General features: G+C 32.1%; 2 protein-coding genes and 1 long non-coding RNA gene across 4 annotated transcripts in view; 1 reads left to right on the plus strand and 2 right to left on the minus strand.

The window, feature by feature from the left end:
• LOC139485031 (toll-like receptor 4) overlaps window positions 1–7,075 on the minus strand; it is an 18,470-nt gene extending 11,395 nt beyond the window's left edge. Inside the window, exon 1 of one of the 2 annotated variants that reach the window (XR_011655238.1) lies at window positions 6,978–7,069. The gene's annotated coding sequence lies outside the window, so the exon portion shown is untranslated. Of the gene's footprint in view, window positions 1–6,977 lie in introns of both variants that reach the window. The other variant, XM_071269128.1, reaches the window with a different exon arrangement.
• Window positions 7,076–28,306: 21,231 nt separating this feature from the next.
• On the minus strand, window positions 28,307–119,176 carry LOC139485021 (uncharacterized). Its single transcript, XM_071269122.1, has 11 exons — window positions 119,092–119,176; window positions 109,984–110,075; window positions 101,760–101,825; window positions 77,936–78,122; window positions 57,077–57,376; window positions 41,529–41,595; window positions 40,553–40,617; window positions 36,137–36,184; window positions 35,039–35,059; window positions 31,472–31,534; window positions 28,307–30,291 (listed from the first exon to the last, which is right to left on the minus strand). The coding sequence occupies exons 3-11, from the start codon at window positions 101,802–101,804 to the stop codon at window positions 28,388–28,390; spliced, it is 2,700 nt and encodes an 899-aa protein (XP_071125223.1). The 5' UTR covers window positions 101,805–101,825; window positions 109,984–110,075; window positions 119,092–119,176; the 3' UTR covers window positions 28,307–28,387.
• LOC139485020 (uncharacterized) lies at window positions 63,395–72,746 on the plus strand. Its single transcript, XR_011655233.1, has 4 exons — window positions 63,395–63,467; window positions 65,065–65,226; window positions 71,599–71,706; window positions 72,679–72,746. It is a non-coding gene; the product is annotated as an uncharacterized lncRNA (long non-coding RNA).
• Window positions 119,177–121,896: the final 2,720 nt, after the last annotated feature.

Genomic DNA, 121,896 nt, shown 5'->3' on the forward strand with positions numbered 1-121,896 from the left:
AAGACAAAATAAATAAAATTATACAAAAACATAGTAATGAGATAGGAAAAAATGAAATAGATACTAGACTTCTGTGGGACTCTCTCAAATTGGAAATAAAGGAATACAGTATTCAGTATAGTAAAAGCAAAGCTAAACTTAGAAAAAATGTAACGCGTAATTTAGAACTACAATTAAAAATATTATATGAAAAATCTAATAATGAGGGTAATGATTTAATAAAAGAAAAAATATCCACTTTAGAGCTAGAAAATCAATATGAATACAAAGCAAAAGGAGCTCAAATAAGATCAAAACAAGAGTGGGTAGAAAAAGGAGAAAAAAATAATGCATATTTCCTAGGTCTTGAAAAATCTAAACAAACAAAAAAGACAATACTTAAACTAAGAAACAATAAGGGGGTAATAGTAACAGATCAAGATGAAATAGTAAAGCTTGAAAGAGATTTTTATGCTAATCTATACGACACTAAACAAAAACCGGATATAGATGTTAAAAAATACATTTCTGAAACAAAATGTAATTATAAACTGTTAGAAGAAAAAAGTAAGTCTTGTGACGGAAACGTAACGCTAGAAGAATTAACCATTGCAGTCAATAATCTAAAGATAAAGAAAAGTCCTGGAATGGACGGAATAAGTATAAACTTTTAAAAAAGTTTTGGGAACTTCTTGGACCGATGCTTGTAAATTTTTTTAATTTTAGCTTTGAAAATAAACATCTGCCATTTACGCAAAGACAAAGTTTACTGAATCTAATCTATAAAAAAATGATCCTTTAGAACTTGCAAATAATAGACCTATATCATTATTAAATAGTGATTACAAAATACTCTCGTGCACTCTAGCTTTAAGAATAAAAAAAATCTTAGATTTAATCATTAATGCTGATCAAACAGAATACATAAAGAACAGATTTATAGGTTTTAATTTACGCCAAATACAAGATGTAATAGATTACGCAGATAAGTTTAATATAGAAGGAGCAATTTTATTCATAGATTTTTCGAAAGTTTTCGACACATTAGAATGGAATTTTATGTTTCATACTTTAGAATATTTTGGTTTTAATAAACCCTTCATAAATTTGATAAAAACCTTGTATACAAATATAAATGGTTCTATATTTAATAACGGTTGGATATCTGCCCCTTTAAGACCCCTAAGAGGTATCTGGCAGGGATGCACGTGCTCTTCTTTACTTTTCGTAATGTCAGTAGAAATAATGGCTAACCAACTGAGGCAAAACAAAAATATAAGAGGCATAGAATTAAAAATTGATAGTAAAACACATTGCTTAAAAATCACGCAAGTGGCTGATGATACAACTATATTCCTAAAATCTAAAGAAGAAATTCGAACAGCATTAAATATAATCGAAATTTTTGGAATTTTTTCTGGATTACAACTTAACAAAAATAAAACGGAAGGAATTTGGATTGGTAAACTAAAGCATTGTAGAGATAAAGTAGATGAAATCAATTTCACGGACAAACCTGTAAAAGTGCTAGGTATATATTTCGGCATTTATAAAAAAGATTGTGAAAAATTAAATTGGGATACTAGATTTGAAAAGAGTCGAAATCTGATTACATCGTGGAAAAAAAGAAACTTAACCATTTTAGGTAAAATTCTAATAGTTAAAACTCTCATTATACCACAATTTACTTATTTAGCAAATGTTACAGTTTTAAGTAACTCAAAAATACTTGATATAGAAAGAGAAATCTTTAGTTTCATATGGAATAGTAAGAAAGACAAAGTTAAAAGACATACTTTGGTAGCAGATTACAACCAGGGAGGGCTCAAAATGACCGACATAAAAAGCTACTTCTTCTCTCTTAAAATAAGATTGATCTCTAGATTGCTATAGGCAAAACAAGAAAATTGGACATTGATACAAAAGCTATTTTAAAATAAATTAGGAGAAAATTTCCTCATTTTTAGAATGAATTTAAACAACCAAACTTTAAAAAAACTAGATTACATAACTAAGGACATTCCAGAATTTTACTTAGAAATAATAAAAAGTTGGATTTTATTTCATAAAACGAACAACACAGAATTGAAAAACTTTGTCGAAATAAGAAAGCAAGTTATCTGGGGTAATAAATTTATAAAATTTCAAAACAAGCCGCTTATTATGCATAACTGGATACACAGTGATTTTATTTATATTAGCGATATTATTGACGATAATGGAAAAATTGCCCAAGATAAAATATTTAAAAAACTGCAAAACACTAAAAATTGGATAGCAGAAATTTCAAAAGTCAAAAGCTCAATTCCAACCTCATGGCTAAAAGCTTTAGCTACGGAAGAATCCATCAAATCAAAAGTAAATTCTAACAGATCATTTATCAATATAAACAAAGGAAACATTGAAATTGAAAATTTAAGCAACAAAAACGTTTATCAATTAATTGCTCGTTCAAAATAAATCTCTCCAAACATTGGCATAAATAAATTGAAAAATGAATTAGAAATAAATTATAATTTTACCAAATATATGTTTAACTTTATACATCAATATTTAAAACTGAATAAACTCAAAATGTTTAAATGGAAATTAATAAGTTGCATTTTACCGAATAGAGAACATCTCGACACTAGTCCGTTTTGTCAACTTTGTCAACTTAAAGACACGTATCAACACTTTTTTTTATCGAATGTAAATTTCTAAAAGAATTTTGAAAAATCCTTAATAAAATCTTATCTCAAATGAATTTTAATAAAAACATTAACTTAAAAGATATTGTAATAGGCTACAAAATAACAGATAATGAGTTTATCAGATTCAATATAATTCTGACACTTATAGGATTTGCTATCTACAAATCATACTATGTATCCATTCAAAGAAATAAATCTACTAATGTATTCAATCTCTTTAAATCTGAATTTGACGAATACGTAAGATCCTACAATCTACAAGAATATACTACAGTTCAAGTGCTTCAAACTTTAATTTCTCCAAAAATAAAACACTCTTAAGATTTTTATAGGACACTTCAACTAATATAATTAAGAAATGACTCGCCTAATATGTTTAAAATCCAAACAAAAAAAATATAAAGTCGCAAATTTCAACATACATCATTTAAAAAGCATGCTCTCTCTCACCTTTAAACAAGGTAAACCATCCGATCAAGAAAATCGATATCACACACTCTTAAATCATGTAATTTTTAAACAAGATAAATTGACACCAGACAATCAATTTCGGATAAGTGTATTATATGGGCGTTATTTAATTTGATTACATTTGTACATGTATTGAAGAAAAGTATATCATTAATTTCAGATCAGAGTATTGAATTGTATTATATTATTATTGAACATTGTATTTAATTGTAATATTGTAATATAAAATATAAGATAATACTTATCTATATGAAACCCTGTTCTTATAGATACTTACCATTTCAGGGTACCTTACAGTTAAAGCTGTAGCGGTAAGCTCATTGTTAACAGCTTTAGTGCAATAAATTTATATTCAAGTGTTAAAAAAAAAAATTTTAAAAAAATTTATGAAATCTGTACATGTATAAAAAAAATTAAAAGTTTTAATATTTACCAACTTTGTGGGTACAGTACACCCATTTAATGCTAACAACCAATGAAACCTTATTATCATAAACCATATAACACCATGTGTATATTGACACACGCTTCAACCTGTGTATATTGATACACGATTAGCCATGTGCATATTGGTACACTTTTCACCATGTGTATATTGATACACGTTTAACCAAGTGTCGATTGATACACATTTTACCAGGTGTATAATAATCCACGTTGAACCATGTGTATATTGATACACATTTTAGCATGCAATTATTGATAAACATTTTGTCATGTGTATATTGATACACATTTAACCATGCGTATATTGAATACATTTGACAAGAAAGGATATTATAACTAAAATTGCAATTGTTCTTGAACTATCGAGAGGTCTTTCCTTTTGTTATGTAAAATACATGTTCCAATAGACGTAAAATGTATTGAAAAATTTTAAACACACAAAAAAATGTTAAAATATGATAAAAATCAACAAATTCGCATTTAAAGGAGATGACTTTGACTTTTGACCTTGTCGCTTTGTGAAGATCATCAGTCCACAATGTCATTGCAAATGACCCCATGGGTCTAGGACCTTTGTTTCAAAAGTTAAAGGTAATTTTACCTTTTCAGAATCGTTAACGGGGGTTATGACCCTTATGAATGTGTCAAATCTCTTTGGTCAAATGTAAAAAAAATTGTGCCTCAGTCACCTCAACATTTTTTACTGTTTACTATTTCTGTAAGATTAACAGATTTTGCGATATCGACCAAAAAGTTGAAAGATCAAGGTCAAGGTTAACCTTAAAAACCTTTAAAACACATTAAAATTCCTTTTAATAAGGTCAAAAACACAAAATTTGCTATCTGGGACATGAACTTGACATTTTGACCTTTGTCAAGGTCATTTAATCCCCAATGTCATTGCTGAAGACCCCATGGGTGTAGGACCTTTGGTTATATAGTAAAAGCAGATTTTGTCTTTTCAGAAACCTAAAACAAGGGTTATGCCCCTTAGAGAAAGGTCATTATCTTCGGTCAAAATGTAACAAAGTTTTGCATTAATGACTCAAAGATTTTCCACTATTAAACACTTCTGTAAGTATTACGGTTGCTGAGATAATCCAATAACAAGGTGTTAATGTAAAGGTCATGGTCGACATACACATTTGACCTTGAGGTATTTTTCAAAGTCACATGAAGTGATGATGAATGGTGAAGATCCTACGATTTACGGTTTCTTAGTTTTGATGGCCAACAGACACCAGTCAATTTTCATAGGGGCATAATCCTACCAATGAGTCGTTAATCTTTTCGATCCAAATGTATCGAAGAACCAGTGTCTGTTCCTGAACAAATTTCACCCTTCTTTTTTTTTCTACCTAATACGGTTACGGTGTTGGAACGATAACAATTAAAGGCTTTTTAGTTTCGGAGGGAATACTCCGAAACGACAAAATTTATAACAATAATTTAATAACAATATTAATAATAATAATAATAATAATAATAATAATAATAATAATAATAATAATAATAATAATAATAATAATAATAATAATAATAATAATAATAATAATAATAATAATAATATTAATAATAATATTAATAATAAAAAAAAAAAAAAAAAAAAAAATAATAATAATAATAATAATAATAATAATAATAATAATAATAATAATAATAATAATAATAATAACAATAATAAACAGAAGAAATACAGTAAGGGGTTTCCCTTTTAAAAAAAGGAAAGACCTTAATTATTAATGATCGAAGATTTGAATTTAATAAAACAATAAATGTACAGATTATTTGTTTTGAATACACTAGTATGTGTGATAGTTTTTAACCATAATATGTGGCATTGTGTGTGTGAGTACTAAAAAAGTAATATAATGTGTATGTAACAAAGAAAAAGTTACTTTCGTTTTGAACTACCAACTGCTGCACGCACGTTTTTGGCATAAAACTGCATACCTGTATTGTTTAAATGAACTTCATCTATTAATAACGACGCAGTATGATCAGTATTATTCCAAAGTCCTCGATGATGCCAGAAAGAAATATTTGGCCGGCATTTCAATGATGAATTTAACCAACTATTCACTTTGTTAACTTTTTCGTTATAGTCGTGTCCGGAACTTCTGGAATATCTCGGCAATAATGAATCTATGACTACGCGACTTACTCCATAGAAAGTGATAACGTAACGTAATCAGCTAACGAGGCGATATCGCTAGGTAATTTGTGTGCTAAATCATTACTGCCGATCTGAATAAAAACTTTTTAAAGTTTTTTTTTTTTTTAAATTTTAAGAGCAAAAAATTTTCATTTTCATTAGGTCCCAGTCGTAAAGTACCTTCACCCAAACTTGCAAATTCTACTTGAATGTCTGTACCATCAAAGCCCAAATTAAACCTCATAAAATCGCGATTCCTATATAAAAAGGATCTAATCTACGTACAAATGAGTGACCGAAAATTGAACCATGATGTCTTTAAATAAGAATCATTATTTTCTATATATGATATACGTTTATGACGCAAATTAAGATATTAAAATATAAAGAAGATGGCCTAATACCTTTTTAAATGAAGTCTGTATCTCTCAATACTCTTTTCCATACTTGAAATCGTCTTCAGCTTATAGGAAAACTTCTAAGTTATCAGAATTGGCTTTCTCTCTTAAAATCACAAAATGGCGTCTGGCAGCTTTCGAAACGAAATCGTAAATGACCAAGCGTCTCCTCACATGCAATGATGCTATCATACGCGGTTTCCTGATTGGTCACACTTATTATAAATTGCCAATTGCAACTAATATAATACCACAGATGACCATGTTGACCTTGACTGCATTTGATAAAGAATTGCATAATACATAGACAGTGGCTATTGAAAATTCCAAGTTTCATAATACGATATTGATAAGGGGTTACCCACTGAAATGATCAAATTAACAAGAGAACTGAAATTTACTGCCAAAAATCCTTTTACTTACAAAAAATTATTTTAACGAATAAGACTGTGTTTCAAGACTTCACACCATTTAAAAGTATTGGGTCGTGAGATGCCCTTTCTGATAAATGAAAAAAAAAAATAAAACCTCCTCATGTGACCTCATTTCTTATTCATATCCAATTACAAAAAGTAAATGTTTTTTTTTTAAATACAGCAATCTTTATTGGAAGAAGATAGAAAATACCAAGGCCAAGTTAGAGGGCACAACTAACACACCACCGCCATCAAAACAGTACAATAATTAGACATTGATCAAAATGAAGCAAAAATTGATGTGTAGTGCTCTGGAAAGAATTGCAATGTAATATTCTAGTCAAACTCTTTAAAATCGTACATTTTAAACAGATCTTAATTTATCTCATAATAGTCTAAAAGATTAAATCATATTTACCTTCAATCAAAGCTAATGAAGTCACTTCGATATTGTGACTACTAAATGTAGGTGAAGTTACAAGTAGTTTTAAAAAGGAAACTATAAACGGATAAACGTCAGCAGCCGGAAAAGGAAACATTCAAGGTCGCCTTTTTACGCACTTTCAGGGTGACAGGGTTTTTATATAATAAAATTGCTGCACACATCTTAATTTTTATTGATAGATCTAAAATAGAGACAATCTTGACACTTTCAGACACTTTTTCTTTTTATGTCTTATTATTTGATTGATTGGTCGATGGGATGTTTACGACAATGTCATCACTTTTGGCTATTTTTGTGTGGTCAGTTTGTACTGGTGGAGGAAGCTTGCATGTCCGTAGAGAACCACCGACCTCTGAAAAGAATACTTCTTTGTTGTTTATTATATGGATACATTTTCGGAAAATATAAATGAAAGGAGGTGTGGTGTAAACAGGGGCGGATCCAGGAATTTGGAAAGAGGGGTGAAGTTTCAAAGATCGAGAGAGTCGAACAAATTTTGAGATCTTTTTGGGGCAAGAAAAACATAAAATAAGTGTAAAATGCACTTTTTAAACGACTCCTGGCAGAGGGGCATGTATATTCTATAGTTGCTGAAAAGTGTAAGGGTTGGACATGTTTGATGCTGTATTCTCCCTATTGATTGTCTATCATAAAATGATAGAATGGATCCAAAGCTATGTACTGATATATTTGATGTGGGACCTGTCAGTAAAAAATAGACATGGAAAATTCTCGTTTGATGTATGTTAAGTTAGTATAACCTCACAGATTTCTTGTTGTAATTCGATGAAATTTACAATACGAGCGACACGAGTTAAAAAAATCAAAGAAGCAATTTTAATCCAAATGTTTGGTTGATATGTTTCATCCAACAAAATTAAGGGAGGTGAGGGGTTCCAAATCAACCAAAGGCTACGAATGAGTCTGAAATGACAACGACTTTATGAATGACGGTCGACAAATGGAGACATAAAGGCCATACTCAGCAGTCCGATTGCAGTCTGGTCTTGAAAAAAGTATTCAATATATCAGTTCGACGAAACAGACATTCCGGTCAGACATGCAAGCCCCGGCTTAAAAAAAAACGACTGTTTTTTTTCCATCATGCTTATTTAATGCTTAATAATTCTGTTGGAAATTTTTGTTTCTAATAAATAAAAAGTGGACAAGATTATTGTTTTCATACAGATACGGCCAGATATTTTTTGATCTAATGCAAAAATCAGAGTCAGATTTTTTTCTCTCAAATACCTTAAACTGCCTCCTTAAATCAAACGGTTCGTACCTTAGACTTTAAATCTATCTAGAGCTTATACTAACTGGGGATCATTATTCAGCTGTCATGTTATTTTAAAATAGGGTCGGGTGCTTGGGCGTGTGGGGTTAAACATCTTTTCGTAGGTAAATAATATTGCTGTGGATTTTTTTTTCATGAGAGTGTAATAGAATATTATTTTCTGTTTGGTTGAACTATGAAATAGAAGTCGCTACGTCCTTGCTCAATCCTGTGTCGCTTTGATGGTATCATGGTTGTCATTCTCAGCTTAAGCATTGTGTTACTGTAATTTGAATTTTAAAATGACTGAGTGACGTTTTTTGACGCACTGGTCAACTCCACAATAGCAAATCACATGACTTTGACATTATCAGTAAATACCAGCGAAACATATCTTTATAAGTAAAGAATTGTCGTATAAAAATCAAATACACGGGAAACGGCAAAGTTCACGAAGTCTAGTCTTATTAATCATATTAAAAAAAGTCCAAGCAAAAAGGTGTGTGTGTGTGTGGGGGGGGGGGGTACACCCTCTACGCCCCCTCTGGATGCGCCACTGGTAAACTTAACGAGACGAAACACATTTTGTTTCTAAAAGGAAAATTCAAAACTTTTTTTGTCCGAAGTTCGTCTGGAACAGGTCGGTACAACTTGATTTCTAACGTTATTTGTATAGTAGTTTCCAAAAGACAAAATGCAAACATGCACCTGGGAAATTCATACTAAATCATCATTCGGTTTTCAACATTCAACATTCGTTTTTAAATATTCAACATTTGTTTTTTTCAACATTCGATTTCAACTTGCAATATACATTTCATTTTTTATTCAACATTCGATTTAAACATTCAACATCCGTTTTAAAATTCAACATTCGTTTTTAACATTCAACATTTGTTTTCAAAGTCAAATCTTGAATGTTGAAATACGAATAATAAAACTGAATGTTGAATGTTGCAAAACGAATGTTGATGGTTGAAATCGAATATTGAATGTTGAAAACGACTGTTGAATGTTGAAAAAAAAAACCAATTTAAATGTTCAATGTTGACAAAAAAAATGTCAATGTTCAATGTAGAAAAACAAATGGTGAGTATAAATCTGATGTTGAATGTTAAAAACGAAAGTTGAATGTTGAAAACGAATGTTAAATGGTTGAATGTTGAATGTTGAATGTTGAATGTTAAATGTTTAATGTTGAATGTTGAAAACAAATGTTGAATGTTGAAGATGAATGTTGCTCTACTAGATTTACAATTAATTAGAAAAGGAAACAAGACGGTACTGTAGTAGCCTAGGTTAAATTAAATTGTCACCTTCTAACACACATTTCCTTGTTGAAAATTTGGCGATATCATTTTCATGAATCAAAATTGTTGCTCATATGTTTCTTTCATGGGTAGATCTTTAGCATTTAGACAATCTTGAAACGTATTATATATTTTCTTTGATGTTTGTTATATACATGTAGGTTTAAGTCAAATACGTTTCCGGAGGAGAAAAATAAACTCGGCTACTGAGTGTTTGTTTACTGTATTTTACGAATTGTTACGACCGTAAAACCAAAGGTTACTATTCATCGACGCTTTAAGGTGCTAGTACCGACTTGTTTAATGTGGTAAATAATAGTTAGAGTAAGTTACGAGAAATTAATTTAAGAGTCCTTCTGATCTGCACCTTTTATACCTTTCCCTAAATCTTAAAGTATACAATCATATATGTTGGGAAAGTACTTGTAACTACACGATAATTGCTCTACATAGCTAGTTACGATATATACGTAAAGCATCCTAATATGCCTCAAATGAAATCGTAAGCAATACGTTAGTAATCGTAATAATACATAAATACATAAATGATCCGTGAACACTTAGTAAACTGACAGTAATACTTAATATGAAATTGTTACAATAATTTCAACAATTTCCGAATTCATGCGAGCAGTTTACGAATGGTAACACGTTGTTGGAGCCTGTTAACTAGCGCTTAACGGTATTTACGCATTGTTTCAATTATTTCAGGAAAAGTAAATCTGTTTCAATCGTAAGAAGATTTTTTTACTTTACAATTACGTTGCCTCTCGTTTTATATCCACTTAAGAGTGTATGACGAGTTATTAACGGATGATTGCAATTGACTATATATATAGCTACGTGTTTGCGATCAGTAAGGACTTGTTAACTAAATCGGTAAATGTGAAAGAGGCAAATGGCACGCTTAAAAGACAATAAATTCATCACAGATTCCAGGATTGAAATTTTAGATTTGTGCCAGACGCGCGTTTCGTCTACAAAATACCCATCAGTGACGTTCGAAAAAATGTTAAAAGGCCAAATAAAGTACGCAGTTGAAGAGCATTGAGGACCAAAAAATCCTAAAAGTTTTGCCAAATACAGCTAAGGTTAATCTATTCCTGAGTTAGAAAAGCCTTAGTATTTCAAAAAATCAACATTTTATCATCAGTTAATTTTTAACTATGAACATATCAATGATAACTGATCAATTCAAAACGTAAGTGCTGACTACTAGGCTGGTGATACGCTCAGGGAATAAAAACCCCACCAGTAGTTGCATCGATCCAGTGGTTATAAAAAAACACATCATAGATACCAGAAACTCATTTTTACTCTATGTAACAAAAGAATTCTGAAACACATACTGTTTTACGATTTAAAACGATCATGGGAAAGAGTACACTCTCTAAGTAGTGTGGAAGATAACCGTCCTGTTCGCTAACTTAAATTTACATAATTCATGTATAAAAACTTGTACTGAGATTTTAAACCCCAAAAATTACGTTACAACCTTTAACTTCATTTCTTTGTACTTCGTCGTTAAAGTACCTCTGTTTACAAATCCATGTTTTTCTCTAGAGCAATAAAGCAGGAATTCAAGGGTTTATGGATTCAAATAAATGTCCTCTGAGTAAACGTTTCCCCACAAGTACAGGCGAACAAGCTCCTGTTGAACATCGGATTTTGATTTGTGCTAATAGTTTACCCGTGTGCATTATTCTCTATGACAAAACAGTGTCCTGCTTTGTGAAATGTTAATGCGGAACCGGGTCTTTCACATTGACAAAACCGAATGCAAACATTTTTTGCCGGGGTAGTTTACCAGCCCAATCTACATACTAAAACACTTTCCATTGTAAATATTTTTATTATCCAAGTCACTGCACACGAAAAATATATTGTATGAGTATGTATATAATGTCAAACATTGTCTCTTGTTTAAATATAATGTCGTGCGATTGCCAATGAGACAAATCTCAAAACGAGACCAAATGACACAGAAATTAACAACTATAGGTCACCGTACGGCCTTCAACAATGAGTAAAGCCCATACCGCATAGTCAGTTATAAAAGGCCCCGAATGACAATGTAAAACAATTAAAACGAGAAAAAAACGGCATAATTTATGTACATATAAAAATAAAAACCAAAAAGTAACACATAAACAAACGACAACCATTGAATTACAGGCTCCTGACTAGCATACAAAATGAGTATGTCGGGGTTCATCATGTTAGCGGAATATTAACCCTCCCATAGACTCGGCCAGTGGTGTAACAGTAAAACATAAGAACGAACTATAAAAATCAGGTAAAAAAGGCTTAACTCATCAGATGGATACAAATACAACAACTACAGAAATGTAAGTGACCGGGTACTTATATATCCCAACAACAAAAAGACCATCAGTACAGATCTGAGAGAACTCACAGTTTCTGACAGCTAGTTCAAAGCCACTAAGACCTTATAAAAAATCATCCATTTAAGACTAAATTTTAGAACAGCATCGTTAATATGCTACGTGCATTAATACTACCATGTGTTGTTCGGTAAAGGTTAAAACAAATGATATCTTTATTTTATGGTTACTTTTTTTAAATACTCACTTTTTTTTTTTAAAGGATTTGAAGTGGAAAATGCCGGGGCTTATCTTTTTTTAATTTCATTTGAGCTACATATATAATCATCACGTAAAAATGTGGTATGATAGCCAATGGGACAACTTTACATCATAGAGTTACGGATATAAAGATTAAATATATTGTATGAGTATTCATATAATGTCAAACATTCTCTCTTATTTAAATATAATGTTGTGCGATTGCCAATGAGACCATGAGACTAAATCCATTGGATGTTGGTCACCAACTATAGGTCACCGGTTATCAAACATTAAGCTTTGAATACGTATAATGCAGTATCCAAATTGAAAATTCAAGATCCAAATGTAAAAACCATCTTATATTTTTTTGTTTTTTATACTTAGTCTATGTTGTCATGTTTCTAATTACAGAAAAAAAACATGATTTTGTTTATCAGTTTTTATTGGCTTTGAACTAGCTGTCAGTAACTGCGTGCACTCTCCTGTCTATAATGTGTGTCGTTTTTATATACTTTTTATCGATCTGATGAACTTATGTCTTTTTAACTGATTTGTTTTTAGTTTGTACTGTTACATCATTGTCATAATTTAATTTGGCGCCAGTAAACATATTTAACTTCGCCATATTCTTGAATATGCCTGTCCAAAGTCAGAAGCCTGTAATTAGATTGCTGTCATTTATTGTGTTGCTGAACATCATACTGTAAAAGCACAAATTTTCGTGGGGGATCTAATTTCGTTTATTTCGTGGATAAGAATTATCCACGAAATTAAAACCCCAACGAAAATCTAACTGTAGATTTACATTATTTTGTTATCTGACTAAATCTTATTGACATTATATAATTGATGAACATAAATGCAGACAATGAAATAAATAGGTTAATTGATTAGACATCGATATTCAAAGGTTTTCTTTAAGTCAGATGATAATCCTAATCCTTTGTTTGTACAGTAATTAATAATCACCAAGAACTGTCAATCAATGTCATTTAACAATCTAATGCGTCTGTAATGCCCTCAAGAAGTAATACATTTATTACACAATCATTGTCCTTGGATAAAACATCAAAGGTGTGTAACAGCCAATTAGCGTGTGCAGGTTACAACACTTGATAAGTGTTCACTGTTACTATGAAATGCAATTATTGATTTTTCCCAATGGCAAAAGTTCACATCAGTTTTATTGAGTATTGTCAATTATAAAGTGACATTTGTATATTTTTTTTCTAAACTTAAAAACCACGAAAATTAATCCCCACGAACTTACTTTTGGATACACGAAAATTAATGTTTATACAGTATTTAGTTTTAGTTTGTTGTTTCTTTATAATCCTGGTACTTTTGATAACTATTTGACCTTAGATAAGGTCGTAATTCATTTCCGTTTAGATTGATTTAAATTTCCCCTTTTTTTTTCGGTGTGGTTTTGTTATTTGTTGAATGCCGTACGATTACCTATAGCTGTTATAATGATTTCTACGTCATTTGGTCTCTTAATGTCTCTGGTTTTTGAGTAATTCTAGCTGTTTAAAAATTGAAAACAACACGTTTAATAATTTCAATGCGTCCGAAGCGCTTTTCTGGATTTACCTTCATCAGGAACGCTCAAAGCCAAATATTTGAAATCCGAGGATGTATAAGTACTGAAACCGATGAAGAGCTTTATGACAAAAATATCTAAAATTGATAGCCAAATTCATCTTAAGTCAACTTTGCCTGAGGGAGTTGAAACCTTAAGCTTAGTTTCTTAATAATTTCAAAGTTTATAAACGGACAATTTTAGAAAAGTTTGTTAAATCATATCAGTACCGATACGATATTAAGCCACTCGAGACAGTTAAATTTTCAAATTTAAAACGAGAAGCTCGCCGAGCGTTTTAAATATTGAAAATTTAACTGTCGAGAGTGGATACATATCGTTTTGTACTAGCTTCGGTGGTGGAATATATTTCTGTAATGTTTTTATACCGAAACACAGTCAATCTTCATCATTAGTTTTCGAATGAACTGAAAAAAAAATGTTTTCTTTGTACGTGACGTATTCAGGCTTTGTCGCATTTTTTCATAACCGTCACAATTGGAAGTTAGAGGAAAGCAAGAAAATTTGACATCATAATAGAATTTTGACCAATGAAGAACTGAGATCAAACGAACCACACATTGATTACATAAAAAAAACAGGTCAAGAAAAGGACAAATTGTGTAAGAATTAGAGAAATATTTATGTATATAGTTTACCCTTTTCACAGATACCAGATACAGTTTAGAGATGTTAGAATATAATGAATCTAATAGGAACATAATATAAGAATTCAAGGTAATAATGAACAACGGAAGGAACAGCATGAATTTCAAAATCACCGAAATCGAGTGCGTCCACAGGTGAAGAAAGATCTACCTTCTATGAATATTTCACCTGTCATACCGCACTTAGTCTAAAGGTTAAAATTGGAAATATAACACAATCGAAAAAATTAGAGATAAGACGGCGCTCAGAAATGTAAAGTTATAAGACTTTGAAAATTTATTGCTAGTGAGTTGAGAAACAAATATACCGGATAGTTCAACGATGGTGACATTGCACTTGACATTGATCTTCTTTATAACGCTGTTAAAGCCATTTTTGTTTTATGAGTACACACGTACATCCCTGCTTATCAATATTGAAAACAACACGTTTGATAATTTCTTGCGTCCGAAGCGCTTTTCTGGATTTACCTTCATCAGGAACGTTCAAATGCAAACATATGGAACGCCAACACTGTCTTATTATGACCATTTTTAATTATATGTTGTGCATTTATCTTTATATGATGTGCATTTACCTTTATATGATGTGCATTTACCTTTATATGATGTGCACTTGTCATCATATGATGTGCAAATATCCTTATATGATGTGCAAACATCATTATATGATGTGCAAACATACTTATATGATGCGCATATATACTTATATGATGTGCAAATATACTTATATGATGTGCAAATGTACTTATATGATGTGTAAACATTCTTATGTGATGTGAAAATATACTTATATTATGTTGAAAGATCCTTATATGATGTGCAAATATACTTATATTATGTTGAAAGATCCTTATATGATGTGCAAATATACTTATATGCTGTGCAAATATACTTATATGCTGTGCAAATATACTTATATAATGTGTACATATCATTATATGATGTGCAGTTTCCCTTATATTACGTGCAAACATCTTTATATGATGTGGTTGTGTCATTATATTATGTGCTTGTAATCTTATATTATGTGGTTAGGTTTACTTCATTATATGATGTCGAAACGTCATTATATGATGTGCTTTCATCGTCGTTATGGTCAATGAACATGATTACGATTAGAATGATTACTGTCTACGTCATAACTGATTCCGATCTGCTTCTGCGGAGTAACCGTTACTACTAATTAGGATCAAATATGTTGCTACCGTTTGGAAAATGGTTGAGAATTGAGATAAACCTTGTCATGTTAGTACCTCGTTTTAAGATGCAAAAAAATCACATCTGATATTGTTGGAAAATTGTAAAAATATATATGAATTGCAAAGTTTTGTTTAAATCGCAAATCTTTAATAATAAACATACGGAGTCTACAATACGGTTAAGGTTATTGAATTAAATAAATAATTCTTTTATGTCATACTATATGATCGTTTTAACGAGGGAAGGCATTATATTTGTCAATTTCGGTATACATAACGTTAGCAATTTTTCTATAAGAAGATAATACACGAAGTTAGTATTTTCATTTATGTAAATATTGCCTTTCTAATTATGTTAGCTGTTCGAGTTTCTCTTTATATATTCTCAAGATAGACACAAACAATTGGGAATAAATCGGACTCTGATAGAGTAATGGCTCATATAAGGAACCGGTCATTTGTAACAAAAAAAAAGAGGGGATAGGAAAAGTGGCATTCAATTTTATATAGTTATAAATTTGCCGCGGTATAATGTTATGGCGAATTCTTCGTCAACCGTAGGCATCAATCTTTACGCCTCGTTTCGCTCATCTGAATTGCTAAAACTTGAAAATTTAGTTTCAACAATTTCTTCTAGCAGAGAATTTTTCATCTGATGCTATTATTGAATGAAGGTGTGGTAAATATTAATGATTAACCACAAACGGCAAATCCAAACTAATATAAAAAAAAAAGAAGATGTGGTATGATTGCCAATGAGACAACTATCCACAAAAGACCAAAATGACACTAACATTAACAACTATAGGTCACCGTACGGCCTTCAACAATGAGCAAAGCCCATACCGCATAGTCAGCTATAAAAGGCTCCGATAAGAAAATGTAAAACAATTCAAACGAGAAAACTAACGGCCTTATTTATGTAAAAAAAAAAATGAACGAAAAACAAATATGTAACACAAAAACAAACGACAACCACTGAATTACAGGCTCCTGACTTGGGACAGGCACATACATAAATAATGTGGCGGGGTTAAACATGTTAGCGGGATCCCAACCCTCCCCTAACCTGGGTCAGTGGTATAACAGTGCAACATAAGAATAAATTAGTTCTCCGAAGTCGCAAACAATTTTCATACTTCAGTACTTTGATTATATATGTTCTTGTCTATACCTTGCAAGAAAAGGTTTCTCTATTATTAGTTATCAAGATAATAGCCAATAAAACAACAAAACTCTGAAAAGCCAAAACTACCCAAAAAGTACCTTTACTATAGAGTATATTCAGACACATTGCACTATTTTTTTTTTTTTTTTTAAATCTATTATGTTTCCAGGATAAACGCTAAATATTAAAAGCCGCTGCCGTAAATCTTCACTTTGAAAAATTCAAAACACCACTCTCTATATGTAAGAGAACAACAGGTCTCAGTTAAAAATAAATGAATGCAGTGTTTTAAGTTCATTTAGACACCAGATTAAAAACGCTCAATTCTCTGGTTTTGTTGGATTGATACACACCTTCAAAAATTTGAAGGCTGAAATGTCATTGGCTGATGTAATATATACAAGGACAGAAAATAAAATGACGTGTTGTCAGATCCTTGTATCCAAAGCTGAAACAGATGATCTGTACATTATATATTAATAAATAAATGTGTTAGACACCTACTCTAGTTTGGGGGAAGGAGCACGTGTATTTCCCTTTTCGAAATTAAAAAGACCAACAAAAAACATGGTTTATTTTTTTTTTAAGTTTCATCATTGTTTTATTTTTTCCTCATTTTAAATAGAAACAAACTATTTCGCTTCCCTTCTGAAATAGATAAAATCTCTTTCAAGAAATTTAGAATCCAACATTTACAAAACAACTTGCCCCCCCCCCCCCCCCCCCCACCCTCACATAAAAATATCAATGGTCGGTAAGTTAGCCCTGTTTAATTGAGTCTAGAGGTGAATACTAGTATATGAGCGGCTTCCCACGAAACCTTTTATATTGCGGGTTACTGCATGTCTAGTGGTGGTACTTTCGTCGTAGCATGTTCGCCTTGAGTGAGAGAGGTCGTGGGTTCGAACCCCGTCGGGTCAAAACCAAAGACTTTAAAATTCTTATTTACATGCTGCTTCCCAGCTAATTATATAAGCACGCGGGATTAAGGATTAAGAGCAAAAGCTGGTCGGCTCGGAATCAGAAAAATGTGTCCGGGTAAGGTGATATACATGTCTTCCTTCGGAATGCTACCTTTTGAACTAGCATGTTAAAAAATCCGGCTCAGGGTGTCGGTCTAGTACAAAACAGGGTTAATATTCAAACCACATTAACATGTTCTTGTACGAATATGCATATATCAATTTGCTGCTGGACCTCAAGAATCCACCCATAATCATCTATAGTTGACACTGTGAAATATATGCACAAAAACATGATAAAAAGCTGCACGTTAATGTAATACACCGAGTTCAGGTTCATTCCATATCTCCTTTAATCCATTTCGGGTGAAAGTGATGGGCGCTCGGTGGTCGAGTGGTTACATTGTCATTTCGTGGCCTTTTATAGCTGAATATGCGGTATGGGCTTTGATCATTGTTGTAGGCCGTACGGTGACCTATACTTGTTAATTTCTGTGTCAATTTGACCTCTTGTGGAGAGTTGTCTCTTAAGCAGTCATACCACTTCTTCTTTTTTATAAGTAGTCGAACTGCTGTATCACTAGCATGTCAACACTTAGGTGTGCGATTTCAAATCCCACACGTGGCAGGTAAGCTCGATTCCAATCTTAATTGACCAGAATTGTATGTTTTCCAAACGAAGGTCAGGGGGTCTCTCCGGGCACTTCTGCTTTCTCCACCAATATAAACTCACCGCCACAAAATAGCATGAAAGTGTTGAAAGTGGCGCTAAATAACAGTCATGACTCAATCAATCATCCATACCGGTATACTTATGGCCTCTAAATCTATATAATAGCAATGTCAATGTATGACATCAGTATACAGAGATAAAAATAATAACTATTTACAGTATATACAAAACAAGAGAGAGAGGTTTCAAAATTACTAAGCCAGCTGGAGGACAAACGCACGTGTTTATATATTTTTTTTATAAACGAACAAGCTGAAGTTGACATTTTACAGAAATCTTATACATCCTTCCTGTTTTCAAGTTTTCGTACATGGCTTAAAGCCTTATCGGATAAATGTTTTTTGTCATATTGAAATTTCCCGTTTTAGTAACAACAATTCCCAAATAGTTATATTGTTTTATCATCTCAATGTTAGTATCATTGTAAGAAAATCGGAGATTTTTTGGCTTCCGTCCAAAAAAAAAACTTCACTAAGACTGAATTTTGACAACTTTCCTTTCAAGTTCCAAGCCTTACAATAATCATGGAAAGCATTGAGTTGAGTCTGCAGGTCCTGTGCTGTTTCAACCAACAACACCGTGTCATCTGCAAACAATATAACAAAACAATTAAGATATATTTCTAATTCTCTTTCCAGATCTTCTGGTATAGTTCTGTTAAGTCATGTAATATTTCTAGTCACTAAGAAATTATTTTAGTCAATCAAAAGTAAATAAAATAGGAAAGGTGATAAGTTTTCTCCTTGTCGAACACCATTGTCACAAGCAAGCAAAGTATTCCGAATTATAAATACTATCGTGTATCATCGGTACAGCGGATATAGCTTTGTAGGTACTTCGAAGCATGAAAAACTATATACCGTACATTCATTTAACTATGCACCGTACAGAAGGATTCATGTGGTCAGCTATACACAACGCTTCTTGTCGGAATAAAATATCGAAAAATAACATCTGTACAAAATATTTTAATGCCAATTATTGAAACAGCTATACTTATTACGCACAAACAGTGGCCTTCTATCAGAAAAAGAGTTGCAATGAATATAGAATCATATCGGATGAGACGAGCGCCAACTTCTTTGACAAGTATTTGCACATGTTTTTAGTAAGGATTCTTGTTTTGGGCAAATAGTGAGACTTCTCTAATCACCAACCTAAGACCAAATCATTTCTTAAAACAACAAATATGTTTAGATTGAAGTACACATTGATATAATGTAAACAAAACAAAGATTTTCGTACCGTGTCAGAAGAAAAATCGATCACGACCCCTTGGTTAGTATCTATATCCGCTGTACCGATGATACAAGGAGACGCCAGCGAGTGGGCAAGTGTTGAAACAAAGAGTGATGACACAGTAATAAGGTGGACACAGTAATGACAAAGTTAATGCTTTTTATTCTATTTTTTTAAAGAGACGAAAAAGAGGAACAAAATGCAAAAGACGGGCGTCACCCCATTCATCTCAATTGGAAAATAAAAATATTAAATACCATAAATTGGAAAAAGTGTGGAAGAGTGTGATTTTCAGTGGTTTTTTCCCCCTTTTAACTCAATAACTATATCGTCTACGTAAAATCCGTTGCCATTACCGAAAAGGATCAAAATAAGTACCACAAAGGTAAAATCCGATCTAATCGGACGAAAAATTAAATCTAAAACACTTCATCAGGAATCTACCCCTTATATCTCAGAAATTGTTGACGCTACTCCAAATCTGTTGACATACTAGTACTAATGTTTCAGAATTTTATTAGCAATTAAAAAAATCTCCATTAAAATAAGTTGAAAATAAACAATCTGTATATGCCAATATGTGCTCATTGTTGAAGACCGTATGGTGACCTATAGTTATTAGTTTCTGTGTAATTTGGTCTGTTGTGGAGAGTTGTCTCATTAGCAAAGATACCACTTTTTCATTTTTTATAATTTCCCACATAGCCATTTCGCATTTTGTGGGCACTACGTCGACTAAGCTTGCAGTCTTCGAAATTGGGTATTTTCTCACATAATTGGCGTTTTCTGTGGAAAAAAGATTGGTTCAAAGACAAATTAAAAGTCCTATCACACATATTTCCGATTTAGTATGGTTTTAGAGGAGTTGCGGCTCAATGAAATCGGTCTACTCCTTTAGTAGCATAGATTATATGATATACTAGATGTAATATCATTGTACATATTCAATACTACATTATACATCTTACCATTTACAGATTAATATTATTCAACAACATTTAATAAAACAAACCATCTCGCCATAGTATGCATCAGTAGATAATTTTATAGCTATTGTTATGAAATAATTTTGAAACAGACTGTGATTTCAATGGTGTCTTTTGCAATGAATAGAAATAAGCAGATGTGGTATGAGAGCCACTGAGACAACTCTCCTTCCAAGTCATTATTTGTAAGAAGAAACACTTATAGGTCATAGAACGACCTTCAACACGGAGCCTATGCTTAAACCGAATAGCAAGTTATAAAAGGCTCTTATTTGTTATCATTTTCTCCACAGCCGGAGATTTCTTCAACTAGCTCCTGTATTAACTGATTTTAATCTTCAACCGAAATGTTTGAAACGTTAATTTTGTTAAATTTCTTTGTCTCATTTTCCCTATAAATTGCACTTTCGCTAGCGATAGACACATATTTGAGCCGGGTTAATAGTTTACAGAAGCAGATCGGAATCAGTTATGACGTAGACAGTAATCATTCTAATCGTAATCATGTTCATTGACCATAACGACGATGAAAGCACATCATATAATGACGTTTCGACATCATATAATGAAGTAAACCTAACCACATAATATAAGATTACAAGCACATAATATAATGACACAACCACATCATATAAAGATGTTTGCACGTAATATAAGGGAAACTGCACATCATATAAGGATATGTACACACCATATAAGGATCTTTGCACATCATATAAGTATATTTGCACATCATATAAGGATCTTTGCACATAATATAAGTACATTTGCACATCATGGAATAATGTTTGCACATCATAGAAGAATGTTTGCACATCATATAAGAATGTTTGCACATCATATAAGTATATTTGCATATCATATAAGTTTATTTGCACATCATATGAGTATATATGCACATCATATAAGTATGTTTGCACATACTATAATGATGTTTGCACATCATATAAGGATATTTGCACATCATATAAGGATATTTGCACATCATATAAAGGTGTTTGCACATCATATAATGACAAGTGCACATCATATAAAGGTAAAAGCACAGCATATAAAGGTAAATGCACATCATATAAAGGTAAATGCACATCATATAAAGGTAAATGCACATCATATAATGAAAATGGTCATAACAAGACAGTGTTGGCGTTCCATACAAACATATGACATCCGAAGATGTATTATGAAACTGAAGTACTGAAACCGTTGAAGAGCTATATGTCAAAAATTACAATCTCGTATTGTGTAAATGTCAATCTCGTATTGTATGAACGGGCATGCTCGTACAGTTTAAACTAACATAGGTAAAGGCCGTGTGATTGATTGTTTTATATAATAAAAAGGTAGTTGAGCTTTGGAAAGTTGAAATCATCCTGTTTATGAAAAATTCTGGTTTAAAAACATATTAAACCAAGTCACCAAGTTACTCTCCTATACTTTCGAACTAGAATTTACATGTAAATACAATATATATGCAGTTTATTCTACAAAAATTTATATTAAAAAAGTTTCTGTTGTTGTCGTTCTTCCTAAATATTTAGTATTGTAAGTGCCAAATACGGAAATAAGTCAGCAATTAATTTTAAACAACAATATATCGCTGGAGCCATTTTAAGGAGTCCTGGATTTGCTTCTGTTGTTTTTATTCGTGTTGAGGAGGAAAATCTATTACAAATAAGACCATAGATCGTATTAAGATGCATTTTTAAATGAATATGAAGGCAAAGGAATCTTTTATAACGAACCAAAACATTCAACGTTTTAAAAATTATTCCATTATCTATATGGAATAATATCAAGTACTGTCAGCTTGAAGTATATTTTATTAAGAATACATGTTTTGAAAAAGTGATTGTACCTTTTATTTACTTGTTTTAAACTGTTGTAAAAAGCTTGATATATTCTCAAGCCTGTTTTTTAAAGCGATGTCCATAGGTGTAAGTTTTTGTTTTTTTTACTATTTGTAACTGCTCCGTGTTTCACTAATAGTTTTACTATTTCCTCATTCCCATATTCACAGGAGATATGAAGTGGTGTATAACCTTGATCGTCCGGCTTGTTGACAAGAGCTCTGTTTAATAATAACATTTCCACTATTTTACACATACTGTTTTGACATGCATAATGTAGTGGTGTTTTACAGTTTGTGTCTATTATATTCACGTTGGCACCCTTGTCAAATAGATATTTTACCACATCAGAGTGTCCGTTAGCACAAGCTATATTTACAGGTGTCATACCTTTCACGTCTGTTCCGTCTGCAGAAGAATTGTTTCGGATTAAATATTCAACAATACGACTGTTTCCAGTTTGACATGCAACATGAAGTGCAGCTCTTTTATTGCTGTCTAACTTATTGACTTCAGCTCCTCTTTTTATTAGCCATTGAACAATTCGCAAATGACCCTTTTCGCATGCTATATGTAGGGGGGATTTCTCCACTGACATTTCACTTATTGATATCTGGACAATCAGGAAAGTCCAATATTGCACCAATAATATCTGAATATCCTAGTGATGAAAGAATATGAATAACGTTTGATCCAGTTGAACTGTCTACAAGCTTCGTAAGTTTACATGTTTTCTAAGGTGAAATAAAAACAATTCTCTGCGTTTCTTCGACTGGAATAATTCATTACTTAAACCATCAACAATGCAATTATTATTCATATCAGATGTAAGGCGTTGATAGTATTTGAATTTCCAAAGCTTTCGAAACTCGTCAAAAAGTCAGACAGATAGCCATATAATACAAATAAAATACCATCAGTACGAAAGTATTTTTAATGTCACCTTTCATCTGATCTGGGAAATTTGTCAGCCGCTGTCTGCATACACTCCCGTCTAATATTAAAATAATGCAATATCAAAAGATTAAATGCTCTGCCCCTTAATTGATTACCACAAACTCAAAAATGTCAATTGTATACTAGTTTTAAATGAAAAACACAGAGACTAATAAAATTGAGATAACAAAACACACAGAAGAAGGTAGTGCATGATCAATTTAGTGCTAAATTAGATAAATGAAAAACGGAAAATAGTATTTTATGTTTTTACTTGTCAAAAATTGCAAACTGCAATGTGTCAGTGAAACAGAAATAAATTTTATACTGTTTTTTTTTTTTTATATACCGAAAGAAGACACTGTTATCACAAAGCACCGCCTAAGAACAGGACATTGTTTTCAAATGTCATCTTTAAGATAATAGAAAAGTGTAGAAGCTTCCAAATAAAGGCAACCGTAGTATATCGCTGTTCAAAAGTCATAAATCGATTAAGAGAAAACAAATCCGGGTCACAAACTCAAACCGCGGGAAACACATCAACTATCAGAAGATATCAACAGAACAACAGACACACTGAAGTACAACAAAGTCCGAACACAAAAGAAAAGAAAACACATGTAAATGGGTTCAATGAGAAAGATGAACAAAAGTTTTATCACAAATCAAAAGGAAAGCCATACAATTTAAAGTAGTAACGAAAACCCATAAAAGGTACCAGAATTAATCTTATTTACGCTAAATACAATACGAAGTTCGGGACGATTGAGGACCGAAAATTAGATCTAGAAGATAAGCTGCAAATTTTTTTTCAGCATTTATTAAACTCCTTTAACTGATGCATAAAGTTTGTCTAGTAGAGTACAGTATGAATACATATACAATTAACATGTACCAAGTGGTTTTAAACCACTAATTAGCATAATAGAAAAATGTAGAAGCATCCAAATAAAGGCAACCGTAGTATATCGCTGTTTAAAAGTCATAACTCGATAAGTTATATTGTAAATACAATTGTAAGTGTTACTATGTACATACTTTATACTTCACAAACTTACTCCTAGCAAACATTAAAAAAAACAAAAAACTGTCCAACACGTTAAGAAAATGACTCAGGTCACAAATATTTGTTTGATATTTTCTATATCCAACTCTGAAAACGAAATGTATTATACAGCTTTATTTGTGCTATGTGTGTTAGTCTGGAATCTTTAGAAGGATGGAAGCTTGCCCCAGATTGTGATTCAAAGAAGGTTTTGATAATGGAAAGTCCCATATTTGTACTTTCTTTTGATTTTACCATGTAGGTATGTTTACTGAGGAATATTGAATACCAACTTCAAGTTCAAGCAGAATTAAAGTGATGTAATTTCAGTCAAACTATATATCAGGCTTGAGCATGTCTTGAGAACTATTTACTTTATCTAAAAGATCAAATTATGCCTGGATGGCCAAAGATTCATGACAGAACATATAATTGCACGACAGAGATGGGTATACAAGCCTATGTTTGCGTCAGAGGAACATTGTCTGGCATACAAGCATTCTAAATGAAGAAAATAGAGTAATTGTATTTGAATTGTAAATTACATGCATAGTTATACTTCATTTTGTAAGACTTTACCCATTTTGGAATACAAGCCTGCTGCAGTTGTTTGTGTTGTTTTAGTCGTTTTAAACGATTACAAGTACACACCCGTGATATCGCGGGTCCGTGACTGAATTAAAGTATATAACTATGCCTAAGCCTTATTTTAGTAATTGGTATTGTCATCTGATAAATTCATGTCGATTATAAGATACACAGTTTTCTTTGCTATCAAATCTTTCTGTTTGAACCCTTCGACCTGGAACGTATCAATTATTGGAAATATTAATTATTTGGAAAACAAAAGGTCCAGGCTATCCAGGAATGGGGTATTTTTTAATCAACAGCATTGTCCTATATTAGTTATCTTAGAAAGTCTTGCTGATTGCTGAATAAAGCTACAATGGGGAACAATTTGACAATGATTGAATTTAGTAGTGTCAGTCCTTTGATTATGACCCGTGTATATAGCAAAATCCTAAATACACCGTTTGGTGGCGCGCCTGTCAAATGCGGAACGTACAGATAAGGTAATAGCTAACAGGTGAATATACTATTGGTATCGGTATCGGATTAGACCCGGAACTTGTTAATTATTGGCAATATTAATTATGTGGAAAACAAAAGGGTCTGGAGTGGTATAATTTTTAATCTACATCATTGTCCTATATTAGTTATATATAGAGTTGAATTCTTTGATTTGTCGTTTTTACCCGATGACGGCTGACAAATTGGACCTCGTAATTTTAGTATTATAGATATATACCCAGGATGCACACCAACGTTGTTTCAATGTTGATAAAATGTCAGACTTCAACAGTGTTTCAACGTTGAAACTTTTAGATTTTTGAAAGATTAAATGGTGTTGAAATTCTATGCTGAATCAATGTTGCCTGTCAACGTTGATAGCATGTTGCAATCAGTTCGAGTAAGATTGAAATAGGTAGAGTGAAGTTAAAATTAGGTGAGTAAGATTGAAATTAGGTCTTGTAAGTTATAGTCACAAAACGGTAAACAAAAATTAATTATCTATTAAAATTTGATCTTATTACTATGCAATAGTCAAATACTACACATTTCTGTAAAAGAACTATTAAAAAGTTCTCTAATTCTTTATTCTTTTCCTGACCTGTTGAATATTTATTTTTAATGACAGTGTGGTTTGTTTGATCTCAGTTATTCATTGGTCTAAATACGACTAAATCATCATATTTCCTTGCTTTTCCTCTACTTTTCCTGTTTTGACGTCACGAAAAAAGACGATTTTGCCTGATGTCGTCATAATTAAGAAAACATCTTTTTGCAGATCATTCGAACGGAAGGATTTAATGTGTCTGCGTATCTTTTAAAAATCATTAGATTAACAGATTCCACCACCAAATATTGTGCGATAAAGATCCACTTCCGACAATTACATTTGATACACCTAAAACGCTCGGCGAGCCTCTCGTGTTAAATTAAACAAATAAACTGTCTCGAGTGAATAAATATCGTATTAAGCTCGATATTGCGGTAAAAAAAAATATTTTTGTACACGATTTATCCCTATCCTGACCTGTTGATAATTTTTATTTAAAGTAATCAACGTGTGATTCGTTTGAACTCAGTTCTTCATTGGTCAAAATTCGATTATGACGTCAAATTTTCTTGGTTTCCTCAGAATTAACTCTTGAAAAAAAGACTGATAACTTCACATTGAAAGAACACATTATTTGGCAGATCATTTTTATGATAATGTACTCCTTCAATAAATATTCTTGGAATACATTTATAGTCACTTTGAAAATTTCTATAGTATAAATTGAAACAGAATTATACTTTAACCCTCAATTGAATTGTGAATGTTTCAATGTCTTAAAAATTGTCATTCTAACCTATTTATTTGTCGGCGTCCTTATTACCCTATAATGATTTGAAACGAATAAAACTTTCAAGTTAAGGGTCTCACAAAGGCATTTTAATGTTATTACAAAAATGTATAAACATTGAACAATCAAAATTAGATGAAATGGCTACTGAAGTGTGTTCAATTAAACTATAATCACTATCAAAACAAGTTGCGTAATGTAATATTTGTAGTTGAACCTGATAAGGTCGGTGCTCTTGGGTTTTAATTTCTTCAATTTATAGAGATAGTAAACCGAGTGAATCGAACGACTGATTTTGAAGTTAATCATGTAATGGTATGAAAAAGAGGATTATTCGTACCACTCAAAAACTGAACAACATCAAATGGTTATCATAACAGGACACTCTCTACCAAAAAAAATGTATCTATATTTTAAACTTGAAAGACAACTTTTTTGGTCTATTCGCATGTGTACTCCCGAAGCTCAGAATCTACTGTAAATTTAAATAGTATTGCGAGATTTTTAATTATGCGAATAATACATCATTACGACTGGATACGTATCACAATAATAGGAAGTCGCACCAAAATAGTTGATACATATGTCCGTATGTGTGATTTCCCCAAATCTCAAAAATTAATCTCGCAATTTCGTCCGTTTAAAAGAAATCGCAATTAATTTTTAATTTACAGAAACAATTTTACAAAATATCAAAAATATGAAAAATAAATACAGAAATAATCGATAAAAGGTTCAAAGCAATACGCGAATCCCCAAGTTTACTTTCTATAAACCATACATTAAGAATAATTAAAAAAATCAAGGGACTTGACATTAGAGTGATGATGCTTGAAAAATGTTTGTTACATTGTCAATCATGCAGTTGTATAAAGTAAAATAACAAGACTTCTGAACTCATAGGAAAATTTAAAACAGAAAGAGCCTAATCAAATGACAAAACTAAAAGCTCAAACTCATTAAACGAATAGATAACAACTGTCATATTTCTGACTTGGTACAGTCATTTTCTTAAGTAGGAAATGTGGATTAAACATGGTTTTTATAGCTAGCTTAACCTCGCACTTGTATGACAGTCACATACCATTTCATTATATTGACAACGATGTGTAAACAAAACAAACCGATTTAATAGGTAATATTGTCAACAATAGGGGTACAGGAGGCAACATTGTACGTGAAACTTAATCAGTATGACATTGTTATTGACATGGTGGTTTTATTTTCAAATAATGTCGATTTCAATATGGTGCTTAGTGACCACTATTATAACATAGAATTTACCATACAATTGTAGTCACGATGTTCACACAATAGTTCCTGATAAAATATTAATTTAAGTCAAATTAAGTTAATATATTTTAATTGATACTAATTTTATCACAATTTATTTTCATTTGAACACAAAAAACTTATCAGTCGTTTCTCTAGGTGTACGTAGCTAGTAAATCTGATATATCAACCCATCCTCTCTCAAAAGCTATATTAGCTGGTGATTGTCCTTGTTTATTTTTAATACTCACTGATGCTTTATTATTGATCAGTAATTCAGCTACTTCCTTATTTCCACATATGCAGGCACAATGAAGTGGTGAACAAATTTGATTGTCGCATTTGTTTACTTGAGCTTTATGCGTTACTAAGTACCTCACTATATTTACGATACTTTTTTCACATGCATAATGTAACGGAGTTTTGCCACTTTCGTCCTGATCATTTATTTTAGCTTTATTTTCAACGAGACATTTCACTACATTATAATGTCCTTTATCAGACGCTATATGGAGGGGTGTTAATCCTTTCTTGTCTTTTATATTGATCATTGCGTCGTTTCTGATCAAATATTCAACTATATCTAAATTTCCGGCTTCACATCCAAAATGAATTGGAGTTCTGCTACTTAGATCTTTTTCATTTACAACAGCTTTATTTTGTTTGAGTAATTGAACGCATCGCAAATGCCCGTTCTGACATGCTATATGGAGAGGTGTTTCTCCATCATTATTTTTTTTATTGATACCTGGGTGTTTATCAAATCTGATTAAATGATGTATGAAATCTGAATATCCTAATGATGAAACAATATGGAGAATGTTTGATCCAGTTTCTTTATCAACCAGCATCTTTGATTTTACGTGCTTTTGAAGATGAGCAAGAAATTTTATTCTGTTTTCATGCGACATGAAAAGTTTGTTGCTTAACACATCAAGAATAATATTACTATTCATATCAGATATGAGACGTCGGAAAAATCTATTTTCCATGTTATGCTGAACTGTAATAGCATGTGATCTAGTATTTCCTGGAGTTGACCAGAGCTGAAGTTTCTCCTTGATGAATACACTACTGCTGTGTGTTAGTATGCTTTGTATAAATGATCCACCAATACATACTGCGACAATATCAAACAATTCAGGACAAAGAAAGGACAAAAACGTGTCGTCTTCCTTGATAAATTCTCCCTTTAACGACATAAATGTCATATGCAACATATGCATTGAAGGATATTGGTCAAAGCACGATTCATTAAAAATGTACTGGAGAACACTACTGTACATTTTCTCAGAATTGTTCATACCAAAAGGCATTGTATTTTCTACTCTATTATTAAAAACTACAAGAATTGCTAAAGCGAGATAACTGATATCAGAACGTCTTTGCATGGCAGAAATTTCTGCCGATACAATTTCATTTGGATGTTTGAAGTATTCTAACATATGTTCACCTTTATAGGACGAACACATCAATGGATAAAAACGGTATAATGACAAAATATTATCCGCAATCAACTCTGTTGGATCGGATTCAAAGTACGACTTATAAATTTTTTTTCGTTCTTTCAAATCTAATTGTAGGTTTTCAGAAATAAGATTTTTGTGAATAAATGAAACATGTTTTCTAAAAATATTAAAATACTGTTCGTATAATTGAAAAATGTATGTTCTGCTTGTTATAAGCATTTTTGCGGTATTGTTTCTTCTTTTAAATATTGAATTGATAGTCGAACCGCACTTTTTCAGTTTATCAATAATGTCAGATGCATTCGATGAGTATTTTCCTAGTATATCATCCATTAGAAAAAGTAGCTTTTTATTGCTGTGAAAATGTCTTTCAATTTGCTCGGGATTTGAAACTAATATTGTTTCATATCCTTTATTTTCAAGTTTTGAAATTATGTAGTGTGCAGTTATAGTTTTTCCAGATCCGAAGGGTCCAGTGATCAAAACGCAAGGGTTTTCTGTGATTGCGGTTAAAATTTCATCTGTAACATCAGTAGGTTCAAATCTAGTTAAACTGTCTTTTAGACTTTCCATCTCGTTTCTATTTTCATCTGAAACGAAAAAGGTAAAATTTAAAAACTATTTACCTTTGAAACTCTGCTTAAAGATTTTTTTTTGGAACACTTCGAGTCATATTAAACGAGTTTCTCGTAATCCTAATAATAACTAAGTCATGGCAGCATTTTTGTTATATTTAATACGAATCTATAATGTATTATCATCAAATAATTACGTTACACTATGTTGCATCCGTACTTTTGATTGGCTGACACTCCCATTTCAATTTTTATTTCCTAATAAAATGCAACAGTCGTGACAGCATTAATGTCCCGATAAGCTTGATGTAACTCTTTATTTCATGATTGTATCATGAAAATATATATAATAGACTTCAATGCTTATTTTTTATTATACTACACGTTTTAAAGCGTATATTGTGCGCCAAGTTTTTATACTAAGCGCTTTCCACGGAAGTTCTAACAAAAGGGCGTAGTTAAGAAGTCATTGTGATCGTGAAAATATCAACGAATCAGTGAACCGGAAGACAATAATTCACTAGCAGAACAATTCTGAAGAAGATTTCAATAATATAAGGGATTTTCTTTGTCAGGGTTTTCACGTTTAATTGTTGTACAGTACATAGTAACGTCGCTATTCAAGTATATAGAATATGTTTATTTTTTGTTTAATTTGAGTTTTATAGATAGAAAATAACTTAAAGGTAGTTTAATTTTGGAACAACTTTTGTATATCAACCATTTAGGAATAAATGCTTCTATTTAATGGCCTAATACAATCACTGTCGAAATCCGTAAGACGTGACTTTCGAACGATATGATCACCCGTGGTTTTTATGTACTGTAATCATAAGCTTGGTATCTTTGATTACTTTTTCCAACTAAAAACTACATACAATAAGTCGTAAATATTCTCTGATATTGATTGATTTAAAAAGATTGATGAAATCCTCAAACTTTTTTTAGGAGTATTATGTTTGTCATGAATACTGTATATAATAAAATAGAATGGGAATTTTCATGTTTTCTTTTTTAAATTTAACATTTTATTTAAGATTATTTTTTCGGTCATTACCGGCATAAAATGTTCTGCCTCATAATGGAAAGCGATATGTAGTAATGTAAATATGTACAAGCCGTTAGTAATCTTCATAAATATTACAAACACAAAAAATACAATAAAAGCATAGTAAGATATTATTATGTTTCATACGTATTTTTATTGCTGTTCGCATCTGGTGTTCATCCTCATAGATATTTCTCTGGTAAATGCCTGCTGTAAAATGAAATAACATGTGTTAAATTTATATGATATTAGTCTTTTAAAAATGTGAATAAAAAGAATACATGCAATTTTGCATTATACTGTTGGAAAACTTCGGTCACAGCAGAAATAATTATTTTTCATTTCATTTATTGTAATATGAGACTTTTACAGACTTTCCAACTCAGTGGCGGATCCAGCCATTTTAAAAAAGGGGGGTCCCAACCCTTAGTAAAAGGGGGGGTTCCAACTATATGCTCCCATTCAAATACATTGATCGGCCCAAAAAAAGGAGGGTTCCAACCCCCGGAACTCCCCCCCCCCCTGGATCCGCCACTGCAACTGATATTTTTTGTCATATTATCTGAATGTAAATTTCTCATTTCTTTGTCCAAAGTATGCTTCCGATTATTGTTTTAACAAAATCCTGAACAACCTATTCAATCTAAACCAGAGGGCTGATCGAGTGCTCACAGCATTACCGCCTGCAGGTGTGTTTATATAGTTGCAAACGGAATTAGTTTAATAAACTCTTCTTTTCAAAAGAAAAAGAATGTGAAAGAATGCGTAACGGTTTTCAAGTATTGCAACAGGATCGTGAATGTTCTAGTATATGATCGTGAAAGAAATTTTATCAAGGAGATACACACAAGGAGGTCAATAGATTTAAAAAATTATAAGGACAATTTTTTAAAACTTTAAACTTGTTTGTCAAAATGGTTCAAGATGATGAGCAGTATCGTAGAAAATCAAATATTTAAAATATTCCCTTTTTTTTTTTAAACAAAACTTAAAAAGGCAGATTGTTCTTCAAAATTTCAATGACAAAACAAATGTAAACATATTTTCAGAACACGTCTCTCTTTTTTAAAATTCCAATTGCCTCTCAAAGTTATTTTAATCAGAAATTATTTAAAAGTATCTTAATGAGAAAGTGGGTCAAATTGGACGTTTTGGATAAATTTGAAGTTTGCTTTGTTTTGATCCTATTGGTACCACATTTTTGAGATCGTGATTGATTTGATGTTATTATTTATCATACACAAATTATTGAAAGTGTTCATATCATTTTCTAATTATTTGGAAATATATTATGTACATCAAAAGACCGTTCTTCGATGATATTTTCCGTTTCTCCTTTTGTTAAGAAATAATATGTAAGGCTGTGTTGAGTGAAAGTGATTTGGTCTATTTTTTGAACAATAGGTACCGTGCCGAATAGTTTATAAGTTAATGAAGTGTTTTTGCTATGACTGTGTGTCTTTGGGTCCCTAACATTTTAAGGTCGTAAGTATCAACCAATAATGTCCAATCTTATATCAGAATTGTTAATGAACAGCACTTTTATCTATAAGGAGACGATCCTTGTCGGGTGTTATTATAAACAAAAGTGGGGAACATTCATTTCAAATTAAAAAAATTACAAAATTTGAGAACAATCATTTCCGGTAATTTTAAATAAGTGGCATGTCACAATCGAGGGAAAAAATGTTGGAAAAAATTTTCTTTAAAAAAATAACAAATTATGATTTTCATCTGCATGAACTAGAATTTGCTTCAATTGTTTGCTTGACTCTCCCTTTTGATTAGTTCAATCATAATATGGAATGCATTATCTTCAAGAAAGGAACTTTATCTATAATATTAAAAAAAACCATGGTAAAATTGATCTTTTTCTTTTTTAAATAATATACACAAATATTTTATTTGGGAAAATTACAGAAATTGCAACATATTGCTCAAACTTTTCGATAGATGCTGTATGCAAACCAAACTTTTCCGTTTAAAAACGTTTTTTAGCTTCTTTTGATTTGTCACAGGTTACTGTTCTTAAGACTGTATTTGTCTTAGATTCTCACATTTCCGTAGAACCGTAGAACTGAAATACGATATGTTTGTTTTGTTTGGCTCTTGCTCTTCAAAGTAAAGCTTTAAGTTAAAGAAACTTCGCAAAAAAATCAAAATTAGATATTATGTTCATTTAGTATAAAAATACTCAACTTCATAGATATTAAAGTTTTATTCTGCTAGATAAGAGATCACCATCGATTTTGAATTTTGAGTATCAATCCTCTGCGTGCCGCATCATACCGGTATTGAATAGTCATAAATCGATTGAGAGAAAATAAATCCGGGTTACAAACTAAAACCGTGAGAAACACATCAACTATAAGAGGAACACAAAGGAACAACAGGAACACTGGGGTGTAACAAAAACAAACACCGAGATACATAAAAACGAAATATTTGAAAACTACTGTCAAATTTCTGACTTGATATAGGAAATTTAAGGAAAACATTGTAGATGGAACCTGGTTTTATGGCTGCCAAATAAAGTTTATCCTACAATTTTTTTCGGAAAACGCATTGTTCATATCAGGCATATGGCAACTGTTGCCCAGTCCCTCCGGGTCGATAAAATCGACCGTTTGACTTTGTCATGTTTTTGGACTTCCCTCTTCTTGAATATACCTTAAAGTTCAGAAATTTTGTTATCAAAACTTGGTGTAACATCAAAAAATGCCTTCAGTGACTAAGTTTGCTTTGACCTTCTTTGCCAGTTATTTAACAAAGGAGAAATATTTCTAGAGTAGATTCTAAATGAAGTTTTAAAAGAAGATCACCTTCCCTATTATTGGTTAAGGCGTAGGTTTGTTTCTGTTTTTTTATTAGTACTGTTGGAGATTGGTTTATTGATTTGAAGACACATTTAGATGACAAAGATATTTAACCGTATATAGATTCCTGTTTGGTGTTTATAAGGGAAAGGAGGAGGTTGATTTTTCAGCATCTATTATATATACAATGCTAAAAAGTCCAAGTAACAAGAACAGCTAAAAGCAACGAAAATTGAATGAGAAAAATGTTCCAGGAGGTCATTTACCGGCGAAATTGTCTTTGAAACTTGTAGTCTACAAATGGAACGAAAAGCTGAAGGTTTCGAAAGGTATCTATTTCATTCATTTTGACAAAACAAATGGGATATTCTCATTTCTTTTTAGAAGGGAATGTAAATGATTAATCGAACAGGACGAGCACGCCGAAAATATATGACGATATTTGTTCACAATTATGAATATATAACTTCTTTTTATGTTCTACTTGTTATACACGAATATTTGAACAGTTGACTAAATTATACTTTTCACACGACTTGTCCATGATCACTGAAGATGTCACTGTAATAATTTCTTGCGTCTAGAGCACTTTCATGGATTTACCTTTTAATGAAGGTTCAAATCAAAATATTTGAAAGCCATACATGTATAAGATCTAAGTTTGATAAGTGCTATATGACCAAAAAGAAACCTTACAAAAATACACAATTTTTTCAAAAGTTAATACGACGGTTGCTGAAAGCGACAAAATAATGCTATGTTTCATAAGTGTGATGATAAGAGTTCCAGGATAAAGTTTCACCATCTTTTTATTCCATTAGAGGAAATAATTGTGATAAGACATTTATTTTGTTGGCACTGACAAAGGTAAGTTTGAACATATCGTAATATTTCTTACCAATGATAATACACAAGACACCTGAAAAACATAAACAAAAACAAAAGGTATTAAAAATATATCAAAATCATGATCTAGTGTGCAATATTTCGTAAAATTCTCTCCTCAATTCTATAAAATATAATATTTTTTATTTGACTTGAGAATACCACTTAGCTATTTCTCTTCTGATTTTTTTTTAAGATGCTGTGAGTTGGAAAACAAATAACAGTTTATACAGTCTTCAGAAATATTGTAATAAGGTACATTCAACCGGCAATGTCAGATGTGTATTCTACATAATTCTACAGTACAGATCTATAATCGAAATATTTACAATTTACAATGTGTCAGTAATATCAAAACTTTGATTTGTTCCATGTCTCACTCAATAAACAACATTCATATGATAAAAATCATTCGAAAACTGCATTTTTGCCCGATAAGTCATTGTTTGATGTCGCGAAAATAACAATTTACATTAGCAACGTCAATACCTCTCATGTAACTGTAACGTATGCCCTTAAAGGTTTGTTTCATATCTTGATCTTTTCCTCGATATTGACAAAGATGGTCGACTTCAAACTAGAACCAATGGAAACTTTATAATTTTAACTATCAAATTGTAAACTTTCAATTTCTCCACCGAAGCAAACAATTTGTTCCATAACATGACGTTTACATATTCAGCTGATACTTTTCTTCTCTGGCATGTTCAAACTATATGAACTAACATACAAATTCCTCCAACAGAGTTATGAGGTAAAACGCATAAAATCTACAGTTCATTAGTTTTACGGACTCCATTGAATGACTTATCACCTCAGTTTGTGTTTGCTATCTTAGCTGGTTTTCATTAGATTTGAAAATCAGTACTACTTCTGCCTAAATAGCTAAAATTATTAAGACAAATCTTTAAACTCTATTGGTCTTTGCTTCATGGTATTTTTCTTTGGTACAGTTTTTAATGAGCGGAAGTACAGCCCGAACAAAACTACCGTCGAGTATCAGACTATACATTCTGACATCGTCTTGCATTATCTATGACCTTACAAATCAGATAAAACATTAGTTATTCTATCTAAGAGATAACAGCCAATTTGACCGAAAAAATATTACCTATAAACAGCAAAATCAGTACCAAGAATACAATCTTCTTGACAGGAACTGTAAAAAAAATAGCAGTGTTTTATATTTGTTGTTGAGTAAAATGATAATGAATTCTGCATAAAATAATGAACTAAGAAAAATTTCAGAAACTATTGACATTTCCCTCATATGATTAATTTATGAAAAATATATGCGAGATTGTCACTCAAGAATATGACTTGCTTTAAAGTTTAAAGTTCACAAACAAGTTACATATATATTCATAAAGGGCAGTTGTATTTTTTTTTAAATATGACTTGAAATTTCAAATTATATTACCATTATTCAACGTGATCAGCGTCATGCGGGTTTTCCAATGAGTAAAAAAGTAAAATAAATTAAAATGCAAAATTGTGAATCAACAATTGGAACGTCTTTCCTTTTTGAAATGTAAAACAAGATGTCAAAAAAGATGTAAATTGTTTTTGAAAAGCATTAAACACATCTAAAATCTTTACAATATAGTCAAAACATAAAATTCGTGATCTAGGTCATGATCTTGACCTTGTCACTTATTAGCGTTGTCAGGATCATTGGTTATTGGTGTCCTTTCTTTAGACATCATGGGTCTTGCAACTTTTTATGCGTATTATCTAATATATCTTTGAGGAAACCGTTAACGGGAGATTTAGCTCCTAACGAATAGGTCAAATCTCTTTGGACAAAATGTATTTAAGTTGAGACTTGGTGACCCTAAAAATGTTCACTATTGACAGTTCCAGTAAGTATTACGGTTTCCGAGATATCTCAAAACAAGAAGTAAGGTCAAGGGTCAAGGTCAACTTTTAAAAAGCGCTTTAAAACACACTAAAAACCCTTTAAATAGGATTGAAAACACATAATTCGCACGGTGGAACATGACCTGAACCTTAGACCTTTGGCAGGTTTTTTTTTGTCCTTATTTCATTGTTGAAGACCATATGATCCAAAAACCTTTGATTATAAGGTAACAACTAGTTTTCTCTTTTTGGAAACCTTTAATGGGGGTTATGACCCTTACAAAAAGGTTAAATCTGTTTGGTCAAAATATAACAAAGCTGCATCTAAAGGTTGCATTTCTGTAAATATTGACAATGCAATTTTCCATAGGAACTCCTTTAACGGCTAAAACTGTACCACTTTTACTATGAAGTTTTGAAAAAAAATCTTATCCTAGAACTGAAAGTTAATATGCACATCTATTTTTTCAAAGGTCAAAATATAGGGCTGTGCGGCATATTTTCAACGTTCATATGCCCTGAACTTTTCAGAGTTTAAACTAACACTAATATTCTTAACTACCCCTACCTCAAATGAAGGGTTACCACAGATTCCAATGTAAACAATATGCACATGAATATTTACTGGTAACATTCCCAAGTTATGTCTCTACGAGATGGAACACAGAGAGCATAACTGGGAACCAGTATGTAAACAAAATTAATTTTCTATGAATATTCTAAATCTCCCCAAAAGATGCGTGGTTTGAGCAACAGCTGTATTTACATATTGCAACCTATACAAACATTTATTCAAATGGAAAGCTCTCTAAAATCAAGTTTGCTACCATTAATACTCATTTATCAGAATTATAGCCTGACAGAAATCATTGTGTATACTCTTAGTTTTTTTAATGAACATTTTATACCCCTCCCCTATTTCAATATTTAAAAGAATTTGAAAACAAGACTATATATTGCTAGCTTACCCTATTTGCATATTTTCTGATATAAAATGCCTAGAACCTGGTTAAAACTGTTTTCATAACATATTGAAAGCATATCAGAATACTATAAATGTAATGTTTGGCAGTCAATCATTACTACATTCAAGATTATATAAATTATCCAATCCTGCCTCTGTCTCCAGTCCACATCTTACTGTATGCCTATTTGTCAATTACAGTTCCCTTTTTCTACCTCAAATGGTCAATTTAGAATTCTTGTCACAACATTAGCATCTGTAACCATATATCTGACACAATTTACCTAATAAGTGTACTAGAAGTGTTCTAACAAAGCCATATTTGCAATATATAAAAAAGAAGATGTGGTATGATTGCTAATGAGACAACTATCCACAAAAGACCAAAATGACACAGATATTAACAACTATAGGGCACTGTACGGCCTTCAACAATGAGCAAACCACATACCGTATAGTCAGCTATAAAAGGCCCCGATAAGACAATGTAAAACAATTCAAACGAGAAAACTAACGGCCTTATTTATGTAAAAAAATGAACGAAAATCAAATATGTAAAACATAAACAAATGACAACCACTGAATTACAGGCTCCTGACTTGGGACAGGCACATACATAAATAATGTGGCGGGGTTAAACATGTTAGCAGGATCCCAACCCTCCCCCTAACCTGTGACAGTGGTATAACAGTACAACATAAGAACGAACTATAAAAATCAGTTGAAAAAGGCTTAACTCATCAGATGGACAAACATACAAGTGGACGTGGCCCGGTACTTATACATCTCGACACAAAAAGACACAATAACAACTAATAAAAAATTCATATACCTAAGACTAAACAATCAATCCGTACATATCCAACATCCGATGGATATAGTGTAAAGACGTCATAAACAGCCAGAGAAAAACATGACCTTGTGCAGCATGTATGCAGATACCAGTCTGAGAAATAAATTCACTTAAAATGTTATAGAGATGACTGCTAACATCTGATTTTTGCATAACTTCCAAATATAGTTATTGTGTTCTTTAACAAGAACTTAAAAATCATAAAATCATAGCATTTACATGTAAAATTATTTGTTTTATGACCCAGGGAAGGGGGTAGGCAATTTTCTAGGTTTTTTGCCCCTGGGGCCTCAAATTTCCTAAATTATTCTGCTGTTTCTAGCCATTTATAATATTTAGTACATATTCAGGATAGAACACACTATTGTTAGTTTTGTTGAGATATTTTTGTATTTCTAGCTTGTATTTTTTATGCCGTGGTGACAAAAATGCAGATTTAGGTGTAACGGCTTACTTTTGGGTTATCGACAGGACACAAACATCCCATAAATAATTATATTCAGGAAGGATCGACGAGTTTCAATGACTGCGAAGAGTAAACATAAGCACTTCTTAACAGTTTAACTTACATATATGCAAATATTATGAATGAATTTTGTATCCAGGACTTTAAGTAAAAAGTAAAAACACAAAAATACTGAACTCCGAGGAAAATTCAAAAAGGAAAATCAAAAATCAAAAGGCCAAATCAAAAGTCCAAACACATCAAACGAATGGATAACAACTGTCATATTCCTGACTTGGATATGCATACTGTAAACTGTGAATTTATGCTGAGTCATCATATCTAAGACCCAGGATTCTATTAATTCTATTAATCTTCATGAAATATTCATAAAACTTCATATTTGAGTTAATTTCTTTAAAATTTGTGAGATAAAGCAAATTTGGTTAAATTCTGAATGTTCTGTTTTTCACCCTAGATAGGTTGCATTTCTGTAAATATTAACAATGCAATTTCCCATAAGAACTCCTTTTACGGCTTTTTCAAAGGAGCATAATCCTACCAATGAATCGTTGAATCTTTTCGATTCAAACGTTACGAAGAACCTTTTTAGTCTTGAACAAATCCCATTCTTTGGTGGGTTTTTTTTTATACATATTACGATTACGTTGTTTAAATGATAACAAAGTTTCTATGTTTCGGTCAGATAACTGTGGACAGACACAATTTTACGACTCACAGGGAGTTTCAGATAGATATTTTTGACACCAATACAAAGTATGAACCTGAAAGCGACATGTCTCACGGTTAAGGCTACTAACTTTGTCTATGTTTAGCGGACCAAAATTAATAATAATCAGAATAAACACAGTAAGGTCTTTCCCCTTTGGTGAAGGGAAGACCTTAATAATATACGTTTATAACATGAATACTCAATAGTAGCGTTTTTTAATACACAAGTTTTTTTTATCTGGTCTTCAGTTCTTAGACATAATACATATACGCCTTAAAACATGAACAACACTAAAAAACTGGAAAAGACAGATCAAATGATTCTATCAGATAGATAAAGGGCTCTGTTTAAATCAACGATCTAAACTTAGGGATTTATGCACATGTAGAAAAAGGATGCTTATATGTAGAATTTTAAACGATAACTTTTTATTGTTTTTTTTTATCAATTAATAATACCTAAATAAAATATAACAAGAGTCATCTAATATATTAGACAGCACAATAAACCATCATACCGACCCATAAATATCAACGTTCAAACAAAGACAAGTGACAACAAACAATATAATGTGCAAATAGTCCTTAAGGAAAACAAACATTATTATAAATGAACGCTTGTTAAGAGATAACAAAGTTGTGTTGTGGAACTTAATACTCAAAGAATACCTACCATCATAATAATCACGAGAATCACCTGGCACATTTGTTAATAGGATCTGTGTTTCAGTATCTGCTCTGATAAAATCAAAAAAGAAAGTGATATGAAATCATCAAATGCAAATGAAATAAAATAACAAAAGTAAAATAAAAATAAAAAAACTCCAAAGAAATGTCGGAACGGAAAGTCTTTTATCACGCCCACCAAATATACGATACATTAGGAAAGGCAAAAAATAATCATATTAAACGCGTTGCTTTCACAAAGTTGCAAATAATACAACATTTTCGGAAAACTTACTTACATCATCAAATCTGAATTTGAAAGTGTTTCTTAGTTTTAGTTTTTAACCCGGATTTGTTTTCTCTCAATCGATTTATGAGTTTTGAACTTCGGTATACTACTGCAGCCCTTATTTGTAACATTCTCAAAATTAGATTCGTTGCTTGTCCAGTGTGTCCGGTACGTTCGGGAACTGTTGTACTCGAAAATAAGGCATTCCACGTTTACTTTCGTGTACTTAATTCGCATGTTATTGAATTGACACTGGTTATCTTACAATTATTGTTTCCATTACCTTCCTTCCATGTATAGATTTGATTAATTGATTGTTATTGCTAAATGAATAAATTGATTAATGTAACACATATTGATTGTGTTCATTTCTAAATAAATAAATTGATTAATGTAACGCATAACCATAAAGATAAGCGTTCAAAAAGCAAAATGAAAATGGTTCTTTAACTCCTATAGGAAATATGGAGTTTTAATAAGCATGAGCTTTCATTTCCCTGGCTGCAACATGCAGCAAACCGGATAAGCATAACAAGTCATTATTAGACATCAGTGAATATGCATTTGCACATTCAAAAGTAATACCAATCAGTATTTGTCTAAATCTTAAGCAGATTTTTGACAATCTCACTTTCTAGTTTAAGGAATGACAATAAAGATACTATTTCATTATAAATATATTAAAATATCTTACACACTTATAGTTGGTATTGGACACTGCAAGTTTTCAAGAAAATCCGCCACTGATGCACATTTATAATCTGAAGAAGAACATTCGTTTAATTACACCTGTTTACGTATCAACAAAGGATTTTGTGAAATAGTAGATATTGAATGAACATTCACAGAACCTAAGAATAATAAATTATAAGACAAAATGGACGATATCATAGGGTGTGGCCTCAAAGATTTTTTAGTCTACATGTTTAAGCTGATTGGCTTCATTAATAAATTGTTATTACATGTAATCATGTAACTAAGTCCTTATTATTTAATAAAGTAAAGTTCCTTTTTAGTGGAACATTTTTAAACGTTAATACATGTAAGGCTCAAATTAAAAATTGTTTTCGAACCACTCTTTGTGATTAATGTAAGAAAACTCTGTGTTTTTGGCAACATTTTTCATTTTAAGGAGATAGTATAATTCGATTTTTATATATAGTCTTGTTTTTAAAAGTTCAAATGCTCTATGTAGGTTTCAATTATAATTTATCACTAAAACATTGACAAAAGTTTAAAGTTTCTTATATAAAGTGGTGACAATGGTGTTCTGTGTTTGTGCGTATGTGTACCTGTGTACGTTTGTGTTAGGGTGCCACCGTATACATGTATTTGTCTCTATGGAATCAGGTAATTTAACTATATTAAGGAAATTTGTCTGCTTAATTTAAATTCCGATACAAATATATACTCCATATTAAAAAAATAAATGCTTTAACAGGTAGTAGGATCAATGCTCTTGTAAGTAAGATTATACTGCCAATAACTTAAAAGTGTATTCTTGACAACTGAATGACTACAGATTTTACCTCAAATAATACATTGACAAATACATCGAATTGATCAATTTTGTAAACGATTTAAAATAAAATCAAATAATTATACGTAAAGAAAAAAATTACAACATGTTCAAGAGAGACAATACGTGCATCGATCAAATAGACTTTTTGTTTTGAAATTGATACATAGTACAAAGGATTGTCACTCTTACATTCAATAACAAAATCAAAATAATTAATTAACACAATATTCGTGCTGCACCTGCAGTGAATAATCTAAATTATCAATATTACCAACAGTTGTTAATCTACAGTATAGTGACAGCTTATGAATGCTAACCCATAGTAAAGAATATTTGTGAATTTCTATAAAACTTATTCAGAAAAATGCATGGACTACTCTACTTTAATACCTCATAATTAACGTGTTAAATCATTGAATTTTTCGAAATACTTAGGCTTTTCTACCTCAAGAATAGATCTAGCTGTATTTGGCAACACTTTTTATAAATTTTTGTACTCGATGCCTTTCAACTTGGTACTTTATTTTGGGCTTTTTAACTGAGTGTCACTGTTGAGTCTTTTGAAGACGAAACGGGAGTCTAGCGCAAATACAAAATTCCAATGCTTGAATGTATAATCAGTTTTTGTACACAGTATATAATATAATCTTTAAACATTATTTGCCTTAAAACAGTATGACAGAATACAGATCGTATGCCTGCATCAACTTACCTAAATAAATAAAGAATAAATTGTTGCCTTAACATTTTTACATTTATTTATTTGTCATTTTAATTCGTATCAGGTATTTTAATAATATCACAACTTCCTGTTACGATTCGGCTAAATACTTATATCCCGACATTCTCAGGTATATACGCCATATGAATCATTTACAAGATTGCAGTTTCACATTATTTGTTTCACACCAGGATCATTTAAAAAAAGTCTTCCAATCTTAACTCAAATTCTCTTAACGATAGCTTCATGCATGCTCTCAATGTAATAGCATTATGGGAAAGTTTTGAACATGTAACTATCTTAATGTTCGAGATAACTTGGATTACATGAACTCGGAGATATAATGGTATGTTTTAACATACAAACGCTTATTCATCTTGTCTCGTACTTAAAAATCGTTGTGACGACATTTCCATATCACAGTTCCATTCTATAATAGACCCTGTTATAAAGCAGAAAATAACTACTTAATTAACATGATGATGCTTTAGCACTTCTTTTCTTAAGTCATTTTGATCATTTTAATATTTGAAATAAAATATATTCAAAACCGTAGAAACCTACAATATTGTGAACTTGATTTAGAAGATGTACCCATTACAAATGTTACAGACAACATTTCCAGAAAAACAAAATTTACTGAAAGGAAATATAGTTATGTTCAAACATCCTTATATATTACAAAGAAACGATACACGACTTTGAAATAAAATTTATCAAAAAGAATTAAATATAAAACAAAATGAGATACACAATTTTAAAAAGCTTTCATTTGCAATGTATGCACATGTGTTAATGATAATCAAAACTTGTCGGAAAGTATCTAAATTCCATGTGAACGATTATAGGGTGCAAATTAGTTTTGCGGAAAGTTGAAGAAAAATCGACACGTAATTTTCTAAGTATTAAATAAAATTTCAAATTTGTTTAAAACTATTCAATATGCTAATCAAGTTGTATTTCATGTTGTAACTAATGGGTTAAAATATTGTTTTTTTTTCTTCAAATTTTTGGGGGAAAAAAAGGGGTTTTTTTTAAATCTCAACGAATGCAAAAAAAAATTTTTTATTTTTGTCTCAAATCAATGCTTTAGATATGAAAACAAGACACAATAAATTTGGAACCTTTCGAATTAGTTTTAAGATTGTGACCGCTTTTTGAATATCACTTTACACATACTGTCTGGTAAATCAGTTGATAATGTATACATTTTAACAATTTCTCGTGGGGCCGAACTTTGCTTAACAAATAAACGAAGAAACTGTATGATTTTTAAAAACAATTTGATGGCAAACATTGTCTTTACCTTTAAATGAGAGGTTGGCATCATTAGTTGGAACTTCTGTTTTTCAAATTGTCGTTTTATGTAAATTTTGTAAAAAGAAAAAAATCGCCAAAAAACGTCACGAAAGCAAAAACAATTTTTTTTAAACGGATTTATATTTCCATAATGATTAAGTATTACTACCTTCAATATTGGTCCTATAAACGGAAAACTTTATCTTTAATTTGAAAAAAGTCTTGTATCGTTTCTTTTGTTGACTAGTATATCAATAAACAGGCACAACAAGTCCAATGTACATATTGTATCTTATCATACATTATATATAATTGACATTTATTTTCATCCAATTGGAAGCGAATATAGGTTTCGTCTTTTATGAAAAGTCATACAAAATGAAAAGTAATGATTTTTAACAAATCGGGTAAAAATCTAACAAAAGACATTTTTTTTAAGTGATAATATTTTCGAGCACTGTACAGATTATCAAATAATGTAAAAATTCCCTCTTTATTAGACATACAGTAATTGAAATAAAAACAAAGTATGTATCTTGTTGATAAGAAGAGATTGGTCATTTTATAAGTAAAGACAAGAAGTTTGTTAAGATTTTTTTTTATTGTCTAATCAAATTATAAACAAAATATATTTATAGTGTCAAAGAGAGATACATGTATCTATTTCTAAAAAGAATTCAATGCATAGTCATTGGTTCATTGTGTACTTTCTCAATTTTGATATACATGTATATCATAACATTATAGAAATAAACTGTTTATATGTTCTATGCTTTAAGGAATTTTATAGAAATAAGCTTACTACCTTTCTACTTTAGTGTAGTACAGAACCTAACATTACTTATTTTAAATCTATTTTCTTATTTCAAATTTATTTTTTATATTAATATAAAAGGTCATGAACTATTGACAAGCACATGAATCCATTTGCATCAAAATTTTGGTAGGAAATCTGGTTGAACATAATGCAGCTTGAGACAATTAATAAAAATTAGGCAGTTGATATAACATTCTTTAAGTCATATCAATACATTCTATTTCATCTGTACTACAAAGTGATGAATATTGAATATATACATATTTTCATTTAAAATAGGTTATATTTCATCAAACTATTTTACTAAAGTAATCGAAATGTAATCGAAAAGTAATCGATGATTAAATCATAATTTGTGCTGTAACCGATTAAATTACGATTACATGTCATCGAAAATGTCTTCGATTACAGATTACAATCGATTACGATTACAGATTACGATTACCCCATCCCTGGTTTGGGTATACTGTTTAAACCCTATGGAAGTTTTACAGAAGCAGTGAGACTTCTTTTAAACAAGATATCAATGTATTAAATCACATAAAACTTGTTGATGCTTGTGTTAAACCATTACTTCTTAATATAGTAAAGTTTGATCTCTGTATAAGATAAAAGATAATACAAATCTAGAATCAAAATATTTGTCCTTGGGTACCATTAAACTTCAGATTAAATTTACAAAACCTTTAATCGGAATAAATAAAACAGCTGTCAACTTAGCAGTACTAGCTTAACTTGGTATGTATTCAATTTTTATAGACGCTTTAATACTGTCAATTGGCTTCTGGTTGCATGTAAAAATATCTGGTAATAATTGTTTAATTTTAAGAGGTATTTAGTTCAAACCTGCAATTAATCAATAAATTTGCCAAAAAGATTGAACAGTTACTTGCTACATTAGATTTTTCACATGCTTGAAAAATGCATGATACTATTTCAAAAAGGCGTTTATTATATGCACATCATACCAAACTTAATGAAAGATATCTTTATTATTGGAAAGAAAACATATTTTTTGATGATAGATCAATGAACAGTAATAATCTGAGAACATATAGACAGCTTTGAGAAAATTATAAATTTGAAAACTATTTATTGTTAAAGATTGACAGAAAAGTAATAGGACATTTTGCCGAGGTCGTCACACTAAAACTCCTGTAGAAGAAAGAATTTGTCCTTCCTGTCTTTATGAAAGAGAAGATGAAATTCAATTCACTATTAAATTTACAAAACTAACTATAATAAGAGAACAATTGTGACACCTGAGTGTCGAGCGTGGAAATTCAAAATAGTGACCTGTAGTTAATATTGAGGAAGAATTGGCAAATAAAATAGACAAAAAATAAGTTTTTATGTCAACGTATCACGTAAAATGTTACCTTTAAGCTCTGTTGTGACCCAACTCACTAGCAACATCTTTTTGCGGTTTAAGATTTTTAAATACAAAGTATCAGATCCGAATATTTGCAATTAATTTGTGTCCTTTTCCTGTTTGTAGCATATTGATACTTTTGACTAACATTACACGGGTTGCCACAACCGAACTGAACTCTTTTTTATTTTTTTTAAATTAAGCTTGCTTTTGTTTAAACACATAAACATCTAGAAACTTTACTGTTGCCTCTAATGTTTCTTTGACAGATACAGATAAAAAAGCAGCCGGCTCAAGTCAATTAATCGAAATCACGGCTATCAAAGGTTTTGCTATGTGTACTGTTGTTTCTCTGTGGATGTTTCTCTTTATTTTTTGCCATTGCGTTGTCAGTGTAGTTCCGACTTATGACTGTTAATGTCCCTGTGGTATCTTTCGTGTCTCTTTCATATGCTCACATCTATTGTAAAAACAACTACAACCAATACAAGGTATTTCATTCTCCAAAAAACAGAACATTCAAGTAAATGCTGTTTAATGCTAATTTTTCATACAGCCACTTTAAACCTCTACTGGGAGTCAAACTATATTCTGATTTACAAGAACATTTACAGATGAAAGTTTTTTTTACCATCAGCAGTGCGATATAAATGCTAACCCTAGTTTAGATATCAAATGAATTATACTGACAAGAGTGTAGGGCTAAACGATCACGACAATCGGCAACATTCCACAGACTACAGTCATGTCATCATTGCTATGTTATACAGTAGATCAGAGATGGGGTTTTTCTTGACTTTTGTTTAGAGATATTATGATTTGCAAGCAGCAGTATAAGACGTCTCTTTCAGTACTGGGATCTTTGAAATTTGTCCTCGAGGTGAAATGATGTTTCGGTTGTTTTATGTCCACCATTTATAGATTAATATGGCCAAAGTGTATTTTGCAATGAGGAACTGTTTTGAAATTGATGTCCAGTGAAGTTGGATAAAAGCTCGCTATATGTGTTACTCAAACATTTGACCACCACTCTATTGCAATGCACAATGTGTTAAATGGCCAAAGTTTAACACTCATATTCGCAATATCATTATATGACTCGTGGCTTAAGAATTGTGTCGTGTTCTTTAAACAATATGGACCAATACTGATATTCGAGATTTGCTTAACTTTCCATTTACGAACATATGTGTTACTGCCAAGGTCTGAATTTCTGATTAAAGTAACGAATATTTAGTGCTATGTTAAACTATCCTGCATAGAACCAAAACAAATAGTATCTTTCGTCACTTAGTTTGGAATTAAATAACCGAAATTTTCTCCATTTTTAAACGAAGAAAAGGTTGTTCTACCATAAAACATATCTGTTTTAGGTTGTAATGTTAGGCCACACCAATTTAATCCTTGTTTGACGGACCCGCCCGCACCTATTTTTTTGTAAACAGAAAAAAATAATTGTTTAATATTCCCGCTTCCGGCATCCGAGAATGTAATTATGTCCATTTCCCGCACCGTTTTGTTTTGTAAATATTGTAAAAAGATATTAACACTTGTTTTTACAATTCAGTCTTACCTGTGTATAATGTTTTTAACCTATAAGCACCAACCACACTGTAAATATCAGTGTAAATATTTGATTAAGCATTAAACCGATATATCCCAAGTGGGAGTGCTCCTTAAGTAATTATTTTAATGTTGATGTATTTCTTTATTTGTGTAGGCACCTGTCCTCATTCAGGCATAAAGTATAGAACCGGAACATGCGGAAGAAAACTATCCATTCCCGCTGCATGTTTATACACCTGTCCTGATTCAGGAATACAATCTAGAGCCTGTTGTTCAGTAGTTATCGTGTGTTGCTGTATTTCTCCGTTTATATATAGATAACATCGTTGGTTTTCAGTTTAATTGTTTACACCAGTAATGTTGGGGTCCCTTATAGCTTGCTGTTTTGTCTGGGTCAAAGCCCTGTGTAAAAAGGCCGTGCTATGTCTATGACCTGTATTTGTTATTTTCAGGTTGAGAACAACCCTCCCTCAGGCAAGGGGTCATTTTACTGTTGTAGAAAAGATGATAGATAAACTTAAAATTTTTAACCTAAAAGGGGGAAAAATACATCATATTTCAATCAATTTTCTTAAAGAGAGGTCAACTTATTTTGAATAATATAAATGAAAATGATATATGTTAAAGTTCAGGAATATAACAAAATTCTTGGACATGTTTTGACCATTTAATACCAGATAGATATACAGTTCTTTGGGAAATATGAACCCTTTTTTACAAAAAAAATGTACAACATAAATTGGCCCCTCATAAAAGGATATTTATAACATTGAGGGGTTGTTCCCCAGAGTCGGATTTAGGGGAGGGCCTAGAGGCCCGCCCCCTTTTCTTGGAATAATTTATTGATTATACAAGGAATCACTGAAGCATGACCAGAACGGGCCCTCTCTTAGACAGTCAGTGGACCCTATTTATTGTAAACAGGGAAAAAACACTTCATAAATTAAAGAAATGACAAAGTACAAGTGATTAATCAAGTTTTAATATTGTCAAAAACTTTTATTTTATGTTAACAAAAAAAAATATAATCGCTAGCCTTTACTTTTCAAGCTTCGCCTCAAAATTTTTCAAATTAAATATTTTTTTGTAAAATTTTCAAATCGCCCCAATTTTTGGAGTTCAAATAACTGTAGAACAAGAAATTAAATTGGTGTGGCCTTATCTTAAAATGATTTACATTCCTATTAATACAAATTTGTCAAATTTATTTCTTAGAAATAGTCAGGACATTGTCAAAACTCAATTATAAGTATGTTTTGAAATAATTTTTGTTGTCTGCTTTGCATGTACCGAATTCAACGTTTATGGCCAAAACTTAAGTTTTTACTTTCATTGAGGAACACTAGATGGTTATATTAATAAATGCATATTTGTTCATAATTTTCTATAAATTTTGGTAGGTTGTGATGGACGTTGTTCTTATTACTTGAAAAAAAAACATCATTTTAAACTGAAAACTACCCCCTTTTTGTAAAGTCGCATACATGTACGTGTGTTCGGAAATCTCATTTAATGATGGGTTTCCAATTTTTATTTTTATGAACAATTGTATAAGAAAAACAAAGATATAGGTTTTTGATCATTCTACTGAAAAAAGGGTATTTAAATTGGAGTCAGATATTCAAGTTTGTTTTTCCTTGAAAACGACATGTGACCTTTGATCAAGATTTTTGAAAAACTGCACCATATTTTCTTTTGACGACCAGAATAATCTCAAAGTGCACATATTTCTAAATCGAATGATATATGATATAGCCGTATACCATTTTTGACGATTTAAATTTTATCATTCTGACTTTGGTCACCGGCTTAATATACGTTTGTGTGTTTGTGTATAACCAATGTTCATTGTCTCGGTATCAATCCTGTAATTTTGGATTTTAAACCAATAAAATATTTTATCTTATCTTATCACAACAAGGAAAGCTCGAGTCGAAGTCTCGGGAGGTGCAAACTTGAAAGGTACATTTTAGAAAAAATACCATCTACGCAGCACAATAAGATACTTAGAAAAGCAAAGTTACGTTTAGTCATTATTACAGCCTCCAAGAACAAACCGACTCCTTACACAAGAAATTCCCCCGGATAATCTTTTCAGCATATTGGACCGAGAGTTTACTTTATGACAGCGTGACAAATAACTATCTATTTTTGGCGCTTAAAACTACAATTAAGGTGGTATGGGTGTCTTCCTCCATCTTGGATTGTAAAAAACAGAGAACTAAAGGTCCAGATTTTCTATCAAGTTAGCAAAATTTGATGCAGGAATGCAGATATTTAATGTGAATTTTCATTTAAAAGAACCAATTTATAAGAATATAACTTTTAAATATTAATATTGATTATTTTTGGTTGTTTTTATTTTTTTTCAAATTGGCATTTTAAGGGCAGACAACTCTTAAACAGTGCATTTTCTGAAGGATTCTACATAAAATTTTCCTTTTTGTATTTTAGGTGGAAAAAAACGTACGGTGACCCTATCTTTTCTTTTGATATTCTCAAAGCATTGTCTGAAAGCTCTCTTTTCCTTAAGTATTTAACAATTCTATCATTTTGTTTAGTTTCGAATCACAAAATAGTGTTTTTTCCTGTATAATCCTGTCATTTTGTCACGTCCTGTAGCTTGAGAAAATGCGCGGTGACCTATCATTTTTATTATATTTTTCAACATATATCAATAGATACTACGTTTTGGCAAAGTATGAACAAATTCTATCATTTTTATTTTAGACTCCAATACCACCTTAACACCAAGTCTCTACTCCAAGACAGACCTTTCTAAGCTAGTGTCATAATTTCGGCCTACATAATCGTAGGATTCCTGGTTTTTGAGTATTTTGTCAAGCGTATGCCACATTTATATAAAGAAGCCAAACATCAAAGGATTTGTGAGGAAAGTATTGACATTCGGATCATTCTTTCAGGACAGAAGATAAGTCTACAGCGATATATTACTTATAGACGCTGACGTTATTCTGATAATTAAGCTAGATTTAACTAGAATATGAAAAAAGAAGATGTGGTATGATTGCCAATGAAACAACTCTCTTCAAGAGACCAACATGACACAGAAATTAACAACTATAGGTCACCGTACGCCTTTCAACAGTGAGCAAAGCCAACACCGCCCAGTCAGCTATAAAAGGCCCCGAAATGACAATGTTAAACAATTCAAACGAGAAAAATAACTTATGTACACAAAAAAAAAAAAAAAAAAAATATGTCACACACAAAAAAACCACAACCACTGAATTACATGCCCCTGGCTTTTGACAGGCACAAACATACAGAATGTGGTGGGGTTAAACATGTTAGCGGGATCCCAACCCTCACCTCAACAGTGGTAAAACAGTACAACATATTAACAAACTTTAATCAGATGAAAAAGGCTGAACTCATCAGATGAATAAAAATATGACTATTGTATATTTCTCTCCTCAAACAGTTTTCTTTATGATGATCTTGAAGAGGACATTGTAATTACATAGTAATTAAATGGGAAGAAAAGTTATCTGAAGTTTGCCAGTCTATTAACCATGTAGGAGCTTGATATTTTTGTTAATTGATAATATTTGGTTTTGCTAATATTAACAAGTAACCACCATTTTTTTGTATGACATAGATACTTGAAAAAGATTCACGTGCAGGTAGTTCAAAAAGACATAATATATATAGGTAAATGTCCTTTGTACAGTTGTTAACTAAAGGCTTTAAAAAGCTTGTGTCGCTTACCTTGGTCTGTGTGCATATTAAACAAAGGACACACATGGATTCATGACAAAGTAGTGTTTTGGTGATGGTGATGTGTGTAAGTAGATCTGACTTTACTGAACATTCTTGCTGCTTACAATTATCTATATCAATAATGAACTTGTCCAAGAAGTTTCAGAGGAAAATGTTATGCAAAACTTCATGACAATTATTAAAAATTGACTATAAAGGGCAATAACTCATGAAGAGGTCAATTGACCATTTTGATCATCTTGACTTATTTGTAGGTCTAACTTTGCTGTACCTTATTGCTGTTCACACTTTATTCTATCTATAATGATACTGAAGATAATAACCAAAAGCTGCAAATTGTTTTTAAAATTACCAATTCAGGGGTAGCAACCCAACAACTGGTTGCCTGATTGGTCTGCAAATTTTAGGGCAGATAGATCTACACCTAATGAACAATTTTATCATCGTCAGATTTGCTCTTAATCCTTTAGTTTCTGAGATTTCAGCAAAAAATTATTTGTACCCCTATGTAATATTTTTAGTCATGTCGGCCATTTTGGTTAGCGGGCGGGGCCATCGGACACATTTTTGTTAAAATTAGGTACCCTAATGATGAGTGTGGCCAAGTTTGATAACATTTGTCTCAGTAGTGTTAGAGTAGATTTTTTTCCCCGGAAAAATAGTAAAAATTGAATTTGAATGGCTACTACTCCTTAAGGGTTCAACTGACACTTTTGGCTTTGATGACTTATTTGTAGATCTGACTTTGCTGAACATTATTGCTTTCAACAGTTTATCTCAATACATTATAATATACAAGATTATAACAAAAAACGGCAAAAATTCTTAAAAATTACCAATTCAGGGACAGCAACCCAACATCAGGTTGTCTGATTCATCTGGAAATTTCAGCGCAGAGAGAGATCTCAATCGGATTTTTATTTTAACCTCGTGTCAGATTTGCTTTAAATGTTTTGGTTTCAAAGGTATAAGCTAAAAACTGCATTTTACCCCTATGTTCTATTTTTAGCTATGTCGGGCATCTTAGTTGACGGGCGGGGTCATTGGGCACATTTTTAAAACTAGATACCCCAGTGATGATTGTTTGGTTTAATTTGTCCCAGGATTTTCAGAGGAGAGGATTTTTGTAAAAGTTTACAGACGACGGACTACGGACGCCAAGTGATGACAAACACTCACTGAGGGCCCGGTGACCTACAAATTAGTTAATAATGGTTTGGATAAATATTCAGATCCAGTGGAATTTTCCATAGAGGCAAATACTACGCTTTCCATTTCAAAGTAACCTTTTTCTTCTTCAATATTATAGTCGACGGAACTAAAATTATCTCTAAATTTATGTTTGATTCTTTTGAATTCTAGGACTACAAAAAGGGAGTTTTAAACACAATTAAAAATACATGAAGTTATGAATAATCCAATCCGTAAATTATATACAGCACCAGACAATTCCATCCATATAGAACAGAAGATGTGTTATCATTGCTAATGGTACAACTGTTAGTCTGTTTCGAGACATGTATCAATCATCACTTGTTGTCAATCGTTTCATGTTTTTATTCAGCAAAATCGCAACTGTGTTTTTGGACAAAGAATAGTTTTGTTTATGCCTTCATGTGGAAAGGACACAGTTTAGGACCTTATATGTTTGGTAAGATAACAGTGGTTGAACAAGTGTTCAATCATGAAAATGTAATACTTCACACATTTTTTTAGAGGCTCCCATGCATCACGATCAAGACATTTCATGAGGTTACAGTAGGTGTACCTCTCATTCTTATACAAAGATACTAACACCATTCTACTGAGAAACGTGTAAAGTTATAAGAGGCAAATTGAGAACCCATCCAACCACAATTAGTATGTAACATTTAAGATTGAAATGGACATATTGATTTGTGTGTACTAAGAATCTATCATATTTCTTATTCATTGGTTCTCAGCATTTGTTTCATACAAATTATGGGTTGCTATAGTCGTGCACGATATTATGTCATTTAGCTATACAGGTCAATCATTACAAACGTAATTTGAAAATTGTAAATGTAGATCAAGCCTATGATAGAATTACACACTTGTAAAAGGAGAAGGTAAGGAAATCAGATTAACTATCAATATCGCAAAAAAATGAATGGTGTTTTGAAATAATATTAAGTAATCAAGTAAATCATAATGTTCTACATCAGGAATGTTTTGATAAAAGCTTTAGATGAGAGAATGTTTCGGCATTTTGAGCATTTATCACCAATGCAAAAGCATTTTATAATAAACTAATGGTTGACAGATATAAAACTGATGGCACGATAGATTATAATATTCTAGGATAATAATGTTATGTACGATGTAGTTCAAAATGTAACGGCGAGTGGAACAAGGACTAAATTCGCTGTTAATAAGATACATTTTTTAAGCCGGATTAAAAATATGTTGTTGAGATGATAAAAAAGATAGAAAAGATACTAAAAAGTCATAAATCGATTGAAAGAACTTTGAAAGAAATATCGCTTATATGTTTTTTAAAGCAGCGTGTTATGTTTTGAAGCAATCCTTAATGTTTTTCAGATATCTTTAACTAAGTTTGCGTTTCTAGTTTTGTTAAAGGATATACAATTATATTTTATCAGTTAATAAAGTAGTTTAATATTTGTATAATATAAACTTCTTTTTTATTTCAACTTACTGTTTATATTTTTTTGAAACAGCAGAAATTACCTTATAAAAAAAGAAAATTACATTGTAGTTTCTAAGTAAGCCTGGGATCGATGGTTAATGAGACTTGAAAATTAGAGTCATATTTTCATCTCCGACAATTAACCTACAAATGGTTGATTTGTGAGCATGGCTGCTACGAATACTCTTTGTTCAAACATTACTAAGTATAGCTTATTGATTTTGACTTAAACAATAATATATGACATTGAAAATACGTGGTTGACAAAGTGTAATTTTTACACCAATAAACTTAACCCATTTGTATTTTTGTCCATTTGATGAGTTAAGCCTTTTTCGACTTCTTTTTATATTTCTCTCTTATGTAATACTGTTATACCACTGTCACAGGTTATGGGGAGGGGGGGTTCCGCTAACATGTGTAACCCCGCCACATTCTGTATGTATGTACCTGTCCCAAGTCAGGAGCCTGTATTTCAGTGGTTGTCGTTCGTTCATGTTTTTTCATATTTGTTTTTCGTTCATTTTTTGTACATAAATAAAGACGTTAGTTTTCTCGTTTGAATTATTTTACGTTGTCATTTCGAGGTCTATTATATCTGACTTTGTAGTATGGACTTTGATTATTGATGAATGCCGTTCGGTGGCCTATAGATGTTAATTTTTTGTGTCATTTTTGTCTCTTGTGGAGAGTTTTCCCTTAGCAAACATACCACATTTTCTTTTTTTATAATTAATATGATATTTTTTTCAATCGTCCAAAGATGGAGACTTTTAATTTTGATGGCAAATTCTTATTTATTGCATTGAAATCAAATAGTATCTCACAGTTTACAGATATATTCATACCTTCTCGGATAAATGTAACCTATTAAAATTATGAATTATTTACAGATAATTGTTGTATAGATTTTGAATGAAAAACAGACAACACTTGGATTCTTACTCGTACAGAACACGCTCTCCCCCACCAACCCCCTCCCCACCCCCCCCCCCCCCCCTAAAAAAACAATTGTGTATTATTCCTTACTTAATCATCTGTCAAACAAAATGTACAGATCAATTGTTTAATGCAGTGTAAATCAAAAGAGATATATTATATATATAGGTAAAGGAAAAAATATATCATCTGTATATAATTTATTAAAAGAAATCCCTATTTAGTATTTGTTAGACATGAAGACATAGGCTGACCTATATAGTTCCAACTATATCAGATACCAATGAGGTCAACGTTTGTTTATTGAGTGGTCTGCCATGTTATGTATAAACTCTTAGACTAGATATGTCATTTGGTCAATTATGATCGGCTTTAAGGGAGAATATATATAGAATTCCAATAATTGTCCCACCAATTGTGTTTAACTGTACTTTAATCATGACAGTTGTCAAATTTCTGTTAGTGTAAAAATACACTTAAGTGAGAAGACAAAACTAAGCCAGTAATTGAAAAAAGAAATGATTACTACATGTAGTTTTGATAAAATACTGTAACTGTAACAGTAAATTAATCTATGTAATCACATTTCTTTCCAGTTTACTTGTGCATATGTTCACAGATATGAGTGTAATTGGGAACACTACATCAGTGTGTAAAGGTTTAGTAGCTTATTTTTCAAATTTTTGTTTTGTGTCCGGTGCCTTGGGAAGGTATTAGAACTAGTTTTTTTTTCCATAAAGAGAAATCATGACCCTTAAAATCACAAACCAGCTCCTGAAATAATCGACGGAAATGATCTTCCCATCACAGACACATTAACATACCTTGGAAAAACAGCTTGAATCTCTCATCTGTAATTATTTGTTTTAAAGGGATGTGTCAAAGAGACAACAACCCAACCATAGAGCAGACAACAGCAGAAGCTCACCATTGTTTAATTTTGCTTCTCAATGTATATAAATCTGGGCTTAAAAATGGCATTTAAATATTCTTTGTGTCTGTTATAATTTCTTTACAGTAAAACAAATATGGACCCCCCCCCCCCCCTTTCTATGTTCTAATTAAGCCATAGTAGCTATTTGTCTTAAAAAATAAAATACAAACTTTAGGTTTAGCTGTAATTGGTTCAGTAGCTTCAGTGAAGAAGATTTTTTTAAGTTGGCAAATATGATAAATTGTGTAAAATAATACCTCCTGAAGGGATCAACTGCGAATATTGTCATTGAACTTATTTTAGGTATTACTTTGCTGAACATTATTGCTGTTTACAGTTCATCTCTACTATAATAAATTTCAAAATAATAACCAAGATGGCAAAATTTCTTTAAAATAACCAATGCAGTGTCAGCCATCCCGCAATCTGGTTCGATTTAACTAAAAGTTTTAGGGCTAACCAATGCACACTTTTATTTGAACAATTATATATCAAAACATTCTATACAAAAGAGTAAGCATTTAATGGAAGTATCATCAGCAGAGTTTATTTATTGATACAAACAATTAGTATAATGAGCGTTTTTAATTACAAACACTCACGACATTTAACAAGAACATTCATGATAGTTAGATTATACAATCTAATATATTATACCTGGAGAAAGTACAAATCCGCTTGGACAATTTCTGATGAAACAAGAACAGTCTTCTTCGGATGGCAAACAGAAACAAGAACTCTTTGGTCTAACTACAAAATCATATCCCTTTGTGTAGTCACATCTGCACGTACTGTCTGTTTTAGTGGTACCTAATGAAAAAAGTACTTGTCCTTCGTCAGTACAAACTGATTTTCCAAATTTGCAAAGGTTACTGTTTGTCCAGAAAGTAATAGGTTGATATCGATCATTCGCACAGGGGACACTTTCGAAACTTCCAATTATTTGTATTTTATACCCTACAAAAATGAAAATATTATATTTGAGACTGTGGGATGAAATTGAAATCGGCTTAATATTTCTATCAATGTAGAACCATTTTTTCTTAAAACAAAATGTGTTGAAGGCACATATTTTTAAGACCTAGTCAAATTTACCCAATTCATTTCAGGATGGCGTTAATGGAAACATTTTTGTCTGTTTTTCAGTCCATATCATTAACTTGTTTACGGATGGGTGCTCATATAGATACATTTATACCTGTGCATGACTGGTTTTTTTCAGGATCATAATTGATGTTAATTTTATGTTAGATACCCCCCACACAAAAGGGGGCAAAATGTCATTCTCCTTCTGAAATATTCCACAAAATGTTGATCATAAAAATCTATCAACTAATAGATCGCACCTATATGAACCTGTATTTGATATCTACAAAATGAACAATGAAACGAATTAAAAAAAACATAATCACATGTCTTTATTAAAAAAAAATAGAAAAGCTGAACATCATACAACCGACAGCTCATGGAATTCTTATATTAATAAGAAGTGTCAAATTAGGAAAGACCGTATTAATTTTCTGATGTTTTTTTCTTTTTCTTCCAATTATATTTTAACATGGCATTATCCGTTTCTATTGAACTTAAAAGATCAAATTTGGACCGTCAATCGACTTCATCCTGAAGTATTAAATGTACCATATGACTTTATGTAGGATTTCATAATTCCATGAAATAAAAGTAGTTTTCTCCCTCTGTTGTTTTCTAAACATGCCCTTCTCTTTGTTTTGAAGATATTACGACCTTATTTGGAAACTAGGCACAAATTAAATATGAAATCTTGCGATGGCCCTGCGTAGGATTTCCTTATACCGCTTTAGAGTTCTAAAAATATTACAAATGGAATCGATTCCTCTGAAAATGCGTACATGTACAGAAACAAATGGCAATGTTAATAGACATAAACTATTATTTTGTTATCAAAGGTCACAGAGTGTAAAAAATAACAAGTATTATGAAAATGATAAGAGATCGCTTATCATCCGGTATGATACGGGTTTCAAAAGACACAATTAGCTATGAATAAATTCATCATAGATACCAGGACTAAATTTTTTACATACGCCAGACGCGCGTTTCGTCTACAAAAGACTCATCAGTGACTCTTGAAACAAAAAAAGTTAAAAAGGCCAAATAAAGTACGAAGTTGAAGAGCATTGAGGACCAAAATTCCTAAAAGTTTTGCCAACTACAGCTAAGGTAATCTATGCCTGAGGTAGAAAAGCCTTAGTATTTCAAAAATTCAAACATTGGTTAACAGTAAATTTATAAATATAACCATATCAATGATAATTCATGTCAGCACTATTGTGTTGACTACTGGCATGGGCTGGTGATACCCTCGGGGAAATAAATCTCCACCAGCAGTGGTATCGACCCAGTGGTTGTAAATAAACTCATCATAGATACCAGGACTAAATTTTGTACATACGCCAGACGCGCGTTTCGTCTACAAAAGACTCATCAGTGACGCTCGAATCCAAAAAAGTTAAAGGCCAAATAAAGTACGAAGTTGAAGAGCATTGAGGACCAAAATTCCTAAAAGTTTTGCCAACTACAGCTAAGATAATCTATTCCTGAGGTAGAAAAGCCTTCGTATTTCAAAAATTCAAAATTTTGTAAACAGTTAATTTATAAATATAACCATATCAATGATAATGCATGTCAGCACTATTGTGTTGACTACTGGGCTGGTGATATCCTCGGGGAAATAAATCTCCACCAGCAGTGGCATCGACCCAGTGGTTGAACCCATTTTAAATTTCAATATGACGGCTATTTTGGAAGGCCGCGTCAAAATATTCAAAGAACAAAATCCCTAACATAAGTTAAAATTTGTCATGTAAGTAGTGCTGGGTGTTTCGAACAATACTATCTGTATTCCGCTATTGGAATTTCAATCTGGCGGCTTTTCTAAGATGGCCGCTATAAGATATCCAAATCTACAAGTATTCCTTGTAGAATTTTACAAAGTGTTTTGTTTTGATGTACCTTATATAAAACTAAGCGGCCTAAAGTATCAAGTGCATGCCACAGTTATTTACTGAAGCCAAACATTAAAAGCTGTGTGAGAAAGGTATAGGAAATCGTTTATACATCTGTACTACATGTACTAGTATTCTTGCAAACAGTAACTTTCAACGAGGGTTCACGTAAATATATACATTGACGTTATTCAAAAATTATAGTTGAAGTTTTCGTATGCTTCCTGAATCGAGTAGTTTTCTTTATGATGAACTGTAAAAGAACATTATAGCTAAATTGCAGAAATTCCAGGTTTGCCAGGCCATTAATACGGCAGTTGATTTCTTATTCAGTTTCATGATTATTTTGGTGTTGCCTTAAAAGAAACAAGCAACCGCAATAATCTGTTTCTATTTGATAACGATACTTCAAATAAAATGCTTTTCTGAACGCAGCCTGATACGTCCGCAGAGGTAGAACTTTATGGCAAATTTGTACAAAATATTTAAGCTTGATACTTTTTGAATTTGGATTGTGATCAAATTTTTACATAATATAGGTTCTTGACACTAAAAACATGTGTTCAAAGAACGTACAAATCAATTGCACTATATTGTCAGTGTGCAAATGAAGATTTCATCTTGATACTTTTAAAAAATTTTGAAATTTCAAAAAAATCATAAAAATATGAATCCTTAAAAAAATTGTAAAAAAAGATCCCCCCAAATTATTGAAACACCCCTTTGAGCAATAACCCGAAAACTTAAGCCCATCCTTTCCTTGGTAGTATAGAACCTTGTATTACAATGTCAGAGAGATTCATGCGCTTAAACACAAGTTATTGTCTGGAAACTAGAAAATGCTTCTTTTGGTCATTTTTTTGTCCCTTATTCCTACATGTTTGTGGCAATTAACTCCACACTCAATCCCAGCCTTTCCTTTGTTATATGGAACCTTATGGTACAATTCCAGAGAGATCCATATACTAAAACACAAGTTAGTGTCGGAAAACTAGAAAAAAAACTTGTTTTGGCCCCTTTATGGTCCCTAATTACTAAACTGTTGGCCCCATAACCTCTAAAGTGAACCCCAACTTTCTACTTGTGGTATTAAGCATTGTGGTATAATTTCAGAGCAATCGAGATATTTATACACAAGTTAGTATCCTGACACTAGAAAAATGTTTGTCTTGGGGCCCCTTTTTGGCCCTTAATTTCTAAACAGTTGGGACAATATCCCCAAAATCAATCCCAACCTTCCGTTTTTGGTATTGAACCTTCTGAAAAATTTCATAAAGATCTATTCACTTAAACTAAAGTACTGTTATTGTCCGGAAACCAATGTGTCTTCGGACGATGACGACGACGACGACACGGACGACGACATCATACCATTATACGATCCCAAAAACAATTTGGCGGTCGTATAAAAAATGCACGTACATGTAGTTCAAAAAGACATGATGTAAGCTAAAGTCTTTTCCACAGTAAATAATGCATTAGTTGATAATCGTTAGGCCAAACATGTGCCAAACATCGAGATGCAGTCGATTCATCTTTTATTGAGGCAAATACGACGCTATCATTGCAAAGTTACTTCTGTTTTGTTTCTCTAATCTTCTTAACCATTATATCAACCTGAACTAAAACCATCTCTTTTTGTAAATAGGCCTTCTGCTCGATTACTTGATCAGGAAAGGAGATATATAATTAATGACCAAAGGAGTACAAAATGTAGGTCCAGTAAGACCCCTTTTTGGCCCAAAATTATAGCAGTTTTACAAAAGTGTTAAAATTAAACTATAAGTTATTTGTTGGACAGAAGAATGCTTCTGCTACATAAATATGGGCTGTTTTTGACAATACAATGCACATATATCGGGTAGTAGCACCATTAAGTCATGCTAGATTACTGAATCTTCACAATTCTAGCATTTTAGTTATATTTTAGACGGTTTCCGTGTAAACCGAAAGTGGCCACATTCGTGTTCATCCTTAATATTGAAATGTAAGTTGTATTTGATGATAATACATAACATATATAAAGGTTGAGGATTAACACAGATGCGGTCACTTTCATTTTTGACAAAAATCATCTGAAAAGTGATATATTTCGGCATATTTGGTAGATTTTTCATATTAGAGCTTGAATCGGATCGTTTTATAATGAATAAATAAGTTAAAATCTTTCAACAAACTAATTGAATCAAATGAAATAGACACTAAAATGTTTAAAAAGTGGTCAACATTTTTCGTCAGATGAACCTGAAATTTTGAGGCCAAAATCGGTCCTTATCGGACCTACATCTTTACTGTTTTCGTTTAGCGTTAATTAATGGTCCAATCATCTATTTAGCAACAGTACTAAAAGATTCCAACTATCAAACATTAAACATTAATTATGTGGTTTCTCCGTCGAATGATGGCGATCTCTCAACACCAGCCGTGGACGCTATTGACAATACGATGAGTTCGACTACGAATAATGAACCTTTACATAGAACAACAGTTTTCATATTTCAGCATTTTTTTAGTCAAACTTGGTAAATTTCCCTTAAAATGTCTGACACTTTAATCAATATAGTATTCACCAGCACAACTGTTTTTGTTTGTGGTCTTTATATAGAAACGACATCGCTGAGAACCTATGTGATTCGTTAAAAAGCAGTGGTTGAATAAGGCTTCAATCAGGGAAACATAGTACTTCATGATTTATTGATTATTTTTTAGAGGCTCTCATGCATCATGAACAAGACAAGACATGTCCTTGAGAGAACAGTAGGTGTTCCTCTCATTCTTATGCACAGATATCACATTGTTTTAATGGGAATTAGACCCTGGTGAGAACTTTGTAAATTCCAAAGAATGGAGCAATACGAAGTGAATATGAGAGTCTGCTTTACCATATAACTGGTCTTCCATATTAAAGATTAAAGTAGACATGTTAATGTGAGATCTTTCAGTGAATGTTCCGTATTGGTGTATGGAGTTTACATAATACTGCTTGTTTATTGGTTCTCTGCATTATCCCATCCTAATTATGACTTGCAGTACCCTTTCAAATTATTATGGCATTTAACTATACAATTTAAGTGTTGTAAACCTAATTTGAAATTGAAATATGTGAACCAAGCCCATGAGATGAATTAAACACGCATAAAAGGAGAAGGTGGGGTAATCAGATCAACTATCAATATTACATAGCTATAATATTTGATGATGTTGTTTTTTTTTTATCAAAAATGGCCAAAGTACACAGGAAAAATTGCAACATATGTTTATCATATGTTTTCAAAACATATGAAAAACATATGAAAATCATATGTTTTTCATATGTTTAGGACAAACATATGATAAACATGTGTTTACGATCATATGTTTACATATGATTTGAAACATATGAAAACATATGTTAGCAAATATATGTTAACATATGTTTTATGACATATGTAAACATATATTTACAAACATATGAAAAACATATGATTTTCATATGTTTTCATATGTTTTAAAATACATTAATGAAAATTGGAGAAAATGTCTAAATTAGTATTGAAGCCTATCATCCTAACAGCAGAGCTTTCTAATTAATTTAATACGAATGTAAAATAAATGAATGAGTTATGATTAATAGATAATAATATGAATAATGAATAAATATTCTTTACTTTTTATAGTTTGTTCTTTATTCTAAATTAATTTTTTTATTGATTATCCAATTATTCTCTCTCTGTTCTTTATTATTTATTTTTTATTATTTATTCTGCATTTTTTTTTCTTATTCCCTTTTCTTAAGTCCCTAATTTTGATTCCAGACCCTCGTATTACGTACTTGGCACGTCGAATTCGAAAACCGGGAAAACTCGGAAATATTTTCACCGTTATCGTTTTGTGCACTATGACGCAAGACGCTCACGCGATCATCTGCAGCAGTCTACAGCTGTTTATTTAAGTTTTAAGAATGGACAGAGATAGATTCTACTTATAAACAGATAAATTGAATTGAGTGACTAAGTTCGAAATGTCGAAAGTGTTTTGTTTTCATGGATTACGTACATTTATGTACCTTAAAAGGGCAACGAATGGTAAATATAATAATGCACCTTATTTATTATTATAATTGGCCAAAACAGGAAGATGTGTGTGCAAATTTTTCACAAAAAAACTATTTGACTGTTGATTGTAAACCGGAGAACCGGTATATCACAAATATACCAGCTCTCTCAGACTCTCTTAAATATGCTTGATCACCTACAGTGGCCTACATTAGAATTGAGACGAATACAAACAAGACTAGTGGTATTCTATAAGATCATACACCAACACATAGCAATTTACCCTAAAGATCTTCTTGTTAAATCAGACAGTAGAACAAGACATAAACATACCAACCACTTTACACTCGGCCACCGGTATCAGGTCAGTTCGTGCCCAATACACTTTTGCACCCTACACGTTCGCACCTCGCACGTTCGCACCCAAGGTCCGTTCGCACTCTACAAGTTTGCGCCCAATTTTAATTCAAATTCCAGTTGAACAATTAGAAAATCATGATTGTTGTTTTAAATTGCTTTGGTGTAAATACTGAATGTATTAATAGCTTGGTATGAGTAAAACATTGAAGATTTTAAATGAAAAACATAAAAGATAATTGTTTTTAATAGCTTGGTTCCCTTGATTTGAAACAATGAAACAATAAAATATAACAATACACGAATTATAACCAAAACATAATAAAATTTATGCAACACACACAAAAAAATCGTAGTCAAAATCTGACTTTATTTTGAAACAAGCCAGTCAGTGAAATAAAGTTATAGCAATACACTAACCAAAACATGATTAAGAGTTATTTATTCAACACAAAAAAAAAAAAATGCTATCTCACTTTATTTTGAGACAATGACAACAATATATACTTATAAGAATACACTTGCCAAAACTTGATTACAAAGTTATTGAACACAAAACAGATTAAAATGAGAAAAGCCCATACTGCATAGTCGCCTATAAAAGGTCCCTAAATGACAATATAAAACACAGTGGCGGATCCAGGGGGGGGGGAGGGTTCCGGGGGTGCGCACCCCCCTTTATTTTTGCCGATCAATGCATTAGTATCGGGAAATATGTTTTGCACCCCCCCTTTGCCCTGGGTTAGCATGGGTTAGCACCCCCCCTTTCGAAAATTCCTGCATCCACCCCTGAAACAATTCAAACGAGAAAACTTGGGGCCTTATTTTTGTACAAAAAATGAACACAAAACAAATATGTAACACATAAACAAACGACAACCACTGAGTTACAGGCTCCTGAATTAAGTTATCCCCTTGACCATTTACATTTGTACTGTTAACTGATGAAAAAGATTGGCATTATACATTTGTAAATCATAACAAGAACTTATTTAGTCAGAGATCAAATTTAACCACTTTGATACACCATTGAATTCATACAACAGGCATATGGATTTAATAAGATGGATTAGAACATTTAAATAATTTAATACTTTTATATTATACATGTATATATACTAGTATAATATTTTTTCGGGCAAGTCTAGATCTGTTGGTCTTGTTTTAAAAGATCAAAATAAGCCAATTTTGCCATATAACATGTATAAAAATATTTAAGGCAATTTGTCAGATATTTTAACTTCATTTCATTTTACATTATTTCTTTTAGCATTTCCTATGGAAGTACATGTACTTCAAGAAGAAGAAGAAGCTAAGCAACAGAATGGAATTCTCTGAGGCATTGCTTTCTAGATTATATGATGGATTCATAGATTTTTATATTGATTTATGTGCATATAAAGAGCAGCCGGCAATTATTTTATGACGAGAGGTATGTACATGTAATAAAAAGGATAACTTTGTTTGAATATTTTGTTGTTGTCAGACTACAACATGTATCTACATGTTACACATTTTGATTTCGTGTAAGCTGTGAAAAAATATTTTTTCTACTGGACCATTTTATTGAAATAAAATTGGAAGCTCTATATACACTCCATTGCTTGTTCTTTTTATACGACAACAAACAATTTTTGGGGATTGTATAATGGTAAGGTGTTGTCGTTATCTGCAGCGTCCGAAGACACATTGGTTTCCGAAAATATATTTTAGGTTTAAGTGCATAAATCTTTATGAATTTTGTTTAGAAGGTCCAATTCCACAAAAAAAGGTTGGGATGATTTTGGGGATGATGGTCGGAAGTCCCAACCGTTTAGGAATTAGGGGCCCAAAATGGGCCAAAAACAAGCATTTTTCTAGTTTCAGGATAATAGCTTGTTTATAAGTATTTCAATTGCTCTGAAATTGTACCACAATGCTTAAAACCACAAGTACAAGGTTTTGATTCAGTTTAGGGGTCATGGGGCCAAAGTTTAGGAATAAGGGGCCAAAAACAAGCATTTTTCTAGTTTCCAGACAATAACTTGTGTGTAATTGTATAGATCTCTCTGAAATTGTACCACAATGTTCCATATAACAAAGGGAAGGCTGGGATAGAGTTTTGGGTTAGTTGCCCAAAATATGTAGGAATTAGGGGCCAAAAAGAAGCATGTTTCTAGTTTCCAGACAATAACTTGTGTTTAAGTGACTCATAGGCGGATTAAGGTGGGAGGCCCAGGCAGCCCTGCCCCCTTCCCCCCTCTTTTCTTGGAAAATTTTGGTTGATTATATAGGGAAACACTGAAGCATGTCCGGATCAGTCCCCCTCTTAGGCAGTCACTGGGTCCCCACATATGAAAATTTCTGGATCCGCCATCGAGTGTATGGATCTCTCTGAAATTGTACTACAAGGTTCCATACTACAAAAGAAAGGATGGGATTGAGTTTTAGGGTTATTGCTCCAAGGGGGATTTCAATAAGTTGAGGGAGGGCCCCGGGGGGATAGTTTGTTTACAACTATTTTAAGGGATTCCTTTTTTTTCAAAATTTTTCAAATTTTTGATTTTTGAAAAGTTTCATGCAATAATGTTCAGCAAAGTAAGATCTACAATGGTCAACATAACCAAATTTTCAATGGACCCCTTAAGCAGTTGTTGCCCTTTATAGTCAATTTTTAACAACTTTCTCGTAAATTTTGAAATCTTTTCCTCTTTTGTGTTTTGAGCAAGAACTAAAGAAGATAAAGAGAAACTTAACAGGCTATTAATAAAATATGTTTACAGGAGTTTTGCCTCTTGGAAATAGATATTGAATTTGTAAGGAATTGCATCCCACACATGTCTACTTTTCTTGTAGATTATTTTTTATAATTTATGAAAAATGTTTAAAAAAAAAAACTAGAGGCTCTAAAGAGCCTGTGTCGCTCACCTTGGTCTGTGTGAATATTAAACAAAGGAAGCAGATGGATTCATGACAGAATTGTGTTTTGGTGATGGTGATGTGTTTGTACATCTTACTTTACTGAACATTCTTGCTACTTACAATTATCTCTATCTATAATGAACTTGGCCCAGTAGTTTCAGTGGAAAATGTTAGTTAAAATTTACAAATTTTATGAAAATTGTTAAAAATTGACTACAAAGGACAATAACTCCTTAGGGGTCAATTGACCATTTCCGTCATGTTGACTTATTTGTAAATCTTACTTTGCTTAACATTATTGATGTTTACAGTTTATCTCTATCTATAATAATATTCAAGATAACAACCAAAAACAGCAAAATTTCCTTAAAATTACCAATTCAGGGGCAGCAACCCAACAACAGGTTGTCAGATTCATCCGAAAATTTCAGGGCAGATAGATCTTGACCTGATAAACAATTTAACCCCCATGTCAGATTTGCTCTAAAGGCTGCGGTTTCAGAGTTATAAGCCAAAAACTGCATTTTACCCCTATGTTCTATTTTTAGCCATGGTGGCCATCTTGGTTGGTTGGCCAGGTCACGGGACACAATTTTTAAACTAGATACCCCAATGATGATTGTGGCCAAGTTTGGTTTAATTTGGCCCAGTAGTTTCAGAGGAGAGGATTTTTGTGAAAGATAACTAAGATTTACGAAAAATGGTTAAAAATTGACTATAAAGGGCAATAACTCCTAAAGAAATCAACAGACCATTTTGGTTTTGTTGACTTATTTGTAGATCTTACTTTGCTGAACATTTTTGCTGTTTACAGTTTATCTCTATCTATAATAATATTCAAGATAATAACCAAAAACAGCAAAATGTCCTTAAAATTACCTATTCAGGGGCAGCAACCTATCAACGGGTTGTCCAATTCATCTCAAAATTTCAGGGCAGATAGATCTTGACCTGATAAACAATTTTACCATGTCAGATCTGCTCTAAATGCTTTGGTTTTTTGGAAAATGACGCAGTCATTGTTCCATAACTGCCGACCTGAACTTCATTACATTTCTCTGCCTACCGCGCTTGGTTTCGTATTTCCTATTTTCCATACAAACTGGAATCTGCTTGTGTTATCATTATGCATCATTGTGTAGTATTAATTCAGCCAGGACCCAGTTTACACTGGTTTTTGCTTGTATTCCACTACACTCGAACAAAGTGTTGTAGTTTGACGGGAACCAGTTTTAAAATTTGTAAACTACAAAACGTAATCGGTTATTGTTCATTCCGTTTTGGTGTTTCATACCGACTTATATGGTTTGAATAAGCTTAAGACCCTTCAAACATTAATGTGATAGGTATATTAAAGATTGTTTTACAAAAGGATTGAACTGTTTTACTTTCAAAGTCGTACTATAGGGATATCTGTCATATACGGATTTCCACTCTCACCGGTTAATTTCTTCTTTTACACGTGCTTTGGAAACTTCCTGTTTAATCGCAAGTTTTAAAATTGTTTTTGAGTGAATTAAACTTATTTTAACAATCATGAAGCGTTCCAGAATCATTTTAAAGCAGTTTCTTCTTCTCTTTGATGATGGAAAATATGTTTTCTCAAGAAAATACCGCAAACGATCGCAGAGGAATTGAAACGTACAAGTCAAGTCGGCACCTGGTTAAATTGGCATCTAGTCAAATCGGCACCTATTCGACGTCAATTCGGCATCCAATAATATTTGTTATAATATTTTCTATTCAATTAATTAATTACTGTTACCAAGTACATAGTGAATATGTTGTTGTGTATTTTGGTAAACCACGAAACGAAAGTGAATATGTAGTGTATAAAGGTAAACAACGAAGCCCTTACAAAAGCTGTTGTTTTAACAATTAGACAATTTGTGTAATTGTAAAAACAAGTCAATTATTAAAATAAAATGGAAAACTATGAGTCCCTTTCAATAAATCAAACTTTCATGCCAAATAATTAGCAAATTTAAGGTGTTTGTCTTTCAGTAAAGTTTAAACAGCATTAAACCAACAATCCTGTAAAATGCTCAACTGGTTGAAATAATGCAGAAAAATACACAATATCTCATGTATTAGTCCAAATAATTATGACGTCTGGCAAGGCTATTTTATTATTTTTCTGGGACGCCTTCATACGACGTTCGTAGGAAGGCGTCCCAGAAAAAAAATTAACATAGCCTTGCGGTTATAGGAAGGTGTTCCAGAATAAAATTTAAAAGCCTTGCCAGAAGTAATAATTATTTGGACTATTCATATATATATATATATATCATTAAAAATACACCAAAAAAGTCATTAGTTGAGAAAAATAAATATATACAAAATGTACATGAACACCCAAAAATGTGAAAGTTAGTATTTAACTCTTTTTGCTTAAATACTGAAAAAAATTCTGGCAACCCCTTTCTTATTTTTACCCTATTGCGTAAATACTGTTAAAAATATATATTTAACATGGGTGATGAATTGACTACAGTATATCAGGTGTCGATTTTAACCAGGTGCTGATTTGTCCAGGTGCCAATTTAACTAGGTGCCAGTTTGACTAGAATTCTTTGACAAATGTTTGAAACTATCTGAGTTTCATTAGACCTTTGATAGCAGTAACAAAAAGATTATTTACTTAATATTTTGTGGGAGAAGGGGGTTCAGACTGTGTGGTATCAGGTCTGTTTGTGCCCAATACATTTTCGCACCCTACACGTTCGCACATTCACACTCTACTCATTCGCGCCCAATTTTAATTCAAATTCAAGTTGAATAATTGGAAAATCATGGTTGTTGTTTTAAATTGCTTTGGTGTAAATACTGAATGTATTTATAGCTTGGTATGAGTAAAACATTGAAGATTTAAAAGGAAAAAACACAAAAGATAATTGTTTTTAACAGCTTGGTCCCATTGATCTGAAACAACGAAACAATAAAACATAGCAATCCACTAATATAACCAAAACATGATAAAATTTATTCAACACGCAGAAACAAACATAGTCAGAATCTCACTTCATTTTGAAACAAGTCAATGAAACAAGTTATAGCAATACACTAACCAAAACACGATTAAGAGTTATTCAACACAAAATAAAACGTTGACAAAATACCACTTTATTTAGAAAGGATTATTATTATTTTTAGCAATACCTTATCCAAAACATGATTAAGATTTATTCAACACAAAAAAAAATTGCTGTCTCACTTTATTTTGAGACAATGACAACAATTATACTTATAAGAAAACACTTGCTTACAGAGTTATTAAACACAAAACCAATTAAGATTGGGTGCGAACAATGTAGGGTGTGAAAGTGACAGGGGTGAAAATGAGTGGGCGCAAACGTGAATGGAAGCGAACGGACCCAGATTCAGACTATGTACCAGTGAGAAATATACAAGCCTTTCTACGGTATTTATTTGTACAATTCAGCTAGTCTTGACCTATTCATTTGTCTTAAAAAACCAGCCAGTTGTCACCTTCACTTCACACACACACACATATACGAATATCAATTATATGCTCACGATACATGTTGCATTGTTAAACTAATTACGGTATGTGAAAATCAAGACTTGCATAAAAACTATCCCAATATTAGAGACAGTGGCGTCATTTTTCTTCAGAGCTTTCAGCTCTTTGATTAATGATAAGCCAAAAACTGCATTTTACCCCTATGTTCTATTTTTAGCCATGGCGGCCATCTTGGTTGGTTGGCCAGGTCACCGGACACAATTTTTTAACAAGATACCCCAATGATGATTGTGGTCAAGTTTGGTTTAATTTGGCCCAGTAGTTTCAGAGGAGAAGATTTTTGTAAAAGATGACTAAGATTTACGAAAAATGGTTAAAAATTGACTATTAAGGGCAATAACTCCTAAAGGGGTCAACAGACCATTTTGGTCCTGTTGACTTATTTGTAGATCTTACTTTACTGAACATTTTTGCTGTTTACAGTTTATCTCTATCTATGATAATATTCAAGATAATAGCCAAAAACAGCAAAATTTCCTTAAAATTACCAATTCAGGGGCAGCAACTTATCAACGGGTTGTCTGATTCATCTCAAAATTTCAGTGCAGATAGATCTTGACCTGATTAACAATTTTACCCCATGTCAGATTTGCTCTAAATGCTTTGGTTTTTGAGTTATAAGCCAAAAACTGCATTTTACCCCTATGTTCTATTTTTAGCCATGGCGGCCATCTTGGTTGGTTGGCCGGGTCACCGGACACAATTTTTAAACTAGATACCCTAATAATGATTGTGGCCAAGTTTGGTAAAAATTGGCCCAGTAGTTTCAGAGGAGATTTTTGTAAAAGCTAACGACGGACGACGACGACGACGACGACGACGACGGACGACGGACGACGGACGACGGACGCCAAGTGATGAGAAAAGCTCACTTGGCCCTTCGGGCCAGGTGAGCTAAAAATACTTATTTGTTGTGGTTATTGCTTTTTGACAGCAAATTTTATATATCCATCAATTGGTGAGGTACATTGAAACACTGTTCTTTTATTAAATGCATGAAGTATACAGATGGTAACACAAATGACGACATGTTACATGTGTGTTCATGAGTTTAATATTTATATATAAATGTTGTATTTCAACAATTTTGCCTATGAAACAGCAAATCAAGATTTAATAAACCAGAGTTAATGCCTAAATGGATTTTTTTTAAACTTAGGCAAAAGAATAGTTTTTTTTATATATACATGATATATATGAAAAGTTCATGCTATACATATATTTGTTGATTGTTTATAAATTGTTTCCATTAACTCAAAAGTAAAAGTATTAATTAGTGAGCATCAGTTCATACTACATGTAAATGTACATTTAGTTTTTGTCTGGACTTTTGGATTAACTTAAAATTTATAATTTTAGCTTGTTACCAAATTAAAGGAAAGTGCAGTATTAGAATCACTGAGGTACATGCTACGGTGTACATGTACATGTAGGTGCAGATGTCCTGTAAAAAAAAATGGTATCAAAGTAAGTTCATATGTAGAATTGTATTTGATTTAAATAATTTAATGTTATCTATTCAAAACTTTTTCAAGTGTAATTGTACATGTATACAGTTGTTTATTTTTCTGTCAAGTATGCATCGAGGAATCCTTACCAGTCTTATCTGCTTCTGCTGCACATGCATGAGAAATGAGAAGCTCAAATAATTATAGCATTTGCATCACAGACCGTATATTATGAATTGTATATTTAACATGATCAAAAGTTGTTCTTGTCTTGAATATATACATTAAATATTTGCCACTGAACCTTAAAATAAACAAGAAAAATTAATTTGATAATTTTCTTTTAACTGTAGAGCGTTTTTAACGAACTAGAATATTGATATAAGGAGATGGCGTATGATCCTCAATGTGACAACTATCAATTAAAAAACTAAAGAACAAAGATAAAACATTTACTGGTCACTGTTCAGCAATGAACAATAATCAAAATCCATACCATAAAGTAACCTTCAACTTGTTTAAGAATGCAAAATGTGAACCATTGAAAAATTAAAACTACATATTGTATCGCAGACATTAATTAATATGTTTATAGAATGATTGTACGGTGTTTATATTTGTCTTACAGGTGCAATTCTTGCCAGATTTTTATAAAACTTATACTATACTTTAATATCAGCAATATATTCACTACTTTTGATCGATTGACTATTTTCAAAAGAGTTATGGCCCTTGAAATATTAAATAAAGGAAAATGGCCTTGTAAGCGCTCTCATCGGTTCAATTTTTTATAAAACACATAGTATACGGTAAGTAATGCCCTTGAAGGTCTGTTTGAAATATTTCGTATACAAGAAAAAGAAGTTTTTTTCCAAGCACACTTTTTTATTTAATTTTATTCAAGTGCCTTTTTTTAATATTGCCCCTTGCTATATAAAATATGTGCAACTCAGTGGACATTGAAACTCTGTTCTGTTATTTTTATTTTCAGGAACTGAAAAGTAAAGAAACAGAACCAAAGAACATTCATTTTAAATTAATACAATATTGAACTCAAAAGTCAATCTAGTTGTCTTTCTTAATTATAGATATAAGAAGATGTGGTGTTAGTGCCAATGAAACAACTCTCCATCCAGGTCATAATTTGTAAAAGTAAACCATTACAGGTCAAAATACAGTTTTCAAAACAGAGCTCACACGAAACAGCAAGCCATTAAGGGCCACAAAAGCGGCAGCATACACTAGCACCTGTAATAGCTAGTAGTGTAGACAATTACATATCAATGTGTATGGTGATATAGCAATAGAAATATCACATCCATCAGAGGGAAATAGAATATAGACAATAGAAATATTACATACATCAGAGGGAAATAGAATATAGACTGTCATAATAGAAATATCACAGACACCAGAGGAAAATAGAATATAGACAATAGAAATATCACATACATCAGATTAGAATAGATTATCAACAATAGAAATGGTGTATATGTCACAGAGACAAACATACGAAAATAGAATATAGACAATAAAAATTTGATATGTCATAGAGATGAAAATAGAATATAGACAATAGAATTAGGGTATGTCAAAGAGGCAAACATAGAATGGGATATGTCAAAGAGACAAAACCATGAAAATAGAATATAGACAATAGAAATGGGATATGTCAAAGAGACAAAAATATGAAAAAAGAACATAGGCAATAGAAATGAGTATGTCAAAGAGACAAAAATATGAAAATAGAAGAGACAACAACTTAATAAAAAAAAGTTTTACTAGATATACAATACAAATTATGGAGCACTGACTGTGATAATTATTTTTCTGCATAAAGGAATGCTAATGTATACAGTTGCTTTTTATTTGTTAAGAGCTTTTGATTTTGCAATGTATTTTCTGTGGAATTAAGTATTTGGGGTTATTAAAATCATCATATTGAAGTATTTACACTCAAAATGAGTTCCTGACAGAAAAAAAAGACGATGAAGAAGAAAAACATCAAAAACATTACCATTAAAAACAAACCAAACAAAAATACATATACATGAAAAAATAAATACATTTGAAAAATTAAAAAAAAAAACATAAAAAAATATTTATTTAGGACCAATATAAAAACATATGAAAACATATGTTTGGGCCGAACATATGAAAACATATGTTTAGGCCAAACATATGAAAACATATGTTTAGGTCTGGGATGAAAACATATGAAAAACATATGTTTATAAAAAAACATATGAAAAACATATGTTTTTCATATGTTTACATGTATGAAAAACATATGTTTTTCATATGATTTTATAAACATATGTTTTTCATATGTTTGACATATGTTTTTCATATGATCAAAAACATATGTTTTCATGTCGGGCCTAAACATATGTTTACATATGTTTTCAAACATATGAAAAACATATGTTAAACATATGAAAACATATGTCGCAATTTTTCCTATGTAATTTATAAGTTTCCATCAACCTTTGAAATAATATAACGTGATCAAGTAAACCGCGTTAACGGTTTACAAGCTACGACACAACCTTTGCAAAGCATGTGAAAGCTTTAGGCAAGTGATGTTCGGCTTTTACCCATGAGTGCTACTTCGAGTGAACGTAGATGGCATGTTTTGGACATTTATCATAAAGGTATCAACATTTTGTGATGAGCTAATAAAATGTTGGAACGACGGATATAAAATGAATGTCAACGTAGATACAACATTCGCGTGGATAACGAATTCATGAACTGTACTGTTTGAGAGTGAGGAAATACTAAATAGACTGTCCGGAAGAAAATTTTGCATTACAATATGTGGTTGTTTAGATGATCGTTAACAAATAAGAATATGGATAAAAGACGAATGAGTAGACTAACAGCAGTCAAAAAACCATTATACAAAAATTTAATAAACAGCTGCACCATGAGCGCATGATATATACGCCTGTTATTGTCCGAAAACATGAAAATCACCCCTTTTTTAATGAATAAAACCCCATACCTCAGAAATGTAAAATCTTAAATTATAAAAGTCGTAAAGGATAGATATGAACAATTCACCAAAGATTCTCTCAAAATGGTGAACATGTTTTTGAGTTATTGTTCGAAAACTGAAAATATCCCTTTTTAAAGAATAAAATCCCATACCTCAGAAACGTAAAATCTAAAATTATTAAAAATCGTAAGGATAACGGGCGTATGAAAATTGAAACATCAACCCAATAATAAACAAAAAATGATGAGTAAGACGGGTCAGTAGTTCTTGTTCAACAAGTGATAACATCCCGAGTGCTTTTGTCTAAATTGAACAGTCATATTAAGGTACAAGGCATATATATATATAGTAATTCTGATTTCTACATGACTGTCTCTTTTCTAAACCTGAACATCATGCAATTTAAAACATGTAAAACCATGCGTACATGAAAGACAATAAAAATCAAAACTAAGGAGTAAAAAAAAGACTCACAAAACTAAAGAACATTTACATCAACAGTTATAAATAATAAATAAGAAACAACACGAACTCCACTAAAAACCGGGAGTGAAATCAGGTGCTCCGGAAGGGTAAGCATTTCCTGCACCGTATACAACACCCGTCTTGTTATTTCTTTGTTCAGTTCTGTAATGATGGAAGATTATTATGACTGAGGAACAATATCAGATACACTTTTGTCATAATGGCCAATCAGCTCATGATGGCGACCGTAAAAAAATTTCAGTGATGACCTTATTTTGATTGATTTATAGTCCTGTCTTAGCAACTTTTTAGAAAGCAGTATTCCTCGTTCAACAAAATCAACGTACTTTGAGCCAGCTCTAGAATAATGTAGCAATTGAGACACATATACTCCATATGCAGGTGCCGCTGGGTTGTTGCTACACAGAAATGGAAAGTTGACTATAGGAAAATTAAAATCATCGCGTTTGTCATAAATTATATAAATCAAATCTTGATCGAGTGTGATTGTTTGAAACTAATTTAGGTTTCCCATCCCTAAAAGATGAAGAAACAAGACTTTCACTAGTTGACAACACAGAAATAAAAGATAAAGTTCAAATAACACAACATTGACAGCTTACATAACATGATTCACTTTTCATCAAAAATAGGGGCCAACTCAGTTGCTCTTGAAATGTAAGCACTTGTGATGCTACTTGTCAATGTTTATGATTTTGATGTTATCATAATACATGCAATTGTGGAGGAAAGGGATGTTGGCAAGGAGAAATGGAACATAATCATTATCATTTGAGACTCAGAAGGTACTTAACGGTCTAACAAATCCTCATTGCATCCTGAAAACGTCTGAATGCTTCCATTTATGAGATCATTGATTAACCCGTCTAGCAAACATCATCCATATACCATGGGAATAACAACCCCTAGAATAGTGTATGAACTTCAAAATGTAATTGGATAGATTTCATAGCAGCAATGCCTAGTCTTAGAAATATTCATGTTCACTCTTTTTGCGGTCATTTTGAAATTTCCACCTTTTTGAAAAATTGAAAAGTCTTATATAACTTCATAACGTCATGACTTACTAGAAACTTTGGAATACATTTTAGATGTGTTTATAAAGATTTGGTTCAAATATCATTTGCTTATAAAATTATACATGACAAACATGGTTGTTAAATTTTAATTGGTTGACAGTCATCTTTAAACTGGTTTCCATATCGGAGTTGGTCCATTGCTTAAATTGACTACCAAATATATCAGCAATTTTTTTTGAAAGTTTCATCTTTGTACCATTAAACCCCAAATTATTAAGGTCTAAAAGTATGCACAAACCAGCTGGACCCCGTGAACATATGTTTTTAAAAAAGGGCAATAACTCAGTTGAAATTAAACCAAGGAGAAGGCTAAAAATGCCTATAGTTGGTAAATTTGAATGATCTACATCTGTTTCTATGGACTTTTTAAAGTTTAATGAATGTGCATAATTAAGAATTTTATGCATATTATACATGTCATGTGTGTTTATCTAAACAGTAGACAAATTGTGGTAGGTGCAAATACATGTACATGTTGATCTTTTTTGTGCGTGAGCACATGTAGCATAAATCCCGCCGACAAAATACCAAAGAAAGATAGTTACTGTACATTAATCTAAAATAGGCAATACTTACAACTAAGAGAAATTCGAGTACATCTTTAACATTTCGGTGTTGACATGAATATCAATAATGTGGTCATTTTTATAAATTTCTTGTTTACAAAACTTTGAATTTTTGGAAAAACTAAGGATTTTCTTATTCCAGGCATAGATTACCTTAGCCGTATTTGGCACACCTTTTTGGAATTTTGGAACCTCAATGCTCTTCATTATTTTACTAGTTTGGCTTTATAAACATTTCGATATGAGCGTCACTGATGAGTCTTATGTAGACGAAACGCGCGTCTGGCGTGCTAAATTGTGGTCCTGGTACCTTTGATAACTATTTATGTTTCGGCGTGTTTTAGTTGACTAGCGTGTCTTGAAAACGTGCAACAGAAAAATATTTAATACATCATCTCGCATCAGAATCTATTATTTTTATGTATGGACTTTACCATATAGGGTCATGTGACATAGAATATCGGCAAACAGACTAACATTAGTACACAAAACACAACATAGAAAACTTGAGACTGAGCACAACCCCCACCAGAAACTGGGGTGATCTCAGGTGCCTCGGAAAAGTAAGCAGATCCTACTTCATAAGTGACATTCGTCGTGTTGCTCATTCTAGTACCAACCAGTAATAAGTTGTCTCATTGGCAATCATACCACATCTTCTTTTTTTATATTTCAAGGAAAAGACATTTCAAACAAACAATTGATATACTAGTTGTGGTTATTGTCAATGACACAACTCTCCACAAGACACCAAAATGACACAAAAATTAACAACTATAGTACGCCTTCAACAATGTGCAAATCGCATACCGCATAGTCAGCTTAAAATCCTATCCTGAGTTGTTCGACATGTTATTTTAGGGCTAATTTGTTGTAAAATATAATTGACAAATTCGTCTGTCAACCTAACGCCAAAAATCTTTGTAAATTTTAACAAAAATACTATTATTAATCAATTGAATACATTGTTATATCATATCAGAGACAAATATATACGTCCAAATCTATCAAAACGAATAAAGGTCTGGTTAACCGGTTAACGTTTTTGATATTCAATATTAGGTCTTTCCGACAATTAACCAGTTAACCATTGACAGCCCTAATATGAATACTCACCAGGAGCTTCAAACTTGGGTCCGTCCCTGCATGCTTCCACGTTCTGTTTTTTGTTTGCATCATACAAACATTGATATCTGTCAGATATATTACACATTCCATTTGCTCTTGTAGTCCATTGTGAGAGATCGGGGCAATTCAAAGTGTAGACATATGCATGTGTAAGTCCACAAAGAGCGATTGGTAGCTGTAAAAATCCATAGATAAGTAATAAGTATGCATTCCTTTGGTTCATACTCTTATCATTTAATTTATTTCAAACAGTCACATCATTTACCCGATAGAACACATACCTGGTATTGATCTACGCCAGAAACTTTTGACGGAAGCCAGAGTTATGAGAGACCCAGAAGTGAAAGAAATAACTTCAAAGTGTTTGTGTCATCACGCTTTTTTGTACTATTCTAGTTGAGGTGATTTGATTGAAAAAGAATATGTGACCGATTTGTTTCGTTGTGAATTTATTGAAATAATCGTGAGAGACTTTAATCAAGCAGTGACAAATATTGTAAACAGACGATGTAAGAATTAGATATTGGGAGTATTATAAAATCTTTGATATTTTAAAAACGAAGTGAAAGCTGTCACAGGCTAAAGGTTATGAAATGTCATGCATTTACGCAAGAGCATTGCTACGAATAATTCATGCAATTGAGTATTGTCTTTGTTCAAATATAATCCCATAACACAGAAAACCTAAATTTTAAAAAAGCAAGATAAGCTTAAGTCAGTAGATGTTAACAATTTACCAAATTTCTTTCAATGGAACACGGACCATATGATCAAATCGATAACGGAAAGGATTCCGGAAAAGTTATGTATAAAAAAGGGAAAAAAAACAAAGATCTGTACTGTATGTGTATATAAAATATTTATTAATCGCAGAGTTATGAGAGCTATTATTAATTAATTAATAGTTTTATTCGCTAGATTAAAACTGACGAGGAAAGGTAACACACGGCCACCGAAAGCTTTATTATTGTGAAGCCCAGGTGGTCGTTGCCTAGCGGGACGGCTACAGTGCAGGTGATTTGGTGTCACGATATCTCAGTAGCATGGGTTCGAATCCAGGCGAGGGAAGAATAAAAAATTTGCGAAAGCAAATTTAAAGATCTAACATTGTTGGGTTGAATTTTAACCGAGTTGTATACAATATTTATTATATATAATTGTGAATGTATTAAAGATACTAATATTATGAATAAGTTATATATTACCAAATAGTGCTTCCCTAAACTATTATGTAAACTAACACGAGGAATACTAAGTTAAAAGCTGTAAACTTAGTAAGTTGTTACATCATTTATGCAATTAAGATATAATATTGTTACGTTTAAAAAAAAAAATTACAAACCTAAAAATACAGTAGAATGAATGTTGTCAAATAACTGAAATGTTTTACCTATTATGATCCAATATCAAAAATCTAAATAAACGTTAAATTCAGCATATCTAAGTATACCTTGAGTATTCATTTCATTGTCTATTAATAGACACTATCAGCTGAGTAAAGGGGTTCGTTCAATAAAAAAATGGGCGCAGCTTGCTACGAAGGCAGAGGTCTTGAAAGAGGAAATAAAGAAATGAATGAACATTTGTGGCAAGTATATATGGAGTCTCTATGGACGCTACTTTTGAACTCTGAATTTTGATTTTCATTCAATATTTGACGAAATAAAATATGTTTCTGAAACAGAATGAATGTGATCAAAGAAATAAACAATTTAAAATTGGGCTATATGGTATAATATCCAAAATCAAAATACACGGTTAGATTCAGCACATCCAAATGCATCAATACTCTAATTGATATTAAATAATGGATAATACCGAGGGGTTTTCTTGATAAAAAACAATATATTAATAGCCCTCAGAAAAAATATTTTATACATAATAACAAGCAAACCAACCTAGAAGATTTTTTAGAAAATTTAGGAAGTAAAATAAATTATGTTATTTCCAAAATATCATTATTCATTAATACAATGTTTATAAATAAATGATGCAAATAACGTAATGAAGGGATATAATTCAAAAAATGTAGAACTGACGCTACCCAAATGCGTACTTGTTCAAATGTTTAGGGTAATAAGGGTATGTAAGTATCATGACATTTGGCTGAGGCAAACTTAAGTAAGAAAACGGAAAAGAAAAATTCAGCATTTTTCAATTTGTAAAGGGCATTACTCTATAACGGTAAAAGTAACGCCAAAAAATTCAATTTGATCTGTGTTTTGTGATAATTGATAAGCATTGTGTATAAGTTTCCTAACATTTGATTGCGGTAAACTAAAGTCAGAGAACAAAAACCAGTTTTAGGACGTACGCTACGGCTGCAGTATAAATTTCTAAAACTTATAAATATAAAAAAGAAGATGTGGTATGATTGCCAATGAGACAACTATCCACAAAAGACCAAAATGACACAGACATTAACAACTATATGTCACCGTACGGCCTTCAACAATGAGCAAAGCCCATACCGCATAGTCAGCTATAATAGGCCCCGATAAGACAATGTAAATAATGCAAACGAGAAAACTAACGGCCTTATTTATGTAAAAAAATGAACGAAAAATATTTTTTTTCAAGCATCTTATAATGAACAGTAAATTACAAACTTTATTTATACATTATTTAAAAAATAAGAATTTGATGGTGATGATATATTGTTTTAACTATGAAACTAATCTATTGATAATTGTGCAACATTATTACAGCTCTGAAGTTGGATTTTGACTAAATATTTGACATATCATCATGCTCGTAGATTTTAAACACGAGCTGTTGGCTAAGCACTATAAGAACATCTAGTTTTGTCATTAACCAACTTTTATGGTGCAATCTTCGTTAAATACATAGTTAGTTTCAACATATATAAAAAAAACATTTAAATTCAATACTAGTTTGTTAAATCAAACTAAGTTTAGACCCTTTGGATCTGAATGTGGACAAACTTAAAAAAACAGGCCCACAATTAATAAAAAAAACAACAACTAAATTACTTGTTGAGATTCAGCATATATATATTTCAATTTTTACTGAAATCAAACAAAACTTAATTTTGAACCGTTTGGACCTCAAATTGGAAAATTTTAAAAAGGGACCCAAAAATACGTTTAGATACATCAAACTAAAGAACCCCAAGAATACCCACTGATATTCCTCAAGCAATAAAGAAATCTGCAAAGAATTAGAAAGTATTGTTTAACCCCGTTTTTCCTTGGTAAAGGGTAGGGCCATAACACTTAAAATCAATCTCAACTTATTTTATAGTTTTGAACTTTGTAGTTCCTTACATAGAAAACCATCAAATTATAATCAAGTTGTAATTGTCCGGAAACATGAAAGTCCTTGTTTTTTTCTGACCCTTTTTGACCCCCAATTTCTGAACTGGTTAATGCCTTAACCCCTGAAGACAAATCAAACCTTTCTTTTGAGATATAGAACCTTGTGGTACCATTTCATACAGAGCAATAATACACTTATTCACAAGTTATTATCCTAAAAAAGACATGTAATTGTTTTGGGTCGGTTTTTGATCCCTAGTTCTTAACAAGTTATGAGTTTGAATGGGACATCTGCCTCACTTTTTTGGACAAATACCCTCATCAATTATTTTAATGATAATAATTAATCCTAAATTTTCTTTTGTGTAAGGATTGTTGTTGTACAATTTATAGAGATTTAAAAACACTCAATACCCAAGTCATTGCCTTGAAACTTTATATCTTGGAAGAGACGACGCCGCTGACGCTGACAACGCTGAACGTACTTCAAACATACTGCTATTGTACTTATTTTTGCAGTTTATTTATTTTAAAGAATTTGGGTGCGTCTAAACAATGCTAAGTAGTCCTTAGTGCACCAAGGACTTATGATATGCCACTAAGGACTAGATGGGGTGCTGTTACATGTAATTTCTTTTCATTTTATGGTAGATATTAATATTTAATGCATAAAATAATCACAAATAAATGAGATATTCAACATTGTTTAGACACGTGCCTGTTTTTCTCTGATCAATATCAATAAACCGTCTAGACACGTGTCATATTATATAACTGACTACCCGGGAATCCTGCTATATGTTGTGTTTAATAAACAATATTGGAAAAGTTGGATACTTATAGATAGATAGATACTTTATTCTCTAAAAACTAAATACATGTTTACAGAGAAATGAATGGTTTTTCAGATTATATTTTAGTGATCAAATTTGATTTGACTTCACACTGAATAAGTTGCTGAAATTTTATTCATGTTTTTTTCTTCAGGTTCGCAAGTAGTTTGTAATTATTTCTTGTCATATCAATAATAGATTTATTTCTAGAGCAATATATCTAAATTTATTTTCATATATGAATATGCTAAGCAATGCATGAAAAGACGAAATCAAAGAGATAACAAATCTTTATTACATGCGACCACAAAAATTTCATCTTATGCCTTTGCTATGATGGTTCATTTTTATCATTTTTTATCATATGAAGAAAACGTTTGAGCAATATATTTCGAACCTATATTTTTTTGACAAAAACGATTTCAATATGATAATAATCTTTAACTACATGCAACCAATATCAAAAAGAAGATGTGGTAAGATAGGTGTTGATGCAACTCTTCACAAGAATCCAAAACTACACATAAATTAATAACTATAAGTCACCGTATGTCCTTCAACAATGAGTAAAGCACATACAACATAGACTTAGTCATTATTTCAGAAATTATTTCATACAATATCTTAAACAGACAATTTGGTTAAAAAAGTATAAATCAAATTTAAAAATAGATTTACAGAATTTGAATCAACAGAGTAGGTAAGCTAGGTCAGTAAGGAGTAATATCAACGACGGATGGTGGATCATATGCAGGTCGGAGTTATCAACGACGGATGGTGGATCACATGCAGGTCGGAGTTATCGACGACGGATGGTGGATCCGTGCAGGTCGGAGTAATTGCAGTACTTCTAAATGACGGGAACTGGCGTTGCAGATAAACAAATGGATTGTTGGAGTTGACAACGACGATCTGAGGAACAGTTCATTGGAGTCGGGGTTATGAAGACGGTCCGCAATTGATGGTTGCGCCTTTTTCTAGAAATAAGAAGTTCCGATATTTGATGTTACGAGGAGTGTTATGATACAGCCCGTAACAGAGAAGTGATCGAGTTGATGTTTCTTTACCGTCAAAATTAGCTACGTTATCGACAAACTTAATTGAGTAGTGACCGAACTATTGGTACTTTAACGTTAAAAAGATTGACAATACTGACAAACTTTCATGTGTCGATTATCAAGTTTAAAACCGATAATATTGAAAATAATTCTAATAATATGAAACAAAATATGTCCATGCACCATTTCGATTGGGCGAAAAGTAGTCATTTCTTTAAAGTCAGAACAGAAAAAAAAGATTTATGGAAGGACGTCTTGATAGTATTATTTCCTTTACAATTTTACCCAAAACTAAAAGAAATATACTGGTAAATAATTAAAAAGGTGTTTGATAGGAATGAAGTCCTTTATTTTTTCGGACTACAATGTGTACCGTATGTGTGATGGATTTAAATTCAATCAATAACTTTGAAATGTTTTCTCCTATGTATACACAAAAGGGAGGACTGGTATTTGTACTTCTGTTAGAATATGTCTTCGTCCGTTTCACATGCAAACGTTTTTCTAGTACAGTTTAAACGGGAAAATTTTGTTGAGAATTTTTTTTAATATGACAAAATAACGAGCAAAACTATTTCTTGCAATGGCACACACAGAGAATATTTGGATTTCTAGTTCGGGTTTGAAAAAGAAATTTCGCCTTTTCTTGAGCCTGTTTTGTACATTTAGTTTAACAGGTATGATCCAATGGAAATTTTCACATGGAAACTCCGGTAAATAGGAAAATGAAAAGATATGGGGTAATTTACAGAGAGACCACACTCCATCCATGAGAAAAACGGAGGGAATTTAAAAATCTAGAGGTCTCCACAAGGCTTTCAACAACAAGGGTGGAATCTCACTCCTTCTGAAAAGCTCTAAATCGCCCCAAAGTGTACATACGTTTGGTCATCAAGAGATTCTGGTTTCTCTTTTTGTGTGTCATAAACATTCAATTCGGATTTAAATTTAATTTACCGAAACATTTCCGTACATTAAATTTTAGGACGGTCAGAACATTTTAAGGACGCAACAGATCGAAGTACAATTTTAAGTAGTACATAGATGTGCAATAATTCAGCTTCCTGTACATGTTCATGAAGTTCTAAGTTTTGAATGTTGATTTCTTCAACAAAAAAAAACAACATTTTTTTACAATAAAAAATCTCAAAATGTCCGTTAACAATGAAAAAGTTTGACCATGAAAAATCACATATCTAAGAAAAGCAGTCGTTTAATTGATTATAAGAAAGTTTCAGTTTATCATGTCAAATTTCTTTAATTTGAGAGTTTTCCTTTAGTTACAAATGTAGCTCCATGTCTGATGGTGAAATAAAAATGAATGTCTCAGAAAGTGGTGAATTAGATTCCATAAATGACAGATGAATCGGGCCAAGCTTAATAACTTACAGTAAACAGACTACTGTAACATTAACGCACTCGTCGAACTTTTAAAAAGATTTGTGTTTATGACCAAACATTTTTATACAACTTCATAGCGCGTCGTCACAATAATGAAAGTTATAAAAAAAAATCTATAACCAGCAGATATATACTTCTATAAAGAAAGTATTCTTGTACAAAAGGGTATTTATTATAAAATGGTCCTAACTATAGAATAGATAGTTTACCACAGAAATCTCAAACGGAAGTTTCGACAATTTTAAACAGAAGAGATTTGAAAATAAATTTAACTTTAGATAAACACTAAAATAATTTTAATACCTCGAAGGTGTAAAGAATAAACCAACAATTTCAATCTTTAAAAGTGTCTTCATTGCACTAACCGACGAGTTCATGTTTACAGTAGAAACAGTGGATGTGACTCCAATAAATTCATTATCATTGTAGTCATGAATATTTATCAAATTAAAAAAGATTTTATCGAGGTCGCACCAACTGTTTCTACAGCTAAGATCAGTTACATGTAACATTCTCATCGATTCGCACGACGAAGCCATTGTTTATGACAGAACACACATTCTAGATTATGTATTTTTGTTTCCGTCAGTTCGAAAATATTTGATCATTTCAATTTCTTTGTATTTCATAATATGTGTCATGAACAAAGACATATGTTCGATTGAATAATGATTTCCTCGTAACAAATGATAGAAATTTCGGAGATCCCGTATTTGATCCTTTACCGTTAAAATTAAAATGCCAATGACAGAGGTTGATTATAAAAAATGTTTTACTGTGTTAACAAAACTTAAACAATGAAATTTTACACGTTGGACATGAAATATTTTGTCGATGAAGAAAATTAAATTATGTCACTTTTGAAATAAGTTTGTCGATAACGTAACTTACTCTGACGGTAAAGAAACGCGAATTCGATCACTACTCTGTTACGGGCTGTAGAACTTTAACAACTTAGTTATTCATGCAAGAATTGTATGAACTATTATACATTGCTGAACATTTAGATGTTGCTGAACTTTTGAAATGATTTTGTTTATGAATATTGTTTGTTGTTTTTAGGGAAATTTGCAAGCATTCATATTGTCACCGATTTTAACTAAAATATAAAAAGGGAGGAATGTGACAATATGATGGGCTTAAATAATATATAAATATATATATATTATATGTATATTAATATTTATGATTATATATTCTCTCAAAATGTTTATTAAATTGAACAAAATAAATACAGGGGAATATCTATTAAGAAAAACATGTGTTCAATTGAACGCTACGTTGTATATAACATGTTTACATGCAGACCAGATGGTGACATATTGTAATAACAATTAGTTAAAACACTGGACATACATGTACTCCACAACTATATATTTCCAGGTTGGTCAAAATATGTCAATTAAAGTCAACTTAATAGATATTCATTCATGTACCTTTAGAATTAAAACTATAATTGTCAAGTAATAGAAATTTTGATAATCAGTTATATTCAAAATGAACTTGTATATAAACTATAATTGCTTGCACTATCATGGAGGGACCGTCCGTTATGGACACTGGCCCAGACAGGCGTAAATAAACTGGTGTTCCAAATAAGCATGTGTTGTGTTACATAATTGGATAAAATCATATGACTTTAGTACAGAGCTCTGCAGGCCGTTATTACATACTAATTAGTCGTTGTTATTCCGTAATAGTTATCACACGAGGACGCGGTGTGTCAGTGTAAGATGACCCCGTAGGCCGGGGCCAGAGGATGATCTAACATTGACACACCAAATCCGAATGGGATAGCTATTTTACATTCCAGCTGTCTTAGATTAGACGAAAAACCATTTAAAATTCATAAAATCTAGTTTAGAACGCCACACAACCATAATAATATACTTTATATATTACTATATGATGTATACCGTTTATGACCCCGACCACGATGAGTAGATATCAAACAATGTCACATCTTCCCACTGGCCAATCGGCCAACACTATATCGCCACTTTATAAAAAAAATCGCCCCAATCTTGTTTACCGTTGAAAAAGTGTAAAATCAAATTAAACAATCAGTCTGACAACTCTCTCTTATTAACGAAAAGGGTTTAAACCCCGCTGAAAAAAGGTCTGCCAACTCGCCCCACTTATAAAAATATGTTGCTTCCTTTAAGTATGTTAAATTACTGATAGTTTGTATCCAGTCGTCCTGGTGTAGTGGTATGTGCCCGTGGCTTTATATTCTAAAGGTCTTGAGGTCAAATCCCAGCACTGGATTTTTTCTACGTGAATTTTGATAAATAGTCTTTTCCGTATTATTAATTTTAAGTTTTATAGTGGATTTGATATTCCCGCCAAAATGTTACAGAACAAGAGAACCTCAAACTGGGGGGATCTGGTAGGGGTGATCCGGTTCAGATCACCCCTGTTAGAACAAAGGAACTGGGATGTAATTTTAAATATTACTTAATATGCTTAAAATGAAAAGATTATGATTGTTCAATCAGTTGTTATGTTATATGGCACGTGTCATTCGGTTCACTGATTTTCGGCATATCAAAGAAAAAGCCGGCACGTGCTCAAACAATGCTTGATAAATTGTTTATTCGTGATTACTTTTCTATAAAATTTGAAATTTATGCATTAAATATCAATCTCTTACTTATGTTTGATACTTAAATAAGTATTAAATTAATATGTTATGGCTATAAAATATGGGGTTTTCATAACGTTCAAAATATTGAAAAAATATAACTAAATGTTTTGCCAAAATAGGTTAGATTTCAATCAGTTTACAACACATGTCATGGTTAGGCGGGGGGTGAGACCGCTAACATGTGTTACCCCGCCACGTTCTGTATGTATATACCTGTCCCATGTCATGAGCCTGTAATTCAGTGGTTGTCGTTTGCTGATGTTTCACATATTTTTTTTTCGTTCATTTTTTGTACATAAATTAGGCCGTTAGTTTTTTTCGTTTGAACTGTTTTACATTTGTCATTTCGGAGCTATTTATAGCTGACCATGTTTATTGTTGAATGCCGTACGGTGACATATAGTTGGTTTTTTTTTCTGTGTCATTTGGTCAATTATGGTGAGTTGTCTCATTAGCTAACATCCACATCTTCTTTTTTTATAATAGTCAGTATCCTCTGATATATACTAGATTGTATAAAATTGAAAAAGTTTTAACACTAGTTTCGATTATTATCTACAAGTATATAACTATATTCCTAATCGACCTTGACAGATCTACAAATTAATTACCACCAAGTTCATGTTTTTGTTGTTTGTACTAGTTTTTATCCTTTAATTAGATCAAAGAAATGTACAGTGGGCAGGAGACTATATAGTTCAAATACACAAAATGCTATTGGCAACCTCAGTACCATGAGGTGAAGTGAATTCTCTGTTTGGTAACTTATAAGCAGAGTGGGTAAAAGTCTTAAGAGAAGGGCTTGCTCTGTTATTGCGCTTTATTGTTTGGTTTTTATCCCCTTACCATATTATTATATCCTTTGTTTTTAATTTTTTGTTTTTGTTTTTTGTAGTGTTCAAATCCAAATGACTCATGTCTGAGAATATCATAACAATAGCATTTGTCTAAATAAATGTTACAGCCCGTAACAGAGAAGTGATAGAATTGATGTTTCTTTACCGTCAAAATTAGCTACGTTATCGACAAACTTAATTGAGTAGTGACCGAACTATTGGTACTTTTACGTTAAAAAGATTGACAATGCTGACAAACTTTCATGTGTCGATTATCAAGTTTAATACCGATAATATTGAAAATAATTCTAATAATATGAAACAAAATATGTCCATGCACCATTTCGATTGGGCGAAAAGTAGTCATTTCTTCAAAGTCAGAACAGAAAAATAAAGATTTATGGAAGGACGTCTTGATAGTATTATTTCCTTTACAATTTTACCCAAAACTAAAAGAAATATACGGGTAAACAATTAAAAAGGTGTTTGATAGGAATGAAGTCCTTTATTTTTTCGGACTACAATGTGTACCGTATGTGTGATGGATTTGAATTCAATCAATAACTTTGAAATGTTTTCTCATATGTATACACAAAAGAGAGGACTGGTATTTGTAATTCTGTTATAATATGTCTTCGTCCGTTTCACATTTTTTTCTAGTACAGTTTAAACGGGAAAATTTTGTTGAGAATTTTTTTTAATATGACAAAAATAACGAGCAAAACTATTTCTTGCAATGGCACACACAGAGAATATTTTTTTTAGTAAAAATCAGTAAAAAAAAATTTCTCCAAAATATACCATGGCCAGGACCTTACCGTTTTTAGCAGTGTACAAATGAAAATCGTCCGGAAAACTGCGCTTGCTGTCATTTTGAGGGATCATGCAACATTTCACCTATTACCCATAAACAACATAGGTTCTCAATTACTAAAAAAAGTTCTAAAAGATAATTTCAAATCAGAGTAAACATATTAACTTCCTTATATCCAGTCGAATTTGTCTATAGGTTACACAAAGCTGGTTCTTAAAACGTTTGTATCAGGGAAAACATTTTCTTTGACTTTAAAAATATGTAGGGGAAACGGATTTTCTAACCATTCACATATAATATTCCGTATTTCTGATTTTTTGTTCGATAACGTAAATTATACGACTTTTTTTAAGACTACGTGAACTTGTGCCATTTATTTTTGCTGGTCTTTAGGACGACAATTTACAATTGTGCAGTGAACGGAGGCACTTATACATAACCTTATAATTCTGTTTAGTCACAAAAATAAATTCCCAATATATAAATATACATGTATGAATATACATGTATTATATGTCGTGTACATGATTGGATTTTGTAGATACTACCGCACAGAAAAAGTATCATGGATTTCGAGGCTTTCTTATTCAAGGTTTTGAATTCTACCCTTGTTGAAAACCTGTGGAGACCTTTACAGTTCCTTAAAACATCAATTATTTTTTTGTAAATTGAGTGCCGTCTCACTGAACATGCTAACACTTAAGTCATATCTTTTCATTTTCATATTTTTTTCCCTGTTTGTCTCTGTTGTCTTGATTGTTGGAACGATTAGTGGTATCTAACAATATTTATGAAAACTTTCTGAGAATTATGAATATTTCTTCTCTGTCAGATATGGATCATTACCAATGATAAAATGAAATGCCGTACATCACATCTTATAGAGGTTTAAATTTCAAATATTCGTCAATAACTTAAGATATAGAGCAATTTTGTCTTCAACATTTCAAATGTTAAAGGGTACATTTGTATTTTTTACTTCGATTTGAAGGAAATTTATTTCAGTTTTTTCTGTGACAAAGTACAAGCATGTCGGTATTGCAACAATGTATGAATGACATAATCCCGGGGACATAATACACAGATAGGTATGAAAAAGAAAAGATATGGGGTATTCTGTATCAGACGAAAGAAAAACTATTACAGTGTTGAATCCCATAAATATTCACAGTGCAAGCAGTATATAATATATCTACATTGAGCAAATCGATGAGGTCATGTTTATTGTAGAAACGATGGATGCGACCCCGATAAAGTCATGATCAATGTCATTCAATCAACGAGTATTTATCCTATTCATAATGAATTTATCTGAGTCGCAGTCATTGTTTCTGTGGTAGTAAACATAAAATCGATTCGCACTGGCAATAATCGGTGATTTCTAAAATTAAATAAACCTGGATACAGTGATGCAAATAATTCTTTATAACAACTTTCAAAGAAACAATGTATAAACTACAGCATGTACAGTGCAATTCGTTCTTGTTGTATGTAAACGTAAGCTATATTTGCCTTTTCATGGAAACGAAAGTATAGAGATTATAGACGATATAAAGAATATTTGAACGCTTTTATTTTCTTTTTAGTCACTGTGACAATTACCAATAAATCAAACATTGAACATTCCTGTCCCATTGAAGAACTATCTCGTGTCTGATGTGGTTACTTCCCCAAACTTAGAGAAACAGCAAATTTCAGATTCTCTTTAATGATAGTTTGAAATCGTTCTTGTTTCAAAACTATTTTCGACTTCATGAAAACTGGCTCTGCCGCGCTGAGATCAGGCGAATATACTGGCATAAAAATCAGTGTTACACCCATCGGCGCGAAGAAATTTGCAAGAGCTACCTCTGCCCGGTTCCTGTGTAGAGGTGAATTATCAACGATTATCGTATCCCCAGGAGAAATAACGGAGATTCCACTTTCCGTATTGACATGCGATGCTTCTCCCATAAATTGAAAGTATGTGTTTGTATCGGATGTTCCGTCTACAAAGTTATGATACATTCTCCCATTTAGTCCGACGATCAAATTCAAGGTGACATTAGGATTCGGATGGTATCTTTCCACCTCCACACATCTTGTTCCAACTTCCGAATGACCTCTAGTTCGATGAGCAACTGTGACAACGTAACCCGATTCATCCATAAAAAGAATCTTATTTGCATCTAAAGTTTGTATATGATCGATGAAAGCTTGTGTGTATCGTAAATTTGCAGCAGTAAATCTCTCTGCCTTAGGCCGAGACACCTTTTTGAACGTCATATTCAGATCTTTTTTAATTACTCTGCAGATTGTCATTCGGGAAACATTATTATTGGGCACAACAGAGTGGTGACGAAGTTTTTCTCTCAATTCCGACAAACTAATAGTTGGTTTTTCTATCTTCTTTGCAAGAATGTATTCTCTATCAGGATTTGATAATTTCGGTTGCAGTCCTTTGTGCGGTTTACACTTCACTTCTTTATCTATACAGAACTGTTTCCACATTTTTCTCACGAAACAGTCAGTCACCTTTAATTCCTCCCACACTTTTGAAAATGTACCCCTTGGTATTGTTTGGTTATCCGAATTACCACCATATTCTAAACATTTGTCAATAGTCAGTGTTCGAAAGTCATCTGATAATTTAAACCCTTGTTTAAATCTCCTTCCGTATTTGTTTTGTCTCTCCATGGCAAGGCGCAAATGTCAAAAGTAAACAATCAAATAAAGAATTCATGACCAAATCAGTAAGGCGCGAAAACATCGTTGTCTGGAATAAACCATTTATTTCGTTAAGGGGGAGAAAACAATACTTATAAGCACGTTAAAATAAATTAAAAGGCATAAAACGACCGGACAAAGCTTAACCAAAAAATAGTAATAACAATCGTCTCATGCATGGAAGTTGCATTAAAGCATCGGGATTTTTGGCAAACAAATATTTTAAAAGGTCTCCAATTGTAGGACCATGTCTGACGTCATTGTTTTAAACTCACATGCGATGCACATTCTGAATCAATGTGTTTTTGCATGTCTTGTAAGCAATATTTGTAATTCTTATTTAATAATTGGGTAAGATAAAATCAAAACACATCGATCTGGACGACAAATTTGATGATTAAAATACATGTTCCAAGAAAGGACATGATTCGATAAGACCTGATGTCGGCCCCAAAATTGATCTGATTAAGAGAAAACCGAAACTGTGCTGATTCAATACTTAAATGTTACTTTATAAAATATCAATATAAGTTTGTTAATAAAATTTGCTAAAATGGAGCTGTCAAATTTACATATTTTCCATGAGTTTAATAAATTCGCAGAATTCAAGACGCAACAAAGAAACAATGTCTTAACCAGCAAAGACTGTTTTTCTGTTGAGTAATATATTTTCTTTGATTTGACTCTCATATGACGATTTTGAGGCACTTTGAAAATACCACAAAAATATGGGACCAAAATGTGGCCTTACCGAATCTACTCATTTGAAGATTTATTAAAGAAATCGCATCGAATAGTTTTAATGTCTGTGATTTGATAATTTTGTACTCGGATACATAAAATAAAATAAATTACCATAAGACAATTAAAAATCTCAGAAATTCCCAAATTTATTAAAGACTCCACAGTGGCCAGGCCGCCTGTGCTGTTGTTGTGATTTTCTTAAAAGTCCTTCAACATCAAATGCAAATAAAAACTTTCCGCCAATCAAGATAGTCGCAACGTCCGAACTTTGTTTAACATATGACCATGTGGGTTATTCATTAAAAAAAATCTTTTTGTCTGGAAATTTTTACAAAATTAGAACTAATCTTTGGTGTAATGTTCATTTGGTAGGTGCTAATAAGAATTGTATCCGACCACCTTGCACACCCACCTGGACGGCCGCCACGGTCGAATCCTAGCTTAACATACATGTAGGTACCTTTTGAAAATTCGTTAAAAAAATTTATTGTCTAGAGTTATTTTCTTAATTGAAACCAAACTTTTGTGGAATGACTATAGGATGGGTACCTCTCTGAATTTGTATCCAGTGATCCCGCCCATCAATAAGGATGGCCGCCATGTCCGAACTTTGTTTCATATATAGGACCCTATGAGAAATTCCTAATAAACCTTAGAGGGGGGATACTTGGTATTTTCCTAAAAAATATATGAAGCAAGATTTCCACCATGTAACTAAAAAAAAACTAATGTTATATATTGAAGGAAAAAAAATATTTGCCGCGCAGCAAAAAGACTACAAAAATTTTCGCGCGCTACTCTCGAAAAAATATTCTCTTTCGACAAAAAAAACAAGCCCCTACCCCCTTAACCCTTTCCAGTTAAATGGTCAATCTCTGGTTAAGAATTGAACATAACCGTAGGACGATGACAACCATTTGACTTTCTCACAAGGGCCTGGTATATTTTCTCCTATCTTGAACTGGATTAAAAAGAAATGGGTGGAGTCTTAAAAATATTGTCAACAGAGGCCTACAAAAAGGACCTTCCTATACCCTTTAAATCCCATGTTTTTTCTTATTCTGGACACAAGTTGACAAAAAGACTTTATGTAACATTTTTTTTTCTTTGGAGGGGGTGGGATTGGTTACCACTATTTTCATGTGACTTTTACAATACTGCTACCAAAAACATCCTGTACTTATGTGGACATTTATACCCCGAGTATAAGAAAATTGATTTCAGTCCGGGGAGCGTCTGATCAAAATTCTAAACAGTCAACAGAAAATCTAATTGTATCTTGCATCGCCAAAAGATATCCATATTTGATTTTTTTTTCTCTATCAATTCAATTCATTTAAATAAACACCCCCACGTCTATATAATGGACTGTTCTGCTGACTTCAAAGGGGCTAGACACGACCGCTATAAACCTAATATCTGTTCACTTTTAGTTACGACACGATGGATACCGTGAGAACGCCAAAATGCTTGTCCATTGAGGATTTTTTGTCTTCCGTAAATACTGATCTTCTTCAGTATGTTCCATACTTGGCTTGAATTCACAACTTCATACTACATGAAGTTTTTTCAAGAAAAGGATATTAATGAATTTGCGTCAACTGTTCCCGAGGCACACAAGAGAAATCTACTAAATATGGCAGCGAAGCAGAGAACTCCAAACTCTCACCTCGGACTAGACAGTGACATTTTCAAAGACCGAGAGACGGTGAAGACAAAGAAGGCATTATTCGCGCCAGTGAAAGATAACAGCATACATGGTCTTGGCCAGTGTGCCGTATATACCAAATTTGAAAACGAAAACACTTTCGTTTACAAAACCCCACTTCAGGAAGAAATGGCTACTTTAGAAGACGAAACTCGTGTTAAACAAGTTGAATTAGAGAGTGCCACGGAATTTCTGGAATCACTTACTGCAAAATTTAGTAACCCTCTTATTAATGGGGACAGGAGCCGACATCAATGCGGATTGTGTCACATGCGTAGTGGACATACTAAAAGAAATTGCCCTCAGGGGCAGTGTGTATCGGCAATGCAGTGCAACGACATAGATAAGCATCCACAAGAGAAGAAACAAGTAAACGACGCTGCCGAAAGTAAAAGACAGATAGGAAAGGATCTCAGCAAATTTCACACCGATTTAAAGGCTAAACAGCTGCTAGAGAAGCAAGTGTCGTCATCTTTCATAAGTGTCATCACACCACATTTGGTCAATTCTAACCCAGATGATTACACTTTTAGAAGTAATAGAGAAAACGGAAGACTCTTGAAGTCTCAAAAGATAAATTGTCACAGCTACATCCTTGAGCAATATTACAAAGGGAAAATTCCGTTGGATCTGGAAAGGGAGCGAAAAAATTTCCACCAAATCAGCGAAGAATACTTCAATAAGTTCAAGAGACTAGGAAAAAAAGACGTTCGACAAAATGACCCAGTTAGAAAAACACTTCAGGAAAATCCAACGTTTAATGTGAAGTTTCCGAAGTTTGGTGACGATTGCTACAATTTAGCTAATACACGACAGGCGCCTACATCTCACACTTTTTCCGATCCGGAAAATCCTGATCCAAGTAATGGTAGAACACCTGAAAATTATAACCCTCCTACTGGTTTTTATAACCCACCACATACCCCAAATGACACAAACTTTGCATACATGTATGGCTACCAGGCTCGGGGTTCTCAAAATTCGACAGTGCCCAATTCAAACTTTGAGGAAAGAAGTTGTGGAAATCAGAACAATTTTTAGCCTGAAGAAAAGGATTATTTTCATCTTTGAATTACCTAACTTGCCGTGGGAAAATAATCGTCAAAGGATTTTTTATTTGATTTTTTGATTTTTTAATGTGTATTAATTCACCGGGAGTGACATATGTTAACGTGAAAGGCAGTGGTGATTGTTTAACAATTTTGAGATTTTTTAGTTATTTTTCTTGACATTCTGCAAGAGTTTAAAGAATAATTTGAAAATTAATATGTGATTTTATTTTTTTTGAAAATTGATCACTTTTGTTAAGGAAAAATATATTGTTAAATGGCTGTTTATTTCTTCTTGAACATGAAAAAGAAAAGATATGGGGTAAATGTCAGAGATCACACTCTGTCCACGAGAAAAATAAAAAAAAATCAAGATTTGAGGTCTCCACAAGACCTTCAACAAGGTTAGAATCCCAATCCTTGTGAAAAGCTCTAAATCGTCTCAAATTAATAAACGTGTTTGCGTAAAATTTACCTGCTCTTACCTGAATATTACTTTACTGTACATGTAACAAAACATTCAACACAAAACAACGAAGACAATCCTATGACCACAATTCCTGACTTGGGACAGGTACATAATGCATGTGCTGGAGTTGAACTAGTTTAGTGGTATGCCAACCCTCTCCCAACAAGTGGTCAAAGAAACAATCAATGAAAACAAAAGCAGTAACAGACGAACTATAAAAATCACACAGAAATTCACCCAATCTGCTTTTTGGTAAAGAAATATGGTTTAACAAATATTTGTCATTTCTAACTCAATATCCATTTATACATGGATGGTTAGACTGCACGCAATTGTATATCACAAAAGTAAATACACCAAATACACCTAAAAAACTTGACCCAGTAGGAAAACCTTTTCAATTATCTTGATTCGAGCGTCACTGACGAGACTTAAATAAAAGAAACGCGAGTCTTGCATACTAAATTTAGGTCTTGTACTTTTATGACTTATATTTAGCATTGCAAACTGACATCAGATTTTGATTGGCAAGAATAGGAACGAGAACGAAAATTGGGATTGGCTGAAAGAAGCTGTACATGTGGGGGAGACCAAACTTTACATTCGTATAATCAAAGCTATATCGTTAGAACGAAACATTTTCATTGCTTAAAAACAGGTGTCAGGGGATCGCACTACCATGTCTTTGATCTAGGAAGTTTTGGCTACAAACAAAAACATGTATTTCATTAAACAAGTGCAGTCCTCTCAATAATAGTATACAGTTTGGTATTTTCATGCACAGAAATTTTCAAGATATAAATACTTGTTAAATGTTTGGAATAATTTATTGCATTGTATATCGAGTACTATTAATTCATTTTAGACGCTGTATTTCTAAAGAAAAATGTACTCTATAGCTGACAAAGAAGTGTGAACAATTTGCATTTATACTTGTGTAAATGAAACAACTAATTAAATAGGAACCAAATTTTGAGAGAATCTTGATCGTTTCCAGTGAGTTCTTGAAAATGTTTGGTCGCCACGCTGAAATAAAATTTTGCAAAAGTCCTTTTTTAAGCTACTTGCCAAATCTCGACATATCTGATGAAATTACCCTTGATTAGTCTCCTTCAAACGTTGAATCCGGCGACTTCGATCCTCAACCAAGAAGATTGCCATTAGGCAGCTTAGTTTAACATCTGACCTTCTTTTCTGAAAATGGGCACTATCCAAGGCCAAATATGTTGTCAAAAATTCTTACTTTTGAAATCCAAAATGTACACGTATGTTTTTTCTTAAAACCTGAGTTAATTCCGACTTCGTATCATTATTACCAGAGACCCTTTATCAAGAAATAAAGCTGGGATTATCTTTTTCTTGGTAAAATGGAATTTTAATGTCCCGGATTGTCGGGTCTCGAAATTAAGGACGTGAGAAATCTTTTTTTTTTCATGTAGAACGGTGTGAATTATTCAGCTTGAAGCAAGAAATCTCTTTGATCAAACGAAGGAATCTCTGGTGTTAATTTACCAATTTTTGTCGAAATACACGTACATTTCTGCTTAACCGCGTTAATTGAACAACTTAGTGCTAACACACATCTGCTAAGGCACGAAACATTTGATTTTAAGGAGGGGAAAAGGGTGGGGGGTATATAGTTTTATATCTCAGAATATTTTAATAACCGCTTCGCTGGTCAGATTTTTATGCCCCCGCCTTTAGGCGACGGGGCATTAAGATTCACCCTTGTCTGTACGTCCGGTCTATAAAATTTTTGTCAACTATATATCGGCTTGTGTATGTCGGATAGGTTTGATATTTGGTCTGAAGCTTTATCAAGGTGAATTGTACCGTGTCTCTCCTTTTCAGGTCTGTCATTTGTCTACTTCCTGTTTGGCGGGGGCATCTGTGTCTCATAGACACATTTTTTCTGTTTTCTGTTTTCTTTGTTCTTTGTTATATCTGTACTTTATCAAATACATGTACATGTTAATATTTACTTAACATTAAATAGGTAAAAATTATTGCTGAAATAAAATTGAGAAAAGAAATGGGGAATGAGTCAAAGGCCTGTTCAGGGTTTCTTTCTTGTGTATGATTATATAATTTTTCACATGCCTGAACTCATTGACGATAATGTAAGGTGCTCTATTAGAAAAAAAAATGGATTTCTAGTTCGGGTTTGAAAAAGAAATTTCGCCTTTTCTTGAGCCTGTTTTGTACATTTAGTTTAACAGATAAAATCCAATGGAAATTTTCACATGGAACCTTCGGTAAATACTAGGAAAATGAAAAGATATGGGGTAATTTACAGAGAGACCACACTCCATCCATGAGAAAAACGGAGTGAATTTAAAAATCTAGAGGTCTCTACAAGGGTTTCAACAAGTGTTGAATCTCACTCCTTCTGAAAAGCTCTAAATCGCCCCAACGTGTACATACGTTTGGTCATCAAGAGATTCTGGTTTCTCTTTTTGTGTGTCATAAACATTCAATTCGGATTTGAATTTAATATACCGAATCATTTCCGTACATTAAATCTTAGGACGGTCAGAACATTTTAAGGACGCAACAGATCGAAGTACAATTTCAAGTAGTACAGAGATGTGCAATAATTCAGCTTCCTGTACATGTTCATGAAGTTTTAAATTTTGAATGTTGATTTCTTTAAAAAAACACCATTTTTTTACAATAAAAAATCTCAAAATGTCCGTTAACAATGAAAAAGTTTGACAATGAAAAATCACATATCTAAGAAAAGCATTCGTTTAATTGATTATAAGAAAGTTTCAGTGTATCATGTCAAATTTCTTTAATTTGAGAGTTTTCTTTTAGTTACAAATGTAGCTCCATGTCTGATGGTGAAATAAAAATGAATGTCTCAGAAAGTGGTGAATTAGTTTCCACAAATGACAGATGAATCGGGCCAAGCTTAGTACTAGTAACTTACAGTAAACAGACTACTGCAACATTGACGCACTCGTCGAACAGTTTAAACGATTTGTGTTTATGACCAAACTTTATATACAACTTCATTTATAAATTAATCTGAATTTCATAGCGCGTCGTCACAATAATGAAAGTTATAAAAAAAATCTATAACCAGCAGATCTATACTTCTATAAAGAAAGTATTCTTGTACAAAAGTGTATTTATTATAAAATGGTCCTAACTATAGAATAGATAGTTTACCACAGAAATCTTAAACGGAAGTGTCGACAATTTTAAACAGAAGAGATTTGAAAATAAATTTAACTTTAAATAAACACTGAAATAATTTTAATATCTCGAAGGTGTAAAGAATAAACCAACAATCTCAATCTTTAAAAGTGTCTTCATTGCACTAACCGACGAGTTCATGTTTACAGTAGAAACAGTGGATGTGACTCCAATAAATTCATTATCATTGTAGTCATGAATATTTATCGCTTATATTAAATTGATAAAGATTTTATCGAGGTCGCACCAACTGTTTCTACAGCTAAGATCAGTTACATGTAACATGATCTCGTCGATTCGCACGACGAAACCATTGTTAATGACAGAACACACATTCTAGATTATTTATTTTTGTTTCCGTCAGTTCGAAAGTATTTGATCATTTCAACTCCTTTGTATTTCATAATATGTGTCATGAACAAAGACATATGTTCGATTGAATAATGATTTTCTCGTAACAAATGATAGAAATTTCGGAGATCCCGTATTTGATCCTTTACTGTTAAAATGAAAATGCCCATGAGAGAGGTTGATTATAAAAAATGTTTTACTGTGTTAAAAAAACTTAAACAATGAAAACTTACACGTTGGACATGAAATATTTTGTCGATGAAGAAAATTAAATTATGTCACTTCTCAAATAAGTTTGTCGATAACGTTACTTATTCTGACGGTAAAGAAACGCGAATTCGATCACTACTCTGTTACGGGCTGTATGTCCTAAATTGACATTTATAGTTGTAAGCGGTTAAAGGTTTCTTCTTTTCAGAAACTTTTCAGAAACTACCGAAAAAATATATATCAACTAGATATCTAGTACTGTTGAACATACAACACTTTTTAAAAGGGAAAAGAAATGATCATGCCATTGTATCAATTAGTCAAATAATGAAATCTTTCATTGTTTATAAACGACATTGAATTAACGCCTTGTAAATATACAATACAGTTGAATACCTAAAACGAATTCATCGGGTTTGCAAGGTTGTTATGTTTAAAAATACAAAACGTGAAAGCATTTATAACAGCAATACTTTAAGGATTCACAGTCGGACAATAACTTATTATGTATTTTAGTTCCATCATGCAAAGTGAGAAACACATATTCATACTTCTTTTATTAGGTTTCCCATACTTTCACTAGTGTTTATATGTTTTTCGATTGAGTTAAGCCGTTTCAATTTGATATTTCATAGTTTGTCGTTCTATGTTGTATGTTACACTATTGTTTAAGAAACGCGGTGCATTTGTTTTCACCTGTCCTAAGTCAGGAATCTGATAATCAGTAGTTGTTGTTTGTTGATTCATAAGTTTTTCTCGTTTCTCTCTTATATAGATTAGCGTAGGTTTTCCTGTTTAAATGGTTCGGTATGAGCCAACGCTGCGTGATGAAGGCCTTACTTTGACCTAAAATGGTTTGCTTTTACCAATTGCGACTTGGATGGAAAGTTGTCTGATTGGCACTTATACATATGTACCACATCTTCTTATATCTATTTGTCAGAATAGTATCAATCTAATTTCAATGACATTCACATTTAAGTCAACATTCTTGTTTGCATTTACTTCCATATATACTTTGTCTTTCTAATTATACTCACCATGGCTAAACTAGGAAGTACTAGTAATTTTTTACTTCAGCGCGATTTTCTGTATTGTTTTTATCCCGATGACGGTGTCGTAGGCACCGAAACAGGTCAGACTTCACTTAATTACTACAGCTAACCCTTAAGTGTTGCTGTTATAACTGATTTCATATACATTGAAAAATGATGTTGCATTAAACTACATAAAATTTAGTTCGTTGTGCGTTCATAAATATTCATAACATTTGACCATTTGTTTGCACTTAAAATCCCTGCGGTCATCTTTCTGACCATCGACTCTCGCTATAGCCTACAGAATCACAGATGATTTAATGTGAATTTGTATTAGTAATTATGAGGGTTTGGATGGGGTTAAATTAGATTAGAGAAAAAAGGGGTTATTTTTCTTAAGATTAGAGAAAAAAGAGGTGAAAATTAAATGTTACAGAATGTAACTCCTTCATCTGTTTCTTAAATTGATAGGGAAATTACACCAAAAATCAACCCAGCCTTCCTTTTTTGGTATTTGACATTGTGATACAACTTCATAGATATACATGCACTTATACACAAGATAAAATGATTGGTTTTGGACTCTTGTTGACCAATTATTCCTAGAAAAATAACACCAACTATCACAACCTTCTTTTTGTTGTAAGGAGATCCGTTTTCTCGAGTTACATAATTATTGTCGGGGAAACCAAATTGTTGCTTATGTACTTTGTCTATAGAGTTTTTTATTTATTTATTTTTCATAAACGGATTTGGTGATACCCCCATAATCTATCCCAACTTTTTATGGTAGGGAATTTCTGGTACAATTTCATAGAGATCTATAGACTGATACTAAAGTGATTGCCTGGAAACCAGAAAAAAATCTAGTTATTAGGCCCTTCTTAGTGCCTTATTACCAAATGGGCCATTACCGCTACATAATTAACAAGACATCAGTATACTTTCGATGTAAATATAGAACATTTTGTGGTTCAATTTCATATAGATTAATACACTTATAAAGAAGCGATTGTCCTGAATCAACAAAATTCTCGTTTGTTTGGCTTTTTCTGGCCTCATATTCATAAACAGTTCAGGCAATCAACCCCAAATCAATCCAACTCTTATGTGGTATGTGACCTTGTACTAGGAATTTATAGAGATCCATACACTTGTACTAAAATTATTGTCTAGAAACCAAATGCATTCGAACTATAACACCATATTATACCGTAGTATAAAACTAGATACAGTTGGACACGCCAAAAACTAAACATGACTTAATTAAAAGACCAAAAAGTGTCTTTAAACACCAAAGGCGAAACACAAGTTGTTCTTTCCAATATTCAATATTAATTTTTAAATTTGCATATTACAAATTTCTTAAATCAATAATTAAAGTAATTTTACCAATCGTGCAAATGCATTAGATAATAGTTAGTTGAAGCATTAAAACTTACCAAAATAAGTAAAAGCATTAAAACTTACCAAAATAAGTAAAAGCATATCTCTTATCTTGTCAATGATTTTCATAGTGATTTTGCCATCTATGTTCTGTAATAAAAAGAACCAATATTGCACATGTCTTTTCTTTCTCATATCATACTTAAAATTAATAAAGTCAATTAAAAGTATACAAAATCTACAAGAAATCCTTAAAAAAACGTACGGTGACCTTATCTTTTCTTTTGATCTACTTGGGTTTATTTTACAACTCTACCATTTATTTACGCTTCTTATCACATAAATTAAATGATGTTTTTTCCTGTATAATCCATACAAAATGTGTCATTTTTTCACAAACCTGTAGCTTGGAAAAATACTCGGTGACCTATCTGTTTTATTTTATTTTTTGAAAATCAATATATACTACATTTTGTCAAAGAATGAACAAGTTCTATCATTTTTAATTTATACTCTCATACAACCTTAAAAAGGAAAATATAGTCCCACCCAATTCACTTTTGAGCAAACACGTACCAATTTGACTGAGAATGGCTGGAAATAAAACTAGGGGCTCTCAGCAGCCTGTATCGCTCACTTGTTTCTACAGTGGTTTGGGAAATCATGTAAAATAAGGTTTGTATCATAATAAGAAGTATTGGATACCCTAAAAAATTTTGAGGCCATGTTTGGTTTAATTTGGCTAAGTAGTTAAATTGAAAACAGGTCATTCCACTAGTAACCATACTTACAATAGTTACTGAAGATCCCTTATCATTATTTAAATTAGTTTTTCAAGTTGTGACCGTTTGTTTTTATTTTTTTGTTACGATTTTCCCTTAGCAAATTTAGCAAATCCCTGTGGTCCTTTTTTTTAGCCAAAGCGGTCATATTGGTTAATTGGTAGTGCAATCGAATGTATTTTTGAGTCATGATACCCTATTGAAAATTGTGGCCTATTTTAATTCTATTTGGACCAGTAGATAAATGTCAAGGAACAGTAAATGGGCTATGTCGCAGATTTTGCTAAAATTTTACAAACAACCTTGGCTTGTTGAACTACAATCGTAAAATCGAAAAAAAATGCATTTATCATTTTTATTATCTGAAATATCGTAGATTGACTGCTTTTAATATGAGTGAATATTTGTACAGAAAGTACATAAAATCGGCGAAAAAAACATCTAGAATTTATCTTAAAATCGCCAAATCTCTAATTCTACCCCATACATTTTTCTTGAAAAACTATTAATTGTTGACACATGAATTTCTGTTTTAATGATATAAAATAATCATATGGTCATCGACTTCGTTTTGTGTCTAATAATAAATTTGTTTCCTTGTTGGTAATGAAAAACGTCAAAAATCAACGTATTACGGCCTGCAACGTGGTGGCGTTACAAATATTTTGACGTTTTATTGGATTTTTTTACAAAGAACACAACTTTGAACGATAATTAACGTAAAAACGAAGTCGGTGACCCTTTATTTATCTAAGAATTAATGCAAGCTATACTTTGTTGTAGTTTTAACATGGGTAGGCATTCTATTCGTGATTATTTTTTGCCCGAGAGATAGTGGGGGCTAAAATAACGCGAATATAATGCCTACCCATGTTAAAACTACAAAAAAGTATAGCTTGCATCAATTATTTCGATTTTAAAATTAAAATGTATTAGTGTATTAGCGTTTGTTTAGACTCTTCCTTGAACTTCCCGTTGTTTGTTTGTTTATTGGCAATGAGATTTTTCAGATGGAGGAGTTTTAACAGCCGTTGTCGTATCTAGGTCAAATTTGTTAATTTCGATTTGCAACACGTTACAGTCATAAAAACTGAATTAGTAACAACATATGCATCATTTAAGAGGTTGGAAGTGTTTGAAGTTAACTAAATTAATTAAATGCATGCCAATTTGATAAAATTCATTATTCTGCAGTAGTCTATAAACGCATGTGCAAAAACAAATTATTGGATTTAGAGCATGGTTTATTCACAAAGAGAATGAAGCACGTCATATTAGAATAAGAAGTACATCGAGACAGAGTTGTATGCAAAATTTGACTGAAATCTGTGACGTTGTCCATTTACTGTAACTTTAACTTAATATAAAGGGCAATAACTCCTTAATGTGTCAATTGACAATTACGGTCATTTTGACTTATTTGTAGATCTTACATTGCTGATTATTATTGCTGTTTACAGTTTATCTCTATCTATAATATATTCAAGATACAATAAAAATATGTAAAATTTCCTTAAAATTATCAATTCAGGGGGCAGCAACCCAACAACAGGTTGTCTGAATCGTCTAAAAATTTCAGGGCAGATAGATCTTAACCTGATCAATATTTTTACCCCGTCAGATTTGTTCCAATTGCTTTAGTTTCAGAGATATAAGTTAAAACTTCATTCTAGACCCTTTGTTCTATTTTAAGCTATTTCGGACATGTTGGTTTGGTAAGCGGAGTCATCGGACATATTTTTCAAACTAGAAACGCTAATGTTGAGTATTGCAAAGTTTGATTAATTTTGGCCCGGAAGTTTCAGAGGAGAAGATATTTGTAAAAAGTTAATGACGACAGACTACGACGAAGAAGGACGACGGACGCCGGACGCCAAATGAGGAGAAAATCTCACTTGGCCCTTCAGGCAAAGGTCAGATTAGGACTGAAGTCGTTGTACAAATACGCTGTTTGATAAAGCTTTTGTCAGTATTCAGACAAAACTTAAAGACATCATCGGACCTCTTGGTAACTTATGAATGATATTCGAAGATATTCGATCAAAAACCGATAATGGGTGTGACGATCCTAGTGCGAGGCGCATGTTGACAACGTTGACTTCCGTCATATTCTTGATCTATTAGAGAAAACAATTTGTTTGGTAGGACAATCTAATGTTGCAATAAATTATCAGCGACGTTTGTCAATCCTTCAAAGAATAAACGATTAAAAGAAGACTAGATCACTTCTTAGAGACAAACAGGAATGTTTAGCAGTAAACGACAAGCTTTTTTTGGAAATGAATTAAAAAAGAGCTGAAAAAATGAAGCAAAACAATTAAAGAACCTTCCGAATTGGCATTAGCTCTTGGACGAAAGAACAAGATTCATAAGAAGAAGGTGATCAACTATGACACACGTCGTCAGGTGCAACAAAGTCAACAATGGGAACCAAAGAAATCTTTTCAATACAAACCACCCTTTCAGTCATGGCCTCCGAATCATTCACAGACAAGAAACTGGCAAGAAAATGGTTTTCACAGAGGAAATAAAATAGGTAGAATTAGGTCTGTTAAATTTTGTTTCAAACCTTATTCACACAAAAAATCTAGACAAAACAAACAATGTTTAATTTCATTGGAGAGTCTAAACCTAGTGACACTATCAAAATACATTTCTATAGCAGGAAGGTTAAACGAATCCCCTGTCACCTTATTATTTTCTACTGTGTGCAGAAATACTTGGTATGCTAATACCAAGAAACTATGTGTGTTATGTGGGGATTGAATGTATAATACTAACACAAGAGTGCACACGCTGAAATGTCTCGCCTTCTATACTAATCATTGATATTATGTTGATAGTCCTAAGTATAAAGCTTTATTACAACTGTCACATAAACTTAACATTAACCACGATAACTAAACAAAGACCAATGAAACTTGACAATGAGGTCAAGGTCAGATGAACCATGCCAGGCAGACATGTACAGCTAACAATGCTTCTATACAACATATATAGTTGACCAATTACTTATAGTTTAAGAAAAATAGACCAAAACACAAAAACTTAACACTGTGCAATGAACCGTGAAAATGAGGTCACGGTCAAATAAAACCTGCGCGACTGACATAAAGATCATAAAATATTTCAATGCACCAAATATAGTTGACCTATGGCATATAGTATTAGATAAAAAGACCAAAACTCAAAAACTTAACTTTGACCACTGAACCATGAAAATGAGGTCAAGGTCACATGACATCTGCCCGCTAGACATGTACACCTTACAATCATTCCATACAACAAATATAGTAGACCTATTGCATATAGTATGAGAAAAACAGACCAAAACACAAAAACGTAACTATAACCAATGAACCATGAAAATGAGGTCAAGGTCAGATGACACCTGCCAGTTGGACATGTACACCTTACAGTCCTTCCGTACACCGAATATACTATCCCTATTGCTTATGGTATCTGAGATATGGACTTGACCACCAAAACTTAACCTTGTTCACTGATCCATGAAATGAGGTCGAGGTCAAGTGAAAACTGTCTGACAAACATGAGGATCTTGCAAGGTACGCACATATCAAATATAGTTATTCTATTACTTATAATAAGAGAGAATTCCACATTACAACAAATCTGAACAAACAAAAACAAAAAACTAATAGACTCCACATATATTGTATATATATTTCATATCCAAACAGACTTGGTCTTGCAATCATTTTCTGCAATGTACCAAACTATAACAGCTGTGTGTATCAAATATATTATATTTCTTCTGCTTAGTGTATACAACTATTGTGCATAAATGTATGTATAACTTTCATGCATTATGTGTATTTTCAAATAAAAAAGAAGTTCATTATAAAAGATATACATTTTTTTCAAAACCTGTGCATTTATTATATTTGATAATTATGTTTGATTATCGAAATAGAAAACTTCTTTTTTTTAAATTACTGATATGGTTTATAATTTTTTCAAGTATGAAAAATTGTATTTTAATACTAACAAAAACTAACAGCTGTATAAATATGTAATTTACTTATGTTAAAACGTGATCGGGATAAGGTACCGATACTTGATGTTTTTCAACTAACTAACTAACTTACAAATGTGCAGATTTAAATGAAGTATGATGACTTTTAAAAAAAGGAAGGTTAAAACATTTTGTAAAGAACTGGGAAATAATCACCTCAGACAAAAAGATACTAAAAGATATCTAAAATGTAGAGGACAATTTTCAGTCACGTCCGTTACAACTGAAAGATCAAATAATGACTGTAAAAGAAAATCACCTGATGTCAACAGATCTGGAGGTCAAAGAAATGTTGACAAAAGAAGTCATTGTACTAGTAAAACCATGCAGGGATCAATTCCTAAGCAATTGGTTTTTTTATTCAACAACAGTTGTTAACAATTACTCCACTGACACAGTTATCTCAGTGAAGGTCCCTGTTTCATTAGTACAAGAAGTGCAGGGATTCTTTAGGTAGATAAAATTTTAAATGTTTAAAAAATATTAATATGACATCAATACATAAATAATGCTATTCTATTATATTAAAGTATTTATATCATCTGGCGTTATTTTCGGAATTTTATAGTTCATCCAATCAGCAATTGGTTTTAAATAACCAAAAAAGATAGAGATCAAATCCAGTGTTAAACTTTAAACATTTAAACCAATATGTAATGTACCAACTTTACAACATGAATGTCCTGTTCTTGATCAAAGACCTGCTAAAAGTGGCCGATTTCATGCTAAAAATAGATCTTTAGAAGGCATATTCAGTTTTGTCCATCAGTCAAAGCCACAGCAGGATGTTCAAATGGGAAAGACCCTTAATCGAGTACACAGCCCTATCCTTCGGGTTAGCAGATGGTCCATTGTTGTTCACCAAAAAAATGAAATCAGTAATAGGTATCTTGCGAACGATAAGTGTTCGTATAATCATATATCTAAACGACATACTCTTCAAGGCAGAAAACCCCCAAACACTGGAATTTCACAGAAATCCAAAAACTAGGATTACTGATAAATTGCAAAAAAATCAAGCATTAATACAACTCAAAAGATAGAGTTTATGGTTTTTCAGATAAATTCAGTAGAAATGATGATCTATTTAATTAACCAACAGAAAAGGCATCTCGGATAAAACAAAATGCAGATAAATGTTAAGTGCAGACATTGTGACAGTGAGGCAATTAGCACAGTTGACAGGAAAGCTGTCAATCTCTATGCAAGCAATATTTCCTACAAATTTGCAAAGTTTTTTTCTTCAATTGGATCAAATAAAGGGTCTGTTGAAAGGAAAGTCCTTCGAACAAACAATAATTCTCTCAGAAACAGCAAAAGACGATTTTATTTTGGTGGGTTACAAATATAGAAGAGTTCAATGGAAAGGCAAATATAACGCCTTGTCCAAAGATTTTGAGAAGGGGGGCTTTTTTTCAAGACGAAAGTACAGGTGGCATATGGTGAAAGAAAGACTCAAATTTCCACATTAATACCCAAAAAAAAATATTGACAGCTATTCTTACAATGCAAACATTCACAAAAGAAAGGCTTCATTTGGCCGTTCCTTTTAAAAATAGACAATACTTTAGCAATATCATACTGAAACAGAATGGGGAACACAAAATCAAAAGATTTAAATCAAATAATAAAAAAAAATGTGGAACATGTGTCAGGAAAGAAACATAAGTCTCACTACAGAGCACCTTACAGGGACAGAAAATCTTATAGCCGACTGGCATTCGAGAAATATATACGACTCAGCGATTGGAGTCTAGATCAAAATATTTTTAACAAATTCAAGACCAAATAGGTCCCCTATGGATAGACCTGTTCGCTTCACGAATAAATTGTGAGTTGAAAACCAGATCCATTCAGATATGTACTAGGCACATTTCTGATACCATCGACAACATTTAAGGGCTATGCTTCCCCCTTTTTCAATGAAAGATCGTTGTCTTTTCAAAGTCAGGAAGAACAAGGCAACGTTCTTAGCAATAGCCCCTGCATGGCAAACACAACCATGGTATCCAATGTTATTGGAAATGTTAATACAAGAATCAATAAAATACTAATATTTCGAAATATTTTGATTTCATCCCAGGGGGAACCACACCAACTGAAACAGGGTCTCTCACTCGTTTGGCATGGAAAATTTCAAGGAACGAGGTACTACAAAGGGACAATCAAAAGCAGCTACAGAGGTTCATGGAAAAGCATGGAGACCAGGAATCCAACTTTCTTACAAGAGATCCTTGGGAAAATGGGTCAGCTGTTGGAGTGAACAATCAGTTAATCCTTTTCTTGCCCCTTTGGCTACTGTATTTGAATTTCTCACAAAATTGTTCAAAGCTGGTTTACAATATAAAACAATAAATAATTATAGTCTGCAATTTCAAAGAATCATCAATTAATTGATAGTGTAAAAGTATGAAAGCATCCTCTTATTATTCGACATATGTGAGCCATTTTCAATGAAAGGACACCAACGTCAAAATATGAGTTTACTTGGAATGTTGATATTGTCTTGAATGAAATTTTATCATCGGTACAAATCAAGCTTAAGACATTAAACACCTTTCATTGAAATTAGTGATGTTGTTGGCTCTATCTTCAGCTTGTATAGCATCCGAAATAGGCCTGACAAATTGTTAATACATGAAACAACAAGGTTCACAGGATTATCAAAATAAATGATATTAAATGTTTGATTTGTTTAGAAGATTTCTATTTAAGTGTTCTAAAATACATAACACAAAAACAAAAGAAATACACAAATGTTAACAGGATTATAAAATCAACAAGAAGTACGTAATTGAGAAATGTGGTATAATATATATGAGAAAATTATCCACAACAGGACAACTTTTCTTTAATGAAGTTTATTGTCTTTCGTTTCCTGAAGTTTATTCCTGGTTGATTTCGTTAGGCTTATAATTAGATTTTGCAGTAACATTTTTTTTCTCTGAGCTGGCAATCTTCAGTAACAGAATGAGGAAATGCACGTGGAACATGCATCATCTTATGGATTGACTAGTCAGGCTGCGTGCGCAGCAAGAGATAACACTGGAATATCTTGTTTCGGTTATTCATAAAATTAGAATTCCATTTCGCACACGAAGTTTGCTTGAAAAAAACCAGGATTGCTGCACCAGATAATCAAGCATTTTACTTTGTTTGTCAACAAATTTTGTTTACTCCGGAATAAACATTCATTCTTCAGTTAGTACATTGTGTATTTCACTTTACCCGTTTCCTAAAATATTGTTTGTATGTGATTGTACTAATATTTAGAAATGTATATTGAAAATATTGAGGTTTTTATATCAGTAAATGATTTTTTTAAATGTATACACACATTATCTTAGATACATAACAACCGTCAAAATAAGAGTTCAATAGAACTTATGTAATGAATACAAAATGTACATAAATACAGGAATTTAGCGAACTCTTTTGTTTTATCAATCTAGACTTCAAATATCATCACATAAAAGTAATGATTACTTACCTTCTTTGTAATCTTAGCGATTGGAGAAGCTCCCGCTTTCGTTTCTTTACTTCCGTGTCTAGCTGGTTTCCGTTAAGAAAGGGTAGATTACTCTGTAAAATTTAAATGTACCGACACAATTATAAATAGTAAAAATAGTGTTAATCGTGCTATTTCATATTTTATAGATATTGTTCAATCGCTGACAAAAATATTTTTATCGTTTAATTAATCTATCTGGCTTTTGCATCCAGTCGTTAATTTAAATAAAAATATAAAATTGTGTTTTGCTATCTTTATTAGGGTTTTCAAATTACAAATAACAAAAATCTTTAAATTTATAGTCGAAATCTATCAAAAAACAAAACATATTAATCAGTTTACGAGACAAGATTTAAAAAATTAAGATAATCCAGTCGGATAAATTTATTTAACGATTGTAAAGTTTACATATAACCGGGAATTTTGAAGAAATTTGAATGTCTATTTTAGTTTATTATCGGTTAATGACTTATGGAACGCCAAAACTTCCTTATGTATAACAATCACCATATCATTAAGGGTACACGTATGAAGCAAATGTTTCATACTATAACAACATTTTACTATAATACTCGGTCAATTTCCTATCTAAAGATGCTGTGATATAATTTGGATCTACTTTTTCATCAGGATTAGATTACCTGAGCTGTGTTTGGCAAACCTTTTAAGAATTTTTGGTCCTCAATGCTCTTCAACTTCGTATTCTATTTGGCCTTTTTAACACTTTTTGATTCGAGCGTCACTGATGAGTCTTTTGTAGATGAAACGCGCGTCTGGCATAAATATAAAATTTCAATCCCTGTAGCTATGATGAGTTTATTCATACTATTCTGTCAATTCACTGTGTTATGAAGATAACATTTCATACTATGATGTTATCTTGATATAATATGGAGCTACATTTTTATACTGATTTGTCATTTTACTTATTACTTGATTTATTTCACTTGACTTGTCGGGGTGTAACCGGTCCGATTATTTAAGAGCAGTCCATCTATAGACAGGTGTGTCGTGATAAACTCATCAATGAAGTGTTGATTTATTCGTCCAATATTATAACTCAGTTCATATGTATATCCGGATGGTGACACTGATAGGTGATTAGAAATCAGTAATAATTATAACGGTCATCATACTTATCACACACATATTCAAATAAACTGTTCTTATGCAAATTAAAACGTAACCTCCACCCGATCAATTGAAATAACATTGGTAATAACTAGTCTGTGATATTGCTATACATGTTATAAAGATACATTTTATACTATGAAGACATCTACATATATTATTAAGCAACTTGTTCATACTATTTTGTCACCTCAGTATATTATAATATTAAATTTGTATACTATTTAATCATCTCGATATAACATGGAACAATTAAGACATATTTCAATACCAAGATCACAGTTCTGATATCACAAGGTGTCATCTATATAATTGTAGACTATGTGATTACACTGTACGAGTATTTCATCATACCATAAGACCATTTCATCAAACATACATTATCAGACAAATATATAATTAGCAGCGAAAATAGCAGCGAAAATTCCCCGCGAAATTCATCAGCAACATCGATTGTAATAATACAAAAAAGGCCGTGAAGGAAGTCGTTTTGCGAATCATAGGGAATCGTTTTCAAGATGAATGAATTTATCGACTGTAATGTTGCATTTGCCTTCAGCGATGCGGAGTTGAAAAGACGTGGTGTCGACACAAAAAGGCGACACATACAGGTTGGGACACCTAAAATATACAAACAAAACAAGACAAAAATAAAAAGATGGCCTTTATACTTTCCGCCAAATTTTGATTATCATGAAAGCAACCTGTTTTTTTTTTTTTTTTTTTTTTTAGGTAGTTTACTTAAAGCGCGTGTTTGCAAATCATGTTCATGGTGCAAAATGTGTAACTCGTATCCCGTACCAACTTTCCCCGTACCCATTACAATTTAGCCGTATTCTTGAATATTATTATTAACTAAAAGCTGAGAGCCAGGTCGGCATATGTTTAAAATGCCATTATTGTTAAAATCATAATGATCTGTTGAATGAAGTACATAAATCAATGCCGAAAGTTGATTATCTTTAGTTTTCTATCTGAATTTTACGAATTTATCTAGTGTTTTACATAGACATCTTTGGGTCAAGGGGTGGAGGTGGGGCTGCAATTTACTGCTCCATTCTCAATTATATACATGTACTAGGTAAAAGTTCTAAAATATCGGTATATCAGTCAGCATTGTGTTACAATCTTAAATAGAAATATATTGACATCAATATGTGGAAAAAAACCAAGGGACAATAGATAAACATGTCAAAAATTGGATTACAGAAGTCACAATTATAGTATAATCTTAGACATTATAAATGATAACATATATAAAAAGTGAAAAATAGAAAAAAAGAAAACGACATATAGAAATTCTATAAACAAAAACCCTATTATTATTAAGCAAAAAATAAAGACAAGAATACAAAATTAATCATAGCACAATACCAAGTGGTGGGATATAGAAAAACCGACCACGCCAAAAGATTATTAACAAAACAGTAAAAGTTAATATGTACAAGGACAAATAAAAAGACCACTATAACACGTAATAAAGATGACAAACAGCATTAGTTCCTATTATCTATAGTTTAAAACCATCATGTACTGTTTGTGAAATTGATATATTTATCAGCAACGTCTTTATATCTAGATCTCCCACTGAACATTTTTTAGAAAATGGACGAGATATTCTTTGACGTAACCTGTGCTCTTCAACTTTCTGTTCATACAGTGATTACGTTTTAAGATTTATCCTCGTTATCTAACACATGCACAATGTATTAACAAGATCACTTTATCAGACCAGTCTTTATAGAAAACAGATGCATTTCCTTAAATTTTCATTATTCTAACGTGTGACTTTTTTAAATTATCTTTCCTTTTTGGTATATATGTTTTTGAATTTCTGCCCACGCTTTAAAAACCTCTTCTAAAAAGATTTCTTACATCTTTTCCTCTTCTTTTTCTTCCAGTAAGCGGCCGTCGTCAACTTGTTGACTATCCTGCCACATTTTTGGAGTGCGCGCATGAACATTTTTTAAATTTAATAACAAAAACAAAAACTGGGTGAAATTAATACACAGGTGCGAATAAAAACCTTGTCATTTAATTTACTGACAGGTTCTGAGCCTTGAAAAATGAAGGACACGGCACTACTAGTGTAGAGCAAGGTCTTCCACTCTCTCATGTTTGTCTAGGATAGAACGACTCCTTCCGAACTGTTGTTTTGCATGATGGTATTCTGAATGCTTTCTTATTTGTTATTCCCGGAGGAACTTTCATTTGGTATCAGCTTATTTGATGTATCGATCATTACATAGTTATTTTTAAGCTTATACATCATTATCAGTCTGCTTTGTTTTCTTCTTTCTTGTTAGGTAGTCTATTCTAGATGTTCAAGCATGTTACTATCAGATGAAGTGTTGTGATATCTTCTAGTAACATACCTTGCTGCCCTTCTTTTAAACATTTCCAATCTATAAATATTATTTTGTTGTTACGGGTCCCATACTGAACTGCCATATTGCAATACTGGTGTGACAGGTGACACATATGTTTTTTTCCATTACAGACTTATTGCAGATGGTTAAGTTCCTTTTCAGAAAACTGATTGTATTTTTGCTTTGGCAAAACGCGCGTCTGGCGTACTAAACTATAATCCTGGAACTGGTGATAACTATTTGGAGCAGGCGTTGCTATATGTTTACAAAATTTTAGATCTGATGCAATGGTACGTCACAAGTATTTCGTTGATGTGAGGTGTTCAAGGTTATAGCCATGTAGTATGTAACTGTATTTACCTCAACTTCGCTTTATGGAGATGGTGAGTACGTTACATTTATCATGATGTAACTTTATGAGATCACCCCTAGTTTTTGGTGGGGTTCGTGTTGTTTATTCTTTAGTTTTCTATGTTGTGTCATGTTTAATTTACTATTGTTTTTCTGTTTGTCTTTTTTCATTTTTAGCCATGGCGTTGTCAGTTTGTTTTAGATTTACGAGTTTGACTATCCCTTTGGTATCTTTCGTCCCTCTTTTATGATCCATTTCGTTTCCCATTCAGCCAGATTATCAAGGTCCATTTGCAGGTTTGCTGAATCTACATCGAATGGAATTGTGACCTACGCAATAGTGTCACCAGCAAAGAGTCGTACAGATGATTGAATCCACTGGGGCATCTCATTTATATAGAACAGGAAAATAATAGGTCTCAAGACTGATCCATGGGGTACGCCGGTCTCCACAGGTATAGAGGTTGATGTTTCTCCCTCCACCACTACTAGCTGTGTTCTATCACTGAAGAAGTTCTATATACACTCATTTATTTTTATCTCTTATCCCATGTTGATTCAGTTTGTGGATGAGAAGGCTATGACTAACCTAATCGAATGACTTGGATAATACCATTATGAGACAATATTTCATCCAAGTTGACAGTTACGTCACCGATAAATGCAATTAGCTGTGACTAACATCATAGCCTCTCTTGTAGTAAATACATGATGTTTTGTGCATCTGTATGAGACATAATGTGACCAGTGACAATAGGCTCCAATAGTTTGCATGATATACAGGTGAGTGAATTCGAAACTGGTCTATGATTATTTGGAACGTATTTTTGGACAGATTTTAGCTGATTTACAAATACTTGCCATTTCTCCTGTAAGATAAGAGCGGCGTAGTATAGTCAGTATTTGAGCTTTAATTTATGCAAGTTCTTTAAAGGGGCACTCGGTATGAGATATATGTATATAAAAAAAAATATAATATATTTTTTTCGTTTAATCATTAATGTAAGTGAAATGGTGAAATAGTTATTCGCTTTTAGCAGCCAGTATGGATCAATTTTGTCAAAATAAGCTGATAAACATTGATGATGAATTTATCACCCGCAAGTAAATAATTCGACCTCATTGAATCTGTAGTCATGTGAACTTTCTCTGTGTACGTCGTTATGGGGTTCGTGTTGTTTATTCTTTAGTTTTCTATGTTGTGTCATGTGTACTATTTTTTGTCTGTTTGTCTTTTTCATTTTTAGCCATATAGTTGTCAGTTTATTTTAGATTTATGAGTTTGACTGTCCCTTTGATATATCTTTCGTCCCTCTTTTCAAATCAACCCCTTAGTTAGAAATGTATAACACGTGAAATATATGTGTAAAGTTATTTAAAGGAAAATAAAATCAACATTGAAAGTGAACAAAATGTAAATCATTAGATTTATTGATTTTATCCGCAAGAAAAATCATTCTTATACAGGTTAAAACGATGATAAAAATGTAGTTTTAACTTTAATATAAAATCAAACAGACCTAGAAAAATAAAAAAGCACGAGTTTGTCTAATCTATTTATATCTATTATTATGTTTACATCGCTTATATGGTCATCGGATGACTTTGGACGGCAACTCGATACTTAATTAGATGGCGTCCAGACTAAAATACACACGGAACGAAGCTACGTATTATCATCCCCATGCCTTGTTAATTATTTATTTTAGACTTTTAATAGTTTGAATAAATGTTTTATACATTTGAAAATGCCTGTACCAAGTCAGGAATATGACAGTTCTTGACCATTCGTTTTTGATGCGTTTTGTTATTTGGTTTTGCCATGTGATTATCGACTTTCCCAATTGATCTTCCTCTAAGTTCAGTATTTTTGTGATTTTACTTTTTACATTGTTTTGTTTCAAATATGAAAATTTGAGTCAAATCGGTGAACATGAATTTGACAGTTAGTGCCCAATCAAGGACTCGATGTGTTGTGTTGTCTTGTCCAGCTGCTGTGTTTGGATTTAGTTTTTCATTAGTATGTCACATCCTTATCTGTTATTTTGATGTTGGAAATCTTTTCAAAGTTTCCCGACATATTACACTTCTTTTAGAATTCTTGGTTTTATATGTTGGTTTTGTCTGAAAAGGCTTTCTAAAATTGTCTATTGAGTATATCTGCTTTTTCTGTTGGTTCTGAGTGTAGAGTTCCATTAGATTTTAAGGGTTATAATTTACTCCTACCTGACCTCTTGTGCTTTATGAAGGTCCAGTATCTCTTCATGCAGTTTGATTTTTCTTGTGGTATATTCAGATCTGGTGGTGAGACTATACTGTCGATGTAATTCCAGTAAGCTTTCCTGATTTTTCTCTGTGTTCGTCGTTATAGTTCTTTAAACTTGTCTTTGTCTCCTCCATTTCTATATTTTTCATTCTTTTATTCCATTTATCCCTCTAACTTTTTGATGTCGGTTGTAATCCATGGACTACCATCTTTCTTTCTAGTTGTCTTTTTTTGTACATTTTTACCTATGCTTTCTTACAATTTAGTTTGAAAGTGTGTCCACAGTGCATTTACTCCTGTTTACTGTTCATTCATTGAGGTGTTATCTTTGTGTAGGTTTTGCAGGTCAACTTTCATATTTGCCTTCCTCTATAATGGTATAATCCTTGGATTTGGATAGATTTCCGGGGGTTGAGATTCACTTCTGCGAAAACGATGTCATGGTTAGAAAGTTCGCGTAGACCATTTAGAGTGAATATCCTATACAACAACAGTGAATGTCTCAGAGTGCAGATTTAATATTTGATTTTAATGTTGGACTCTGTCTTGCTAGTGTATTGTATGTTTTCATATATATGCATTTATTGTAAATTACATATATGTCTTAAAGTTTTACAGATCTTGAAAAACTACACAGTTTAAAGCAAAATAATTCTAAAAGTCCCTTGTTTTCACCAATTTCATGGTATATCCATGTATACTCACTCATCATTAGAGTTATACATATTGATAAAGCTTAACACATGCATGAAGGGTGATATTCTTTAAATATGTTTTTATAAGTGTCAAGGTCTTCATACAAAGGAGAAACGGAGAGATGTTTGGACTATTTAAGGTCAAAACTTTTTAATATATACCGTCTTAAGGACAAAACACATTTTACAGAACAATACAATACAATATACAATATGCTTTCAAAAACACTCCGTCACAAGATAAATTAACATTAAAAATCAGTGAAAGGGAGAATGCCTTTTCAATTCATTTACATCCAATCAGAAAGGTGTGGCCATCTTTTTTAATGAAACTTTGATCTTCAAATTCACAAAGTTAAAAAAAGATGAGGGTGGAAATCCTCTTGGATTGGACATTACAATTGAAGAACAAAGAATTACCTTAGTAAATATTTATGGGCCACATGTAGACACTCCTTGCTTTTATCAAAAGGTGGCACACATTATTGAGGAATTTGATAACCAATCGTGTATTTGTTGTGGTGATTTTAACCTCATTCAAAGTTTTACTCTTGACACTCATAATTACGTTAATACCAACAACCCAACGTCTAGAGAAAAAGTATTACAGCTAATGGAAGACTTTAATCTAGTTGATCCATTTATAGAATTTTACACTAATGTGAAGAGATTTACTTGGAGGGGAAAAAAACTTTAAGGTGGTATGGGTGTCTTCCTCCATCTTGGATTGTAAAGTAAAAAACAGAGAACCAAAGGTCCAGATTTTCTATCAAGTTAGCAAAATTTGATGCAGGAATGCAGCTATTTAATGTGAATTTTCATTTAAAAGAACCAATTTCAATAAAAACGTATTTTCTTGTCCTAGCCACTTTAAGAAAAATGTGTTTGGTCTTTGCAAGTAATTTTTTGTGCAGTCAGTACATTGAATTAGATTTAACATTTTTAAGCAAAGAAACAGTATTTTTTTAAAGGGATTGCTAATTTATTGATTCCTGAATGGTCAAAAACAACCAAAATGACATGTCCCTAGACCGCCTGTTCAACATTCCTACTCGTATAAAATATCGTAAAAAATGTAGAAGTAAATGTTATTTTTACTTAATATAAGTTCTTTAATAATTCAAAATTATGTTTAGAGCCATTATATTATAATAAACAGCTTTTAACATAGGATTTTTAATTTCAGAAGGTGTGTCCTTAACGAAATGTCCACTACGAAACGAAGTCATTAAAATTTGCTAATAAACCGTTTTATAAAATCAATGTAATGTTTGTTTGCAAGAGATATAAACATTAGGGTCTTACAAAAGAAGTGATGCTTTTATAACGGCAATTAAATTGTTGGTAAAAAATATTGAGCACATCAAATGGACCAGAGTGATACCGTATTTTTGTAAATGTCCACTTCGAAACGGGTCAAATCTCCATCAGTATCTGGTTTTAAAATTATGAAAAAAATATCAGTGTACAGCTTAATACATGTTTTGATAAATACAATCAGTCTTGTTACTTTTGCAATAAAGGGATTGTGGGGAAAAAATAAAACATGTGAATACGTCCCCTACGAAACGGTCACCTACGAAACAAGTATGGGAGAAAAACGTTTCGTAGGGGACACTTCCACTACCATGCAGTCTTTTTTTACTCTTTTTTCAATTATATTCGTGCAAAGCAAATACCAAGGGTTAGTTTCATGTAATTTGTATTATGTGTTTATTAACATAGAATAGGGTTGATGTCAACTACGAAACTTTTTGTCCACTACGAAACGGATTTGTCACCTACGAAACGCATCAAAATGTCCACTACGTAACACGAGTTGTACCTTCATATGTGAAGTAATGTCTAATCTTTATCGATAAAAAATGGTTCTCCAATTCAGAAAAAAATAGATTTTCCTAGTATATAAAGTAAACAAACTTGAATGTCTATAGGAAACATTTAAAATTGCAAACATATGTGTGTTTAGAAGCAGTTTCGTTTTTGTCCCCTACGTAACAGTACTCAAATTATGAAAAAAATATCATTTTAAGGAGTATTTAAGATTGCACTTTTTGTTTACAAACAGGTCTATAATAGAGGTATTCAAAATAACTCTTGAAATTAAATTTTAGACATTTTGATTTTCCATTTTTTTTAGGTCTGAAATATACACTTTTATTGAAAAACGCCCAAATAGGGATACTTTTACTTTCAGTTTGGTGCAAATTAATAAGCTTTTATAAAAGGTTTGAATTTGTGTTTCAAGTTGCGTATCTGCTTGAAAAATATTTACCTTTCATGTTACAAAATCACAAAGAAAATTTGTCTAGCCTTTCCTGAGAGCCTTTCGTTTCCACAATAGCTGGGTAAACAGTTCCTATAAATAGAAATGGGAATTTCCGTTTAAATTTTAAATGCAATCCGGAGTAAATCATATGATCCGGTAGTTAAGCGAACTAACATTTGAAATTTGCAAATGCTGTGGCAGAAATTATTGATATCGATCTTTTTGTGTTACTTTCCACAAAATTTCACCATATTCTGAGAAAAATTTGTAAAGCTTTTGTTGCTGGATTTCATATGAAGATAACAAGTCATAATCTTTCAAATGAGCCGGTCTGGACTCTGAGGGTCTGGATCTTGTCAAACTCCATACAGCGTTATCGTTCGGGTCATACTTCCTCTTTCCTCTAGTTGGTAAACGGCAACAATGGTTGCAGATTCCTCCTCTAAATACATCTCCACCTCTTCTTGTAATATGGCATCATTCATATCTGATTTTATATACATGTAGATATAGGAAGATGTGGTATGAGTGCCAGTGAGAAAACTCTCCAGCCAAGTCACAATTTTTAAAAATTGGCTCACACCGAACAGCAAGCTATTAAGGCATATAGTTGATTATAAAGGGAATCATTGACGTATGACTGGAGCACCCCCCCTTTTAGGTCAGTCAGCGCCCCCCCCCCCCCCCCCCTTAAGAAAAGTTCTGGATCCGCCACTGACTGGTATTAACTGAGAAAAAAAACACACTTCGTGTACACAATATACTTAAAGCACTAAGCTTTGCTGGTTCCAATATAGAATTGTCCATAGAATTTTGAGAACTAATTCACTACTTTACAAGATGAAAATAGTAACAATATATGTACATTTTGTAAAGAAGGACCAGAGACCAAAGAACATTTATTTTGGAGGTTTGGAGCTGTCCGATTGTCGCCAGTCTCTGTCATGCACTAAACATCTGGATTTTTTAAATGACAAATATTGAACTGCCTTTGAATATTATGATTATTTTATTTGGTATCTACGAAAATATTATATTGAATTTTGTTAAAAATAAGATTATTCTACTTTCAAAATATTATATCTACCGTACACAACTACAAGAAGTTTTGCCAAGTTTAAATGCTTTAAAAAAAAACTATTTAAGGGACACTTGAACTTAGAAAAATACATTTCATTTAAAAACCTCTCTGTAGAGGAAAATAACAAATACTGGAGTCCCTGGGCCCCTATCATAGAATAAAAAATAAATGTTAAATTTTGATTGAAATACCACTTATGTATATTGCAAGATTGTTCGGTAACCTATAGCTGTTGTATCGTTGCTTACATCCATGTCTTTGGAACAAATAAAATTTCAATGTTATAAGATATTTATTTATTTTCAACCTATTATTGCACCATCATTTATATTTAGTTGTTGTTCTATTATTTAATACTTCCTTTGTGTGAAAATGCCATTCTGTATACCTTTGTTCATACAATTAGTGCTAGTCTATTTGTTACAATAAAGAAAGTTCATTATAAAAAAAAGTCGGCGTAAGGTTTCAACTCTCAGGAAGATATCTGGATGATTTGTTACCACAATGAATAGTGAATTTGGTCCTTTAGAAGGCTTGTTTACAAGTTGTAACATGACATTATCGTTACACTTTTCGTGATTTGCAACACAGCTTTATTCCTTTGCTATATGCAGGATGATGTGGTATGATAGCCAATAAGACAAATCTATACGTGAGACTAAATGACAAAACAATAACAACTATAGGTCACCATACGGCCTTCAACAATTAGCAAAGCCCATATCGCAAAGTCAGCTCTAAAAGGCCACGAATTGACAAATGTAAAACAATTCAAACGAGAGAACTAACGGTATAATTTATGTACAAAAAAGGAACGAAAAACAAATATGTAACACATCAACAAACGAATAACCCCTGAATAACAGGCACCTGACTTGGGACATACACCAGGAAAATGTGGCAGGGTTAAACATGTACACGGGATTCCAACCCTACTCTAACCGGGAACAATGGTGTAACTGTACAACATAAGAACGAACAAAAACAAGCAGTTGAAAAATGGCTCAACTAATCAAATGAATACAAACAGAATTTCTACAAAGAGTGGACGTGACCGGCTGCTTGTATATCACAACCACAAAAAGAACAGATCTGAGAGTACTCGCAGTTACTGACGGCTAGTTCAAAGCTACTAACAACTAATAAAAACTCATACATCTAACATTGCCTAAGCCTGGTAGGTTGAAGTCACCAGCTAAGATGAAACAACCATTTCTTAATATACACTCTTTCTGTGATTGTTCCATATTCCGTATATCCCTTTTTATTTGATGTTATAGGGTTGTAATAACTGGAGAGATAGACGGTGTGATGCCCAATAATCTCTATCTTGCACCAAACAATCTCACAGTTGGTTTGCAGTTCTGATACTGATGATGCAATGTATGCGTCATTGACTGCTGTTAGTTCCCCTCACCCTTTTCAAACTAGGTTCCGTTTATTCCTGTATATATTATATCCGTCTGAGAAATATGTATCTTTTATTGATGCATCCAGCCAAGTCTTAATTCCAACATAATGTCTTTGTGCTTTCAATAAGATTTATCACTTCACCTCGTTGGTTTCTTATTGACTGTAAGTTGACATTTAATACCCGAATAGTTTTAGGATTTGAATCATCTTGCTCTTTTTTGTTTTTTTTCTTTTCTTCTCTGGCTTTAAGGTATGTAGTGGTTTTATGATATCAGGTCTTTGTACTAAGTATTTCAGTTCTGATGTTGTCAATGATT

The sequence above is a fragment of the Mytilus edulis genome, chromosome 8 (assembly GCF_963676685.1).
Source record: "Mytilus edulis chromosome 8, xbMytEdul2.2, whole genome shotgun sequence".
Classification (NCBI taxonomy): Eukaryota; Metazoa; Mollusca; class Bivalvia; order Mytilida; family Mytilidae; genus Mytilus; species Mytilus edulis.

Coding starts and splice junctions, on each gene's coding strand:
- LOC139485021 (XM_071269122.1), bottom strand. CDS start 101,804: ATGAAAATCATTGACAAGATAAGAGATATGCTTTTACTTATTTTG. Junction 35,060..36,136: donor ACTGATTTTGCTGTTTATAG/GTAATATTTTTT, acceptor TATGTTTTTCAG/GTGTCTTGTGTATTATCATT. Junction 30,292..31,471: donor GCGAACAGCAATAAAAATAC/GTATGAAACATA, acceptor TTTTCGTTTCAG/ATGAAAATAGAAACGAGATG.